The 144,179-nt window shown below is 44.5% G+C and overlaps 2 protein-coding genes across 2 annotated transcripts; both read left to right on the forward strand.

The window, feature by feature from the left end:
- The first annotated feature begins 17,998 nt into the window (after positions 1-17,998).
- On the forward strand, positions 17,999-35,140 carry LOC123033701 (potassium channel subfamily K member 16-like). The gene is made up of 5 exons (XM_044450433.1): positions 17,999-18,211; positions 28,934-29,048; positions 29,786-29,952; positions 33,296-33,461; positions 34,917-35,140. The coding sequence occupies exons 1-5, from the start codon at positions 17,999-18,001 to the stop codon at positions 35,138-35,140; spliced, it is 885 nt and encodes a 294-aa protein (XP_044306368.1).
- A 4,377-nt stretch (positions 35,141-39,517) lies between these two features.
- LOC123033713 (potassium channel subfamily K member 17-like) lies at positions 39,518-72,329 on the forward strand. Its single transcript, XM_044450459.1, has 6 exons — positions 39,518-39,641; positions 40,181-40,731; positions 51,685-51,796; positions 64,169-64,335; positions 69,847-70,015; positions 72,070-72,329. Exons 1-6 carry the CDS (start codon positions 39,518-39,520, stop codon positions 72,327-72,329), a joined length of 1,383 nt encoding a protein of 460 aa, XP_044306394.1.
- Positions 72,330-144,179: the final 71,850 nt, after the last annotated feature.

Raw genomic sequence — 144,179 nt, forward strand, 5'->3', positions numbered from 1 at the left:
CTGCATGAAAACAGTGTGAGAGTGAGTGAAGGGAAAGTGACTCAACAACCACTGGCTTGGATCTTAAGATATTAACCTAAAGAAGCTCTCAAAAGAAAAGTTCATCAAATCTCCTTCTCTACACACACGTGTGCCTCTTGTATTTACTTGTACCCCCCAAAAAAGCCTCTCTAAAGAATCGAGGGGCTCTTAAACTATGTGTAATGGAGCATGGGACGTTTATTTAGAAAAGGGGGGGTAGTGTTTGGCTGCTATTTTGTCCTGGTAATGTGCCGGAGCCCAGAGGGTACCAGGGATGCTTGAGGGTGATCAGAATGAACTTGCAGGATTTTGGTAGCTTCAAATGGCCAATTTGCTCACCATTTACATGGGCTTGGTTGTCAGGCTGCTCAAACCCTCATGGCTACTGGGATAATTATAGAGCTGTATTGGTGAATCACCAGACAGCACAGGTGGCCGGTCCGTTCTTGTGGTACACTCTGATTTGAGAATGAGGAATTTGTATTGTACTCCCTTATCATGGTCAGATCCATTGCCTGGTAAGATTTAGACTCAGTGTGGCTACTTCCTTCTTGTGAGGTTGGTGGGCCTGTTAGGTTGATGTACCCTCAAAGGCTGATGGATTGAGGTAGATTTCTGAGAGTCCTTGGAGAATTTCCACTTGACATGGCTGGCAATTTTGTCAACATTCTTATCACTTGGTGGGCTAAAGGGATGACCTGGGCAAATAATAAAATTGCTCACACATATCCTCCCCTACTGCACAGCTCATAAATTACTTAAATGCAATTCTGAATAATATTGACATTCCCATAAGAACTACTAGCGACATTCTCAGAAAGTAGGGGTTTTTTCCACAATAAACTTTGGAAGAAAAATAGTTCTGTCCAAACATTATCTCTTCCATAATTTCAAACTATGAGATTGTGACTTTCCAAGTCTTACTCTACTTTTAAAATTACTGTGTGACATCAATAACCCAGATACATTACAATGTACTAGCTAAAAAGTATGGGTATCAGGGGTGGGGGGGCAGTGTAATGTATGGAGTCCAGTACAAAAGAACATCACTTCCATAAATTGAAAAGACAGCAGTGTAGGAACACATAATGAAATAAAAGTAATGTATGAAAAATGCCCACAGCAAGGGGTTCAAGCTGGAGATTATCCAGGACTATGTTCCCACTCATTTGTATTTGAAACTTTGAGCTACAAACAATGCTTAATTAAAATAGGCAGTGTTATATCATTCTCTGGACAGCATGTGCTAATCAACACTCCCTTCGAGTAACTTGCTGCAATTGTTAACACTTTTAACTAATTTAATAAGTTGGTATGCTTTACTTTAGAGGATTTACTGACAAATTGCAGGTCTTTTGAGTGTGTTTCATATGTTCTTGTTACAGTGTAATTCAAACAGCACTGTGAAACTTTAACAAAGCTCTCCTTGTGATTTTTTGTAAAGTGCAGTGTCTTTCAACAGGCAAGCATAGATGTAGGTGACACTGCAGTACCAAAAAGACGAATCAGCAGGGAATAGACTGGAATAATTCAGGGGGAATCCAAACAGAGAAAACAAAATAGAGGCAGTCCCTGGGTTACGAATGAGTTCTGTTCCTGAGAAAATGGAAATTTGTCTTTAAGTTGAATTTGTATGTAAGTTGGATCACATATAGTTGGCGCTCCACATTCTCAAGGGTTAGGGGTGCAGCACACCCATGAAAGTGGAAAATTGAATATCTCTCCTCGCCCCCCCCCCCCAAAAAAAAAGACCTTACTAGGGCTGCCTCTTTGCAAAAAGGAAATGCTGGAGAGATTTTCCCTCTCCGGATGGATGGGCCAGGAAGGCATGCTTTGGAGGGCTCCATCTCTATCCTTTCACTTCTTTTGTCTCTATGGTGGTGGTGGTTTCCTGCAGTAATTTTTTTTAAAAATAATAGGCTTTATGGTAGTTCACTTCTAGTACAGGTTGTTTCTTCTCCACTTTTCCATAGATATTTTTATCTCCCTTTTACCAAGATATACCTCTCTCTCCCCATTCTTTCCCTTTCTCTCAATTCACTTCCAAATCCCTTCCCTATTAACCACCCCCACCCCCCCCGCTGCTATCTCATTTGATCCTCACCTCAACCCTCCTAATCTTTAACTCTCTGCTCCTTTTCCCCTACTTCTTCCCACCCTACAGCGGTGCTTAAAGTCCCATTCAGAAAATGTCTCTGCTGTGACAGCAAGCTGCCCCCAGTGGATGGCCATTTGCCCAGCCTCTTCTGCCTGGGAGAAAGTCACCCAGTGGATTGTCACTGAGCAGGCCAGGAAGCACAGGGCTGCTTCAAGGGCTTTCTGTATGGTGAACAACTCCAGGATGATTTATGTGCCTGCTGGAATTGGATCTGCTCCACTTTTCACAGATTGTTGAAGGGCCACAGTGGGCTCTCCAAGTGGAGAGGGAGGCTCAGATCTGGGGAGAAAGTTATATTTGTGCAAGGATGGTTATGCAAGTGTTGTGCAATTGTTTGTTCATACACTTGGGCAAACAGTTGTGTAAGCAATTATACACTAGCACAATGTTAAACTCAACTTTAACATTATTTGAGTTAACATTAATAATATTAATTTTCTTTGCAAAATGAGAACATAGAATATTGCCCTGAGATTAAATTGTTTTCTCCTTAATCCACATTTCTGCCTGTGAGTTTAAAACTGATTATTATATTTATGCCTGATAATGTTATCTTTCTCTCTTTCAGAGAAAGGAAACAACTGAACTTTGTCTTACATAGCAAGATGCCGTTTCAAAATTAAAACTAGCAGTACAGAGCAACCATAATGCCAGACCAAATGGATCTTTATGTTGCAGCTGAATTTACAGGAAATACAAGTGCACTCACACACTGGTTTTCTACAAGGAAAGGCATTCAGCCTGTGTCTTCGCGGAAATTGCAAAGAACAAGCAAAACCAAAAGACGAGAGGAAATCCTTATTTGTATTAATGGAAATGTGGTGGCCACTTTATGTAGCTTGTAAAAGTCATTATTATTTAGCGCTGCTAAAAACACTTTCCATGCCTAGCACAAGTAGAAGAATTCTTTGCCAAGGTTATATTTTTTTTCATCCCTTGGCATCTTATGAAAGAACTGTCTAATTCTCAGTAGGTTCAACTTGCAAATTTTGTTAGACTTTTTCTTGGCTTTGATTTGTGGCAATACTGTGCAAAAATAGGAAATATTTTGTCCCATATAATTTCATTTAGTGCTGTTAAAGCCAGTTTTCTCATATTTGGGGAACATTGCAAAAATTGATTTTTAGCAGAAAATGAACTTTTCATAACAGTTTTTACAATGAATAAGATTGTCAGATAAATAGTAAATCAGGAGAGTGCTAGCTGGCCAGCTAGACTCTTCTGTGTTTTTAACTTCTACACTGTTTTCCAAATCTGTTGCTTTTTCTAAATATAATATTTCTGTGGTTGTCTGGATGCTGGGTTCTTTTATCAGAATGGACCCATTTCTCTTCTGTTCGCAGACAGAACATGTCACCATTGAGTGTTGTGTGCTTAAAAATCAGTTTCTATTCTGGGCCTTATTTGAATACTTTTCTATATTTTGGAACATGATCTTTTTTACTGAATGGAGTAGGATCAAAAATGGATTATTGGACAGGATCAAAAATTACTATCACCTGAAGATTAGTCTGCATGAAATGCTTGGTTCTGAATTTTGTTGTGTGTACTGCTAAAATGTGCAGTGTATAACTATCAGGAAAGGAGTCTTGCCTTGAAGGTTCTTAAATTTTGTAATGGTGGTCCTTCCAAATGTGACTGCATGTATTTAATGTGTTTATTTGTAGGAGTAAAACTAAAACAAAGACATACTTTGAAAGAGATTAAAATATAAAGGACAGTCATGAGCAGCTAGTTTAAATATTTTGCTTGAGATACTAAGAACAGATGAAACTGCTCTGGGCTGTTATAATTTGGTGCTCAGAAAGAGTGTGCTTTTCTAGGTGAGATGTTTATTGTTCAATTTTCTTGCCCCACTGACAGAACTTTAAGAGGATCTAGACATCATCATCTCCCACTTGTAACCTTTCCATGTTTTACCACCATTTCTTTCATCTTGTTTCTCTTTAAAAAATCTTTCTAGTGAGAAAAGATGGCCTAGGGTGCACAATATATTTGATAAGTAGTGCTAGAGAGCCTGTGTCTGGAAAAAGCCAGTATACCTGTGGCTTAATTTTTTGTCTGCCTGCAGCTTTTCTGCTCCAAACTTCATTTGTCGTGCTACATTTTCAACCCAGTGTGGGAGGAGTAACTTGTGGGGAGGAAGATGTAGACCAGAAAAGTTTTGATCAGGGGAACAGTTTCAGTAGTCCATTATGCTATTGTGTATTTGTATGCAATTTGTGAAGAACCCCAAAGTACCTGCAGGAAAGATTCTTCTAAATTCCCTTTAAACAGATGCTTCAGCTAGAGGAGGCCTTCTAGGCAGGTAAGGCCACCTCCTGCTGAATGCAAGAAGTCCATGGCTAGAGCAACACTAGAGGGTGGCTGTTCCACTTCACCCTGAAAACTGCAGTGAGGGAGAGCCATCCAGCTCAAGGAAATCGGCTGCATGGTCACCCTCTCCATATACCATCAAGAAACTTCTAATGTACAAACAAAACCTCTTCTTCCTTAACCTAAGCCCATTACATTAGTTAATTTCATTCAGTGCTATAGCACCCAGAAACCAAAGTTCTCTGGACAGCTCACAACAATTACAAGCTAACAATTCAACATAAAATTGAATTGTTAATAAATTCATAAAACATGAAATAAAAATATGAAATTGTAAACTATTAGAAATGGCTAAAAATTACAATTTAGATAGTGTGACCTTTAACTGATATTAACAGCCCCTTCATGCTCTGACAAATGCCTGGGAGGAGGGAAAAGATGGCAATATTGGCACCAGGCAGATCTCAAAGGGGGCAGCGTTCCATAATGGGGGGACCACAGTTGAAAATACCCTCTCCCTCATTGTCGTCCTCTGACTCCCTTACCAGAGGCACTTGGAGAAGAGCTTCAGAGATGGATAGTACTGTCTGGGCAGGATCATATCAAGAGGCATGTTCCATCAGGCCATGCAAGGCTCTTTAGACTAAAACTGGCTCCTGAACTGGGCATGTAAGTGTACAGGCAACCAGTGCAGGCAGGCTAGAATTGCTCAGACCTCCTGGTCACTACTTTCAATCTGGTGGTTGCAGTTTGTCCATCTGCAGTTGCCAAACCCCAGGTATCAAAATCAAGGGCCATGCGAGCCACTGAGGACAATATGGCTCCAGGGGACCCCCTGGGTGTCAATCCACTCATTCAGAGGAAGTGTAACTTCATGCAGATCTGGATGAACACTCTCTGGTTAGATGAACTACCAGCTAACAGCATCTCAATCTCATTTGGGTTGAGCTTCAGTGTATTAGTCCTCATCCAGTCCATTGTTGCAGCCAGCACTGGTCTAGTACATCTGCAGCCTGCCTGATAGAGATGAGGAGGAGAGATACAGCTGTATGCCACCAGCATACCAATGGCAACAGGCTAAAACATTCTGAATGCTCCTGCCATCAACACTTTCATACAACTGTTAAATAACAGAGGGTTCAAAAACAACTCCCACAGAACACAATGTTGGCAAATCCATGGGGCCAAGCAGTATCCCCCCCCCCCCCGCCGCCACTCCCGGCAGCACCATCATCTGAAGCCAGCCAATCAAATAGAAATGGAAACACTTCAGTGCAATGCCCCATAAAGTCCCAGTTCAGACAGCTGCCTCACAAGAATGCCATGGTCAATTGTATAGAAAGACACCAAGTGATTAAGGAATATTATCTGGGTGACACTGCCCCATCTTTTTTCTGACATGGGTCATCACACATGGCAGCATGCAAAAGCATCTGTAGATGACCTTAACCACCCATTCAATGACTTTGCCCAGCAAGGGAATATGTGCCACTATCCTAAGGATCAGAACTTTGGGTTCCAGGAGGAGCTCTTCAGGTGCGGACTCACCACTTTTGGGCAATCTGGGACCATTTCCTACTACAAGGAGGCATTAAGCAGGTCTGCTGCCCAGCCGTCTGTTCCTTCCCTGCCAGATTATTTAATAAGACACGAGGGGTAAGGATCCAATATGTAAACAGTCGCATGAACCTCTTCAAGCACCTTGTTAATGTGTTTAAGCAGTGTCAGGTCAAATGCATCCAAAAAAATCGGGACAAGGCTGCACTCTGCATCATCTGACTCACCTGCTATAGTGAAAGAGTCCAAGTCCCAATGGATGAAAGAGATGTTATCCTGCAAACCTGTCACAGTGAGCATCTGATGCTTCCATGATTTTCTTAGGGCTGGTATAGACTAAGCCCAGGACAGCCCTAAAAAGCTCCACTAGACATCATACAAAAGACGCAATAGACATGGAGACTGCTTCCTAGTCTTGCCCTCTTGGGGCAGCAGATAACAAATCTTTACCCCTTTCTTTGTGACAGCCCTTCAGGTACGTGCAGAGTGCGATCTTGTCTCCCTCCTCTTCTGTCTTCTCCATCTTAAATATACACAGTTCCTTCAACCTTTATTCATAAAACTTGTCCTCCATACTACTGATCACCTTTCTTGTGCGCCTCTGAGACCATTCCAATTTGTCTACATTTTTCCAGACACAATACACCAGATGAAGGCTGGTGATGGGTGCAGCATAAAGTGGAACTATTACTTTCCATTACTTAGAAATGGTAATTCTACTAATATGGTTTTAACTTACATTGGCCCTTTTTGCAAGTGCATCACACTACCGACTCGTGTTCAGCTAATCGCCTAGGTATCCTAGCAAAATTGTTTTAGGCAAATAAATGGTTCATCTCCCATTCAGGTCCAAACTCTGAGCCCCATGCATCAAAGTCACAGAGTATGTTCATCCTGCCCATCAGCCCAGCCTCTCCTTCAACCGTTCATGGTGATGGTAGCCATAGTTTCTAGCCTCATCTTGTGTTGAGGGTTCAGTGAGACTGCATGGCTCTGGCCAGGACAGCACCTGTGGGCCTAGTACCACTGGTGATATATTGCCCCCTAGGGGCAATATATGAATGCATATTTGTGTGGTAGGCAAACCAACACCTCCATCCCAGGCAAAACAGGCACAAAGATGCTTTGAACGGATGCCAGTGGGGTGCAGTTGACTGCAGCTAGGCTGCTTCTCGCCAGGTTCATACTAACTTTTCCCAAATTATATAAGTGACTATTAATGGAATATGTTCAATAGCTGAAGTGTTGCTGCTGCTGCTGCTGCTGCTGTTTGGAGGGGGAGGGCCATGTTCACTATAGTCCTTAATATTGGCCATGTTCCCTGCTTGCCCTTGAAGAAATATTGGTTCTAAATGATAGAGGCCTCTGACCAGTTTGTGCCAGGAGTTTCACTGGGGCCATAAATATGAACAGAGTGTGGAATATTCCCTCATCACCAGACCCATTTAGGGTCCACAAGGCATCATATTTGCTTTCGCTTCCTCTCCTTCCCACCAACCTCAACCTGCATCACTGGCATTAACAGCATGGAAGCTGTTAATATTGGGTGCTTCTGGACTTGCAGTGGGAAGGGGAAGTCGGAGAGGCTTTCCCCTTCCCAGCAACCTCAACTAACGCTGCAGTTTTTGCACTGCCATTAGCAGTGCAGGCAGTGCCAAGTCTGGTCTAGGAGGGAAGGAGAAATTATGCTAGATCAAAATGCCTTGTTCCCCATTTCTCAGTGAATGCCCACGCCATTGTTTCAGGCATTCCTGTAAGAAATGGACAGTCCTGGCTTGTATGCATTTACACAGTTGTAAGTCTCAATGATTTCACAATGGCTTACTCTGCAAGCTAACTTAGAAATGCCCCACTTGGTTTAATAGTCTCAGGTAAATGTGCATAGGATGTTCTAATGTGCTACGCAGAAACATGAGTGATTTCCACACTCACTGGAAAAAATGTTTTTTGTACTTACAAAGCAGATGCTGCAGTTCTGAATAAAGGTTTATGTTGCATTTCAGCCTGCTTACTTGCTAGTGGAAAAGTTTTTCTAGGTAAATCATCTCTCATGCATGCTGAATAGCAACCAGTGAGTATGATATCAAACCAGTGGCTGTGTAAACTTGTCAATATAGTAAATACTATTTATCGTTCCTACCCAGGGCAAATTACTCTGACCCCAACTGCTTTGTTTGCAGAGAAGACCTGGATAAGAAGACATGGAGTACTGAAATGAGCAGTGATGATCAGGAGTCACCTAGACAGACACGCACGCGCGCGCGCGCGCACACACACACACACACACACACACACACACACACATGCTGCAAGCTTAGTTTATTCACATAATTTAGAAAGATTTAGACTAATATAGCTGTTGAGTTTTGAAGAGATTTCTTCCACTAGCCAAATGAAGAGAACAACTCAGGAGGTATTGGGGTCTTTCAGGGTCTGTTCAAACAAAGAAAATAATGGACTTCCCCCACCCATTTTGTCTCTTGAAATACTTACTATAGCAAATCAAATGCATTATCCATATTTCCATATGAATAGATTTTAACTTCGCAGTAGTAAAATAGACATCTTAGTTTTCTTTTTAAAACTATGCAAGAGTTTCTTCCTGGGTTCAAATATACTAATTCAGGTGGGAGAAAAATTGAATTAAGCATGCATTTTGTTTTACCTTTGTTCTGTATCATGGGCACTTTCAGAAAAAAATCTCCATTGTATAGCTTATACAACTGATTTTGCAGTAATATTTGAAGCCATCTATGATTTGCATTTCTGTTGTCATGCTAATATGTATATAGCAATTGGACACATCCACCATTTCTGAAAAATTTTGAACTGGGATTGATTTGGGAAAAACCTTTAGATATAGTGATTTTCAGTTTGCATTGCACTGGATTTTTTTAAAATATAATTTTATTATGGCATTTTGAGCAGATACAAAAGTTCAGTCTAGTCTACACTCATTTGAGATGCAGATAATAAAATTCTGATCCATGTCATAATTAGCATCCCAGAATTTATGCTGAATGTTTCTGATATTCAAGAAAGTGATCTAATTTAGCATGCTTATTCTTCTTGTATTTAGTAAATAACAAGCTTAAAAAGGATTCCATATTATTTTTTCCTCCAAATATAGCACAGGCATTTGATCTGAAAAGTTTTAGGACAAGAATTGATGGGTGTTTATGGTACAATCCAATCTGAACTCGGAGAATTACAGGCATCTTATCCAGGGTGGGAAGAGCATAGAAGTACCCTGCAAAGTGCTGAGATGGCTGATTTTGCCCCAGAATGTGGGGAAGGAGGTGGATCATAATACATCAGGGACTGATAGCACTAGTCCCTTCCCTTCTCTGTGCCCCTCGAATGTCCCCCAAAGCCCCTCTCCAAGCTTGGATATGCAGTCAGTGTGATTCCTTCCTGCTGGGTGCAGTCCTGGAAATACAGATTCCTAACTATGTGACTGGAGCAAATTTGTAACCTTGTAGCTGGGAATCCAAGCAATCCTGTGGCCATCTAGGTGTTGCCTAGTGGCCATAGGATTGCTCTGTTCTGTGGAACCTGTTTACGTGTGCATGTCCAGTTGACATCTTCAATTCACGGCTGGGGTGAAAGGAACAAGAGAAACATGATTTGGCCTGTTGAGGCTGGTCCTCAGCTCCAGCAGTTGCACTTGGGACAATACTCCACCTAAGGTAATATGGTGTCCATCTCCATGTCTTCATTGGCCTCTGCACAATGAATCAGAAATTATCAGCAGGAAGGTGCATTAATTAAGAAATCTATATTGTGACACTCTCAGAATACTGTTTCCTGTAATACAGCTTTGTTGATGGTAACAATTCACAGGGCAGTATCAGCAAATGGGAAAGAAACAAATGGTGGGTTAACAGAGTAAAAATAGGGGGGAATTTTTTTTTCAGAGTGTATGTCACTTCCCCCCATAATTGGAAAAGGCCCCAGAAGACCTAGCAAAATCCCCCGGAATTAGCAAAAATGAGAACAATTGCCATGGCGGCATTCTTTTCACCATCTCCACCTCTTCTAGCAATGTGTGAAGAATTTGGTCAGGGGTGGGAATCCGTGAGATTTCCTCAGCTTGGCTTCCTGGACTCCAGGTCACTTTCTTCCTGACCTTTTGCACTGAGCATTCAGATGGGCATCTGGCAGGAAACAACGGCACAGGAGGCCAGCTTGTGGACATGCTGCCCGTGCCCCCAGTGTGCAAGTGATGTTCTGCCTCCACACACATGCCTTGTGGGTGTTGCATCATTTCTGCTAATAATTGTGTACTTTGTGAAAAGGATGTGTCCACTAGTGTTCCTGATTATGCATGAATTGATCTCCGCTTGTCTCACTTCCTGACCAGGGTCAAGGAAAGGAAAGAAGTCCAGGAAGGGAACGCTCCATTTTGACCGGATCTTCACATCCATGCTCTGTTGTGATGCAAATCAATTCCCATCTCTGTTGTAATCTCTGTACTCATTGGAGAGGTGCAGAATATCATGTCATGGAAGAGCATAGCTGCAATCCTATGCCTACATAGCTGAGAGTACATCCACTGAACTCAACTGGATTTACTTCCTAGCAGACATGTATAGAAACAGAAACAGAGCAAGTCAAAAGGGGCCTCCTGGGCTCCAGCCCACCCCCACCCCCCCAGCTCCAGCCAGCCCTGCTCATGACATGCCTACCATGTGCATGTCTAGACTATCCTTGAACACCCTCACCATTGGGGCTTCAACCACCTCCCGTGGAAGCCTATTCCATCACCTTGGAGTCCTGTCAGGAAGTATTTCCTGGCATCCAGACTGAACCTTGGTTCCCTGAGCTTTGCTCCATTGGAGCGCGTCCTGCCTTCCTCTGCAGGGGAGAACAGGTCTCTACCCACCTAAGTGTGGCACCCGCTCATGTGCCTATATGTCACCAACAGATCCCCGCAGAGACTCCTCCAGGCTGAAAAGACCCAGCACCCTCAGTCTTGCCTCATACAGCTTTCCAGTCTGGCCACCATCCTTGTTACCCTACGCTGCACTGACTCTAGCCTGGCTATATCCTTCCTGTAATGTGCAGCGCAGGAAGTGTGCTTGAAAAGAGAAAGACAATTGCCTTAGATTTTGGACAATATTAGTAAAACTGAACCAATCTTTTACATGTAAATTTGGGTTGACCAATTCAAATTTTATCTCTAATGGTTGTTAACTGCTTTTCTTCCAGGGGATGGTCTCCCAGACTCCCAGATAAACTTTTTCATTACTACGAGTCACACACAAATGCCCAGTGTTAAAAATTACTGTTAAGTCACACCATTCCAAACCCAAAAACATTTAGAGGTGTCCAGAAATACTTTGCTGTTTTCTCAAATGAATGGGAATCGCTTTTCTTTCTGTAGATCCCACTGAACATTGGGCACTACATGAACAAAAACAGGTTTCCATGCATACCCCCAGCTGAATGCATGACCACATTCGCAACTAGGAACTGTGCACACCTTTTCCTCTCCAATCACCAGCTGAAGCTGCATGCATTGAGCACTTTAGAAAACAACAACAACAAATTTGCTGTTACAGACCAAATTGTGTTTTATCACAGTTTATACATTTATAAATACATTTATTACAATTTAGTACAGAACAAATTTACTATAAGTCAGGTTTAAGAAAAAAAACAGCACCGCACAGAAAACGAGACTGTGACAATCCGGATCCTCTGTAACAAATAAGTGAACAAAGAGTGTAACACAAATGGACACTACGGATCCCTTAAATTATGCTGCAATAGTATAAGGGGTACCTAGAACAATGCCAATAGTGTTAGCTGGCAGGACGATTCCCCTGAAAATAAATAAAATGCTCCTGGTATTGGGCTAGCTCTCCTTTACACCAGTGCAAAATAATTTACTATGGTGCTGGCATCTGACTGGCTATTGCCCAAAGGATGGAAATCCCAGAGAAAGGGGCAGTAAGGAAGCAACATCGGCTTACCACCAGCGACTCTAGCCTCATTGTGGAATTGCAGAGGATGTTATTCCCTGGCAAATGTATCTGAATGATACAGGTATTTGTAAATAAATTTGCCACATTCACACTATACATTTTTAGGGGTATGCATAAAAATGGGGTGCATTGTAATTCACAGTAACCAGACTGGGAGATGTTGCCTTCAAAGGAGGCCAGTGACAGGCCCAGACATCAGAGCCCCACAGGACTCTGTTAAGCCCTCCTTGCACGTTGTTACTTTAGTTCTCCATTCTGCCTCTGCCGTTGCCCTGCTTTTCATTGCTATTTTTTGTTAGCAGTAGAACCTCCAAGTCAAGAAATTGCAATGATGGGCAATGTTATTTGTGCTGCACTAAATATCCTTAAATTAAATAAACAAATATAAGCTTCCTGAGCACCATTTGTAGGGCTGTGTTTTAGTTTTTGCACCTCTGTGTGGCCCTGGCATTTTAAAAACAAGCTGAGGAACAGAATCAGCAGAATTGCAGGTGGTGGCTCTTTCTGCCTGCACTATGCTGCGTGTTGAAGCACAGCAATGAAAAGTCCTGCCAACAGAGGACTGCAAACCTGCCCAGGCCCAGAGCTAGCAAATCAGCACTTGCTCATGCGATGATGTATGTAGAGCTAACAACATGAATCTTGGAGGCCATAATCTATCTGCTGAGATTTACCATTACGAATCATGGCATACCAATCTGATGCAAATTGCCACAGATAAAGCAAGCTTAAAAGTGAGGCATGGGTCAGCTCACAGGAGGATTCCTCTGGTGGCACAGTAAGGTTGAGATACTTCATAAAGCAATCCAAGAACGGGACAGTGGGGGCTAGTTTTGCTGGTCCCGTCTAGATTTAGGCCTGAGCTGAAGGAATGATGTGGGTCCATTTAACACAGGTTACAAGCAAGCACAATTTCTGACATCATCATGGGGCATGTCTGTTAAGAAAGCAGGCGTCGTTTCCAATTTTCTGGCTTTGTGGAGCTTGAGCCAACATGAGATCACTATAGCTCTGACCTTAAACTGGCAAGGGGTTTTTTAAATTATTTTAATCCATGCGTTTTTTGTAAAAAAAAAAAAAAAAAAAAAGGTGCTGGAACTCACATTGCCGCCGGCAGTAAGCACTCAGCGCGTGACCACACACACCAATCCCAAGCCGACCAGCGTCCCAAGCCGGGCAGCGCAAACACAAAAGCAGCCCGCAGGCACTATGTTAATGATATTTGCTGCTGACCTGCTACGCCGACAAGTGATTCAAAATCACTTCGTAAAATCCATTGGAAAAAAAGGTGCCGGAACGCCATTCCAGTGCCTTCTGTAACACAAAAAGCCCTGATTTTAATCATTATATTCGGATACTGCCACCAGAGGGCCACTCAGTAATTCAAGATTCTTTACTATTCTAGCTTTTCTAGTGATGAACTGTGACTAAGTGACTCTTTGTGAGCCAGCTGGTAAGAAGATTTAAAGGATCTAAAGCACACATACCTCATCCTTTCGCCTCAATCGAGAGGGCTATAAATACCAACAAATACTGGGGAACTGAGAACCACCCACTGAGTCCTGATCCCCAGTCCGAAGTGCTGTGATACTTCACCCCATGCCCCCTTGCCTTCCGTGGTGTCAGGTGCTCAACCCCAGACTGCTCCTCAGCACCAGCATATTATGTGATAAAAACTTCCCTGGTCAGGGCCAGGGACTCATCCTGCTCCGCCCCCAGGACAAGTCCCTCCCTTGTTGGAGCAGGTGCAATGTGGGGAGCAACTTTGGCATTGGGGGCTGAGTGACCCCTCCCCCCCCAAAAAAAAGCCTTCACAGGCTGGATGATACCAGGGATGTGGCTGCAGCCTCCACCCCCCAGGGGCCCTGCCCTCAGCCAGCCCCTGAGCAAAGCTCCTGCTGGCCGTGCAGGCAGGCAGCAGCTGAGCTACAGGTGGGCCTTCCTTGCTGGGAAACGTCTCTGAATCGGAACTGGGGCTCAGGGTGCAAGTGGTCTCCTCTTTCAAAGGGAAAAGAACACATCCTGGTACGTAGTGCCCTGTGGCATTTGCTTTTATGGGAGACACTGATGGTGGCTGGCTCGTAACAGCCTTCTCAGTTATGGACGGCCTTTTGGTTGTGGCACCCTGGTTGTGGCATAGGTGTGCCTGGCACCTACTTTGCATGCATTCTAGTTCCAGGTGAAGACTTTTTTATTCTCTCAGCATTTCAACAGCTCAACATTTTCATTTCATTTTATTCTATACCTCTTCTATCCTTCTAATGCTGATTCAGTGCAATTGCTATTGTGGTTTTGTTGTTTTCAGTTATTTTTTTCCTTGTGTGTGTGTGTGTGTCTCTCTCTCTCTTTTACATTTTTCTTAACTTTCATTAAGAGCCTCTGCTATTGGGTAGCATAAAAATGAACAAACAAACAATGACAGGCTATAAAGAGATCAGCTGCAGACAGTGGGGCAAACCAGCCTGCCTGGGACACAGGAATCTTGGACGTTGCCTTCTGCAGGGCAAAACAGTGGCCATCAAGCTCAGTGCTTTATCACAGGCTGGCCACAGCTCACCAGGGCTTCAGGCAAAGGCTTACCTGCTGATTACAGGCTGTACTAAGGAACCCGCCTGGCTTGGTCTTGTTTTCATGCTTTGCGAGCCAATGGGACACAAAAGAAGATTCCTTCTTAGACCCAGATATTTCTAGGAATGTGGGAGATGAGCAGCTCCCCAAGAGTGGGAGACTGTCAGTAGCCAAGAAATCACCTGCATCTCCAGGGGATTTCTCTAGTACCTGCTTATCATATGGTAAATCACTCTGGAATGTATGTAAAAATACAGATTTAGGAGGTCTGTCACAGTCATAATTTTGGTTTGTCACTTCAACTTCGGTTGAATGCCCTCTTATGTAAAAGCAAGCCCCTCTGAAATCAATGGAACCGCTGAGTAGATATGTATAGGATTGCATGGTTAATTTACCTCTTGGGCCATTCAGCTGGAATGCAGGTTTTGTTTCCTGCATGGACAATTAACTCTTTCAAAATAAATATTTCTCTTGTCTTCTTTCTACTAAAACATGATTATTAAACCATCTCCCTGCCTATCTTATCTGAAAGTCTTTGTAGTTCTTTAAAACAAAAACCAATCTGTATGCTATATGTTATTTCCATTAATTGATTTGTGGTGCCTGCTATTTTAATATGCTTTTAACATGATCGTTTATTCCTGCCATTAGAGATAATAATCCTGCCAAAAGTCATTAGAAATCATTGCAAACCTAACCAAATGGGCTTGTTTCTGCCTCAGTAAGCAGTCGTTGGTTTCACCTATGAAAACTTCTACTAGCATGATGGCCAAACTTGAATGCTACTAAGTACAGGGAAAACTGGTGATTGCTTTTAACAGCAGATGAAAGCTCAACAACCAGGTTTTCACCTCACAAAGAGATCTCTGGTGCCACTCATTCTCCTGAGCTTGAGAATCGCCTTCCTCCCTCCTTTCTTTCCATCCTTGATTCGAATTTCAATTTTGCCTTTCCATCCAGAGACACCCAAGGCAGCTAGCAAAATACAATAACATCCAGTATGTGAAGCAGCTGGTTTTGAAAATACATATTGGGCATGCACATGGTGGGCATGTCATGAGCGGAGATGGCTGGAGCCAGAGGTCAGACTGGATGGCCCCCGAGACCCCTTCTGACTCATTCTATGTATCTATATATGTAATCCTTAAAGCAAATGTCCTGCACCTTCAGTGCCCTTTCTGCTTGGTGCTTCCATTTTACCCTCCAGTGTTACTGTGTCACTGCTAAGCTGTGAGCAGCTGGAACCAGGGCAATGGGATGAAGCCAGGATTCAGGGCCAGAACAAAAGCTGGCGGCAGGATCCAGCTGCAAGAAATGTGTGGTTGAGTTTTGAGTCACCTCTCTGCTGATAGTGCTCAACGCTACTTTAATCTCCTGAAGTTCCAGTCCATGTGCCAGAAAGTGCTTCTGTGCCATCTTTTCAATTGCCATAATGCAGCTATCAAGGAGAGCCCTGGTTTGAATTTCAAGTATTACTGGTGGTGGGGTTGTGCCCCAGCCCTGTGCTTCTTCACACCCTCTGTGAGCACTGTGACGTTTAGCAGTCTTGCAGACTGCCTCTTTAAGAGGCAAGCCATGAAGGCCTCTTTTTTAGTAGCTGGATCCAGACTTAGCCATGTTTAGAGTAGGCTCCTTGAAATGAACAGGCTATAAATGAGTCATGCATGGCTCACTTTATTTTATTCATTATCATTTATTTAATTAATATGCTGCTTTTCTGTCATAAGAATGGCTAAAAAATATAGATTAAAATCTTAATTTAAACATAGGATATAAACAAAGAACTTCAAAGCACAAATAAAAGTGCAACGATATAAACAGTGCCAGTCATTTCTGCAAGTTCCCCTTAATTCATTTTTCATTTCTTTCAGTGTGACTAAATTTAACCAAGTCTGGATAACCAAGCCATCGTGTCCCCCCCCCCCCCCCGCCCTGCCACACACACGCACCAAGAATCCACCATGTACCGTTGGCACATAAAAGAATATCTAACATTAACATAAGATAATATACCAATAATAATACACCAATTTGCCTTGGGAAAACAATGTTTATTGACAGAAAGGAACAGATAAAACATTACTTTTTCAAGGCAAATTGATGTATTATCCAAGGTCACAGTGGAGCTTTAATCTGCTTCCTAACCTTAGATTGAAAGGACAACCTAGAGATGGGAATAGCAAAGAGAAGAGGCTCCTACCAAAACTATACAGGTTATGTACAAGAAGGCATAATGGAACATGAAAGCTGGACTGTGATGTGGCTGAGGTTGAGAGACTGTGGGGTACACGCCCCACAATCCTCAGTCATGGGCCATTATGTTTAGGACTTATGGAAGTTGTAGTTCAAACCACCTGGAGGACACCAGATTGCTTACCCATAAACAGAGGCAAAATACCCACCTCCGGTGCACTTTAACATGTTGTGCAGAGTGGGTCTCCGTCTTTCCAGGGCTGGCATCAAGGTAGACATGGTTGGGCACCCACCAAGGGCCCACCACCAAGCAGGGCCTTCTGACCAGAGCCCCCCTCCTCTTCCCCACTGTAGCATGTGGGCTCCCGGCCTCTTGCTCTCTTCTGTCAATGGCGGTGGTGACCGGTGAGAAGGAGGTGCGGTAGAGGCTGCTGCCACCGTGCTCACTGGCTCTCTGCCTGCCAAGCGAGCTAATGGTAGCAACGGTGAGAAAGAGGATGTGGAGGAGTGGCAGCAGCTGGTGACAGTGGCAGTGAGAAGAGCCAAGCTGAAGGAGGTGCCCACTGCGTGTTCCTTGCCCAAAGGCTCTTAAGAACCTGGAGCCAGTGCCAGATACTGCAGGCTACAGCTACCAGCGGGGAAGCATCCAACACTCTCCTTTTTTGGCTCTGAGAAACCTTCTGTAAGAAGAAAGATTACAGAGAATTCTTGTAGTGTTGTCTAGCAGTTACAGCAAAATGTTGAGCATCAATGCTTCTCGTACTGGCTTGTCACTGGCTATGCCACCACCATGTACACCTTTCAGTAAGTCAATCAGTAACTTCTGACTAGAATGCACCCATCCAGAAACTGAAAAATAACAGCTTTGGGAGTTACTTTAGGCAGAGTTCTCACCCAGCCTAAAGCTATGCAATTGTCTTCAGATGACAAACTATTACATCAAGAGTTGCACTAGATAACTAGCTGTGTTTTGCTCCCAGCTGAAGGAAAGATAAGGTTGTGATGTGGGGTTGAAAGCTGTTTGCATTAGCCTCATGCTGTCCAGACCTGATGCTCATAAAGCTGTTTAAACAGAATCTTAGCAGCATGAGCTGAAAATCTGACCGTGTAATTCTTCCGTGCCTCTTGGAACAGGAGCATTAACTCAGGGAGCTCTCCACTCCACTAGGTCAGCTCTGCCTTCCCACCAAGAGCCATGCCCCACCTAACAGTGTGCAACCGGCGGCTCAGCTGGACTCTGACCTTAGTGCTGGGGTACCTCTTTTATCTCCTCCTGGGGGCCATGGTGTTTCAGCTGCTAGAAAAGCAGGCAGAAGCCAAGACTCGGGACCAGTTCCAATTGGAGAAGCTCAAGTTTCTGCAAAACTACACCTGCTTGGATCAACAAGCCCTGGAGCAGTTTGTGCAGGTAAAAAGAGCAATCCGGATCTCATTTCTTGCTGAAGGAGCCCCTCTTGTCCATGCTGGTGTTATGTAACTTAATCTGTGGGATGGCCACCTGGTGTCTTGGCTTTGGACAGGGGGTTGGACTTGGTCTTCCACTCCTTCCAGTCCACAGATGCGATCATTCTAGAGACTTTGTGGACTTGAGGGCAGAAAACAGTAAACTAGAGCTAGCAGGGAACGCCAAGAAGATTTTAAAAGGCAATACGCTAACAGGACCCTGGTGCTGCAGAAATCATTCTGACAGTAGCCATTTTGACTCACTCCTGACTGGCAATGCTTATTTAGTCTGCTCTCTGTGTGTCTAACTCTTACTTAAAAGTTCCCACTGTGAGCAATGTCATCCTTGAAATAATGCTGTCATCCCAGCTCCCCATTTTACTCAGAAAAATGTTTACTATTTTAAAAAATGTGTTTAATTACAATAAAGGTCCATCATGTATTGTTGAACAGTAGCTTCTGCAGGGTGAATAATGTAACTTCCCAGAATTCAATTTTCAATATTTTCTAGATGGAAAAAGTTCCTCTTTCTTCCTACCCTTCCCTAACACCACAGAAGTGCATTCATTACTTGCAAGACGGTGAAGCAGAATATAGTTGTGTCTATGTTATGGTCACATGCAGCCTCACTTAGTGAACTCTTACAATGTTTTATGTTATTAATCTGTATTGTCACTTCTATATAGTAAGCATTAAATTCTAATTATTTGCTCTTGTACAACTTCCCATACAATGCAGGAGTGTCCAGGCAGCTTTTTTTTTCTTTCTAAGTAGGAATAACTGTGAAGCTGTCTCTGCCCACTGAACAGGGCTTTGCTGTCTTGTGAATTTGCCGTGTTATCACGTTGGCTGCATATTCTTTTCTGGCACTAGAACGTGCTAGCAGATATATACGGTTAACAGAAGCATGGCAACTTTGCGTGAAGGCAGTTTCCCCTTAGTTCTGTGTTGACAAGATACTGTGCTGCTTTTATTGAAAAGGAGGTTGCAGAAACATTACACACAGACACAAATGTAACCAGGGTACAAATCAGACACTCCCCCATTTGTCCGAAGACAACTGCAGCTCATGCCACAGTAAACGCACTCACAAGACACTGTTTTTTGTTGTAATGTTTAAGAGATGTGTGCATAATTTTCTAATGTTAGCTGTGGCTTGTTACCTGATAGGAATAATCACGGTTAGACATCTTTAATCAATGAAAGCGTAGCCATGCCTGAGACGTGGCACATGCCCTGAAGGCATCGAGGGAAGAGCATTGCAGCCGCAGCCACTGACTTGTGGGCAAACCTTGTGAATGAACTCTGTGTACGTCTGGACGGTACACATGTATGATCCATGTGCATGGCTATAATCTATTAACACATGTGTTATAAATCATGTAGTCTTCAGGCATGTGTACAATCTTGCACACAATCGGAGGTAAGTGTGCAAAAAAGAACTTGTAACCTTGGCAGTAGTGTTTGGCCACAGATTTTATTCTAGACAGGCATGCAGCCTATTCTCAGGGATCAATTGGTCACTCAGGATTTTTTTCCCAAAAATACACAATTATTACACTGCAAATTAACTTGTTGGTAATAGGCACTGTGTAAGGAATTCAACAGTTCCCATACAGAATTCAGTATACGACTAACTACGTACACTAAACTTACAAGACAGAAGATCAAATATACACCATCTAGCTCCACACATGCAAGATTCAAATTTCTTTCCGTGTCTACCTGAGGGCTGCTGCCTGTATTGTGCTTCTGGAGTGCTGCCAGGTTTGGCGCTAAGCAGCCTGGGGTTCTAAGGCTTCTGGGTGACGACAAGAGAAGATGGGCTGGGTGACAGTGAGGGCCATGAAGAGCACTCGAGGGTACTTTGAACACAAACGGTTCTGCACTTCCATCCAACAATTGGCTTTCCAGGTCATGCTGAAACTGAATAAATGCTCAGGACTATGCAGAAAAGACTGTGATGCTGGGAACGACTGATGGCAAAAGGAGAAGGGGACAGCAGAGGATCAGGTGGCTGGAGAGAGTCAGTGGGGCAGTGGGTGTGGGCTTGGGTGGACTCCGAGGGGTGGTGGAGGGCAGCAGAGCCTGGAGGAATGTTGTCCGTGGGGTCGTGATGGGTCGGGCATGACTTTGCGGCCAAACAACAACATGCAGAATATTTGCTGCAATGTAAAACCAGTGTGGAAAAGAATTACACATGAAATAGTATCAATCTGTGCTGTGACACAAGGACTAATAGGCAATGAAATCCTGCATGCTGTTTTGACATCACCATTTTGCTGTGAATTTTTAACATCCTGGTGCCTGCAGAGACGCCATGGCCTGTTAGGAACTGGGTCACACAGCAGAAGATGAGCCGCAGGTGAGATCCAGAGTTCGAACATTAGTGTCAAGATAAAATCTCTTTGAAGTTCGGACTATACTTCTAAGTTCGAACTGCAGGCACAGTAAAAAATATGTGGTTGCTGCGTAAATGTCATCAGCTGTGCATCCAAATCGCCTCTCGTTGTGTCTATGCTTTTTCACTACATGTCTTTCCTATCCTTTTGAGTTCCTTTTCTATTGTTCTCAGTGCCTTTTAACTTCCTGGCTTCTTGGTTCTTCTCACTTCCTCCTCAATCCTTTTCAGTGCCTTTTAACTGCTTTCTTGAGCCTTTTCTGCCTCACTACTCCTCACTAAAAAATTTAGACAGCAAATGCAATTTTCATTGTATTATACAGTACCGTACATATTTGCATATTTTATTAACTGTTTTCAAGTATTAATTAACAAATTTGGCATTTAATTGTGTTATTTTTACCTTAAATTATGCATATTTATTGTTTAAGTTTATTGAGATGGGTAGTGTTCAGGGTCTGGGAACAGATTAATTAACTTTCCATTATTTCTAATGGGGAACATTGCTTCAGACTACAAATGATACAGAGTGCAAACGCCCTCCTAAAACGAATTAAATTTGAAGTATGTGGCACCACTGCAATGCACTTGAATAATCCTGAAACTATTCAACCCCGCCACCCCACCAGTCTGTGGAAAAATTGTCTTCTGTGAAACTGGTCCCTGGTGCCAAAAAGGTTGGGGACTGCTGGCAGAGACAAGTGCTTTGTCCTTGAAATGCATTTACAGTGGTACCTTGGCTCACGAACTTAATCCATTCCAGGACTCTGGTTGTGACCCAAAATGGTTGTGACCCAAGTCAAATTTCCCCATAAGGTTCAGTGTAAATAAGGTTAATCCGTTCTGTAACTATCCTTTTAATCAGAAAAATGTGAAGCAAAGTGACAAAGAACAGAGATTGTGGCCAACTCCCCCCCCCAGCACAACTGCAATCGCACCCATCATCCCGGCGCGCTGGGGGCGGAGGGAGAGAGATGGGTGCAAATGCAGGGACGCTGGGGGGGAGAAACAGGTACGAATGTGGGCGCACTGGGGGGGGGAGATGGCCGCGATCGTGCTGGGGTGGGGGAGATGGCCGAGATCGCGGTTGCGCTCGTGCAGGAAAGACGGGCACGATCTCGGCCATCTCCCCCCCACAGTACAATCACGGCCATCTCCCCACTCGGGGGTGGAGTGGGGAGACGGCTGCGATCGTGGGCACCATCCAATGCAGAGTCCATGACCTGAGTCCAATTTTTTATGGAATTTTAGTTCACGACCCGATTTGGTCATGAACTGAGGCGTTTGTGAGCTGAGGTACCACTGTATTTAAAATTCTTATGACCCTTTTCGCTGCAAGGAATGCTGGGAGGCTTACATCATCTTCCTCCTGATCTCCAATGAACTTCATGGCCAACTGGGAACTGGGACTCCGAGCTCCCGCGTGCCTGCCCAGCGTTCTAACCTCTGGGCCACCCTGGCTCTCCTTTAAAGGACTTTGGTTCATTTACTTGGCTTCTCATTTGAAACCAGCAGTTTCAAACACATTAATCACATTCTATATTGTTCTAGTTCATTATCCCCCAACAATGTATTTTTAAGGGAGACTCCAGTGCACTCTTGTCCACAGGCAAATGATATATACAGTTCAGCCTCTGAAAAACTGGAGCATGTTTCCCTCTGCTTCTTAAAGAAAAAAAGCATAAAGCCAGGACACAAATAACGGTGCTGTTATTGTAAGGAAATTCACCTCTGTGGCATAACCATCCCTCATGGCTTTGCATTTTTTCAAGTACTGGCTGACTGAAGAAAAACACTAGAGGGCGCCAACATCTCAGCTATGACAGAGCCTTTCGCACTTGCCCACTGAAAACATCTAGAACCCTGATATATAATGTCAGGTGATGGGAATCCTTATCACCATCCTTGACTTTGTGCTCTTGCACTTTGACCAATGCACTTGGTGGATGCAGTCTTGGCTTTTGCAAAGCCCTCAGCTCAGCATCTTTGGAAATGCAGAGTGAGACCACTGGAGCATCTAGCTGGTCTGGGGGCAGGGGGTGTCACCCTCCTTGCACCTCTCCCATTTCAGTGGTGTGCAATTCAGTGGTTCCAAGAGCAAAAGCCTTTTCTTGGGCCACAGTCAATGCCAACCTTGGCTTGGTCTGATCACAACATGGGCTGCTTAATCACAGACTCCATAGATATAACAAAATTCCAGGAAGCCATATCAGTCCACTAGACAAAATGCAATGGCAACAATAGCATAATGCCTTAATTACTACCAATTAATAATTCACAAAGAAATAAGTTTCTCAGTTCATCAAAGCTCTTCATCAGGCTAGATATTGACATGAGGTTATCTAAGAACTCTGCAAGAATATGAAGTTCACATGCAGTTCTGCAATGTAAGACAGAATGTCCTTATAAATAATTTCTGTTTGCAAAGCTGAATCTCTGCACAGCAGCAGCGGCAGTGGTGACAAATGTGCTATCAAATACCTTAGTCCTGAGTGACGCATACAGCAGTCCTATCAAGGCCAGCATCTGGAGGCTCTGGCAGGATTGTCTGTTTCTGTTGAGATCCATCTATCATGGCTGCTCCAAGAGTCCAAGGACACAGGTTGGCTGGCACCACACTCCCCAAGGTACCACAGAGCGAAATGCCACCTTAGCTGAGAAATTAGCTGGCTCCTCTGGACTTTATGCATTTATTTAGCCCTCATTAAGATTCCATTCTTTTTACCAGATAAAACTGTTTGGGTTGAATCCAGCAGCTGTCCTTCTGTGCATGCAAAGGCTGTCAATCAGGGGCAGTTGCCATGAGCAAAAGCCAGGAGGCAATTTCACCAAGCCTTCCTGTAGCCTCCTGCACCTCCCCTTATGCTATTCAGGAGAGTCCATCCACTCTGTAGAGGAGAGTGAAAAACAAAGAGGGGAAGGGAACTGTTTCATGTACAGAAAGGACGACGCTGCAAGCTGTTAGTCCCAGGAGTCATGAAGGACTGTGTTACTGTATCCGGGTCAAAGGTAAAGGACAGGAACAGGAAGTATAAGAGCAATGTGATAGTGCCATTGGTAGTTATAGTGACTCCATAACATCTCCCCTCTTTTACATATGATTCAACAGTGTGTAAACAAGTAGACTCAAAACAGATCCCAAACAATCTTAAACATAACATACTGTACTATTAGTAAATAGGCTACAGATTAAGTCTATCTGGAGGTCTTGAAACTCGGTCGCTTCGCAAGGCCACAGGGATTTTGCCTGGTGAAGGCTGTTTAGTTCCAGGTGTTGATAAGAGACTGTCCTGTTTCCTGACTGGTGTGTTTGGTACAGAAGAACTTATGGGTATGTGCGGTTGCATTATTTTGTCCTCATTGTTTCCTTCAGATATGACAGTAGCCTTGTCTCTATATTGCTTACTTGGTCCAGCGGGACTAGGGGCACTGAACACCTCCGGAGGATCATGTGCAGGACTCTCATAAGTTTGTGAGGTGGGTTGTTCTGCCACTCGCAGATCCACTCGATTGTGATGGTAGAGACTGCCATCCACATCCACAACATAAAAGCGAGGGGCAACCTGCTGAACACAGGTACCCAGTCTCCAGCAACCAGTCCTGTCGCCAGGAAGTGGCTTCATACGGATTGGCTCTCCAATGCTTAGTTCTGGTAAATCTTTGGCAGACATGTCGTATGTCAGTTTGGAGATTTGTTTCCTCTGTCGCAATTTCTCCAGAACACCTGTAACCACACAAGGTTCGAGCAGTTTGTTGGCCACAGGCAATGGCGTCTTCAGTCTCCTTGACATCAAACGCTGTGCAGGACTACTGTCCATGCCTTCAGTTGGGGTGTTCCTCCAATGTAGAACGGCCTTCCATGGGTCACTACCATCATACTTGGAATTCTTGAAAAGGTTCTTCACTATCTTTATAGCTGATTCTGCTTTGCCATTAGCTTGTGGGTGCCACGAGGATGAGGTAACATGCACAAATCCCCAATCTGTAGAAAACCTTCTGAATTGCTCACATGCAAATTGGGGTCCATTATCGGAGATTACCCTATCTGGTAGGCCATGACGTGCAAATTGTACTTTACAGCGCCTGATTGTATTTTCAGCAGACAGGTCAGGAAGGAGCTCAATTTCCCAAAAGTCAGAATAGTGATCAACAATTAATAAAAAAATCTTGCCCCGCATAACGCAGTAAATCCATACTTACAATTTGCCAAGGCCAGGTGGGCAGCACATGTGACATCATGGGTTCTTTCTGTTGTGCTTGTGCACTCATTGCATGCTGAGCAACGACTAACAAAGTCTCTAATCTCATTCTGCATGTTGGGCCAGTAAAGGGTATCTCGTGCCTGCCTATAGCATGCTTCTCCACCAATGTGACTGGCATGAATGCGTTTCAACATCTCCGACCTCAAAGATTTAGGAATGATGACTCTTGGCCCCTTATATAGTATGCCATCCTGAATGCCAATTTCGTCTCTGAAAGTCCAGTATTCTCTCACAATTAATGGCACCTCTTCCTTTGAATCTGGTCAGCCATTCAGAACAACAGATTTAAGTACCTGCAAACTTTCGTCAATTTCTGTGTGCTGTTTTATCTGATGCAGTCGCTGAACTGTGACGTTTAAATAGTCCGAATGATTAATCTGTGACATGGCATCCAGGTCCTGTTGGACAATGCAAACTGTGTGTTGTGTACATTCAAATGTACCACCTGCTGCAGTAGGTCTGCTAACAGCGTCACTGATGTACATTTCAGGTCCAGGTTTATAAACCACATTGAGACAATAGTTTTGTAACCTGAGCAACATGCTATGTAAGCGCTTAGGTGCACATAAAAGCAGTTTCTTGAAAATAGATATCAGAGGCTTATGGTCAGTTTCTGCCGTGATCTTGTCACGACCATAAAGATAGTGGTGAAAGCGCTGGCAGGCAAACACAATACTCAGACATTCCTTCTCTATTTGTGCATAGTTTTGCTCTGTAGGGGTCAGTGCCCTTGAAGCAAAAGCGATAGGCTGTCCATCTTGCAGCAGGCAACACCCAAGTCCATTTTTGCTTGCATCACTTTGAATAGTTACCGGTTTTGTAACATCATAGTATTTAAGGACAGGTGTATCCGTGACCAAACGTTTGCTTTCCTGCACTACCTTATCATGCTTAGGAAGCCAATGCCAAACTGCATCCTTGTCCAGAAGTCTTCTCAAAGGCTCACAAACCTCTGAGAGACACGGTAGGAATTTTGCCAAATAGGTAACAAATCCTATGAAGCGGTGCAGAGATTTCACATTTTCCGGCTGCAGCATATCCAGTATGGCCCTGATTTTTTCTGGGTCAGCCTTCAAACCCTCCACTGAAAGGATATGACCATGAAAGCGGACCTCTTTGACCTTGAACTGCAGTTTTTTCATGCCAAGTCTCAGTTTCACTTGCCTACAATGATCCATCAAGTCCAGCAGTTTGCAATCATGATCTTGCTCTGCTTCTCCATCTGTATCACCACAGCCAACTACAAGTATATCATCAGCTATTGGTTCAATACCTTTAAGCCCGCCCAATAGTTCATGTTGTTTACGTTGATACACCTCTGGTGCAATTGAAACTCCAAAAGGCAGTTTGAGCCACATTTTCCTGCCCCAGGGAGTCCAGAAGGTTATCATGTAGCTACTTGCAATATCCAACTTACACTGTAAAAATGCGTCCCGGGCATCAACAACTGTGAACAGATGTGCTTTAGGCAGCTTGTACAAAACATCCTCAAGAGTTGGCATTATGTAATTATGTAATGAGATCGTTTCAGGGCCTGGTTCAAAAATTTGGGATCTATACATATCCTTAGCTTATCAGGCTTCTTTACAATCACCATGTTGCTAATCCAATCAGTTGGTTTGGTAACTGGTGCGATATGACCATCAGCCTCATACCGGTCAAGCTGTGCCTTAACTGCCTCTTCAAGGCCACTGGTACATTGCGTGGTGCACACTGGACTGGAAGGACACTCACATCAAGGTCAAAATGAACTTCCCCCGGAACAGATTCAACAGGCCCTGTAAAAACTTCACCAAATTCCTGTAATAACAGTTGTTTTGTCAAGGGCCGTTTAAATTGATTGTCCATCGCATTGAGCTCTGCAGGGATGGAGAAATGCATCAGCCCCAGATGCTCACAGGTTGAGCCAGATAACAGTGGCTTTTGGGAAGCTTCCACAATTTCAAATTCTAGCTTGTGTGTCAGTCCACGTACAACACATTCTGTCCGGAACAGTCCAAGAGATTTCATAATTTCGCCTGAGTATAACTTTAGTTTGGTGTCACTTGGCAGTAGAGATACTTCTGGTGCTAACGTCATTTTGTCTCTTAAGCACATCACATCACATGTTGCTCCCGAATCGAGCTGGCAGGATTGAGGCTTATTATTTAATATTAAAGTGACAAAGCATTTCTTTCCTCTGGATTGCAGAGCACCGATTAATTCACTGCTGTATATCATTTCAGGGGTGCGTGGCTCCTCCTCATATGCAAGCGCATCCTCCATAGTGTGTAATTTCCCAGATGACACTTGTTTTTTACTTGGCAAGCAAACTTTAGTGAAATGATTTGCTCTTCCACAAGACCTACAAGACTTCCCATATGCTGGACACTGCTCTTTAATTCTTTGATGCACAGTCCCACAAAATTTGCATGCTGTAGAGTTGGCAGTATTTGCTCTAAGCGTGTCTTGCTGTCTTTGCGGTTTGCTTATGTGCCATCGCTGCATTGCAAAGTTTATGCTGTCTCTCTGTCTGTCCTGTTCCATCACTTTCAGATGTCTGTCAGTAAGCTCTGCTGTACGACACGTTTCAATAGCTGTGTTTAGCGTTAAGTCGCGCTCTCTTAGAAGATGTCTGCATGTGCTCTCACTAGATATACCAAGAACAATTTTGTCCCTTATTAGTTCATCTTTCAGGGTTCCATATTCACAAGTAGCTGCTTTTTCTCGTAAGCGGGTAACAAAGTTGTCAAGAGATTCTCCCTCCTCTTGTTTGCAGCATCCAAACACATATCTTTCATAAATGACAGTTTTAGCAGGTTTGAAATAAGCTTCTAGTGCATCCAGAATGGCTGTAACGTTCTCCTGCTGCTCTGCTGAGAGGTTCAGATTGTGCTTATACACATGCCTGCATTCACTGCCCATGACTCTTCTCAGAGTGGCTGCCTGCATTGCTGCAGGTTTCGCATTCAGCCCTGTAGCCAGGGAATAATCCTCAAATTCAGCTCTGAAAGTTTCCCAGTTGCTGCTACCATCCCCACCGATTTTCATCCTTCTGGGGGAGGTATGCAATTCATGGCAGCCACGGGGTCGGTAGGCCTCACAGCCCTCCAGGAGCAGAAAACGCACAATGAACGGTCTCAAACTGTAACTCACAAATCAGTGCTGTGTCCCGGGGCTGTTGCACTCCAAACAAGAGGCTCTATCCAGATTCAAGTCACTTCTGACACCATGTTTCATGTACAGAAAGGACGACGCTGCAAGTGGTTAGTCCGAGGAGTCATGAAGGACAGTGTTATTGCATCCGGGTCAAAGGTAAAGGACAGGAACAGGAAGTATAAGAGCAATGCGATATTGCCATTGGTAGTTATAGTAACTCCATAACAGGAACTTGGCAAAAGTTGCTTCTCCTCTTCTGTTTACGGGAATGTCTTCTACATTGTTAACCTTCAGTAAAAAAGAAGGCCTTCACTGAATTCAACCTTCTGTTGAATTCAAACATGAGAAATACAGTCAATCAGCAATCAGGTACTTGCCATGCGACTTCACAATACTAGGAACTAGATACAATCAACATTCAACTGGTATATTTCCCATCCCATTCAAACATTTGACAGGTATCTTTTCCTATCTCCTCACTAATCTGTCCTGATCCTTAGCCAGTGGCCTTTCTACTCCCTTCCACACTATTTAGACCATGATGACAAGCAGAGAAGAGAGGTGTGCCTGAAGTTGTCCAAACAGCTCAGATCTCAAGCAAGAAAGCTTAAGTCAGGCAGAGGAATCTTCCCAGGACCATAATATAGCTGGCTTATGATCTTGCACAAGCTCTTCCACACCTTAGAGAGCTGCACCAGAACTAAGGTGCTTCTAGCAGTGCTGCTTAGATCAGCTGATTTGCACGTGTCTCTTCCCAGCCTATGAATAGGACGGAACTTGTGAACCTGTGATATTATACTTGTGCTTTATTACTTAGCCACAACACTCTCCTGTTTGCTGATAAGTCCATTCTTCTTTCCTTTCACCCAAAACGTTTCTGCTTCAGGTTATTATGGAAGCCTGGGAAAAAGGCATCAACCCAGAAGGGAATTCAACCAATCCCAGTAACTGGGACTTCAGCAACAGCTTCTTCTTTGCTGGGACTGTTGTGACCACCATAGGTAAGATGAACTGTGGGGTTTGGCTTGTCCTGTGACTCTTTCCTCTTTAGGCTTTTACAAATTTTGCAGGGAACCTCTGAATTACATGTGACTGATGGTACCAATCACTCCTGGAACAATCTGCTTCAGAAGTGTGTCAGACATTGAAAGGTATATTTAAAAAGTCATATATTCAACCAACACCCATTTTATGTGTACTTTTTCCATGACTAATTTTCTAGAATAATTGCCCTCCCATAGAATGAGGAAAATGTCAATTTTGCATGTGTAAAATCTACTTTTTGCATGAACATGGAAGTAAAAAGTTACCTGCTGTGCCAGTATAGAGCATGAACCAACCAAAACTGTGTTACTGGCACAATCCTATGCATGGTTAGACAGAATAAAAGGCCTATAACTTCTGGCGTGGCCCACTTAGCAAGCATGCTGGAAGTTGAAGGACTTTTCCCTGTTTAAACATCCATAGGATTGTGCCTAAATCCCCTTGATTTCAATGACGAATATGCTAGAAATTTATGGGAGCACTCAGTTCAGTTGGATCATGGCCTTCCTCAATAGTATTTGTAACAAATTAGGAGTAGGAATTAATTTCCTTTATATAGAAGGAATACACTCATGCACACACATAGTTGTGTGTGTGTATTCATATGTCATCTAATATGGTTACTTGCAGAAGTCAACCAAGTGCTGAGCCCCCACTAGAGAGCACAATTATTTTCTTTCCACCTTTCTTACAGGATATGGAAACTTGGCCCCCAGCACAGTACCTGGGCAGGTGTTCTGTGTATTTTACGCTTTGTTTGGAGTGCCCCTTAACCTGGCATTTCTCAACCAGCTGGGGAAAGGGCTCAGTGCTCACCTGATCAACCTGGAGCGATGGGTCCACAAGCCAGGCCGAGCTCGGGTAATGTTGCCTATTCATCATTGTTGTTTTCATTACTTTTTACGGATGATGTTCATGTCTCATCTTAGAGCAGGTGGGGTTGCCTTAGACTAATCACACCTCATAGGGCAGTTGCTTCCTCTCTTAAATCCAGGGAGGTCAGGAGGATTGACTGGTTTTGGGCAGGGCAGTTTCACAAGGTAGGCTGAGTTGTCTATCCTTTTCTGGAAGCTGCAGGAGTCAAACTGCGCTTGCCATGGGATGAAGTTGTGAAAGGCTCTCATGCGGCTGTTTCACCCTCAAAAGGGTTGGGTTGTAGGCATCTGGGCAGCAAGCATGAATAGGAAGGAGCGGAGAGGCCCTCTCGAAAGCTCAGAAGGCCTCAGCCTGGGTACCGAGACAGCTGGGGCAACATAGCCACCTCCACTCCCCATGCCTTCCTCCATCCCTTTTGCATGATCTGTTAGTTCTGGGAAGTGGTGGGTTGTCCTGAATAAAGGATGGGTACCTTTACAGAGTTCATACACAGTAAGTAACTTTTGGGATCCAACACAGTGTTTTTCAGACACCATCGGCCCAGTCTGTTCCCACTCACCTGGCTGCTACATACCCTCTCTGCTGACACTTCATCACCCCAAGTGCAACAGGGCGTGGAAAAGAGGTGTGAGGGACCTTCAAGCAGTGGCCCACAAAAGTTCCACAAGGCTACCAGTGGCTACTGTGTCCTTTTTCCTAGTGAATGCTTGCCCAACATGAAATGAGAACTGAACTCACCGCATGCTAGGCTTATCTTGATGCCCAACAGCCCTGTGCCCCTCCCCATGCCTTTTATCTAAGGGTTTTAAAAAATTAAAATACTTTTAACTAGGTGGATGGTATGTTGCAAAGTAAAGTGCTGCTTTTCAGTGCCATCTTCATTGGGGTCAAAAGAGTGACTTTGCGTTTTGGAGCTCTGCACCCAACTCTGCCTAGGACTTCAGTTCTGTGATAAGTTACTTTTCTTTTAGTCTCACTAGTTTGCCTTTTGGGAAATGAATGTTTTGTGACCAGCCATGCCTACCATGGTAGCTTCTTCTGAATGAGCAAGCCCTGCATGGCAGCCATTTTGTAAAGGCATCCATGACACTCTCAAAATCCCATATTTCTCCTCTGACTCAAAAAAGGTTAGGGACTCTAATATCTCATCAATAAGACCCCACTTTTCTTCCAAGCCTGGAACCTGGGATAATGGCAGCCTTACCCCAGCCTTCCATTAGGCATCAAACATATTGAGAAACTGCCAGACATCTTGTGACCTCTTAGCACTTCTAAAGACAAATGCAACATTAGAGAATAAAGGAATCAAACCAGGATATGTGGACACCTTCCCTTAGCTGCAATGGCTTGCATGAATATTGCCAATATGAGATTTCCTTTATTTCTATCTAGACTGGTAGCCCTCACTCAGCAGAGCAGCTTGTCCCCACTGAGAATTTTGAGTAAAACTAGTTCCACCACTTCAAAAGCAATAACAGATGCCGTCATTGAAATAAGTAGAAAGGTAAAGGTTTCCCCATGACATTAAGCCCAGTTGTGTCTGCCTCTAGGGGGCAGTGCTCATCCCTGTTTCTTAGCTGAGGGAGCCAGCGCTTGTCCACAGACACTTTCCGTGGTCATGTGGCCGGCATGACTGAGCGCTGAGGCACACAGAACACTATTAGCTTCCCACCAAAGTGGCACCTATTCATCTACTCATACTTGCATGCTTTTGAACTGCTAGTTTGGCAGAAACTGGGACAAAGCAACGGGTGATCACTCCGTCATGTGGATTTGAACTGCCAGCCTTTCGATCAACAAGCTCAGCAGCTCAGTGGTTTAACCCACTGCACCATCCACATCCCATCGAAAGATTGGTGGTTGAGGGAAAGAGTGTGAGGCCAGGAGAAGGGGTATGGCCATCTGGGGACTGAGACACCATCTGGCTTCTAAGCAAACACTCCTGCTCCCAGCAACAGAGGCCATGCACGCATGCCTCCGATATCCACCCACTCTGCAAGAAGACTGTGGGCCATGCATGCCTGGTCCTCTGCCGCCAGGATCACACCCCCACCTCTGCTACCAGGAATGCTCCTGCTGTGTGTGTCTATGGAAGGTATGGGAGGCAGGGGCTACAGCAAGGGGGCAGCAGGGCTGGCCTGAGCCCTCTCCTCAAGAGGCCGGTGGACACAAACAGAGTTGCGTTCAGCCCAGTGGATGCTACCGAGCTGAAATGCAAATCAGGATGAAGGAAAAAATCACACAATGTGCTTTGGGTTCTCCGCATTAGGCATTTGCGGCTGCATTTCCAACTGGAAAGTAAGCCTCCCTTGAATTCAGGGGAGTTTATTTTTCAGCAAACATGTAGAAGCTTGCATTATTCATTTCCCAGTATGCATCAGGTTTTGAAATTCTGGAAACGGGGTGCACATTTCTGAGTTTAAGGTCATAAATCAGAGGTAAGGAAGCTTTTTGGTATAACCCACAAACTGGTATTTCTTCTTTATTTTGATTTAGTAGGAACAAAGATTCCGTGTCCCAGGATTCATGGGAGCTGCATTCCTGAACATGTTCTAGCTTCGTTCCATTCCATTCCAGAGGCAAAAGAGGGCAGGTTCTTGTGATGAAGAAGAGGGAACTGCAACAAATGTGCTTTGCATGACAGTTCCCTTCTACACAGCCCTGTCCAATTTTGCTTCTGGCTGCCCTATACCCAAATCACAATTTTGTCCAGACTGCCAACCCTGTACTTCTCATACCAATGTTACCAACATGGTTCTATCAGCAATCTGACCACTGCCTTCCTAATTAAGCTTTGCAAACACAATGTCCATAAAATGGATGTTTCTAAATGCCGACCTTGCCACCCTCGCCAGGATATGTATGAAAGTGGATGTATCACTTCCACTTATAAGGAAAACAAATACACAGGAAATAGGACAGTGAGCAATCAAGAGAAATTCTAAACCTCAAGATTACTATTATTAATTTTAATTAAATCTATTTTTTAAAAATATCAGACTTCACTGGGCTTGAGGATTCTCCCAGCGAGACGAAATGCAAGCATCTGACTATCCATTTCTGCATTCTGTTTCATTCCCTCTTTTTGTTTTGTCAAGTTCACTTCCCTGGGGTTGAGGCAAGGGACTTTTCACAACCATGGGCGATTGACATGGAGCTCTGCTACATGGAGGAAGTCTTTGGCAGCCTGCACTTGGGACCCCTAACCTATGGCGGCAGCCTTTAACTAGTGTTTGGCTGAGAGTGCTCTTTACTCTGTCAACCAGATAAAGTCATCTTGGATAGAAGCTGGTGCAAATGAATTGCCATTTCCCCTTATGCTTTCCAGATCATACAGGCTCTGACAATGGTGTTCTTTCTGACTGTCGGCACTCTGCTTTTCCTGGTTTTCCCACCTATGATCTTCAGTTACGTGGAAGGCTGGACTTATGGAGAAGGCTTCTACTTCACCTTCATCACCCTCAGCACCATAGGCTTTGGAGACTATGTAGTAGGTAATGAAAAGAAGGGTGGTAACATATTCGGACACCAACAGTGTTGGCTAGAATGGTTATTCCCCAGGGAGGAAGATTAAAAAGTGCCAATAGGGTGCTGCTTGTCCTGTTTATCTAGACTCCTGCAAGTCCCTTGGACTGCAAGGTGATCAAACCTGTCAGTCCTAGAGGAGATCAACCCTGACTGCTCTTTAGAACTAGATTCAGATACATTGCTCTCTCACTCTCAGTCCATTAGGGGAAAGATCATAGTGCACTGACAGCGTGCAGGTTCAATTCTTGGCATCTCTGGTTGGAAAGAGGCAGTAGCAAGGAATGGGAAACACCCACCAGAGCCTGCCACCCTGGAGTTCTGCAGCCAGACTGAACAGGCAATGCTTGGCTAGCTGGACAAAGACCTGGATATGCTATGAGGCCGCTTCCCATATTCCAGTCAGTGGTTTTCAACCTTTTCACAACAAGGGACCAGCAAAGACAGGAAAACATAGAAACAGAGCGAGTCAGAAGGGGCCTCCTGGGCCATCTAGTCTGACCTCCGGCACCAGCCGGCTCCGCTCACGACATGCCCACCATGTGGACGTCCAGCCTATCCTTGAACACCCGCACCGATGGGGCCTCAACAACCTCTCGTGGGACCACTGAAGAAGAAGCAAAAAGCACCATACACATAATACAGTATTCTGTGTATTCGTTTCCAAACACAATACCAAAAAAAAATTGAAACCAAGCAACAAAAAAATGCCAATAAAAGAACAGTGTGGCTGCCAGCTGGCTCCCACCAAGCTGTCTCTCCCCTCCCCAGCTCCCCCTGGTGGCACCAGCACACACCAACCCCCCGGCAAACACGATGCCAACCCGGGGAGAGGTGGTGGAGCACAGACAGCCCCCCTCCATGGTGCTGGTCCATGGACTGGTGGCTGAAAACTGCTGATCTAAGTAGCAAGTCTCCGGGGCACTGGCGTCCATGAATACAGGCTAAGTGCAGTGGAGGGCCCATCTGGATCTCACTCAGGTCGGAAGTGGCAAGGCTAGGCTAGGGATGGAAAGTAGCATGCTGGGATGGTTGTCAGTGATTGTAGACCAAGAGAAATGCAGGGTGGAGATAATCAGGCTGGCCACGCACGTTTTGCAAAGGGCAGTGCTCCATCCCCTAAGCCTATGGTATATTTATTTTATTTATTTTATTTATTTATTAAAACATTTCTATGGCACCCCTTGCCGAAGCCTCAGGGCGGCTCACAGCATAGAATAAAATACATATTTTATACAGCATAGAATAAAAGATTGAGTAACCTAGAAAAAGTCACACCATATTTAATGTGTGGACAAGTGTACTGACTTACATGGGAGGAATTCCCACTCTTTACCTGTGCAGCGTTCATCTTATTGGCATATTTCTTGAGATCACGGGGGAACTAAATCTAATGTATGGGTCTTCTTGGATTTTTCCCCTAGGCACAGATCCTAACAAGCACTATATCTCCATCTATAGAAGCCTGGCTGCAATTTGGATTGTTTTTGGCTTAGCCTGGCTCGCTCTGATCCTCAACCTAGGGGCTGACCTGATGGAGAAATTCCTGCAGCTGAACTGGCAAAAGCCCAATCCAGCCACTGTGGAGGCAGGTGCCACCAAATCAGAGGAAAATCCAGAACAGCCTAGGATCTGCATCCCCAGCTGACTGTAGCTCATGGATAGGCAACTTCAAAGAGAACTTCTGTATCTCTTCCCTTATGTCCACAAAGCCAGGTTTGTAAGACATTTTGCATCAAACCCACTGTGTGTGAGTAATTTCATAAGGGAAAGGAGATTTTTTACCCCAGAAAAGAAGAATCCCTGTGAGTGAATGTAGAAAGCAGCTAAATTAAGCCAGTCGAGAAAAATGAACTGAAACTTGCCATACATTTTCCATGAAACCAATTCCTTGAGCAAACATAACTGCAGCCTACTATCAGATCAGACCATAATGTATGGTTGAAATAGTTGACATCATCAAGGTTGCTGCATAGCATTATTTTTTCCTCTAGAGCTAATACAATGAAAACAAGAAGCAGCTACGCCCACCATTTTATTTAAGCAAACTGTGAAATGATGACTGAAGTCTCTTAAACAGCTTTGACCTTTGTGGTCAATTTTTATATGCATTATGCACCTGGATTCACCTGTGAAGAAATAATCAGGCACATCCTGGTACCAAGTTCATAAATCTTGATTGGGTATGTGGCAATCTGCTAATTAAGCCCCCTCCCATCATGTTTAGGTTTACTTAAACACTACACACTTAGAGTTACTTGAATCTAAAATGGCCCATGGGGCATTCCCACTGGTTTCTCTTCCACTATACTCTGGGTCAGAGATCAACATTCTGGGAATCCAGCTGGCCTAGGCCAACCAGTATTCAAGGGACTTCCTTTCCCTGTCCCTGTCCTTCTGCCAATATGGATTCGGCTTCTGCTACTCAGAATGGTGCTCATTCTGGGTAGCAGAATGAGTGCACAACTGCCGTATGAAATGTTTAAAAGATTCAGTCAACAGCTAAAACGAATGACAAACCAATTTTTATTTACAGCATGTTGAATAGAGAGCAAACAATTTAAAAGGTAGAATGCATGCAAGCTTCAATTCCTGCTTCTACATGCAAAAGCAGAAGCCAGCTCTGCCTATTACAGAGCATCTCCTGCATGTTTTTAAACACTGCCCCTTTCAGTTCCTCAGGATCTTGTCAAGAGGTGGCATGTTCACATCACTTAGACAGAGAATAAGATGAGAACCTGCAGAATCTTACAGGAAAGGCCACTGGATTAATATGAATCACTGCACTTTACTGTCTCGTGGCATCTCCTGGATAGGTTGGGCCAACGTTGCAAATGCCACCAAACCACCAACTTCTTATGAACAACAATACCAAATGCTGCCTGGGTTCTACGGTGTGCAGTTTTCACCTGGATGTTCCTGACAGGTGACTGAGTAGCTTCTATGTTAACTAGCATGGTTTTTACCTTCCTTGCTCTGTCCTGCCGTTGGCGTGTATCCCATTGGCCACCACTCCTGACATTCAATTCGATACAACCAACCCCCTATCCTTACCCTTGAAACTCTGTTTCTGTCTCTTATTTCAAGAGAACAAGCACTGGGACACAACCTTCAACTTCTGGACTAGACATCTCATTCACAGAAAGATAGGAATATCAGAAAGAGTTCATGCATCCATGAGCCTTCTCTGACCATTCCAATAATTATGGCTAAGTAGTATCACAAGTGATTTTTCAGATCATATTGGATGAACAGCCTGCTTAATCAAAATGTCGTAAGGATTGTATATGCTGCTTAAAGCGTTCTAAAGGTTTCATGAGGCTTTATAGTTATGTTACACAGATCAAGACAGTACCCCATGCCTTGACGTCAGCCATTCAACACCATACCAAATTAACTTGTCTGTCACCAAATGTGGACAATCTGACACCCCTTTACTCTACTCCTAGACCATAATACTTTAATGATACAAATTACTATATGATACGGAGTTCCGTACAGAGCAGAATATTAATCTCCAGCAGGTTATTTGATGTATCACCTAGTGCCTTCCTTGAAAAACACATTATGAATCTTCTTCAGGCTCACACATAGATTTTCTTTTATTACCATGTCTGAACTTATTGAGCTGTTCCATCACTGGTAGAAGTGACTTGGATGTAAATGTGAAGATAACTTTGTATTGATTCATGTAATGTGTCATCTCCATTTTTGATACTGCCAATATGGCTGTCCCCCAAAGTGTTTTGAGAACGTGAACCCCTCCTGCATTCTCTAGCTGACCTGAATTTGCATTGTAAAAGGTTATGTGCAGACAGAAGTTGAAAGTTTGTCTAGCTAATTCTCTAATATTTCATAAATTGTATGGCTGTTGAAGTTGTGGATTTTTTAAACTGTCAATAAAGAATTGGTGCTAAATAACATGAATAGTAAATGGGGTCAAAGCTTTGGCAGCAAATTTGCGGATCAACTTATGAAGAGCTGTTTCACCAAAGGGAATTTTTGATACACGGATTCAGGGAGCTCAGTCATGTGTTTCAGAGAATGCTTATTTTCTGCCTACCTAATCCAAAGCTCCTTTCCTAAATTGGTTGAACTGGCATGATTATGATTAAAGGGAAAAGTCACCATAAAGTGACTCTGTTCCACACTGTTCAGCTGCTAAGATAAAATGAAACAAAGTTCTCAAAACCATTGGGAAGCAAGCAGTTTTCAAGCTGGGATAAGTTATTCTTTACCTCCACTGGGCTGTTTTGTTGTTGTTTGGCTTTTTGACAAGCATATTGAAAGGACAGAACTGTTCACAGCTTTCAGATTCCTCCTCAGGTTTCTCTTTCATAGATGCAGCCTTGCTCATCCCTGCCACCTTCCATGCTGTAGCATCCCTACATGGTTTAGAGCTGCAATGACTCAGAGGATGGGTGACGGGAACATGGCAGAGGACTGGTATCAATGAGTGCAGTCCTGCTCTCCCACTCATGTGATTAGTGAGAATGCTCAGACAGGGCTAAGGAATCAGAGCAAATGAGCACACCAGGAAGACCCTGATGCCCAGCGAAGGTCCCACACCAAAGAGGAAAACTTGTACTGTTTTTCCTGTCCAGGAAAATGGCTGGTTTGAGTCCAATCAATACCCTGAGAGCACTCTACTGATGGAAAATATTCTAAGCTGGTGTTCTGCAAACATTCAGATGTAGGTCACTACAAGAGAAAATTGTGTAGACTGCCCAAAGTGCTCTTGTGGATGGTGACATTTTACCCCTATATTCCTGTACTTATATGCATATGTTGGTAGTTAGGAACTGCCACATCCTCCCCAACTTCTTGTATTATGGCATCAGTTTCCAGCCCCTTCAGCTTTCATCCAGGACATTGTTCAAAGGAAAAGGGTGAAAGGCCATGGACACATTTCTCCATTGCTTCTGGGCTATTCTGAGGCAGCAAGAGGGTGCTCTGCTTCCCAGCACTCATGATAAGTCCTCTTTCCCCCAGTCAATCCAGTTGCAGGCGACTAAAGCATGTTGCCTTGATCTGTGACTAAAAATAATGAGTTCCCTCTGCATTCAACCACACGGTTTCAGTTCCTGCTGGACTGCGACTGCTGAGACTGCTACTGCTTTGTGCTTCAGTGATACAGGATGTGCTATGGAAGTCTCTCTAAGTTGCATTAATTCATCACAAGTTTCAAGAGCAGTGAGATGGGTCAGTGAATGTGGGTGCTTCCAGATGGATAGCTTCTAATGCCACCAATCAAAAGGTGTTTTGCTCCTATTCCATCTTTTCCTCCTTCACAGATATTCGTTCTGCAAGTAAAAAGATGGAAGAAGTGGTTGGGTAAACACAGGGATACTTCAATGGAAGATGATGCCTGGACCTCTTATAAAATTCCATGCCTGTGGCAGAACAATTGCAGTATAAGAGCTTCATCAGGAAGCTGAAGAAACTGCCCAATAATGCAAAGCTTGTAGAGTCAATGAATATTTTGCAGTCCTGTACAATCTCAGGAGTGATCCCCATTGCTTCGTGTGTGTGTGTGTGAGGGGATCTTCACTGCTTGGTTGGGGCTGCTACTAACAGAATCATTCCTGGCCTGAAACAACACTTTCTGCACAGCTGGGGCTGAAATATGGAAGGACTGTAGCCCACAACCAAGGCATGCATGCATTTATTAACATTACTTTCAGGCCACCTTTAAGACTAGTGTGGCTTCATTTTTCAGACTGAAGTCCTATGGATGCTTACTTGAAAGATAGCCCCTGTCCCTCTGTATTCATTCAGGGTGGCTTATTCCAATTTTAAGTATGCATAAAATTGCATACTTTCAAAGTTGCAACCATCTCTTTGCTACAAGTAGCTGAGCTATCCTGCAAATGAGCTTATTTAGCATGTATGCTTCCCATCATGAAGAATATTGGCACCTGCTTTGACTATATGTGTAAGTACAATGAAAGGAAAGAAATTTAAAACATCCACCCATCGCCTTTGTAGTCTGAGACAGCCAGGGACTGAAGCAGAGGTCTTACGCATGCCCACTGTATACTTGGCCATTGAGTCAAAGCTTCTCCAGATCTTGGGAGTTTCTGGCTCTCTCCACAGTGGTCCCCAGTCCACTTTCAAACGCTCAGTGAAACTCACAGAGACCAGAGGCAGTAAGTGAGCAACTGTGGCAGCAGAAGGCACATCTTGCCACCCAGTCGTTTCTGTCTACCCTTCCTAGTGGAAAGGGACATGGCACCAGTGCTTAGTTTTGAACATGAGTAGCTAGTTTCCAATAGGTCTGGGCAGCAAGAATTACTGGGTGAAGAAAACACACTATGCGCATGCTCAAATCATTCCTCCTCCTCCATCACTTTTATTTGCAACTGCATTTCACATGTTCTTGTCCCTCCAGATGTTTTCACCTAAAATTTTCACCAGCTCCAAGCAACAGAGGCTCACATATCCCCCCCCCCCCCTTTTCAGGTTAGAATATTAAGCTCCTTCTTTCCATGACATAGCGGAGCGGACAACTTGTGACCCTCCAGACTGTCCTGGCTCACAACTCCCATCCTCCACTGGCTGGGGCTGAGGGGAGATGTAGGTCAGAGAGCTTGGAAGGCCAAAGGTCGTCGAGCCCCTTTCTCCCTGCGTTGAGCGAAAGCCCAAGCTGCGTGCTCAAACTCCGGTGGGAGGGTATGGGGCTCCGCAGGCTGCCCGGAGGCGCTCTCGGAGGCTCGGCCTGAGCACACGCGGGCTCAAGCATCAGACCCGGAGCGGCGCCCAGCACCCGGGGAAGCGCCGGCACCTGAAGTGCTCGCCAGCGCGGCTCAGAAAGGCGACCGGCGCTCCTTCCCCTTAACTCCGCCCAAGCAGCGGGAGGCGAGCCAGGGCGCCGCCGGCGTTCCCTCGAGGGAGGGCACACCTCGCCCTCCGGCGGCGGCCTCGCTTTCCCGCCCCGCCCCGCCAGCCTCTCAGCGGCGCCCCCCGGTGAACCCGCCGGGCAGACGCGCCGCGAAGGAGAAGATGTGCGGCGGCAGGGCGGCCGCGGAGGATGCCTCCACAACCGGGCGCTGGCGGGTGCCCGCCACTCCGCTGCTGCTGCTGGCCTACGTGAGCTACCTGCTGCTGGGCAGCGCCGCCTTCTGGGCCCTGGAGTCGCCGGTGGAGCGCGAGCAGGCGCAGTGGTTGCTGCAGGAGAAGTGGAACCTGCTGGAGAACTACACGTGCCTCGAGCCGGACGACCTGGAGCGCCTCGCGGTGGTACGAGCCGGGCGCAGCCCTCCCGGGGGAGGCGGCAGCGGAGCCGTCCGGGGGTAGGGGGCGCCTGGGGGCCGGCGGGGCGCAGGGAGCGCTGGGCTGGCGCATCCCGTGAGGGAAGAAGGCATGCCCCAGGGGTTCGCTGTGGGAACTCAAGAAAGCCTAGCTCTGCATCCTGGCCCCAACTGAGTGCCTTCCAGGTGCGGACTGCAACTCCCATTATTCCTGCACAGTACTATTGGTTGGAATTCAAGGCTTCTGGAGGGCCACTGGTTGGGGAAAGCTAACTTAGGCTGTAGTAGATACGTGGCATGGCTGATAAGGCGTGCTCAGAAGTACCGTTTTCTTCCCATGTTCAGTAGCTGATCCCTCCTGGCCCTCCAATGGGCTTGTGGGACAGGGGTGTGCAGGGAGCCACGACTGGGAGGAAGGAATTCAGGCCCTCAGAGAAGTGCCTGGCTTGGGTGTAATCTCATGATTGATGTCAAGGTAACTGGGAGCAAATCTGTTTGGAAGACTTTCTCAAGATAGCCGTGGTAAGCGTGTACCTTGCAACACGTCCAAGTCCTGGACTGAACACTTGGCTAGAGTCCAACACATCACTGAGTAACTACTTTGAGCTGCAGGGGCTGTGAGGGTCCCCACTGAAAGGATCCTGCCATGAAGTGTTTCTGAGGAAACCAGAGAAACAGTCAGTTTCCCAGCCGAGGCTGGGAGAATCCTGCATTACCCCCGAAACTTAACCAATAGTAGCTGCCGGATGAGACTGGTGCAGGGTGAAAGGTGCACTGCTCAGTCTCAGAGGTCCTCTTTCACTTGCTGGTGGATGGGGCTCCGGAAGTGAACAGGAGGTGAGCGAGGCATCCTCAGGGACAGGAATAAGTCGACACTGATTGTTTGGGTCTTTGCTGCCCAAAGAGGTTCTGAGGTGTACTTCTCAGTTCATGCTGCATGGACTGCAGGGAGTGATGGCGACGCCAAGGAGCTGAGTCCTGGACAGCCCTTAAGCGAGCCACCAGGAAAAATTCTTGCTGTCAGAGAAAATTGGCGAATGGGACCGTCCATTAAAATATTGACTTCATCGGACTGTCACTGAGATACCGAATCTGTGTTAGCCTGGATGGCTTTAAAAGGGGATTAGGCAAATTCACAGAGGATAAAGCTATTGATGGCTACTGGTCATGCTGCTAATAAGCACCTCTTGCATCAGAGGCAGCCTGCCTTTGTGTACCAGTTGCTGGGGGACATGAGCAAGGGCAGGAGGGTGGCGTGACACCCATGCCCTGCTTGAGGGCTTCTTGGGGGCACCTGGTTGGTCACTCTGATAATAGAATTTGGGAACAGGTAAACCTCTGGTCTGACCCAGCAGAGGTCTTTTTTGCTCTTATGAACTGAAGCAGTGTAGTGGCTAAAAGTTTCAGCAGGCAGTCTTTAGTTGCCTCAGCCATGATAGGGGGCAAAAAGACAGACAAGTCATTATAGGCAATATTTGGTACCTGGTGAGCATCATCCAAGGTAGTAGAAATGCAGTTATGAATAAAATAGTTGATCATTTAGTTCCCTTCAATGTTATCCTGTGAGTTTTTTTGTTTTGGTTTTTTTGTTTTTGGCCTGGACTTCTGTGTGGGCTGGGCTTCAACTCCCCTTCTGCATTATGGGGATATCATGATTAGGATTAATGACCAAGGCATATAAAAACATTCTCGGTGCTGGACTGTGTGGATATTATTCCCTTATTTAGAAGGGAACTTTTCTCAAATCTTCCTCGGAAACCTTAAAATACTTACTGAGAAAGAAGACTTTTTCTGGCTTCTGGCAGCTGCTGGCAGATTAAATTAATAGCTCATATCTCTTCGGGAAATTGACTTGGTTTCAGGGGCCTTTGAGCTCAGTGGCCAAAATGAAGGAGGATATAGTGGTATTAAGGCATGTTTTCTATTTCACATCAGTCCTCCTGGACTTGATTTTTTAAACCATTGATGCACCTCCTAATGTGTTCTACTGACTTTACAGGATAAACACAAAGTGCAACCTTTGCAATATAAGTGGGGTTTAGATACGATTCAGGACGTGAAAATATCAGCCAGCACAGCGAATCGATGAGGAAGGGTAAGGGTTATAGAAAATGGATCAATTAAAAAAACAGCTCAGGGAATTGCAAGTTCATTTTCCATGGCAGTGTTGCGGCTGATTCTTTTGATCATAGAAATGACAAGCTGGGCTCACTTTTTTGAGTTATCTGGGGCTGTCTGATACACTTCCACTCTGCCTCTGACACAGTGTGATAAGTTCTGTGGCTTAGTCATTGGGACAATCTTATTGGGAGGGGGAAAAGACATTTCGTGTTGGAGTTGGTGGCTTTTTCCCATCCTTTACGTACAGTTCTTTAGTCCCTTCTCTACCAGGGAGATTCTGAGAACTAAACTGAGTAGCTTCTATTGATAATGCAAAATAATGGACGCCCCAACTTTAATCTAAATAGACAAAATACAGCTAAAAAAAGCTTTACTGGGATGTTTTGTTTTGTTTTTTTAAAGCAGAAGTTTCCTATAAGCTAGCTCTTTCCAGTTTGCTTTTTTATTTGCCCCTTCAGTCAATGCTGATGTGGACAATCTGAAAATTTATATCCAAATCATCAGTAGCATGATTCCCAGTTCACCTGTAGTCAGGTGAAGAGAGAGAGCAAACAATCTTGTTAGAAAGGGATGAGTGTACCATTAAAAAGTTTTGGTGGATGCTCTTGGTCTAGAGAGAATACTTAAGAAAGCCTTCTTATGCATCCTCCCAAGGTTTAAGGCTATAATTAAAATTATGAATTCATAAAGTAGAGGATTGTTCCTCTGGAAAGAAGGCCACTCATGTTCAATACTTTTCCAAAAAAAGCCAACTTTAATAGTGTGCAAACAGTTCAGTTGGGGAACACTTGCTTGCTACAGCAGTAGATTATTGACTACTCATCAGCTTTCACATTGCTAGTCAGCTGCTAGCAGGTGTCAATACTTGCACACCCATGTCTCATGTGACTATGGCATGGCTACAGTCTCTGAGAAAGGGAAGATTTAATTTGCCAGAGCAAGCACAACTTTAAGGGAAAATAATGATCTGAGCACAAGTAAGTTGACAGCTGTGCATTTATAGCATCACAGATGCGATGTTTAAAAGCCCTTAGAGATTCCTGTACCCTAAGCAGAGAATAGCTCTCTTCATGGAGGGTAGTAGGCTGGCATGTTAATTTTTGTTTATCAGGCTACCCTGCAAAAGAGTATTATTATTATATTGCCTTTATATTCCATATTTTTTCCTTCTATGAGGAACCCAAGGCAGCTTACATAGCTCCATCGTCTTCTCACAGCAGCAGTTCTGTGAGGTAGGTTGAGCTGGGAGTGAGTCACTAGCCCAAAGTCACACAGTAAACTTCATGGCCAAGTGGGTTTTAGAACCCAGATCTTCCACGTTCCCAGTCCAGCACTTGAACTGCTGCACCACACCGACTCTCAGTAAAGTACAAGCAGGCAACCGTTCATCCTGAATATATATTTTGGAATCACGTCACATGCAGTCGTGAAAGTTGGAGAGTAGAAGATCCTGGCAGACTGCTCAACTGTTGCCAACTTGTACCCAGAGCCACCAACAAAATTCTTCATTTCTTCTACCAAAACATTTTTGCTGGAAACTCTCAAGAATTCACTCTAGAGTCTTCATACAGGCAAAGCTTGGGTCATGCAAAGGTGAAGTTTTATTTTAAATGTAAGTTTTGGGTGTCACACAATTGCTTGCCAATAATTTTGATGGGAGTACATTCCCTCTGATTTTCCTGCCATGGAATGGTAGAAGGGAACTTCCACATATTCTGGTCACCTGTATTGTTTTTTAAATAAAAATTAAACCAGTGATTATCTATGCCTCTATTGGCTACCCTCTTTGGTGGTAGTTATTATTATTGCATTGATCTGTATCCCACCTTTCTTCATCTTGCAAGGAACCCAAAGCAGCTTACAAGATTGCTTTTCTTCTCCATTTTATCCTCTTCGCAACCCTGTGAGGGAATTCATGCTGAAAGTCCACGACAGGCCCAAAGTCTCCCAGTGAGCTTCATGGTTGAGTGAGCACTAGAACCCAGATCTTCCAAGTTCCAGTCCAACACTCTAACCATTTTGCCAGACTTGCATTAGTTTAATTTGATCTTAATAGGAAAATCTATCATTTGTGCCCTGCTGCTACTTGAAATGTTTTAAACCAGGATCCTGAGGCCTGTTCAGCCTGAGAGTGACTTCAGTTTCATGGAGATTCTTGGGGGGGCCCAGAGACAAATGGGGCAGAGCAAGATACCCCCAAATATCTGCATATTTTAACTTAAAACTCTTACTGTCAGTAAGTCTTGAGAGGGGCATTTATCCTTTTTCAGGGCAGGGACATGCAAAGCCAGGGAACCAGGAACTGATCTGTGATCAGAAGGGAAAGGGCAGAATTTCAGCAATCAAGATTGGGGTTGAAGTCTGGGATTCCTTGTTCAACAGCAGGGATTAAACTGATAACCTCTCGTGTGCAAGACTTATATGGTAGCAGGGGAAATGAATAGTTCTAAACATATTTCATGTACTTCCTGACAGTTAGGACCCTGAGGGTATGGAATGGAGTTCCACAGGAGGTGGTTGAGGCCCCATCGGTGAGGTGTGGGTGTTCAAAGATAGGCTAGGCATGCACATGGTGGGCATGTCATGAGCGGAGCCTACTGGAGCTGGAGGTCAGACTAGATGGCCCAGGAGGCCCCTTCACACTGTTTCTATATTGCTTCTTCCAAGCCCTGTGTCCATTTCAAGAACGTAGGGGGACATTGTTAAGGTTTGACAATAATGCTTCCAGAATGTACATGAAAAGAATGTGGCATCAACTCAGAAGTTACTAAAATAGTGAATAACCCATATACGAGTATATCCATTCAACTCCTAATACATTTGGAAGCTGCTTTCCTTACAGGGCTAGTTGCCCCTTAATCTGCTGACTTCCTCTCCTCTCCTGTATCATGGCATCAATTCACTTTGCTCATGTTCTTCTTGTGACATGTTCCACTGGGTGTACACTCTCACTGTGCTTAGCTTCTGTCTGCCAGAAGTTCTAAAGCATATCACCAGCAAGTTTACCAGCAGAATATAAACAACACAGAGAACATGTCACAGCAACTCTCCATTTTATTCAGTTTTATTTAACTATCAAAAATTGTGTCTCCACTTTATGCTTGGGTAGTCAGGTGGGAAGCCAAATAATGGTCTCTCCTAGGATTTGAATACCAACTTTGGCTTCACAGAAGACAGAAGCAGGCACTACTTTAAAGATGTAACTAGCAGCTGTACTTTTTAAAATTATTTTTACTCTAGTGTAAGTGCAGGGCCCCAATCTGAAAGCTCATTAGTTTGCAATATAAATTGCAGGTGTGGTGGAGCCCTTAATCCAGATAAGGCCTATAGCTGGGGAAAGGGTTAATGACCCTAAACCCCTGTGCTCGAACTTTGATCTGGGTTTATACTAGAGTAAAATTGGAAATATGTGTAGCTCTAGGTTAGGACGTTAATGCTTGTGTTGGGCCAAAGTATAATGTGGGAGGGGAAGGTTGCCACATGGGTTGCTGTGATGCAGAACAAGGCATTTGCAGAGTATGTTCTGTCCTTAAACTCCTTAAAAGCAAAAGCCGCCTTTGCTTCAAGAGCTGGTGACCCTTGCCTTCTGCTATGCCACTCTTTTCCCTGGAGGTCTGGCCTGGCTTCATCAGTGGGAGAATCAAAAGGGAAGGAAGGGAGAATAAGATCACTCAAATGCTTTTCCAAGACACTGCAAAAATAAAAAACCAGAAAGTATATTGATGTTTATTTTGAGCATATATATGCTACGTTCAAGATATACATGCTCCTATGGAAGTTTACAAATGGTCAAATTGATACAGTATCAATAAAGGTGAATATAGTACAGCTAAAGTATGTTCATACTACAAATCCTAGCTTGTTTGGGAGCAGGAAGTCGGTGTCCTGTTTCAGATAGTATACCAAACAAACAATGCTGCGGGTTTTTAAAAGCTTCTTGTACTGGGGAGAAGAGCCACGTGAGAGTAAAGGGGCTGTCTACATAATCACAACACAGTTGATGTGTACCATTCTGTATAAATGCAGCTGATGCAATTTACAGCATGATCCGACTGAAAAACCTGCGGATTGCAGAAGTGTGCATAGGATTGCATTTATAATCTTCATGTTTCTTTCAGTATGTTTACCACATTCTCCAAGTTTGCTTCCTTTTCATATTATCAGTGGTTGAACCTTGTCCTTTCCAAGTGAAAGTTTTTCTTGCTTTAACTTATTGACTCCGGTAAGTGTGAATGTTACTCTTAAAATGACTCTTCAGGTACATAGGTGAAAGATCAGAAATCTTGTTTATACCTTAACAGAGAGTTTGCGCTCAGAAACTCTTATTTATTGCCTTCACCACCCTCAAACCTGGCCCTCTGTTGCAAGGATTCTTACAAAGAACATTGATATCAGATGTAAACTTCCAATATAATCACTGTTTGCTTTCTCAGAAGTAAGCCCCACTGAATTCAATGGGAATTTTCCCCAGCTAAGTATGTGCAGGGTTGCAGCATTGGAAAGTTAAAGTAATAGTACAGTTAAGAAGATCACATGCTGATGGGGAATGAAGCTTCTCATGTTAGAGATGATTACGTGTTCATTTATTAAGCAAGACTGGCAAGTGTTTCCAAATCCCCCCCTCCCCTGCCGCCACCCCAAGCCATGGATGGCATGATTTCAGAGGGGAAAAGGGTGTTATCAGAAAAGAGAAAAAAATCATAGGTTAAAACTGAATTGTGAGTGTTCCTTTTTACTGATGAAGATAGTCACATGTCTATCACATTAATATTTCTTCCTTTTATATTTTAATATGGTATATAATAGAAGCAAAAGGAGAAGGGGATGTCAGAGGATGAGGTGGCTAGTTGGAGTCACTGGGGCAGTGGGTATGGGCTTGGGTGGATTCTGAGAGATGGTCGAGGACAGGAGGGCCTGGAGGAATGTTGTCCATGGGGTTGTGATGGGTCGGCATGACTTTGCGACTAAACAAAAAAAAAGTACATGATATCAGAGTGTAAATAATTCCCAAAGCAAAAAAAGGTATAAAAGGTAATGGATCAAACATTTTCAGTTCTGCATCACATCTTCATAGGATTGGGGAGGGAGTCAACAGTGTGTTAAGTTCAGGGAACAAGGGGTAGGTTTTTGTTTTTGTTTTACATGAAAACTTTGGAAGAAATTCTAAGTAAGTATGAAACTATGTGTGCCAAAGACAGTATACATTTTATTGAATGGATACAGAAATGAACTATGGATGCAGATTATTCATAAAACAAGCAAAAGAAGAGTTTACATTGTCTCTCTAGTCATATTGCTTCCTGATGTGACAGGTATTGCTCCTGGGAGCAATATACCAGCTACTCAGCCTTTCTGGGAGACAAGGGAAGGGAGAGTGAAAGAAGGCTCAGCAAGAGGATATGTAAACATCCTTATCTCAAGGATAAAGGAAGGAATTCATGACACCTGGTAGCTGGTGATCTCATGCTTTCATCTAGGCCTTTGAGGTTCCTCACAGCATTTCACCCTAACAAATACTTGTGGCTACATTTAATGGCTCTGCTGGACACAGGGAACAGTTTTACTTCTAAATCTGCCTTTTAAAACCCTGTGAGCGAAATGAGAGGATGTCTCGGTCCAAGGAACAATGAAGTTGTTGCTAGTGGTGTTGGAAGAAAGCCACAGCACCTTCAAGTGAGTTCAGACTTTGATGACTCTGACCTCAAATTTTGCAACAGACCAGCTTGTTTTTTGAGTTGTATGGATCCTACAGACCTAGGGACTGTTTTATAACTGGAGGGATCTCTGCAAATTTGCACTGTGTCCGATTTGTCTTTTTCTTGTGTTTGGATGTTTAGCTTTGATCCTGGACCCTCCTATGCATATCCCAAGTGCAGAAATGTCACCTAAGGATTCCACGGTTACAGTATTTATGGTATTAGCATGCAGTGTTCCTGGAAGAGAGGATGCAAGAGTGTCTTTTCATCATTTCTTCACCATCACAAGCAGTTTCTACATAGTTTTGTTATAAGAGCATAGAATGCACGAAGTCCTGTGCCCTCAGACTTTGGGATGCATTGGATCCTGTGCTGGGAACAAAGTGTGGGGGCTGTGATTTCTGCCCCCCACTATGCCCTCTGTAGTGTATTCTGTGATGATGAAGCTGGTCATTGTTGTAACCCCCTCATAATCGAACATGCAGCCAGGGCATGGCTCGTCACGGGTAAAAGAAAGCATGATCAGGGTGTCCTGTTCACGTGAACAAGAACAGGAACCCCAACGAATGTGCACGCTACGCAAGGATGAAAACAAAGTAGGCTACGCTCAAGCATAACCGCCAACGTCACGCCCTTGTACCCTCGCTTGCTTGCTTTAGCATGGGAAAAGTGCAAAATGTGCAAATGTAACTCAGTGGGGTTCCCCATTGCTCGCTGTTATTCAAGCACCGGCATAGCTGTAAAAGAGTATTAAAAAAGCTGCATTTGTCTGCTCGGGACCACACTCCTATGAGTGCTTGGTCCCTGCAGGTAAATAAATCTCTCTCAATAATTCCAACCAGTCTCCGGTCTCATCCGTAAAACCGCGCTATACAACAGTCATCTCTGCTAGAGGTGATTCCTTACCTGGTTTCCTCTGTCTCTGGCAACCAGGCCTCTCCCAGTAATTCACTTCAAACCTGAAACCACTTTTGGTTAGGCCAGCCTGTGTGGAGGGCACTAGGCTGGGCTGCTTTAAGCAGTTCCTCTCCTCTCCTCTCCTCTCCGTCCCCATTGTTCGTGTGCTGAGACTGGCTCTCTCCTATGGATTTTTTCCATTTAAAATGATGGAAGAGACAGTGGTCTGTGTTTCCTATATGGTGTCTGGCTTTGCCCCGTGTTTGCTTAGGTCATTTCTGTCCTTGTCCTTGTCAGCAGGGAGCTTGTTTCGAATGTCAAGATTGCAGAGGAGCTCTGGGTGCACCACAGGTGATCCAGTTTATATTTTTTCATTTATTCTACTAATATCCTAGTTTTCTTTCAAGGAATTTAAAGTGCATGCTGGGAGACCAGTTAAGAGAAATGCATTAGGAAGTATAAACAAAAAGGTGCTTTTGGTGGTGGCGATCTGACTCCTGAATCCTGGGGATATTTGCCTGGGCCAGTGTTGTATGCTTTCAGATGCCAGGTTCACATTTTTTTTCTTATTTGCCTGAGTGTGTGATAGGTTTTCGTGATAATGGGTATAGCTGAATGATGACTTGTCATTTTCTTTCTGTTCACTGCTTGGGAGCCCACTTCAGTGGCTGGAAGTGATCTATCTATCTTCTATCTAATATTGTATTATTGCCTAGATAATAGCAAAGGAAGACATCTGCGTGGCAGTCAGTGCCTCCAGCTCCAAGAGCAATGAACTTGTACTAAGGTTATCCTGGGGACATGCATCTCAGAGTGATTTGGTTGTGAGAATGCATCTTGCACGCATCCTTTGACACCTGCAGTACCATCTGCAGTCACTTGGGGAGGGTCCAGAGCCCAGCGGTGGATCACACACTTTGTCTGCAAGAGCTTCCAAGCTCAATTGCTGGCATCTCTAGGTAGGGTTGGTAAACTCCCACCTGTCAGTGGCAGCAAAATAGTGGACAAGACGGATCCATGTCTGGCTCAGTTTAAGGCAACTTGTTGTGTTCCACTAGGTGGCAGGCTTCCCTAACCAGCACACTGTTTTGCACTTGCCATATAGAGTCATAGGATGGTACAGTTGGAAGAGGCCAGAAGTCCATCATGTTCAACCGCTGCTCAGTGCAGGACAGCTAGTTAAGCCATCCTTCTCAGATGGCTGTCCAGTGGCATCTTGAATGCCTGCAGTGTGGGACAGCCCACAACCTCCCAAGGTAATTCGTTCCATTGTTGCACTGCTCAAACGGCCAGGAGATTTCGCTTCCTCTAACTTGAGCCCTTTATTCCATGTCCTACACTCTGGGATGATCAAGAAGAGACCCTGTCCTCCTCTTTTGTGACAATCTTTCAAGTACTTGTAGAGTACTACCATACTTCCCCTCAGTCTTCTCTTTTCGAGGCTAAGCGTGCCCAGTTCTTTCCTTATAGGGCTTTGTTTCCAGTCCCTGGACCACCCTTGCTGTTCTCCTTTGACCCCTTTCCAGCTTGTCTGCGTCTTTCTTAAACTGTGGTGCCCATACAGTTGAAAGCCAGTAAGGATTATTTGGAGGGGCAGAGTTCATAGAATCATAGAATAGAAGGGGCCATGAAGGCCACTGAGTCCAACCCCCTGCTGTTGCAGGACACCGTGTCACACCATCCCACTCAGAAGGCTATCCAGTTTCTTTTTGAATGTCTCTAGTGTGGGAGTTATATGCCTGTCCCCTTTTTCCTGCCATGGGGGAGCACTCCCTTCCAGAGAATGAATGGGTCACCCCCTCCCTCAGGGAGCAGCGTGGCAGGGACTATGCCCAGGCGCCTTGGCTTCACTCAGATAGGGCAGGCACAATGTGTCCAAATGAGACAGCTGCCTAACTTTGCCTGAAGTCTTTACAGTATGAAACTAAGGACTACAATAACTCATGTGAAGGCAGATATGTTCACTACTATGCATATCTATATTATTTTCACAGCTACCAGACCAATGACAGAACTTGTACTAGTTCTTCAAAGCGTGTTAAAGTTTAAATTCCCATCATGCCACCAGATAGGCAATGTCAACTGGGTTGTAGCCATGTTTACTCAGAAGTAAATCTCTGTGTGTTGAATAGCACTTGTTCCCAGGAAAGAGTACATGGAACTATAGTTCTGGCTGCCTTATGAATAGAAATTCTCACTTATATTCCTCTCTTCTTGTCTTTTTGCAGCGTATCATCGGGGCCTACAAGAGTGGACTTTACCTTAAGGGAAACACAAGTCTGGGCAGATGGGACTATGTTGGCTCCTTTTTCTTCTCTGTTTCTGCAGTAACAACAATTGGTAGGACTCATTCTACAAAACAAACGTTTTAAAAAGCCTCCTTTTTACCTCCTTCCCGAGTGGCCAAAGATCACCTTGAAGAGGCAATATTTGGGAGAATTCTTGTAGGTAGTGTTTTGCCCTCTTCTTCAGAAAGTTTGCTCACCTGCATGGTGTCCAACAAATGAAGCCATCTCTATTCAGGGCTAAACTCATCCAGCCAAAATAGCATCAGCTGGGATTAGAGGACAATTATCATGGAGACTGCAACAGCCCAGGAAGGGGAATTCAGTTGTTTTGTTCCCTGCTGTGGCCCTGAGAAATGCCCTCTCTGAAGCCAGTATTTGTACTGGGGGGAATTCCTTGCAGACTGCAGTGGGGGATTTCCCCCAAAGCCACCGCAAGCTTCAGAGGAGGGATTTTCCTTTGGACCACAGCAAGAGAGGAAAGAGGGATCCCAATAATTAAGAGCACATGAAGACACCAGCTAGGCTTATGTAGCCCAGCTGCCACAACATGAAGCCCACAAATATGGCATGAGGGCAGGTAGCACCTTCCTGCTGCTCTCCCTGCAAATGCACCCTGTGATCCTGGAGGGGGCACCCTAACCCTAACCCTGACAGCTAGCTACCCAAAGCCTTCTCCTTCCCTGCATTTGTCTGATCTCCTTGGCGAATGATCTGCCAAGCTGCTTGCGTTTTTTGAGAACTTGCACCTTCAACGCAAAGTTGACCTTCATGGGGGGGGGGGGTCCCCACTGTGTCTAGCTAATGACTGAGCACAGTGGAGGCCCCCAGGCACCCCCTCCCTGCTCCCCGCCTGGGTCCTTCCACAGAAGGGAGGATCCTCTTGCACTGGGCTTCCAAACTGAGCAGTGGGAAAGCCCCTCCACTTAGCAAGCTGCCCACTGAGTGGAGGGGCACATGCCTCTCCTGTCACCTCTGTACATGACCCGACAGGGAGAATTGCCCCCCGCACTGGCCTCTCACCCACCCATGCTTGTTCTAGCACCAAGGAAGTGTGACAGGGTGGCTGGTTCGGCAAGTGGAGGGCCTTGGTGGCTTCCCTGCCTGCCCCTGTTGAAGCCAGGGAGAGAGTGGGATTGGTTGCAAGCAGTCTTGCTCTCCTGCAGGCTGCTTGGGCACCTTGGTGGTTGTCATTGGCTAGAGCCCCTTAGCCAGAGCTGCTTCCCACTTTTACCACTCTGGCCAAGATGCTCCAGCCAAGGAGTCAAGGGCCTCTCTACCCTTTTGGCCTGACTAGTTTCACATATCATTCAGGTTCAGACAACCTACTAAGCCAGGTGGAGTTTCCTAAACTCCACTGTGAGCTCTGCCTAGTTGGGGTGGTTTCTAAGCCGCCCCTCAGGAAGCAGAGGGGGTTCAGATGACAGGCTAATCCATCCCCCTGGTGGCTGAGTAGGTTACATGAACTCCACCAATGGATGCTCACCACTGTTGCCTGGTGACCAGCCAACCAACCCGGTAGCACAAGGGGCAGGACTTTTTTGGCTTCGAGCCCTGGGATGGGTGGCTCTCTTGCTGAAGGGGTGTAACAGCCCCCCACTGTTGGCTCTTTAAAGAAGCATGAGCATAGTTCAAGGATTTTAATTAGTTTTTCTATATTACACACGTGATTTCTTGAGACTACTTTGTCCTACTGGTTTTATAGTCGTGATTTTTATGGCTTTATTGATGGTATTTTATTGGCTACTTTATGGCTGGTCTTTATATGTTGTCAGGTGCCTTGAGGGCTCCTTTAACAGCTGTGGGTTGGAATGTAAATTGCATAAAGAAACCGACTGTCTCCATTTAGAACTTAAAGTGCTTGTTGCCCGTCATTCTCACTGACATCTTTCCTTTCCCCCACTTTTTGAGAAAGCGCATTGGCTGCCTTTATGTGGGCAGCAAAGGCTCACTCATTCACTGGCGGGATTGCCTGGGGAGGGAATCTTGTCTCCTCTGCATCGCATTCCTTAGATCTCTGCAGTCATCTCGTTCCTTGTGCAGATACAACACAAACCGAACATTGTTGGTGCCCTCATTTCTGACATCAGAAATGCTCAGGCAGCCTATGAAGAGCTTTCTCTGCCCTGGAGGACCCCTCCCCCATAGAGTCTCCCACGACTCTGGTTCGGAGCATGTGGGGAACTAATGCTGTGTGTCTCTGTGTGCTTGTCTGTCAAACTATGCACTGGGGCTGCAGTCTCATTCGGCATCCAGATGGACCTGCAGGAGATACCTTTAGGGCAAAAGGGATAGATGGAGGAGGAGAGCCCAGCCTCCCCACACCTAGTGCCTCTGGCCTCCGCCCCGCAGGCATTGCTTCCTCTTCCAGCCAGACCCATTTGGAATAGCGGAGCCAGGCTGTAGGGAGGTAACATTGGAAGAATCCACAGTGCAGCAGTTCAGATGCAATGCAAGAAGCAAGCTGCAGCGAGGGAGGGCTCACACCCTATCCAGGTACCCCTTTTGCTGAGCAGTGTCAGGAGACTCCACTCCTCTCTCTCAAAAAGGATGGTGATACCTTGCTGCCAACCAACCTCGTTTGAACTCAGTTTGCTTCTCTTGCATTCTGCTATGTAAAAATAGTTGCTCACTCAGGCCAAATATGTGTGTCGGGTCACTAATTTCCACTTTCACAATGTGTCTGCTGGGCCCAAAAGGGGAAGTGTGCAGTGTGTCTGGCACTGACAAATGCACACATCTATATGTGGGCATGTGTGAAGCATGCATTTGTCTCTGGGCTGCCACCAATCTTCAGTTGAGTCACAAGATGGCACTGCTTCCTCATTCTGCCTCTGGCACGCCTCCCGTGGCCAAGGTTGCCTTGGCCTTGTTGCATCACGCCAGCAGCGGTTCCCAGACAGGCAGCAAGGTGCTGAAACTTCTGGTCAGGATCTGAAAACGCAGCCAGTGAAGCTCAGCAGCATATTTGGAGTGTTGCCACCATGGAGTCAAGATGAGCAGCCTCCATCCTTATACTGATCAGTCCCATTCTGTACTCGAGCAAATCTCTAGAAGGTTTATTCTTTTCTTCAGTGCAGACAGGTATACTTGTAAGGAGCTTCTTCCACCCTTCCTAACACATCCCCTGAAAACTTTCTGCATGTACAATTTTCCTGTTACTTATACTGAAGCATGTTCTGCAGTACTTCAGAAATCGCTTTTATGTGACCTGAGGTGGACACATCCATAACCTCTCATGGGAGAGAAGAGCAGAACCTAACTGCTGCCATTTTGTAAGCACCAGGTGGGATTCTGAAGAGAGCTTTTTGGAAAATGAGCACACATAACCACATATAAGCAGAGGACTTCCTGTGGTGGTGCCTGGCTGGGTCCTGGTGCCGTATTCTACATAGTTAGCCTAGCCTCACAAGAGTTGACCCTGAATACACTTGTGTTGGTTGGCAGTCAGCTCCATCATTAGCTGGGGGGTCTCAGCCCTTCCCAGTTTGGAGTGAAGGATGTCAGATGGCATCAGATATCTTCAGTCCTACTCCAAAAGGGGTTCCTGTGCCATAACTTTGTTTCCCCCACAAATCTTTTTCATCCATTTTATGTGCTTGGTTACACTTTAAAGAGCTGAAAGTAAATGTTTTATTAGAAAACACTTACACAGCCTTTTGTACTAGTAAGCTGCATTTTGAAGGACAGTTTGCCAGGTGTATGCACAGGTGACCTAGGTGGGCCTGCCTTCCCCTCTAGCATGGAAGTATACCCCAGCCCCTTGAACACATTGCCTAAGCAGGAATGTCACAATGCTGGAGAACCGTAACATGAGACTCTGTGTGGAGATGTGCTGGGTGGAGAATGCAAGGAGGAAGAAGCCAGGAGTGGTTTCTTATATAATGGAGAGACAACCTTAGTGCCTACAGAAAAATGACTTACTAAAAAATGCTCCCTGTGCAACTTGGCAAGAGTGTTCATCTCCCCTCATGCTGTCTCCAAACTTTAGCAGGCAGTTCCCTTTACCCTAACTTCCTGCAGACACAAACATTTCCCTATCTGGTGCAGGAAGTTAGGGTAAAGGGAATTGGGTGCACTACTGGAGCCCATTGCTTGAGCCAGACATTTCCCAGCTCAAGCAGAATGGTGGCAGCAGTAGTGGATGACCTCTGGAAGACCCACGGCAGGCCTCCTCATAGAGTGGACACTTCCTGACTCTAGCAGAACTGCCCCCAGAAATGTGTCTATGGAGCCAAGCTCTTCAATGCAGCCAAAGAGTATAGCTTGCTGCTTTGGGAATTGTGGTGGAAATCCAAGTTTAGGCATACCCTCTGCAGTATATTGCTTTGTATGGAATGTAGGCCTCCCCAGACATAGTGATGACCGTGCACATTCCATGGGAGGCAATATGTGAAAGGAACAACATCTGCATTTGGAAGTGCCTCTGATTTGCGCCAGTGGTTCCCATGAGATTGCACCAACATGCCAGGAGATCACATCTGTGTGTCTGGTCAGCTCCATTGCTCATTCAAGTTCTCAGCTCCTTCCACTGGGGCAGACTGAAGGCTTCCCTTTGTATGGCATGTACATGAAGATCTGCTTCTCCAACCACATCAAGAGGTACATCTCCATCCTGAGTTGGATGAATGAAAAATTTCAGTGGGATGTAGAGAAGGGAGAACAAAAGGAAGAAAAATACCCACTTTTTGTTCTGCTCCTCTGCAAACAATGCCTAATTTTATAGGACAAGGATGAGCAATGTAGGCCAGATGGACTACAGCTCCTATTATCCACCATCCTTGACTGTACTAACTAGGCCTAATGGAAACTATAGTCCACAAACCTTTGGAAAGCCACAAGTTCCCCAGTACTCCAGTAGGACATCATCCTATATTTAGACATGTATGTATTTAATGTACATGTTCTATTGGAGAATAATACACAAATGAATGTTTTTCCCATGAATTGGCCAGTTTATTCATATTGGCCATATCTTTATTACTAGCCAGTAGATGGCAGCACATGGACAGTGGAAAGGCTTTGCCAGAATTCTGTGTATTTCTCATTTGCTCTCATCACTGCAAGTATAGATAAGCAATTGGCATCATGCTGCTGTTGTCATGATAGTTTGGACTACAGTTCCCAGCCAACATGGACACTGGTCCGGTATTATGGAAATTGTCACTGAAGGGCACCAGGTTGCTTTCTGTGGGTGTACATTTGAAAACAGTACAAAAGGTACAATAGATGTAGAAAGCATTCCTCCAAGTCCTGTAAACAGTGCCTCTAAAGTAAGTCTCACATGAACTCAGGGACTTTCTGATTCACATCTCAGATTGTGGAAGGGAATCCATTTTAATGTTTCTGTGGAGTTGGCACGTGTGTTATGCTCATGTGCGTTTTTAATACAAGCGCACTCCTTGTTTAGAAAATTGAGATGCTGTGTAGAAGTGATTTTTCTGGCACTTCATGTAGGCAGACTCATCATCATATGATTACCCCAACAAGTTACAAATAACTGAATTGGTTACAGTAACACATTACCCATGGCAAAGCAAGTATGGAGCTGCCAGATACACGGACACTCAGGGGGTGTGCAAGGGTGCATGTGAAACAGGCTCATTTAGGTTCAGAATGGGTTTGGTCTTGAGTTGTACTCAGCCTTTTTGGAGAATCCTCAGAAACGTTCTGCAGAATTTGGAAGCATGGAGCCCGAGCGCTTAATACTGCCAGCCGCCTTATCACCAGCTTCCATTTCTCTTTATGCACCTATAGCAGGTTGTGGGGCAGGAGGAGCAGGCAAAGCAGAAAAACAGCAGGTAAGGGGACCATTCAAACCAAGGGATGTTTCAAAGCTTTTCCTAATTCTGCAGAAGATGGTTTCTGTGGCCAGATGACAGGAACACTGGGAAGTAATTGTGCTTTCTAAATCCTTCCAACAAATTAATTGGAGGAAGAACCAGTATGGAAGCTACTGCTATAAACACCCTTCTCTGAAGTTCACAAACACACGGACACTTCTCTTTGATGTTTTATGGGCCCATAACTAGTATGATGAATAAGAGTGTGCTTTCTCTTTGTGACTCAAAACTGTTCACATACTTGGCCAGTGTTAAGAGGCCCACCATTTTGTATATGTGAAGCTGAGACTGAAGACGCAGAGCCCCCTCCACTGCCAGTCAGGAGCTTACTGTGAATGCAGACGGGAAGCAGCAGACAATCAGACCCAAGCCCCTTAAGGTGCTTGCAAGTACCTGGCTATGGGGAGGACCAACCACTCTGCTGAAGAGGCAAAGTGCATTTCATGCTAAGCATGTAAGTAGCTGAAGCACTCTTCTTACTCTAGTGTAAGCGTGTGTGGCCCTGATTGTGACCAGGCTCCCCATACTCTCGAGGGGGAGGTATAAACTTTCCTTTTGCAAGTCTGCTCTACCTCCCACTAAGGGTCAAAACTACAGAAGCCGCTGTTGAAATGTCTCTTCTTTTTAACACCTTTTAGCAGGAACTCTTATACTAGGGCTGGTTGGTTTGTTTTTAAGCATGCCTCGGCTATGCATTCAGTACAATAGGTGGTTTGACTCTGTGTTAGCTCAGTTTTTCAAAAGAATTACATTTTGCCTATTAATTTTTCCTGTGCTCAGTCCTGCTTGCATATGCTCAGATGTTTCAAGACCTTGTTGGCAGCAGCTTCTGATAATCTCATGCTACCCTTTCCTCTCGTTTTTACGGACTGTGGAGTTTTGCTGGCTTAAAATAATATACATGCATTTAGCAAAGTGCCTGGCCAAGCTAACCCTAGGTATTGGTTAATTTTCAGTGGAGAGTACCATGTGATATATTTACCGAGCAGATCAACATGACCTGTTGTAGATTTTGGTTCTACTGTGTAAACACCTTGTTCTTTTCTCCTCGAACCAGGTAACACCCTGAGTTAACTTCATGGGAGAACAGACTGTGAAAACAAGGAATCTGAACTCCCCCATGAAGAGAACACTTCCCAGTTAGCATGGGAACAATCTTCAGTTTCTCTTGAGCAATATGTCTCTCACAACAGTTACCAGATACGTTCCCATTTTTTTGCATCTCTCTGCCCTGGTGCCTTGCTTATTATCTTGCACCTGTGCCTTTCAATTCTCTCATTTAGAAGCTGTTCAGTTTAATAGGTTCAGAACTGAACAAATACCCTGCGCCTTGACTTCCGGGTCCCTCTCCCTCTCCCATGAGTTCCGTTCCCTGCCATCTGCAACACATCCCCTTCTTTTCTTGGTACAGGGCCACCTCTACCAGTAAGCAAATGGGCAGCCTACTCACATGGCAAATGCCGAGGAGCTATTAACTCAAATTCACAAGGGGGCCTCAGCTCTGCTTTTCCAAATCTTCCAAAGATGGAACTGGAGGGCAACAACCTCAGATTTTTGTTGTCAGCTTCCTGTAGATAAATATTGTTTCTGTGCATTGAACTTGCAACACTGACCATATATACATTTATATTTCAGCCTCGGTGTGTTCAGCTTATTCTACCCTCCATGGCATGTGCCATTCAACTTCTTCGTGTTTCCTATGTACACTATATATGTACACACTAGTTACCTGTTCATTCTCCAAAGTTGCATATTGTGGTTACTGGTCCAGAAGTATCTCATGCTTGATCTATAAAACATGGTTGTTGGCTATCTGCTAACCTAATACTAACACATTTCTTGTAGCCCATAATCTCCCATGGACAGGAGTTCATTTTTGCAGAGACAAGAAGCATTTTGCCTAAAGCGACAGGTATATTTGTGCATAACAATACTCATGGTTGCAAAGGAGGAAAAACAATCTAAGCATTGAAGTCAGGGAAAAAATTAAATGTAAAACTGACAGATCTTGATAATGACAGTAAGGCTGAGCAGAGCAATCCCATCAGCAGAGGTAGCAGGTGGGGAGAGATCCTAAGTCAGGGGACCTGCCTTAATGAAATCCATGCCAAGTTCACACCAGCAGGGTAGAAGAAAAGGAGGCTCTGCACCCCCTTGTCCAGGTTTTCGGGTCTTCCCTTAAACAATTTGTCTAATTGGCTTTCGTGGGAGGGAAATGAATTCTGCCAGCTCCAAGTTTCAGCTTCTCTTCCATTTCCCATCTCAGGGTTATGTCAGGGGCCTCCTGTTTGTGCTCCCCAATGCTGGAATTCTAATTTGGAGTAGCCTTGGCTGCAGTCCTTTCTGGAACCTCCTGGAGGACGTGCCTGAGATCGGTTCTCCATCTCTGTGGGTGGATCTCTCTGTCTCTCTCTGTCCTCAGAGGGGGAATCCAGAAAAAAACCTTTGCCTCTTAGAATGCTCTTGGAGGGCCCATAGAATTGCATACAGATGCATGCAAAATTATTATAGTGACCATTTAGGAAGCAGTGGTGTACTTGTGAACATAGAGTTCCTGGAACTGTGCACCGCAGGTGATAAGACTCGTACTTCTTCATTGAGTTTTCATTCCATCGTTTCATGATCACCACCAGGATCTCCTTAAATATCTTCAAGAAAACCAAAACTGCCACTTCAGCACATTGTCCTGCACCAAGTTCAGAGCAAAAATTACAGTCTTGACATATGTCAACCTCCTTAACTGCTCAGGGTCACTCAGATAAAATTATTTTATTCCAGGTTCAAACCTTGATTTGGTCTAAATACACCCTGTGGCTCTGTGCTCACAATGGCCTTTTCTGGTCCCCGCCTTGTCCTTTCAAGATAAAGAGAAAGCATCTTGTCTTCAGTGGCACCGTAACCTCCTTCCGGTCTGGCTGAGCAAACAAAGAGGTGGTTAAAGTGCTATCCAGTTAAACCAGTCTGGGCTGTGGGATTTTGCGGACATCCCCTATGCATCATCTTTTTGCACCCTGAGGTTGCTCGTAAAGCTTTTTTTTAATGGCAGGGCCCTCTTTCCACATAATCCTGTTTTAGAACTGCTTCTATTTGTATATTGTGGCTTGATGTCATAATGTGTGTTTTTAGTGCAGGGCTTGCTATCTTCACCCCTTGTGCTAACAAAGGGTCATGCCAATGTAAACCAGCCTGATCAAAGAAAACCATACTTGCGGTGTAGGAGGACAGACAGTTCTGCATTTTGCTCTTCTGGAGAGCCCATGCACCCACTTAACATTTTTTTTCAGAATGTTAAATGAAACTGGAGTTGATGTAAGCTGATGCTACATGTTAAGGCAGGGTGGAGGGAACCTGGTGGCTCAGAATGACTGGAGGTTGGCTTGTTTTGGTGCTCTTGCGCGTTACTTGAACACCTCTCTTCACAGGTAAATACAGCAAATATAGCATTTTGGCTAGGTTCAAACCCTGCGCTTGTTTTCCATGGACAGCTGAGTGTTTGGTACAGAGATGCACTCAACCATGCAAACTGTCCCACCCCAAACCTTTTAAATTGCTGCAAACCCAGGGAAAGGAGCTGTTTTATTTTTCTGTTGTGACGTGGCCCAGAATAAACATTCAGTGTTCTTAGGAAAGCCTGAACTAGGGACTTGCTTAATAATCTAGTATTTTGCATGTGACCCACTGAAACTCCCAAAAATTGCTCCACTGGTGCAAAAGACTGTGCAACATCCTTCTGAATTCTTGCACCCCTGGAATCCTATTTAAGGACTTACAAGTTAATGTTGCAATTTGCTTGCATTTCAAACGGGCTCTAACTGTAAATGTGTCTGCCATAAGAGACTTCGGAACTCAGAAAAGTAAATAGTGTGCTATTAAGTCAATTGGCTTTTATTGACAGTAATCACTATGGTTGTATTGAATGGTGTGGTTTACAGTCATTTCAATTGCCTTGAAATCTTACATTTAAATGGTTTAGTACTTCCCACCCTCTGTTTAAAGTACACATGGGGTCATGCTGAAGAAAGAGCAAGCTATTATAGTAGGAAGTGCATTGTATACCTATTTTTACCTGTGGGCAGAGTTAACTTCCCTGTAATAGCTTACAGCAAACTTCACATTGATTTCAGTGCTGTGCTATGGTAGAATTTGATGTGGGTTGACCATGGAGCATAGAGTAACATACAGATCTGAACATGTTCTAATCTTAGGCAATTCTGTAATCTAGAATGCTATTGGCACCTACTCCTGTGCCGCCAAACACATCATAGCCATGATGACATTTGTAATTTTTTTGTGTGCACAGTCAAGTAGGCCTCATTAGATGCTTAGTTGGTGAAATAGGCTGCTAGAGGAAATCTAGTATCAAATAAGGTGAGGGGAAGCAGATATATTTCCCAAGAAAGTTAACAGAACAATGAAAGTGTTGATATAGAAAGAGTGAATCAATTTCCTTTAGCAGACTGTTCTTGTTTGGGTGGGGAGCGCATGGAAAAATTAGCTTGGTGAGAAATACAACTGGAGGAGGATAGGGCTTCCAGAGGCTGAATTCACACATAAAACTGAACCATGATTTAGTGTAAGGGGGTATTTAGCATGTGGCTCAACATATAAGACTGTAGTGGGCTCTGGGCTTATGTGGGACCCTCTCCTCCTCCAGTGTGTCTCCAAAGAGGAGAGGAAACAATAACTTTTTGTGAACTCTAAACCAGGAAAGTCTTAACCAAGGCAACTGGGAATAAGCCACGTTCAAACTACACTTGACATAGCTGGCATGTCTTACTAACCATGGTTAAGATTAACTACAGTTTGGGTTTTGAACTTAATGCCAAACTGTGGTAATTCTTTAAAAGGAAGCAGAAGCTTCCAAACTTCTGGATAAGAAGACGTTCAAGGAATGCATCGAGTCTAAGACCAAGTTCAGACAATCCACTGTGGCTTGTGATGGGTTATTTAACCCTAAAACAGACCAGGGGTTCTGTGCGAATTGTTTAGCTCTTGGATAATCCATGTTCAGTGAGTTTGCATGATATGGCAAATCTTAAGCAGGGGTTGCTTATTCAAACTGGCAACCACATGCACTGCAGTCCTTCCTGGGGGTGAAATAGCTTATGGTGGGATGTCATGTCATGCAAATGGCCACTCAGACTTGTGGCTCATCATTGTAATGCTCATGGGACAGCATTATGTCCAGCATCACTGAGTGACATAAAGTGGTCTAATATCATAGAAGAATATAGTCTGAAGGCACATAAGGTATCCACCATTCCATGGGACTGGCCTGAGTTTGGAGGGGAAACCACCTGGGAACCTCATGTAGCCACTTTGAGTTCCACAGTGGGAGAATGATGGGATATATAGGAATGAAGTCTGTCCCAGTCTGAAGCATCCACTGCCTGGCACCTGTGAGATGTCTTATGAACACAACAATATCATCTTTATTATGGTCAGAGACCAGACCAAAATAAAACATTAAAAGACAATACAGAAATATTAGGAGAATATTGGCAAATATTAGCCATTGGTTAGAAGGTTACATAACAGTGCCAATAACCCATAACTCCCCTGAGTCAGTACTAAGTTGTATGCTGTATACAATGTCCCCATTCCAAAATGTACTATTTTAATGCTAATATTCGACCAGTATACTGATTCCTGCAGGCTGATTTGTTTTGTGGACAACAGCCACCAGGCAGCTCACGGGTTGTTCTAGAGGTAATTGTATCCGGGATGGGTCGTCATGTCACCCAGTTGTTAATGGCTGACAAAAGCTATCAAGCCAGCTTTCATGATTTCCAGGGGAGGAGGGGAGTTAAAGGGACTAAAAAGCAGCAATGGGCCAAAAATGGCTCACAGTTGTAGCAGGGAAAGAGAGACAAGTCAGTCCTGTAGCAGTATTCCTTCGGCAAATGCGCCCTGCATGTTAGTATAATTGGCTTCTGGCTCAGGTTTAGTTAATATCAGTAATTTTATTTACCTGAATAAAGGTTACATGCCCAAAGCTAGTGGATATGCAATACTTGCACTCAAATGAAAAACTGCTAATCCTAAACGTGAAACCATTTTTCTCCACCACATTCTTGCAATCCTAGATTCCCTTTTTTCTGGTATCAGATAATTTTTGTAGTTACTGTTTTTATTATATTTCTGTGCTTCCCATTAGCCCAAACTTTCTGAGTGGTTTACAAGAAAAACCTTCAAACCATAAAATACAGTAACATAATAAAACATAATATAAAACATGAGTTTAAAAAAGAATCAAATCATCTTCTCCTATGCAGGCTTTTGACGTTGAGTTCTCATTGTCTAGCTTCCCTCAGACATGATGCATGAGAATATTTTTTCAACCCAATGAAAGCTAGGATTCTGTGACAGGAGCAAGGAAGTCACACAACACATTAGAAAAGCCCTGCTGGATCTGGCCAGTCATTCATCTTGGTCAGTGTGCCGTTCACATAGTGAAGCACGGTGCCCAAGCGCTTCCAGGGCTCCCTGTAGGGACCTTTCACCTTGGCCCTCCTTTGCCAGAAAATACCAGACTGTGATTGTTCCTGTCCAGCAACTGATCAACCTTTCCCTTTCCCTTCCAGGCTACGGTAACTTGAGTCCCTCCACAGTGGCCTCACAGGTCTTATGCATCTTCTTTGCCCTCTTTGGGATCCCTTTAAACCTTGTCGTCCTGAACAGGATCGGACAGCTGATGCTCTCTGGTGTTCACGCGTGTGCCTTCCACCTGAGTGAGAAATTCCATTGGCAGGTAAGCATTGTGGGCGCTTTATGTGTCCCTGTGGCCAGTGTGGGTGAGTTGTCTGGTAAATGCCCTGATACTGCAATGAAGCTGTGTCTGGCGTGGTAGATGAGCTTATGACTATGTTGCATAACTCCTCTTGGTGCAGTGCAGCCATCAGGATCAAGGCATCAGTGCTTGCACCTCTCCATGTTGAAAGGTGAAATTCTATGCATGTTCGGACAGAAAAGAAGTTCTGCAGCTCCCAGCATGCCCCAACCACCCACGCAGACTGGAGCATTCTGGGAGTTGTAGGTCATTTTTCTATCTAAAATCACATAAGATTGCATTCTCAGTAGCCTGCTGAAGCAGTACTCCAGAATTCTGAGCATGTTTAAGAGTAAGTAACAAGTCTGCTTGAATTTCGTGAGGTTGATTTCCTAGTAATTTAAATCATAGCCTAGGAACAGTTCTGAATTGTGGCTCAAAGCAGCACCAAAGAAAGTACTCATAAAAACAAAGTGCAGACTTGTTACAGGGTTCTCAGATAAGTACCACTGACATCTCCCTGGCTTTCTTTGCTAGCATTCTGGTACTATAGTTTATGGGGGGGGGATTCAATTCTAGTTCCTGCCTTTCCTCTCAGTAGCTTAAGAAACCCCCAGCCCCACATTATCTCTTTCCCCTCTTCATTGTAGGTGTCATAATAGGTCCATCCCATCCCATTCCATGTCCTGTGGACAAATAACCCTTTTAATCTACATCAGATTTTTATGTTACTTATCACACAACTGACATTACAGGAACATTAAAATATTACTAATGCTAGTTCAACTTAATAATAGTTCTACAGTACTAATAATGTCATATATTACTACTAGTACTTACTAGTACAGTATAAATAACATGCTCTTGCTCCTTTTATTTTCAGTGTTCAGTGATAAATGCTGTTGTTTATAGCTGAAGCAGCATTATCTGCACAAAAGAGGGATGTGGCAGCAGGCTCAAAGAAACCCTAAAATTAAGTAAGAGAAGTAAACAAAAAGGAGGGAGAAAAAAAATTGAAGGGGAAGTGCTACAAGAACCCAGTGATGCCTGAACGTGCTTAACAGTCACAGAAGGCTGGCTGTTTCTGGAAGAGAAATAGTAGAGAGCCAGGAAGGAAGTGGAGAAGAATGCAGAAACTCGAACAGGAGTGCTCCATGATGCAACTTGTCACTCCTAATCTGCTTTTGTTTTAATTCTCTGTTGTTGTGATAGTATGAGATTGCTTGCATGTAACAACACCAATTTGTGCGTAAATTAATTAACCTTTAGTCACATGCTGGTTCACATGTCTTGTGCTGTTGCTGCTTTGCATAATCAACCTCCAGTCAACCCCACTGGAAGCTGGCTTGTGACATGTGAGCCTTGACTGCTGGCCTTGTTTGCATGCAGTGGCAGCAAATTGTGGGTTAATTTATTGATCTGCATGCTGTGCATATTCTGCTGTCTCTTTAAATATCTTACCTCCAATTGATCTGATCATAGATCGGCTCATAATGGATGAACCCAGAGGCTATGGATTATTTGCGGGTTGAACTTTCAGTTAAACAACCCAAAGTTAACTTAGGAACTAATTGTGGGTTAACTTTCTGTTAACCCATGTATAACTCAGGGTACCTGGGTTCTCATAACACTGAACAACCTACGAAAAGGCTAGTAGGAGGACGCATTTTTAAAGAGACTGTAGCATGTGTGTAGCATGTAACCTGACAAAATTGAACCTTAATTAACCAAAGATGTGCTGCCATTATGTGCAGTCTATAGATTATTTTATGGGTTAAACAACTCATAATTAGCATTTGATTAGTTCTAAAGATAACTGTAGGCTGCTTGACCCACAAATAACCTATAGTGTCTGAGTTTTCATGTTACAAGCAACTTCCAAATCTCTATGCCCCAGACATACAGTCTAGCAGAGTGTAGGTTAATTGAACCATGATTTGCTGCTGTTACATACAAACAGGACCCCACACATAAGCACTGAAAAATATTCAGTATTTTCTGCTAGGTCAGCTGTAAGCTTGGTTTATCAAAATCCATTCATCCTATTAAAATAAACATTTAAAAGAAATGATAGAGTTGTGGTGCACAGTTTTGAACTGTTGAAAGTTTTGAGGTTTAGATTATTTTGTCCCTGGATGTCTTTTTGTGCAAATGTGGATTCTGATATGACAAGGAATGTTCTGTATGATGATCACGACTTTCAAAAAATGTTCAAGGTTTCTGTGACACAGAAGCAGAACTAAAACCCTAAATTTTCCCTCCTGGAACTTTCCCTATGTGGCATCTTTCATTGTCCCCCTGCTAGAGGGACCTCCTGCTAACAAAACAAGAAGCTTTGAAGTCTCTGAAATAATCAGAAACACATAGAAATGTTCATCTGTGCTGTGAGGCAGGTCAGCAGAACTTGCCTGCCCTGTTCTGGAAACAAGCATTCCTGTTAGTTTCTGGGATTGCTCATGGAAGCACTGGTTCCTGTTGCACCAGCTATGGCACAGCAGACTGGGCAGAGGTGCAGTATCTGTATTGGGCAATGCCCTAGAATATCTCAGAGCAGCCCTCCTAGTGTCTCTTCCACTTGGTACCACATGGTCCTCATAAGGATGTATCTCAGTCTCTTTCCACTGGGGGAAAATACAACTTTTCTTTCCAGTTAGTTATAAAACACTTCTGCTGCAATCTATTTCTCCCCTACTGTTGTTTGCCAGTTCCTGTAAAAGATATGGATGCCTTCTCAGGTATCTGTCATCAAGTTACTATATTGCTGGTGCAGAATTCAGAAGTACACAGTTTCTTTACTTACTCATACCAAGCAAAATGCAATTATCTGGGTGATTTGGAGAATTCCCCTTTTCAAGAATTCCCCTTTTCAAGACAAGCACGCCTGGGACATTTTGTTCAGCAAAGAAAAAAATGGAGTAAGGTGATTCTAAGCAGGTATAAGTCACAGCTTTCATTCAAAAAGCAAACCTTGGGCAAAAATATTTTAGGAAGTCCAAAAGAGAGGCCACTCCAAAACTGGAGTACAAATCAGTGGCTAGAATGCCACTTACTAAACAGTTGTTTGCTCGTTGAAAGTTTGATTTATTACCTGTTGCCTTTTCTCCTCCATGTTCTGTTCATATTATATCTGAATGAGGGCTCACATTCCTCAAGCTATCTACTGGCATCTCCAGCTTGAAGTATCCAGAAAACATGACGCATGTACACAGTCCTGCCCTGCTATCTGAAGGAGGCTAGGATGGAGTAATGTGCGTAGTATTTCTGAAAAATTATGCAACTTTTTCCTTTTCTCCGCTAGGCCTTAACACTGCAACACGTCAGCTTTTACAGACAGGCCCCCAATACAGAACAGGTCGAGGCTCTGATTCTATTCCACTTCCAGTGCCTCCCTTTGGCAGGAACCTGTCAAAGTCCAAAACTTTGTATGCACAAATGCTAAAATCTGCGTTCAAAAAAGACAATGTGTATGTACCTCTTGGTCAAAGATATTTTCTTAGTAGCGTGAAAAACAGGGATTCCTAAGGCTGAAAATCATATTAAAAATAGATTCCAGAAAGGTCCACTTACCTAGAAGAGGGGCAGAACAACAGAAGCCACAGTTGTGTACCATGCCCACTTCTCTATATTAAAAGGGGGAGGGGGAATACAGTATAGCAATTGTAAATGAAAACTAGGGAACATCAAAACCATCTGTGCTAAAATTGATAGTGCTGTCTCCTTTAATTTGTGAGAACCTTATTTCAATCCCCCTTTTGTGGCCATTTCTTCTCATTAGTCATGTATCTTTTAAATTAGACTTGAGTAGCACTGAATTTTCCTGGAAGATCCAGGATCACGTTTAAGCCAAGCCATGTACTACTGGGAGGAATACGATCCTGTTTCTCATCTGTAAACTGAGGTCCCTGAATCAGAAGGTGGCCAGTCTAGTCCAGCCCTACAGAATTGCAAGGGATCAAAAGCAGGCAACAGATCCATTGGCCCTCCTCCAGAAACCAGCCCATGGAGCCCAAGTGACAGGGATGCCTTATGAGCCAGGATCAGACCCATTAGGGCAAGGTGCTTACAGAACCAAAAAACCTGGGATGACTTGTGTGAATGGGAGGTGTGCTGAAGTCCCTATTTCCTGGGCACTGAAAGGGCCATCAAAGCTGGCCCGTTCCATCCTACCCCAGTTGTCTTTGGTTTTAACACAGGAGGCTATCATTTTTAATGGTTTTTTCTAACATGCAAGAGCGCTAGCAATGTATGTGTTAAAAATGTGAGCTGAGAGCCTCCGGGAAGCTAAGAGGAAATCAGATGTTGTACAAATACTTCAGACAGAAAACTATCTGTGCTGCACTCCACAGCCACTTCCAATTATTGTTGGTGATTTCTTCATGGTTAGGGGTTAATGCTGAACTGATGCCTTAAGTATCCAGGATTCTCTGATTCCATGATTCTATGATTCTGGATTTTCCATTGCAATCCTTCTCTCTTTAAACTAGGAGTGGGAAACTGTGGGAGGTAGGGGTCATTTTTGTTCTTCACAAATACTGAAACAAATAAAATAAATTTCTAATGGCACCCATTCTTAAATGGTACCCTTTCTTTTAAATTTAAAATGGATTTAGAACAAACTAATGTTTATACTTATGGTGTTTTATAGGCCTTACAGACAGTTGATTTTCAGGGAAAATATTTTGTAGATTTCAGTGCTTAATTTGGGACCACATGCTGTCCACCCTTGCTTTAAACTGTAATTTCTCTTTAGCCTGGTTGCTTTAAAGCAAGGTGGATGGAGTGTGAATCATGGGTTCCCACTGAATCTTGAGCTGTCATTACATGCAAGCCCTGTACTATGATTTATCTATGGGTTTTTAACCATGAACAACCCAGAAAGATAACCCATGGATTGCTGTTGAGTTGTGAACTTTGCATTGTTCATAGTTAACAATCCGTAATTCAATCAGTTTGTATGCAGTGGCACCCCACAATTAAACGACAATCTGGAGATTCTGTAAGAAATAGAGAATTGTCATTTAGTGTCAGTTTACTATCTAGGATCAAACCAATGATTTAAGACCCTGGCTCATAAACCAGCATCAATCCACAATTCCCCATATCAAACATAAACCTCTGTATTCTGTGGCTTTAAGAGACCAAGACTGTAGCACCAAAGCTGGCCTGCAGAGGAAAAGCACATGGGCTTAGCATTCATTTCTGACCCTCATTCCTGCCTTTCAAAATTTTCTACATTTAGAAAATTGGGAGTGTTACATCCAAAAAGACCCACGAACTACAGATGGTACACAGTGAACTTGAGTATAAACCTTTGGACCATGACCATTATGTGATTGCCATTCGTTTAACCAGCAGGAAGAGATCCTTGTTCTACAGAATCGTTCCACACCTGGGACAAACCAGCTGATTGCTGTTTTGTCCCAGATACAAGAGCTGGTGTCCCTCTGGCCTTTTCTGTCAAGCACTGTCTTGTATTTCTCTGTGTTTCACTAGCGAGGGGCAGCTGTCTTGACACGGACCTGTGCGCTGGTCGCTGGCCTTTTGCTGTTTCTTCTGTTACCACCTTTGTTGTTCGTGGCCATAGAAGGCTGGACCTACGAAGAAGGATTCTACTACTCTTTCATCACACTTAGCACAATCGGCTTTGGAGATTATGTCATCGGTAGGTAGTCCAAGCCTATTATACATGGAATGTTTTGGGGCTTGGATAGTCCAAGGCTCTGTGGAATTTGCTGTGTTCACTATACTGTGTATATGTTCTCATTATGGGCAAAAAAGAGGGCTTTCGAGGGTAAGTCTGGTAATGGCAATGGGTTTGAACATTTGTTTCAAGCGTGAGCATTGGCTTTGTCTGCCGTATTCACTGAAGGAGGCAGCCCCACTTGAATGTGAAGGGCCCTTTGCCAAGAGCTTTTGTGCCTGTTTACACAGACCCAGTTTGTGAGAGGAAGGTCTTTGCTTCACTTTCACAAGCAGCTTTATTGCACTTTGCTATGGGCTCTTCCTTGTCAGGGAGGGAAGGTCTTAACTCTTCAGGAGATTTTCCAAAGCAAACACCTCCTTAAGTGTTTTGCAGCAGAAAATGTTTAAAAACCATACCTGCATGATTGGTGTTTCTTGCAAAAGCCCATGTGAGTATATGCACGCATCCACTCAGAGATAATGAACCATAAGCGGTTACAAATTGAGAGAGGTATGCATGCAGGTGCATCACATGGGGCAGCATATTCTTTACACCATTAGCAAGAGGCTCACTGCCACTGAATCCGTTCTTTTCTGGGTGGAAAACAAGGATAACTGCATGGAGTTAAATTGAAGCAAATACTCTAACGAAATATGCAACACTAAGTTTAGGACTGGAATTGGGGTTACATTTGCAATAAGAACCAGGGCAGTTGTGGGTGGATTGGAAGACATGGATTAAATTCTAGCTTGCCAACTGATGTAGTAGCCACTCCTTTGGTCTCATATTATTTGATATAGAAAGAGTACTAAATATGAACAGCTGAACATTGGGAGCTAATGAACAAAACATCATAAATAGCATATATTCTAAAAGATTCGTGGTAATCTGTTATATTCTGTCTAAAGGCAGTTTTCAACATTTGCTCTCACTTTCGCAAGCCTCTTTGTGTACTGTACTCTTCGTGATCTGTACTGTTTTCAGGCAGGAGCCGACTGGGTCCTAGACACTGCCACTGAGGCCGCACAGGGGCCTGCCTGGGACCCCATGGCAGCTGGCTGACCCCATTTCTCTTGGCTCCTTGGGCTGCTCCCTCATCTCAGCCAACTGGCTAATTGCCCCGCATTCCCTTCTCCCTCCCCACCCTTAGCCACTGTCCTGCTAGTCAGCCAGGACTGCTGATTTCCCAGGCCCAAAGCTTCCTGCAGAGCCCAGAGCACTGCAAATGCCCTTGACTACAACAAACAAGACAACACTAGAGAGCCGTGCTGAGCAGCTGCTGCAAAGAGGGAGAAACCGGCCAGTACAGAGAGCTGCACTGACTCTGATTAGGAGCTGCCAGTGGCCCTCAGGCCTTGCAGTGAAGGACCAAGAGCGAGAACCCAGTTCAGGATGGTGCAGATGGGAGCAGGATTGTGCCTTCATGGCCATGACTGTGAAGGGTTGCTTGAAGCCCTTACCTGAACAGTGCCCCTAATCACATCCCATGTCTGTGGGTGGCTGTGGTTTGTTCCAGCAGAAGGAAGACAGTGGTAAATCCATCCTGTTGCAATGATGGAAGCATTTGCACCGCCCCCGCCCCCCCCCCCCCCAGCAGCGTGTGTTGCCCTCCATGCATAGACAGGGATATTTCAAGGGGAAGACGGAGCACTCAGAAAGGCCCCCCCCCCCCGGCTCTCCCCACAAAGTGCATCCTGCTCCTTTTTCATGCTGGATTGTATGGGCATGTGTCTTCACTACAGTTCCCTCATTCATGGTTTATTTGTACTACACATCCTTGGGTGATGAAATCATCATTCAGTGTGTTCTTCCAGTTGGTGTCTGACTTGGGCAGTGCCCTGTCCACTCTCAGATTTTTCCAGACATTGTAAGATTTACACTTTAGTTCTCTCAATCACCAAGGTATCTGTGCAACTACTGAAATCCTGCTTGCTCTGGTTCAGCACTAAATGCTCAATATCAGGCTGCTAATTTATGAATTAAGGGACTGATGCTCTGTACCAATGACTGGCTTGAATCTTGTTTTTCCATAGGCATGAACCCGGAGCGCACTTACCCGGGCTGGTATAAGAATGTGGTGTCTCTGTGGATTCTCTTTGGAATGGCCTGGCTAGCACTGATGATCAATCTTTGCATCAGCTTGCTTGAGAATTCCAGTGGCCTCTGCCAGTGCTGCAAGAAGAGCAAAGAGGTGGAACAGGAATTAATGCACGACAAACAAAATATTAGTTTGAGTATTGAAGATGGCCAGAACTGCAACATAAAAGACACAAAGCCTGCAGGGCCAGACTGACTTGCATATGCATTTTGATCCACTGGCATGGATGTTTTGATTTCACAGGAGAGAACTATCTGACTGGGCAGGCCATCGGCAGAGCTCACGCGTGCGCGCTCGCGCTCTCTCTCTCTCTCTCTCTCTCTCTCTCTCTCTCTCTCTCTCTCTCTCTCTCTCTCGTACTGGCAGAAGTTTGCTAGAGTCAGCACTTAGGTCAGGTGGAGATCCAAGTAGGCTCCTTGGGTTGGCAAGTGTGACACCTTTTCTACCAGAAAATTACTTCCTGGATAGGAGGAATCTGAGAGTATATCCTGTAGAATCAGCAAACCAGTTTATATTGCTGTGAGCACCTGCATCGGAAAACCACATACATCACCATTCTGTTGTCTGGATTTGAAGCTGGCATTGTAGGCAGTTTCCCACCCCGTGCCCTCTATTAAGGGTATTTCTGTATAGGAAAAGTATGAGGGGTGAAGTGGTTCCTGTTTATAAATCAGTGCTAAAAAGGCCACTTGTGTAGTATTGTAACATACTTCACATGGATATTTACTGAACAGAACACAGCGTAGGTCCTGCCCTTGTACATAAAACAGAACACTTGTACTTCTCCAAAGAACACTCGGCCGATGCTGTGATGTATAGATAACACAAAGCATTCCTTGTCCAAGAGCCTGATGAAAGTGTTAGCTGTTGATGAGGATGTTGTTTTAAAACACCCCACATGCACACCTCGGATCCCTATGTGTTGTTGTACTACACCTCTCATCATCCTTCACCAATAACCATACTGCCTGGGGCTTATGGAAATGTTAGTCTAAAAATCCTCTCTAGGTCTAAGGTTGGGAAAGACTAAAAAAAAGATGCATTTAGCACAGGGCACAGCAATTCATTGGATTTGGAGCGAGAAGCAATAGCAGTGCAGCTCAGCCCTGTCAGTGGGCAAGCACTGCATATACTAACAGCGTAATTATGTGTGTGCATGTTTGGATTTGAGCCTTATTGTGTGCAGCGAGCAGTTGCTACAACGTGTATATTACTGATTGCTTTTGTTTCAAGTATTGGTTAGCAGCAGCATCTGGAAAGGGTCACCTACCTGAAGGACAGGTTAGGGATTCCCAATTTGCCCGGGTCGGTGGGCATATTTGGAATGTTGGCACGGTGTGCTAAAGAGAAGTGACTTGCCCAACAACCCAAGCACAAGGCGGGGGGGGGGGGCGGTCTGCACTAACATTCAGGCAGGATGCCCACCCAATACCACACAGACACAGTGACAACAGCAACAAAAACACACCCCGTACAATATATATATAAGTTAATGCACACAGAGACGTGCAAAACCTAAATACAACACATACAACAAACCAAGACAAGGTGTACGCTATGAGAAAACAGAGAAGCTGGCATGTGCCACACAGGCAAAACTATTACTGTATCACTCCCACCAGGGCCAGTATTTCAGGTGAATTGGAAGCAGATAATACAGTCAATCCTGTACAACTTTACTTGGAGGCGAAGTCCTACAGTGTGAAATGAGGCTTATTCCCTAATATATGTGTTTAAAATTGTAGCCTTCTGAATGTTTTAGGGCCTACAAATCCCATCCAGCACAACCACCAGTGAAGGATGATGCAGTCCAACAGCACCTGGAGGTTTGACTGTTTCCATCCATGCAGTAAAGATTCCATCATGGAGAATGCTGTATCCAGAAAATAACATGGGCAGATGTTGGGTGGAAGGTTGGCTTAAGACAGTCTCCGTACTATGGGAAGAAATGTGAGTTGGGCTTGAGCTAGGAGAGACTTCTCCAACTTGGTGCTCCTCAGCTGTGATGGAAGTTTTCCAGCTGATCTGGAGGACACCAGGTTGGCAAAGGCTGGCCTAGTGTATATGTGACTTTGTGATGCTACAGTGAAGGAAGTTATACTGGTGATTCTTGCTCTGCCCAACTGGAACAAGGTGCAGGCCTGGCCTAAGTCAATTCTGCTAATGCATTCTTTAGCTAAATAACTTCCCACCAAAGCAGACCCGTGCCTGTGCATCCTTTTAAGAAAAGTAACATTTGAGTATCTGCTTGAAGAGATTTCCTCTGTTCTGCAGTTTAAGAATATTTGTCATAACTTTACCTTGCCTTCTACAGGCAGTTTGCAGATTTTGGTGTCTGCAATGGGGAGTTAACTGTTTGCAGATGGAGATGTGTGGGAGAGAATCTCCCTTGGTTAACACCTTGTTGACCCATATTGTTATTGAGCAGCAGCTATAACAACACCATGTGAAATCACAGCAGGGAGTTGGGGAACTAACAAGGCAATTTACATGTACTGGAACAAACTGCCTTTCAATTTTGTTTATGGGGCTTTGTTGCTCCAGGCAGGCGCTATCTCTGTTTTACAGGCAATGTAAAATGCTCATTTTCAAAACTCTGGCTTTTGTATTTCACACATTGCTTTTTAGGGTAAGAGATGTGTCCTGTTCTGCCAGGATAAAAAAGTGAGGAAGTATCTTGCAGCCTTAGATAAAGAGAAAAGACAACTCTAAATGAACTTTCAGGGACAAATTAAGAACAACACATTAAATTTATCTCTGCGTATAAACACAGATTTTTTAAAAAATCCAAATAGTGTGGGTTGCCATGGAGCTGATAATTATCAAGATTGTACCAGCCATGGGAAGAGAAATTGACTCTTTATTCCCCTGATGCTGGCTCCTACAGTGGTCAGGCCCAGGCCCTGTGACCCCAGCAGGAACTTTCAGGGAGTACTCATCTGCTAATTAGTACATGCATGCCGATGAGTAGTGGACTGCAAAGGGGGCAAAGCAAGGAGGAGGAAATGGCTGTGGCCAGGAAGCCACATGTTGCAGGAGAGAGGAAGGAAGCAGAGGGATTAAAATAATACCTGGAAGAGACCAAGAGCCCCACCCCCTTCCTCACATCATTGATAATAGATGGAATAAACAGAGTCACAGAATACCTTTCTGATCCATCCGAAAGGTGCTGCCGTCTATCTCAACATTATGTTGAGATATGTTGCATTCTGGTATTTCTTTGCATGCAGCACTGGCACCCTTGTCCTCTCTACGCAGCAGTTCATGCTGGGGAAGATTTTGAATGGACTTAACAACCTCCCCAAAATTCTAGCTTCTCTATACTGTTAGATTTGGCCTCCTTACAGCTTGATCCTTTTCCTGCTATTCAGTTTCCAGTGATGCCTCCAGCATCTTGGTCTCTTTGACATTTTCTCTGAAAGTTTCTGCTGGGCCCAGACTTTGTGGCAGGATGAGGAAGCCATAGGAGAAAGAGATCTGTAACACAGAAACCACCCATCACCCACGGAATGTTTGTGTGCCAAAACATGGAAGGTTATTCGTTCAAGGGTGACTAAAGAAAAACATGCCTGTTCTGCTCTTGTTCTTGTCGCAGATGGCTTGGATTCTTCCACAGTCTGCATTGGAAAATTACAGGAGATATTTTAAGGTCTTTCAAAGGTTTCTTCCGAGGTGATATATGTGATTTTGCTTAAAGAATCATGCAATTACTTTTTTTTTTAATACCATGTTTATTCAAAGTTTAAGGCCAACCCAATAGTTCACACGCTGTCAAAATCTACATTATATTTGAATCAAGTAACCCACTTGTTTCCCACTATTAGCTTGTTAACTTGTTTTCTCACTATTTTAAATTGGCCAGGCATTTTAAACAGAACAAAGTGGATTTTAAGTTAACATTTCCAATAGTTTGAGGCAAGATAGGCTCTCTTCTTTGGTCTGGCTGGGACCTGTTGTTATTTGGCTCATACCTTTCCAGATTTGGCTCCATCAGTGTCACTCCACATGACTGCATCTTAGAGAGAGTCAAGTACAACCTGTAACAAAATCTTGCAGTACAAGAGTGTTCCTGCTGAGGGTGCCAGCCAGCCCTCTTCCAGGATGCTCCATTCCATTTCCCTTCCCCTTCCCTTCCTTTTTTTCATTCCCCTACAATGCTTTGCCAGCTTTCTGTGCATACAGAGATGCTCAATCCTTGTTAGTTAGTTTTAGGTTTCCCCTGATATAGTTTTTGTTCCTCTCTAGTTTTTCTTTGATAGTTTTGAAAAACCAGTCCCTGCAAAACTTGGATGTAGATGGTTCTGCTTTGGACACACAGTTGTTCATACTTGGTAAATGAGTTTGCAGTTAGATTTTAGGAAGATGCAGGGAGGTCTTCTCTGTGAATTCCATCTGTCCATTTGGTTTGCTCCACCCAGAAGGATCTCCATTGGCATCAGCCCATCTGATACTACATTTTGGGAGCTGATGGCCCAGCAAGGCACCCGCCATATGCTCAGCTGCAATCTTCTGCCATTTGCCTCTTTCATTCCATCAACAGCCATTCTGCCTAGTTATCACTTAGTGACTGGAAAGTGTTGGTACCTGAGTTTGCTTATGTTCCTCTTCTTTTCCATTTTAACCCTTTTATATCATGTCTGTTAAGCTTACATTCCTATGAAATGTTAAGTTGCTAAGTTCATTACAATAAATAACACATATGTAAAAAGTAAAGATATTGCAGTTTGTTCACACTTAAGAATTCACTGCCAAGAATCAGGCAATGCTAGTAAATCTTTGCCCCGTGCAGATACTTGGTCTGTTCACATGGGGTCTAAAAGGATGGTGGGGCAAAGCAATGCGTACAAACCTGGTCCCCAGTGTTGCCTTGCCCACCCACTCAGTACTTGCCTGCCTCATGTCTGCCCTTGTACCCTTGAATTTGAGTCTCTGCAAGTTCAGGAGCCCCGGGTTCAAAGAGCGCATGGAACAGCCCCCTCAGACTTTCCATCTGAACATGGGGCAAGCCAGGAATTGCCAAGGGGGCTATTATATTGCTCAGAATGGGGCTTGTGTATATGTCTGTGCCCTCCTGCTTCCACTTAGCTCCCTCATGAGTAGGCTGCATGTCCACACAGGGCTAATACCCCTCACATTTTTTCAAGCATGACCTTTTCTTAGGGTTTGTGGAAAGGGAAAGCCTGATGAGCAAAGATTCTTCTCCAACTCTCCCTTTTTCTGTTATGTTCATAGGCATCTGTCCTCTTTATTTGCTTATATTGCAGCCTTCCCTCCTCCAAAGTGTGGCTTAAAGGCATTTCCCAGACAAACTGTCCTTTGGTCAGCGCTGCTTAGCTCCTGCAGCACACCTCCAGAGCTGTTTTGAGACCATTCTTTTGAGTTCCAGGAATAAGAAAATGGCATCCTTCAAGATGATGAGTTAAATCCAATGGTCAGCCTCCTTACAGCAGGCCTATTGCAATTAACAAGAGTGGCATTAACAAGCCCCATTGATTTCATTTCGTCTATCCCAATTAGGACTCATGTTTATTTTGAAAAAACATATTTGTATTCTAAAGGTATAAACTCTGTGCCTTAGGGATGCTCCTATGTTTTTAACAGCTGCTCAGGATAAAGACGCTTGGTGATTATAGCAGTATGCATACCAGGTCACTATTACAGACCCCTTCTAGAAGGATCAGGAATCAGCAAAATGTTCCCCAAAACATTAACATATCAAATGATTAACAGATCAGTTAATGTGTATGCTCTACCATGTGGTTGGATTTGAGATTCTGTTACAACCCTGGACCCCCAACTGTTGCAATGAAACTAAAAACCAGTTCCAGACATCTCTCTGTGTGGTTTTTTAAACTTTAATTTATGGTTCCACTAGTACTCCTTCCTAACCTTTCCAGTTAGAATATTTTCTCAACTTCCAAAGAATCCCTGCACCAGAATGAATAAACAGAGTGCTATCCAAACATGAGTTTGAATCAATAAGCCTTTGGTTAAGGCATTAAAACACTGAGCAATCTTCCAAGGTTTAGTAACCCAGCAAGAAAAATATATATAGCAGAGAAGAGCATGGAGCTCAGGACCTGCAATAGGTAGTGGATGATAGATCATTCAGCTGTATCCTAGACAAAGGGGATGGCAGTCCAGGACTTTTTCCAGAAGAAAATGTTGATGTCATCTGCCCCAGCATGACGGACAGGCTCTCTTACTTCCAGCAAAGCTTTCAAACCCTCCTATGGTTTGTGGTGGCTTCTCATAGAGGAAGCGAGTGCCTGAGGAAAGCAGTATAGCAGAGGCTGGATCTTTCCTTTCTCCTCGGGGGGCTGGGGTGTGTATGGATATTTCAAGGTAGCCAGCGAAATGGCAAATGGTAGGTATCTCTCATTGAAAGCTACAGGCTGCATTTCAGCAGTCTAATGACTTTTGTTAATGCTATTGTGTTTGAATCCATGCAATCAGAATCTGTGCATATTGTATGTGGATACGATATGGTGTATGGCACTCCTTGTGCCTGGTATAGCACCCCCCGCAGTGGTTCTTAGGAGCTTTGTCTGCTGTGATGCACTTCAAAATCTGTCACTGAGGTTGTTTCCAATACACAACCATGAGATTGTTGTAAAATTGATAGTTATTTAGAGTTCAAATGAAAGAGACCTTCTCCAAGGAAAACAGTTAATGTCGGCCAGGATTTCAAAGGAATACATCTAATGCTTTGCATACCAAAGTGCATTTCCAAAACAGACTCAGACAAGTCCTGTTTGTGTACTACAGTTTCACGGGTGCAGAACTTAGTATCAAAAACAAAATCCTGCATTCATGAGACTTGACTCTTTCCCAGCATTCTAGCCCTCACGAGTGGGGAAATGTTGGTCCTTCAAGGCCTTCTGTCATTCTCTACTTACTAAATCTTGTATATGCTGTTTTTCTGGAATTAGCACTTGGGCCAGCTTAATGAACTTAACACACACACACACACACACACACCCCATCATAAAATACAGTGTAGAAAGTGGGGAGGGGAAGGGAGGAGAACACAGAGATATCTAATGAGAACACAGGAGGGAAAGTCATGTTCCATACTTTTATTACTGTTCTCTACTGACGGATAGATTTTTTTTATACCAACACACATTTCCCTTCTCTGTGTAAACCCTGGGAACATATTTGGGTGAAAGCATACAGAAAGACTCGGTTGATGTATGTAATATTCTGAAGGCAATATGTAAGCTCTTTTGATAAAAAGGAAAATTCAGAGAGATGGAGCAGGGTGTGATTAGCACTTCAGATATCTTGCGTTAACTTGAACCCTTTTGACTTCTCAAGAGAAAAATCTCTCATGCATGTCTAATAGCCTGGTTGTTTGATGCAGGAATTGCCATGGCTGAGCAAGAGCAATTGTGTCCACTTTCAACTGATTCCTGGATTGTTAATGTGACATCCAAAGCCAGGATTCTGGGTTATTTAGAATTTAAACAACCCAGACTTAACACAACCATCATCCACAGTTTGTTCTTTGGGATGGCTCAGTTTAACCACTAAACTATGTAGAGTTCCTAACATCTATGAATGGGGGAATGCACCTGGGTTGTTGATCAGGGATGGGTTGTTGCAGAAGCAACAAGCATGTTGCATGCTTTTGAGGGGAGGAATGTGGGAAGCCCCCAGTGAGCCCAAATCTGCTCTGGAGGGTTTGTGAATTCTGAATTGGTCTCCACGTTCCAGAGAAGACAGCATCTTCATAAAAGGTTGAAGAGTGTAATCAATATCTTGTATTTTTATTCATCAACAACAATTTCTGCTGGGAGGAAAACCATTAAACATTGGTAACTGTGAAAAATCACCATGAATAAACTTAAGACAACTGGGTATTGGGCTGAACTGAGAAGCAGATTACACAGAGGGAACTTTTTAGTCCAGCCAATCCCAATCAGGCTTAGCAAAGTTATAACCTACCTGCATCTCATAAATAAAATGAATTCCAGAAGGAGTGGAATGTTGCTTGGAATAGGCTGACCTGGGAGCAATTAACACTAGGCCTTTTTGCTAGCACTGCATTGCCAAACTCACTGGCATGTCACATGATGCCCAATCAACATGTCTTCATGCTGTTTCTGCAAAAATATTCTGAATTTCTTCAGACCAGTTACATCATGATTGTTTAATATGTTGAATTTTCCCCTTAGAATATATTGCAGTGTGTGCTAGCATTGCTTTATTTGTTTGTTTAAGTATATTGCACCCTTTTCCTTTCAAGGAACTCAAGGCAGTTTTCTCTTCCTCCTTGCAAACTCAACCTCACAAGAACCCTGTGAGGTAGGTTGGGTCGAAAGTCTGTGATTGGCCCAAAGTCGCCCAGTGAACTCCGTGGCCGAGTGGGGACCAGAACCCAGATCTCCTGAGTCCCAGTCTCATGCTCTTAACCCCTACACCACACATGAAACTTTCATTAACACAGCCTTTGGGCTGCATTTGGATCTCCAGGCCTCACTGGCCTCCAGACTCTTCCTCAATCTATGTCCCCCTCTTGAGCCTTGCTCCAGATTCATGGAATTATTTACTTCATCTTGTCCTTCTGATGGAGGCAACTGCACAGGTGGTCCCCTCCTAGACTTTAAGGTCATCATCTGAGGCCCTCTTCCAGTGCCCCTGCCAGGTGGCTACAAGAAAGATGCTTTTTCCCAAAATTGATTAATTGATTTGATTTATTGATTTATATCCTGCCTTTTTCCTACAAAGGGCTCAAGGCAGCTTACATCATTCTCCTCCTCCATCTTCTCCCCACAACAACAACGCTGTGAGGTATGTTGGGCTGAGAGTCTGTGACTGGCCCAAAGTCACCCAGTTGGCTCCATGGCCGAGCGGGGACTAGAACCCGGATCCTCTGAGTCCCAGCCCCATGCTCTTCACCACTACACCACACTGGCACCCTGGAAGTGGAATGTCCTCCCTAAAGAGATTTCCTGGTGCCTTGCAATCGTCTTTTCCATACTAAGTGAAGACCTTTTCATTCTGCTAGACATTTCCAAAATGCTTTTTCCTTTTAGAGATTTTAGTTCACTATACTTTTTTTGCTGCTGGTTTTTTCTTCATTGTAATACATGCCATTGTTTCATGGTTTGCATTTTATGCTCTTAATATATTCTACACCAACCAGAGAATTTGGGCAGTTAAAAAGTATAATATGAGAAAATATGAAAGTAAGCTGGGGAAGGAAAATGCTTGATCATCGATATTTCTCTTCCATCCCACCCCCACCACTGTACTCTTAGTGGTAAGAGTTGCATTTGTGACTTCATTCAATAGGGCCTCTGATCACACCCATTGCTGGAATGTGAACCAGCAGGTTTTGACCAACATTATGTGAATTTCAACTGGAAAAAATTCCCCTAGTCTGGCTATAACCAGTCCTCAAACAAACATGTGCTGAACTGCTTTTGGGCCCATCCTGTCCCTGTCCCTTCTTTTATTGTTTCCTCCACAGCAGAAATGTAGATCGTTGTCTTCTATTCCAATGGCAGCCTGAGGCTCACTAGTGACCCGCCAGCTTGCTTGAGGTGGTCCTCAGAAAGCTCGCAGAACAGTTGGGCATGTGAGTAGTTGGCCTTGTACTTTATTCGCTCCCCATACACATTCCCATGATTATCAGAAAGCCTAGCCTGGGGCCTGTGATTTCCCAGAAAACTGAGCAGCCTGCTAATTTTCTCCTAAGAATTTGCCACCTTTCAGAGAAGTTTGCTCTCAAAACAGGCACATCTATCACATCAGAATAGCAAGACTTACAGATAACACCTAAAAGTTCTCCACAGTTTTTTTGTAGAACAAAAAAACAATCTCACTGGTCCACTGAGACCTCTACCAATTTTCAAGAAGTCCACAAAAATTAGAAGAGAAGAAGGGAGGGGCGGCGAGGTGAAGAGAGCGAGAACTGCTGTTCGAAGGGAAGGACTTCCTTCTTTTGGGGATATCAGTGACTAGAGTTGCTTGACAGGACAAGCAGACAGTGATAAACCAAGGCAGATTGTGTGCTGTCCTCACCCAGTCATAGTGACTAACCATTCTGAATTACGTAGTTGTCAAGCACAAAAGGGCAGTGGTCTGTGATAGGGTTTATCCCTGCCATGATTGGTTGTTGTGTCATCTACATGTGGTCAACACAACCCACCATGGTAGAAGCCCTGGGGAAGATAAGCCTCTTTGCAAAAGCAACTGTTGCCACTTTGCCAAATGACTAGCCAGAGGGCGCAGTTGACAGCTGCCCCAGATAGATGCAGTTGCCAGAGGCATCCCAGCTGCTCCTACCTCCTGTCCCAGACATCGTCTCTGGGGCAGAAGTGGGGCTGATTGGCTGTGCAGGGCTTCCTCAAATGGGGCAGCCTCCCCCGCAGCAGACTGCCTCCTCATCACTACCTAATAAGCCTCTCTGGCATGAAAATGCGGGGCGGGGGGGGAGACTTGGGGCAGCCCTGCCAAGCACATCTCTGGCTCGCGGCTCTCCCTCGCTCCCGTATTCCCAGGCAGGAGCTGGAAGCCATGGATGGGCTTGATGAGGCTGCCCCAGGAGCAGGGCAACCCGCCACAGCACTAGCTCCCCCGGAGCCCCAGCTGGAGCAAGCCAGGGAGGCGGGAGCTGAGTGGCCTTCTCCCAGGCCCGGCGGGGGCACTGGCCCAGTTCTGCTGCTACTGCCCAGCTGACTTCCCTGCTCCTAAGAGCAAACCCTCGGTTATGTGCGGAGTGAGGGCCTCAGCTCCAGTGCCTCCCAGTTGCTTCCATCCTCCCTGCTTTTGCCCGAGAGTAAGCTGCTCAGTCAGGAGTGGGGAGGCTTTTCTCCAAGGCAGCAGTGCAGAGTGGATCAGCAGCCCCCTCTAGAGGTGCCCTCTGGAACAGGAGGCAGGGTCCAGTTGGCTCCCCCACCGTCCCCATTGCACTGCAGGGTGTGAGCAGTGATCAGGGCTGTCAAAGACAGGAGCCTTGTCCCTCCCTGCAGTATCCCCTGGGATGAGAGGGAAGGAGTGGGGAAAGGGAGCAAAAGCGCCAGGAGGAGCCTGGCCATCTCTTGGGCTCCGCACGGCTGCTCGGCTCTTCATGGTGCTGGTGATGGACCAGCACCGCTTGCTGTTGCAGGCAGACCTGCCCAACAGGCAGAGTGCCTCGCACAGCGATGCCGCTTCATCTGAGGCTCAGAACCCCTTTCAGAGACGGCGCTGGGAGTGCAGGGTAGGGGGACTGAAGGAAAAAGGGCTGGGCCAAATCCAACGCCCCTCCCCAAGAGAAGCCTTTTAGGATGGGGGGAAAGTTGCACAAAGGTCAAAACACGCTAAGTGGCAGGTGGTTGGGGAGAGGCAGTGGGGTCATTTGGGGACCTCCAGAGTGCTGGATTGGGGCCCTGGCCTAAGGTTGACCCCTGTTCTAAATGAATAACAACTATTAGGACTGTCACATAGATAGATTAATCAGCCTAAAGCTCAGCTGAAGAATACCACCCGCTAAATCAAGCATCCTTTCAGCATGCCCTCACGGCTGTCCACTTGGTGACTTGACCACTCCTGGCTTGGCAGGCTTCCTCGGTGCTGCAGGAAACGTGAGGCCCCTTCAGCTTTGCTGAATAAGGCGCATTTGTGACCCTTGCACTCACTGGGCACAAGTTTGGCAAGAAACACAGCTCTATGGGCATAAGCTGCCTCATGGCTGAGACCCTCAACCATCCAAGGAAGGAACTGGCCCTGGTGGCTCTTCTCTTAGCCCTTCTCTTACAGGCTCTCCTCTTCAAACATTCTCCTAGTGTGTGGATGATGGAAAGAGGGAGGGATATTTATTTATTTATTTATTTATTTATTTATTTATTTATTTATACATGAATTTATAGGCCACCTATAACTGCCGAGGTCTTCCTAGGCGGCTTACAATACATAAAACATATTAACAGAGTAAAACACATTAAAACAAATTAAAACACAATGATTTAAAACACCTATAAAAGCAATATAAAAGGGCCATAGCGTTCAGGCTACGTATTAAAAAAAATCTTTCAAAGGTATGTCTTTGCCTGGTGCCAAAGGAAAAAAAAGATGACGCCAGGTGAATTTCCCTAGGGAGGGAGTTCCAAAGATGGGGAGCATCAGCAGACAAGGCCCTGTGCCTACTTGCCACCCCCTCATCTCCCTGAGGGGTGGTTCTCGTAGAAGGGCCTCCTGAACTGATCTCAGGGGGTGGGTAGGTATATATGGGTGCAGACAGTCCTTTAGATAGCCAGGCCTCAAGCTGTTACCATTAGTCAGCTTGGTCTAACTCCCCTCTGCCACCCAAATATGTTTGCTAGGGGGTCTACATCTTAAGAGGGTTACTGGAGGACCTGACTTTGGCACTGAACTGAGTGGACACTGTTGGATCATTGTGTTCATTATGCCTGGGACCTTGAATGGCCACCGGCAGGATATTTTCATTTTGTGGGTGAGACTCTGATGCCACAGAGGCCCCTGCCGTCCAGAAAGAGATGAGAGGCCATGTTTGCCTGTTACCTCTTTCCTTGCACCCATTGGACATGGGGAGGCGATTGTCACTGATTCCCTTTTCCCCTACAGTGCCACCTCCCAATCCTCTGGAGGAGATTCTTGGAGGATACCAGGCACTGCAGGGGGAAAGGGACCACTTCCTCACATTCCACCAGTGGGAGCAGGATTCAAGCTGATATTATTTCATTATATTATTACGTAACATTCCCCCAATCTTGGTTTTATGCATATGCAGATTAATGCATGATCAGTGAACTAGAATGATGTCATTCCCAAATGGTACCCTCAGATTTGCAGGCAGAGGTGCGCCTTCCTTTCAGAATTAATGTGTAATTCAGTCATTCTGAATGGCAGCACTGAGGAAGGAGGCTGGAATGCCATTAAGCATCCGTGTTAGTCCACAGCCCAAGCCTTGTCCTCTCCCTGGCCTGACCCCGTTGTCCTCCTCTAAAGCCCTTCTTGCAGTCTGCACAGTTCCTTCCACTCCAGCTGGGAGAGTGGTGGGATGGGGCTTTGGCCTTCAAAGTGGCCATCTTGAGGTTGCAGAACCAAGAGCTGGGCTCCTGAATAATGCGATGGATTGTGCCCTCAGTGACTGTTTCCCAGTAGTTTCCTCATTATTTAATTACAATGCCCTGGAACAATGTAAGATCTGTGGCACTGGAGGTTAATAAATAGCCTGCACTAGGAGACTGCCAGCAGCATAAAACAGGCTGAAGAAAGGCATCTGCGTCCTCCAAAAGAGTACATCCCTGTTGGTTCTTCTGGACCTCTCGGCGGCTTTCGATACCATCGACCATGGTATCCTTCTGGATAGACTTGCGGGATTGGGGGTTGGAGGCACTGCTTTGCAGTGGTTCTGCTCCTATCTCGACGGTCGATTCCAGAAGGTAGTGCTGGGGGACCATGTCTCTACGTCATGGCAGCTATGCCATGGGGTACCACAGGGCTCCATTCTATCCCCTCTGCTATTTAACATCTATATGAAACCGCTGGGAGAGGTCATCAGGAGGTGTGGGCTGCGGAATCATCAATACGCTGATGATACCCAGCTTTACCTCTCATTCTCCACTAATCCAGGTGAGGCAGTGGCTGTGCTGAACCGGTGCTTGGCCGAGGTAAGGGAATGGATGAGGGCCAATAAACTGAAACTCAACCCAGACAAGACGGAGGTCCTGTTGGTTGGCGGATCAGGTTTCGGAGAGGGTGGATTTGACCTGGTCCTGAATGTTGCAACACTCCCTCTTAGGGATAAGGTCCGCAGCTTAGGAGTACTCCTCGACCCGGAGCTTTCTTTGGAAGCTCAGGTGACAGCGGTAGCGAGGAACGCCTTCCTTCAGCTTCGGCTGATTAATCAGCTGCGCCCCTACCTGGAGTATGACTGCCTGGCGACGGTGACACACGCGCTGGTGACTTCCCGCCTAGACTTCTGTAACGCGCTTTACGTGGGGCTTCCCCTGAAGACGGTCCGAACACTTCAATTGGTGCAAAATAGAGCTGCCAGGTTGCTAACGGGGACGGGGCGTTATGCTCACATGACTCCAGTCCTCCGTCAGCTTCACTGGCTGCCCATTGAAGCCCGGGCCCAATTCAAGGTGTTGGTGATGACCTACAAAGCCCTAAACGGCTTGGGTCCTGGCTACCTGAACGAGCGCTTACGTCCGTATATGCCCGACCGCCCTTTGAGATCTGCGGGAGAGTCCCTTCTCCGGGAACCCTCCATGAAAGAAATTAGGAGAGTAAGTACCCGGAGGAGGGCTTTCTCTGCGGTGGCTCCCAACCTATGGAATTCACTCCCCAAAGAGGTCCGCCTGGCACCGTCGTTACTGGTTTTTCGGCGCCAGGTCAAGACCTTTTTATTTAAACATCATTTCAATTGTTAAAACATATGATCTGGCCTGGGCAACTTCTTCTTCCTTCTCTTTCTCCTCCTATATTTTTATTTTATACTGATAATTTTAATTTTGTATTTGTAAATCAATGTATTTTTTGTATTTTTATATTTAATAGTAATTTATTATGTACTATTGTATTTCAATGTATTTTATCATGTTGTAAGCCGCCCCAAGGTTTCGGCAAGGGGCGACATAGAAATGTTAATAATAATAATAATAATAATAATAATAATAAAAAAGTGTGAGTCATGCAAATACATGTGGCTACAATAAATGGAGAATGAAAATCATCTATTTTGCATAAATAAATAACAGAGGGAAATGTGGCCCATAAAAAAAGACAACAAATGGAGTCACAACACTAAAACAAGAGGTTGCTTGTGCATCTCTGCTACAGTGTACCTTACCCTGTAATCTTTTTATATTTATTGCTATTTTACTGCAAATCAATATTTGCAAAGCAGAACATGCCAAAAAAACCCTCACTCAGGTGCTCATTTCCCACACAGACAACCCACATTATTTCACCAGCAGATTCAATGCAAAGCTAACGCTTATGCCTTGAACTCTGAGGAGATCCAATTTTGCAGAACATTTTCTCTTTCTCTGCCCCAAAATAGAACAGCAGGCCTTGGTTGCATAGTTTTAACACATTAAACTGGAAAAAAGATGTTCCCTTAACTTTGCTTAATCTGTCTGGTCTGGATTGCCTTCTGTTTGTTCTCTGGGATTGATGTGGAAATTTTCCAGCTCTTACAGACAAATTCAGCACTTGCAGAATCTGGAGACAACATCTTCTGATGTTATCTTGGTTGCTTTGCAACATGGAGCACTGCCCTTTGCTGAACACTTAAAGGTAAAGTGCTTCTTGCATTCCTGAGATGGTATCACCAGGGAGGAGTTAGAATCCCATGTTGACTATAAATAGAGGTTAAATTATGTAGCATCAGCTTGGAGTTGTTGTCAAACACCACTGTAACCATTTTTCCATTGAAAAGGAGTTAACTGCATCTATTTCTGTCCAGTTCATTGCTCTGCTTAGGCTTACGAACAAAGCCAGCTCTCTTGCTGCTCTGCAGATGTGTTGAACAACAATTCCAAGCAGCCCTGACCATTGATCAAGCTGGTTGGGGTTGATAGAACTGAAGTCCTAACACCAGGAGGGCACCAGGTTGTGTGAGGTTGGGCTAAGTGCTTTGATGTTGCCCAGATGTGGATGTCATTTGCTCTTTGTAAGGGCTCCAGCTCCCTTGTGGACCAATTTTGCTGTTTGTAGATAATCCTTTAAGGAGAAACTCACAGGAAACATAGCAAATCAAGAACACTGACCAATGGCTGAGTTATCGTTCTCCTATCAGTGTACAATATGTGATGTATTGCAAAGTAACACCAACAGAGGCAGGTCCTACACTTTCTACATAGGGCTTGTTGACCCTTTTTCAGCCCGAGAGCCAAATTTCATTTTGGGAAAGTGGTGTGGGGGGCATTGCCTTTAGCAGGGGAGAGAAGAGAACACCAGCACTTTTCAGCTTAAAGCGCCTCCCACTGGGAACTAAGCTCTCTGTCTTTCACAGCGACAAGGAAATGAAAACTGGAAGCTGCACAACGGACAGTGCTCAAGAGAAGGGGTGTGAGGTGAAGGCAAGGGACTCCGAACTGGTGACACTGAGCAGTATTCCTGCAAAAGAGGCATGGGCTTTCATCTCACCCCATGACATTTTTTTCAGGAAAGAGGGCATGTGGGAATGCCTCCTCTTTCCTTGGAGCATCAGACACACTCAGGGAGCACGGGCATGACTCCATAGAGTCCCCTTTCCTGGAAAATGGCTCTGATGGGGTTGGGGCTAAAGCGATGCTGCTGAACATCGCTACAATGGGGAGAAGGCTGTGACATGGCCACTTCTGCAGAGATTCTTGAAGGAAAGGGGGTGTACTAGGAGTTATCCCCACACACAGTTTTCCTCTGCTGCATCAGGATCTCACCAACTGACTGAGCAGCTGTTTGATCAGCTGGATCAGCTGGCAAGAACTCAGTTCTCCGGGAAAAAGAGGGCACATGGGGACAACTTTTTGTGGAGTTTTCCCCTCTGTCAGGAGGCTTCTGCTAGTTTGCCAAAGAGCTCTGGAGGGCTTACAGGAGCCAGGCAGCAGTGGCTAAGCACTCACTCATGAATGTCTCTGGAGTGCCTCATGTGGCCTGTGGAATTCGTGTGGCCACCCCTGCTCAGCACTAACTTTACTCAGATGATAATTCCTCTATCAATGGATGTGTGGGAGGCTGATCTGTGTATTGCCACTGCCCTGTCCCCAAACAGTCCCACATTCCAGTGTGCCATTTGCACAGAATCTGTGCATGCATATTCAGATGCCTGTCTATGAGAAGCAATGATAAGAAGGGAGGAATAGCAGGAGTCTTGAGGCTGACCATTACCAATGGCCAAAAGGACAGTTAGTGGCACAGAGGAAGCACAAAGGCCACATGGTCATATTCTTCTCCATTATGGCCCAATATATTGCATTTCCTTAAATCATAATTTGCATCTTTACATATGAATTACTATATGTAAATGTTATGCAGAGCCTCATCCCCTTTTGTTCTTTGTATTGGTGATGCCCTAGTGCATGGGTCCTCAAACTATGGCCTGTGGGCCGGATCCAGCCTGCCATGCCCATTTATCTGGCCCGCCATAGAGGTTTTGGACTTGCTGTGCACGCTTGCTCACAAGGAGATCATTTTGGAGTAGCTCAGAGAAAACAATCTCTGAGCACCCCCCCCCGCCCCGGCCCGCACCCCCCATCTGCACCACCTTGATGGCCCGCGCCCATCGCCAGCACCTTTCAACTGGCCCCGTTCAAAATGTTTGAGGACCCCTGCCCTAGTGGGTACCTGGGCTGAAGTCTTTCCTTTTTCTGCAGGGCCAGTCCTACTGTAATTGGCCTTGAGCACCCAACTGGCCTTGACAACCAGTTTCTTCACTTCTTCACCAAGTCTTTTAGATTGTGTTTGGGAAGGCTGAAACAAATATAATTATTCCATAGAGCTGGCTATGGACATTGGATTGCATGAGGGACCATGAATGATAGAAGTATGTAAGATATGAGTTTTCAGTGAGTTTCCAGTATAAAAGTCCAGAGTGCGGAGCAGGATTGTGTCAGGATGATTGTGGAGCAGAAGTCACTAAAGATCTGGTTGAATTTCTAAAGAACTTCTTTGGAGGTGCAAATGATGAAAATTTCACATTCACAACTTTAAAAACAAAGAAATTGTCCCCTAAATTTCACCCAAAAGCAGAATAGGAACCAAAATGCATAATGCTTTTACATGGATAGGTACTGAGAAAATAGGGATTGCCCTTGGTAAGTAGAGGCGAGTGATATGTATTTATCATCATCTGACCCAGGCTTGTCTTTGTTTTTAGTGGCTTCAGAGATATGAAACTTCAAAAAATGAGTGGGCTGAAAACAGCATTCTTCAGAAAGGGGATGTTTTCATAATATTTAACCGTACTTTCCCCACCTTTCCTTTTAAAGGGGTTTTTTAGGAACTTTAAAAAAGATAAATATTTTCTTGCTTAATATTGTGTCCCTTTTCTGGTGTTCTTCTTTATTTTTGAGGGATTTTCTGTGTGCTTTCAAGCTGAAAGCATAATAGTGCAGAGTTGCAGCTAATTAAGGTCTTTAAGAAGGCTGAATTTAATTTCACAAAGGAAGTCATCCAAGCTGAAACAAATCATCCAAGCTATTTATCACCCATCCCACTCACCCTATTTATCCATCTCATATCCAAATGTTAACCTTTGTACCTGAAAACTAAATCACCCTTACCAATAAATCAATAAATCATCTTGGCTTTGTTCTCCAGTGGAACATCCTTATACTTAACCATCTTAATTAATGATTCTCCATTGCTGCCCATTCAAGTTTCATTCCTGTAATTTCATGCTGCAATTAATGATTGAGCCAAGGTATGCACATTTTTATAGTCAATTTCTTCTTTGTTGATTGTAAACTTGCATAATTCTTACAATTTCGTCTTTTATTTTCATCAGGTATCATTTCAGTTCATTGCTGCTTTCTGCCAGTAATATGGTATCATATGCATATCTTAGATTATTGATGGGTCTTCCATCAATTTTCACTTCTTGAAGAAGTGAAATAGTAGTAATAGTACTACTATCAATAGTAATCTGATCCTAATTCAGCTTTCCTAATGATATTTTCTGCATACAAATTGAACCAATACGGAGATAAAATACACTTTTGTCAGACAACTTTGCCTATGAGAAGCCATTTCCCCCTCAACATATTCCGTCCTAACAGTAGCTTTATGTCCTGTATGATACAGGTTATGCATCCAGACAACCAAGTGCTGAGGCACCAGCATTTCTTTCATGATCCATACATTCAAAGGCTATTCTGAAGTCTGAAAAGGAAGAATTTCAGAAGCATACTCTGATCTTCTGAAACTCTTAATGTGCTCAAGTAGCTAATGCATGTTTGTGGTGGAGGTGGGTGGGGGGGTCAGACTAGATGGCCCAGGAGACCCCTTCTAATTCACTCTGTTTCTGTGTTCCTATGAATAGTTCTAAATGTACAATAACTACTCTGGGTACTTTATTCTTTCCACTTCAGTTTTCTAATATTACAGGCTCTTCTACATAGGGTCATCTTTGAAGGAATCTATAACCCTATTATCTCTTTTACATAGTTCTTCTGTATATTGTTTCCATCTTCTCTTTATCTTATCTTGGTCAGGTAGCATCTTCCCCTCTTGGTCTTTCAGCATTCCTAATCTAGGTTTGAATTTCCCTTTTATTTCTCCAATCTTTTGGAAGGAGTTCTCTTGTTTTTCTTATTTTGGAATTCTTTTCTATTTCTTTGCACTGACCATTGTAATACTTATTTTTGTCTCTATGTTACAGCCACAGAAAACTTGCAGTCAGAATTCTGCCCGGAATTCTGACCGTATTCCTGTCTCCTTTTGCTTTTGCTTCTTGCAAATGTGCCTGTTTCTTCAGTAATCCATCAAGACTTTTTTCTTTCTTTTTGCTAAGGAACTGTCTTTTGCCATTCTTCCCTATTTCTGTCCCTGCTTTCAGTCCACAGTTCATCTGGTTCACAGTCAAATGACTTACCCTAACCCAACCCTGTTCTTTATGTGAACATTAAATACATCAGGAATGTAATTGACGTAGCATTTTGGCACTATGTTTCCATTAGTGATTTTTTTACGTAGTTAGAGGACGGAATTCACTTCCCAGAGATGTAGTGATGACCCCAATTCTGGATGGCTTTAAAGAGGGATTGGAAAATTCATGGAGAATAAGGCTATTAATGGCTACTTGTCCTCATGGCTATATACTGCCACCAGGAGCATAGGCAATCTCTCTGTGTGGACCAGTTGCTGGGGAACTTGGGTAGGAGAGTGCTGCTACACTCATGTCCCGTTTATGGGATCCCATGGGAAGCTGGTTGGCTATTGTGTGAACAGTATGTTTAACACTTGGTTTGATCTAGCACAACTCTCCTTATATTCTTATGTAATTGTGGAGTGTGGCATGTCTTTTTCCTAAGGCAGATGTGTGAACTGCAAACCAGACTTAAGCTGTTACATTTACACAGATCTTTCAATGTGCAGCATTTTGGATCACAGCAGCCCAGGAAGTGGTCCTGGGTTTGGCTCATGTTGTGGATTTTGCTGGTGGCATGAATGGTAACACACAGGCAGCCATATATGATCCCACACGGTTGCTGTCCTTGTAGGTTTGTTGAGCGATTTTTTCTATCATTCTGCTTTGGTAGCACCAGATCAGATGATACTTGTTCTTTTCCTCTGAAGTAACCCATCTCTGGGTACATGCTCAACCCATATCCATAACATGAACCAGGAACTTGAACGAGACCCAACTGATTGAGGGCAAATAACTGAGGTTTCCTCATTCCTCTCAAGTCAGAGCACTAAATCTTCCTTTGATGGTATGACTTTACTGGTCAACCAGTGTTTAATCATCTTGAGTTATCACAATGATAAATATGCCTATTGACATAAAAATTAATATCTTAAGAGGGAGGTGGCTGAAAGGGCTAATCTCCCAAACCAGTCCTTGCAAACCATTTCACAACAACCATTTTCTTCTTTGGCTTTTGTAGCCAAGAGGAAGAATCTTGCTGATTTCAGGACAATATTGCAACTGAAAGCTGGATGAACACATGAGAGGGTGTCAGAGCCAATGAAAAGTTCATCTAAGCTCACATAGCTCCATAGTTTCATTTACCTTCATGTAAGCGTGTGCAGTCCCTATTTGGTTTGGGAGCATGAAACTTCAGGAAGGAGTGGTTACCATTTTTGCCACCATTTTTCCTCCCTCCCCAACACACAGGGGTTTTAAAAAGAGTTTAAATTGCTAGTTTAAATTACTTCCTCCATTGACAGGGTGTGTGTGTGTAATTTTGGGAAAACATGGTGGGATGGAGGACGTTTAATCCCACCTCCCTCCTGTCACACTGTAATACTCTCAAGGAGCTTTGGAGGTGCCAGATTCACAGCTGACTCTCTCCTTGCACAGGGAAGTACACAGAAGGGCCTTGGCAAGCCTGGCTGATTCCCTGCTCAGCAGTGCAGAAGCACCACCTTACCTGGTTAAGGTAGTGCTTGGATTAAGAGACCAGTGTGTTACATTATGGCAGCCTTCTCCTCTTGGTGCCCTTCAGCCACTGGCCATGCTGGCCTGAGCTGGTGGAAGAGAAGGTCCCAGACAACTGCAGGGCACCACACATCTTGAAATAGGCTGCATTATGGCAATCCTATCCACTTGCAACTTTTGCACCATCCCCATGGTGTGAATTCTTCTGTAGCTCAGCACTAGTGAAGTTGTTCAACATAATAATAGTGACCCCAAGACAAGTTCAGGTGTACCTCTTTGGCTTATGAGCAGCTGCACTAAACAGTGCTTTTGCACCACTCACCGGCAACATACGCATGTATGAAGATTTTTAATGCTGGACTGACTGTGATGGCCACCATCCTGCATGGGTTACAAGGGGATTGGAAAGCCAATTTTTCAGGTGAGGATGCTTCCAGGCTGGACCATCTCAGTCTATGTTGCTGCTCTCAGCAAGGTGAGACTTCAGCACCCCATAGACAGAAATGTTGCCACCCTTCCTGCTCTCTTGCCTACTCCATTCTCACCTTCTCCCCACAAGCCACCATCATCACCCTCACCACATACCTGTTCCTCGCAGAGTGGCCTCGTCCTCATCCTCGTCCTCATCCTCTTCCCTTCCCCATGCTTCTTCCACCCCACTTGGACATCACTGCCACTGCTCCCTGCTCCTCTTCGCTTTCCCTCCCCTTTCCCTCCACCCCGGCCACAGCCACCCTCCACTCCACCGACTTCCTGACTATCCCACACTTGCTGCGAAGGGTCCTTCCTAGCAAAGCATTCTGGGTGGGGTGTCCTGGAGGGTGCCATGCCACAACAGCATGAGGAAGTTTCCAAGGACACCTTCCACACCATGCTTTGCTGCGAGGAAGGACCCATCTCAGGGAGGCATTTGCCACCATGAGACAGCTCTCTTGTCTGCTCCATGAAAGGCACTGCAGGGCTCATCCAAGCCAGAGGGATGCTCCGAGTTGGGCACTGGGCAGGGAATGCTCCAGCTGGTGGGCCCTCCTGCGTGGCTCTCCGGACCCCTCACTGCTTCACGCCAGCCTTGCCATTCACCAACTAGTCCATGTCTTGGAGTGTGTGCCCAAAGTACACAAGAGGGGAAGAATTTATTTTAAAAGAATTAGTCTGGAGAATAACCGGTTGCCAATGAATTGATCCAGATGGGACTCCTGAGAAGTCCTCAGTTGGCCCTTTTATGCATTGATCATTAAAGGATTATATTTACCACAGTTAACACTTTCCAGAAGTAAAAAGTTGCAATGGCATAATCTTTCCCACCAAAGAAGATGCTCTGAAGGAGGGGGAGGGGGAGGGCTGGTGTGAACTGCCCTTTGTCTGAGCTGCTGCTGTCTGTCAAGTGCCAACTCACTTTCTCTGGAATGGTGCCTGGTTAGCACCAGCTACATTTCAAGGGTGCGCATATGCTGATGTCTAGAAAAGAGGGTTTTCTCTGGCCTGGTTATGTGTCAATGATTGCATGATCATACCTGTGTAAGTTATACCTAACATCACTGCCAGTCACAGAGGGTGGTGCAGCTGCAGCTTCCTGCACTGGCCAGGAGGACCCCATGCACCATGGCTGGCCAGTGCCACATTACATGGTTACCACCATCACACCACAGTTTTGCCCCTAAAATTTGGTACCCAGGGCAGTCAGCCTGTTGCCGCTCTCCCTCACCTCTCTCATCTTTTTTCTTGACACACACCACAAACCTGCACAGCACCTGGAACTGGAAGCATAAGGGGCCCTCCTTCTGGAAGTACCCTGAAAGGCACTTTTACAATTGCATATTGGGCCAACTAAAGCAGAAGACAGTTCGAGTTTTGTGTGAAAAAGTCCAAGAACAATTTCAGACAGGGTTGTATGGTGCTGCTGTTTATCTCTACAACTCCCAGTTATATAATTTGCAATCAGAAGTTCTGGAGCCTGCCATGATTACTGCTTCCCGCTAAGAACTAAATAGCTTGATTATTATTTTGTGGACTGCCCAGCAGCTTGCCCTGGAAATGCTGACAGGCCATAAAGAACCCAAGTTTATCTGAGAGCAAAGCAAAAGTGTGCTTGGGACAGACTGGGTATCTAGGGCTCAGTCAGGTCAAAGTTAGACTGGGATCTACCAGTAGATCTAGGAGTGATTCCTCCAAAGTTGCTGACTTCACATGGTTTAAAAATTATGAGTCAAACTGCAAGTTAGTAACCACAAAAAAATTCTCTGCCATGGCTGACCTTGCACTTATCACTTCTCTCTTAGTGTCAGTGCCTTCTTCCTCAGCCTCCAAGTTGGTTGCCTTTGACCAGGTATTCCTGAAGCGCTGCAGCCCAGTTTTAAATTGCTGTCCTGTGCATTCCAGAGAAGTTCAATGGGACCTACTCCAAGACAAGTTCGAACACCAGGGCTGCACATCCTGTTGCCTGGGGTGCACTTTTAACCTCCTAGGCTTTCCTGCAGTGCCCCACCAGCACCAGCACCAAATTCTCTCCTGCTGTACTTCCTCTGTTCCCTCTGCTAGAAACCTCATCTAGAACACTCTTTTCCTTGCACAGCAAGCCGTGAGAAAGAAGCCGATTGACTCAGGATCACTGGAGAAAACACTCTGTGCTCCCTTCCATGGAGATTCTCATGCAGGCCACTGGGACGTGTATTCACAAGCACACGTATGCATCTATGCATGTGTTTGCATGCATATATGGCTCCAGCCTGAGTCAACATCACACACCACCATTGAGGCTGAAAATGCTGTGCACCCTTAGCGTTCAGGATTGCAGCCGTATTGATTAAGGCTAGCATCCCTGATCGTTCCTAACTCAGATATGGCATTGTACTCGCATATGCAGATTTGGGAGTGGGATCCAGTATGTATTAGGCTCCATTGCTCCAAGCCACAATTTTGCATTTCTGTCTGGTTGGTGGCCCTTGAAATTTTAGTTTTTTTAAAAGTAGATCCCACAATACAAATACTTCACAATGAGGGTACGATCCTGGAATTGTAGGCCTGTTTCTGTGCAAACATCCATAGACTTGAGTTGTTAATGTGCTAATGTGCCAAAAAACCTCTTGGTTTTCCTGCAACAGGCTAATGGAGCTTCCCATCTGGAAATGGTTAGAAGGGAAGGCACACTTGGATTGGCCTGGTCACCATCATACCAACCCATATTATACAAGAGCATGAAAATACAGAGCCAGAACCCAGAAGGTAAGGCAGAAGAGGGTATGGGGAGCAGAACCAGGCCCAGAGGTGTTGAGCTAGAACTCTATAATTGCTGACTATTGGCCTTTCTATCTGGGGTTGACAACTTCACGTTCCCTGTCTTGCTTTGCCTGGGATTGCATCTGTTTTACTGATGGACCTCGTTCAAAAGTTAAGTCTCTTCCACATGCTGGGGACTGGGGCAGACTCAGGTGTGCACATACTTGGCACTGCACGAGAGATGTCATGGGCAAGCAGTGTAACCATGTGCAATTTACAGTGCAATCTTTTTGAACCCTGGGATTTGGTTATTCCCAGTCCAAGCTCAACGCAATGCTTGCTGGGCTAGCATGAACAATGCTCAGATCGAAACCTGCAGAAATTCTGTGCAACCCCTCCCCCCACATGACATACATGGAGAGAGTGCCCCATTTTATGCTTCCCCACTATTTCCTACTGAAGTAGGGTAGGTGGCCAACCGGAGTGCTAAGAGTTTTAATAGGCTCATGGTCAAAGCCTATGGAAACCAATTACCAGGAAATGTTGGATGTGTTAATTATTGCAACTAACACCCACCCATTTCAATGCTTTATTCTGAGCTGAAGATTATCTCCTTTTCTAAAACATTTAAATTTAGCTTCAGGAAGGATGCACTCACATGGAACTCAAAGGGCCAGGAGGAAGAAATTATGTTTACTTCTTTGTCATTATTTAAATATTGTTTCATCATTCTTTTTCCAAATAATATACAAACTTCACATGTGAAGCAAGCAATTACACAACACCGATTGTACATAGGAAGCATCAAATAATATATAACAATTAAAAGATACAAAAAACCTCTCGTGGATAAACTAATAACAAATGAAAATCACAAAACTGGAACATCCAACAAATTTGCGGCTTCTTTATTAAATACTAAAGGTACAGACACAAATCAAGCACAAGTATAGGATTAAATTCAATAGGACTTACTTTTGAGTTGAACTGTATAGAACTGTACTCTAAATCACTGCTATTATGCCTGGCATCAATGTACAGAGATACATTTAAATCTTTGGGAAGTGTTTGCCATTTCCTATTTCAGGAAAAGAACGTATTTATTCATATATGATGCAATCCTATGTATGTTTAGAGAGACATACTGGAAACTGTAGAACTTTTTCTTCCTAAACATTCCATAGGCTTGCAGCCTTAAACATTCTGTATTTCCAATCAAATATTTCCATGCAAGTTACAAAATTATGACAATACAAGGAATTATACACAATCCTATAAGTTTAGAAGGAACACTAAAACTGAGACTTAAAACAAATCACATGGGGGGAGGCCAGACATTAAAGCATATTTTTGGAACCGCTTTCCTCCCCTCCCCTCCCCTCCCCAGTTTAATTTTGTCAGTACTTCTTGAAGTGGCAGCAATAAATCCAGGGAATCATCGTATTTGCTGCCTTTGACGTGAATGACACACCAGCAGATCAGTGTGTCTGTCACTTGACATAAGCGTGGTAATTGCTGTGGTAGAAGGCAATGATGCCTCACAGTGAATTGGGACAGACCACAGAAAAGGATTCTAGTCTGCTTCTAGAAATCCTGGCCTTGCTCTTTATAGCCCATGTTTTGGCCTGCAACCTCCATCATCCCTCACCATTAGCCATGATGGGCATTATTATATTGGCCAAAACAGCTGGAAGGCCAAAAGTTGCCCCATCCATCAAACGGGCTTGGGGGAAGAGAAGGACTTCCCCCAAGGTGGTTGTGCCCCACCCACTCAGGTTTCTAGGTATGCTCTTTTAGTTCAGGCTACTGTTAAATAGCTTTTCAAAATTAAATTGTATATCTATATTATTGTAAATTCAAAACAGAATAAAACCAATATGAAGAGTGAGTGTGTGTGTGTGTGTGTGTGAGAGAGAGAGAGAGAGAGAGAGATGCAACTTATACATAAACCTGAACAGAGAGACAGGCCAAAGATCCCAATCTGTATTTCACTTGTTTAAATGTTGAAAGTATTGTTAGGTCCTCAACCCATAGCATTATAGGAGGTCACTGCTTATTTATTTATTTATTTATTTGGGAAACTTGTATGCTGCCCTATTCGCATAAGCCTTGGGGCGGCTTCCAGCAAATAAATAACAATACAAAAATATAAAAATTGGATATATCCAGGCAATAAATAAAACCAATAAATAAATTAACAATTAATTAAAATAACGTTTAAATAAAAAGGTCTTGACCTGGTGCCGAAAAACAGATGATGACGGCTTATCCTACAAGTATTGTAACATCAGGTTTTGTGTAGGGGTCACTATGAAATAAAGTATTTGCATTGGTTGCGCATTAACTGCCAGGAAGCAGGTTGATAACTTCAGAGGACATTTATATAAGTAAATGCTTAAAAAGAGTTCCAATACAAGTCTTATTCATATAATAACCTCCTTTCAAAAAGAGGCAAATATTGTACACTGGCCATTTAGGCCACTGAGCCCAAACCCTTGCATAGCGTATCAATCCATTTTATAGCATCTCTGGCAAATGGCTGTCCAGTCTTTGCTTAAATACCTCCAGCAAGTGGAGAGCTCACTACCTCCCTAGGCAGTTGGTTCATTGTCAGACTGTTCTGACTCTTAGGAGGATTTTCCTGATGTTCAACCGAAATCTGCCTTCCTGCAACTTAAGCCTGTTATTTTGTGTCCTACAGCTCTTCTGTATGACAGCCCTTAAGACATGCTATCATATCCCCTCTCTGTCTTCTTTTTTTCAAGGTGAAAAACACCCAGTTCCTTCATTCTTTCCTCAGGGGAGTTAGTTTCTAGTCTCCTGATGATCCTTCTTACCTTCTCTGAACTTGCTCCATTTTATCTTTCTTAAAGTGTGGTGCCCTGTACTGCACTCACTGTTAAAGGTGAGGTCTGAGCAGAATAATGTGAAATGATTACTCCTGTGATGGATGCGTCCTAAAATTTCATTAGCCTTTGTTTGTTCCCACATCACACCACTGGCTCATAATCAGCTTGTGATTGACTACAGTTCCAAGATCATTTTCATACACACTACTGTCAGGCTGGGTAAACCGCCTCTTATACCTGGGCATTGGATTCTTCTTTAACTAAATAGGGCACTCTGCGCTTGCCTCTATTAAATCTATTTCTGTAATTTTTCTGCCCAACTTTTAAACCTTTCAAGATCATTTTGGGTTTGTTTCTGTTTTCCAAGATACTACACTGCCCAATTTTAGAAAGCAAAGAGATAAACTTCCAACAGGTCTGCTAACAGAGGATCTGTCCCTTCTCCCCCCAAAAGGAAGTTATTTTAGAGTCAGGATAGAAGCCAGGAACCTCACCTTTTTGAAAAACTTTATTTTCTACGCATAGTTCCTATGCTGGTACTGTGCTTGGTATCCACTCAGCTATAAACTTACTGATTAGTTATTATAAGGTGGCGTAGCTTCATTTCAGCTCTTTACTCTGAATCTAAGTGCCTCTCTTCTGCAAATGTAATTACCAGTGATTTAGCTAATTCTAGAGAAGCTTGGAAAGGCCCTAACTTCTCCTTAAGCATCCTGCCTCCATACTTTGTGGTTAGCAACATATCTAAAAGGGTACATTAACTGTCCTCTTAAACCTTTCTCTTTTCCTAAGTAGAAATGACTCAATCACTTTGTACAAAGACTTTCTGAAATTTTACTCTGATACAAACTATGCATACTAAACCAATATTTTGCCCAGCCTAATAATCTTTGGTTCTCTTAACTATCCTGTATCTATTTTATACTATCTATGTTGTTTTTATATGTAAGCAAAGACATTGTGGCAGGTTTCTATAGATGCTTGCCTTAAAATAACTTACAATGCCTTCAAGGAGTCCAACTGGAGCAATGGCAAGAGAAGGGATGAGAAGCCATGGCAGCTGGCACCGATGGAGGTGAGAAAGGAGAGCACCTGAGGGCTCAGCACAGGTATCGCCACTTCCTCTTCTTTGCAGAATCAAACTAGCCATTCTTTGTGGTATGCAGCAATCATGGCCGCTGTGCTCTGGCCAAACAAAGCAGTTCTTACCTTTCTTGCAATGACACTGAAATGAAATGATTTGACCACCCCAACAGATGGTTAGTGCTGCATGAAATGAACTCTGTGCCAGGTAGCAAGAGGAAGGGTCATTCCATTACCATATGTCACATGCTGACATATTTGGAGCTTAGGGAGGTGGATGAGGCTTAGGTAGCAATACACTACAGGGAAAGTCAACAAGCAGTAGTGGAAAGGATGCAAATTAAGTTAGGTGATGATTTATGTTCTTGAATTTCCAAGTGAGGATTCATTCCTTTTAAAATAGGGTGGGTGGCCACACACACTTTGATGAAAAGATAAATGCAAGAGAATGAAGAGTGAGCTTGGAAAGGAGGTGACCCTTAAATCCTAAAGTCATACAGCAAATCTTCTAAAACTTCAGTAAAGATAGCAAAACACAAACAAAATGGGCCCTCTGGTATTCCAAGATGCTGTGTGATTTTGTAGATACTGCAGTGAGGGAGGGAGGAAAAACCAATGATAAACAGAGGGGGTGGATAGTGGATAGTTTATCAGAGCTGGCTGAAGAGACAACTTTATGTTCTCTCCGAACAGCATTTCTACAGCTGAGCTCAGCACATTCTCAACAACTGCATTCCTTGCACTCCCTCCACAGTTACATTTGGGGCCAATACTGATACCGAGAATATACACGTCATACTATCCACAGTGAAGATGCTGCTGGATGTAGACGTACCAATGAAATGGATGATCCATGATAAGATCCCCCTACCTTTCAGACATTGCCTAAAAGCAGCCAAGAGGGCTCTAGCCACACGTATGCTCTCTTTAGTCCTTCCTTTCCGAAACTGAATACTAATCTTGTCCTACATGACAACCCCCTATTATTTTTTTAAAGCGCAACAGAATCTGCAGCACATGATCCACTGATGCTCACCCTTGACATCAGGCCTCTTTTGTCAGTATTTGATCAGAAGACAATGTCTCAAATAGAATTTCCTTGTTGTCTTTCCTAATGCGTTCAAAGAGCCACAAAAATATGTGCCTATAGCCAGACAGCAGAATGAAGGACATACGTGGAGTTGTCACAACCCACCTCAAAAATAGGCTACACCAATCAGTAGTGACTTGGCAAACGGAAGAGATGAAGGACCATTCAGGCCTGCTGCTGCTGGCCGAGACCCTGTGTGGGTCCGTATTAAGGCTTAAAATGCTCCCATGGACGGATGTTGTTGCCTCTAGTTGTAAAGAAGCAGAGCATAAGAAAGCCGATGTGGTGCAGACACAGCCTGAGAAGTGAACCATCACAAGAATGTTGCAAGTCTGTGATTCTACTTGAACTTAATGGGGAGTTGAGTACAGGCGGACTACAAGAGGTCCAGTGTGAAAACCAGTATCTGCTGAAATCCTTATGTAGTGTAGCTGAAGGCCAAAGCTGAAATTACTCAGAGGCTGCATTCAAGAAGAAATGGGTGGATGACACAAACAGCAGCAGTGAACCCTGGGATTGATTTCCAGGCATGGGAGCTGATGGGGATACGAGCTGCCATTTGGAAGAAAAATGGAGGGTAGAAACCACTCGTGTGTGGAAACCACTTGCCTGTCTAAACCGAGGACCCAAGGGAAGACACCACATCGCACAGTAACGGGAACCCCCACCCAACTTCGGAAGGAGGCAGAGATCTGATCCCCCACTGGTACTCCCACCCCTTTCAGCTGGTGTGAAAAGAACCGCTGCAGCTGCCCTCCACGGTTACAAATCAACTTTGGAGAGGAGGAAAGGAAGCTCTTTTGGTTGGCTGGTGGGGAGGGGAGAAGATTAAAGAGGCCAGGATATGAGCTCTCCGGCTGTCTCTCCAGCTGCCTGCCATCCCCGTCTGAAAAGCTGTTGCTAGACATGGTAAAAAATGCTGCCAGCGGCTAAGCCCGCCTGGGGCAAATTGCAGGGTGGAGGGATGGATGAGCAAAGACTGCCATAGGACAATGCAAGAACACCTTTAGGCTAAAAGTGGGATTCCTGAACTGATCAAGAATCCATGCTGCAAGTGCACCTTAAATAGGCTAATGTGGCTGGCCTGATTTTTTTTTTCTTTTGTGTTGTCTTAATCCACTCAACCTTATTGTTTTACTCTCCTGTGCTTCTAGCAAATTTCCTACAAGATTTTGCCCCCACCTCAAGCTGTGTATGATAGGCCATAAAGGCATCTTTGTAGACTCCATCTTGGTAGTCCCTTGCCAAACCACCCCAGCTCTTCACCCTGTCAGGTCAGCTGTTACAACAATCCCCACCTGAGGAGGGCAAGTATGCCAACTGGATGGATTGCCGCTTGTACATGTGATCATGCAGTCCTGGTTGAAATGTGTTTTTAGATGATTGCACAGCTGTCCTGCCTCATTCATGGAAATTCACAGCAGGGTCCTGTTAATCATTTGAAAACTTCCCAAGCATTTCCCTGTTTCTGCTGTCTTCTTTCTTATTACTCGAAATCTGTTAACAAGGACCGAGGTGGAAGAGCTGCACAATCTATTTTGACTGATAGAGACCATCCTTTGGGTAGTGCTTGATCACAGTGGGCCACTTCTTTTCAAAGGAGGTGCAGGTGCTCATCATGATGCCTCTTAGAGTCACACCCTCAAGGAGACCCTCAAAATTCAACCTGCTCTGTAGACCCATATCAACAAATAGTACTATAGCAGTGTTTATCTCCTCTAGGAGCAGCGGTTTCCTTGTCACCTTTATAGGCCTTAATAGCCCATTTAAGACCAGGCCACCCTCAAATACTTTGCATTGTGACAAGCATAGCCATAAAAATCTATCCTCACTGAGGAAATTCATTTCCCACCCCCAGCTACTGAGAAGATTGCAGCTCAGCTCAGAGGCCACATAAAAGTCAGAAAGTCAAAAGTTCTGCATCTTTGTGAGCTACACTGCACTGCTGGATGTGGTCCTGTCGCAGTGGAGTTTAAAATGAATTTTATGAAGATAGTTAAATGTTCATAAGACCACAAATTGTTATTGTATGAGGGTACAAACACTTACCAAAAAAATTAAAAATGGAGCATGAACTCTTACCAAAGATTGTCAATATTCCCCCCACCACACACACACACACACACACCACCCGTCTAGACCAGCATCTTTAAGAGCCCATAGTCTTCTGAAAAGACAGAGGTAGACAGATGCAGTCTTTATATGGGCCTCCCTGCTTGTGGTAACTATTACAAGTTCCCTGCAGCCTATAAAGTCTATAAAGTGAGCAAAAGAGGTCATGGAGTGAGCCAGTAAGTTTGCCCAATCCGTCTTGAATGTCACCAGCAGCCACTGATGGGAGAATTATTCAATGTTTTGAAATTTAACTTATTATGCGCCAAGTTTATTGTGAAATTGTGTTTTCCATGAGGCACACAGTGGCTTTCTAACGTCAAGCTAAATTTATCCCTGTGGCTGCTCCAGTGACTTGAATTTTCTCTTAGTATGTCTGAATGTTTCCAAATGTACAGAAATCTGGATTGTTGCTGGACTGCCAAGGAGGTAGTGATTTTTTTATATGTGAAATATGATATCCCCTGACATACCTCCATGCATTGGATCTGTGCCCAGCTTCTCTTATCTGGCAGCATTGGCTTTTCATTGCATCATTAAACAAGGCTTTTAACTCTGAAATGAAGCAAGCGCTTAAAGTCACCAACTCCACTTAAAATGCAACTAACCTCAAAAATTCTGTGATGTCCTTCTTTGATGGTATAGCTCACTAACCCTAACATCTTTCCATTGTGAAATCCACCATGTGGTTCTAAAACAAAGATGGGAATGGAAACGGCTGAGGAATGGCAAGTGTTTGTAAAACTCTTTCAGCTGTTTGGGCTGATCCTACTCTACTGCTGTTATTGATGGAGGGTAGAATCCTTTGCAAAATAGTCTCCTCCTTTCATTAGGGATGTAGAACATGTAGCTTAGCCCCATGGGTACCCTCCAGATGGGCTGGCTTTCAGCTCCGATGGTCCTCTGACAATAGAACAACAGCCATGCTGACTGGTGCTGCAGTCTAGCTGCATAACAGCCAAACTGGATGCATTGTTGGCCAAACTGAGATTATCTGTGCATTAGAGAAAACTGATTTCCCCCTTCCTAATGTGGCAGGCAGAACAAAAACAGAACCAAAAAAAAGCAATTTCTGATGGAGGAAGGCAATATTGGTCAAAGAGCTGCGGGGGAAGCATTCAGGACTGAAATTCCAGTTTCACTGGTCTGCAAGGAGAAAGCCTTGGAAATGAAACTAGCTAAATTTTACCAGAATTGGGTCACTAATACAGGAAAATTAAGTCCTGAGTATTAATTGGCTCCAGTTTCCAGGATACAGTTTCAGGTCAAAATTGCATCAAAATAATTCAAAATTACGAGGGGGATGTGATTATGCATCATAACTTTGGATCTGGTTGATCTGGAATTGGCAAGTCCTCACCATGGGGTACAGGATGCAGTGCGGATGGAATGTCTGGATAGTCCACAGTCCACTTCTTCTTTCCTGAGATCCCTTTTTGCAACTGGGGGAACCATGCAAAACTAGCAGTCACTACTATGATTGATGGCTTCCTTCCACACCATTGGGACTGTGAACGGCATGCTTTTTCTTCTTGTTTAGCCAACGATGCAGGTAAGTTGCACATGTAATGCAACAATAATGAGGGGCCCAACTCTTGTCCTGATCCCATATTTTGCATCCAAAATATAGGTGGTCTGCCTTTCTTACCAGTACCGCCATACTGCACTTTTGAGATGTGAATCTGCATTGTTTACACAGTTTCGAGGCATCTTGGCTTCTGAGGGAAAATATCATGCAACTGTTCCTTGGAAATGTTAGGCAATTACACTTTCACAATCCACCAGATGTAACTTTATGATGCATAGATCTGACCAAGACAAATGTACCTTGCAATAAAAGAATGATAAATTAGGCAATCATCTTTAGTCTCAAAGTGAAGAAAAATCTATACACTTCCATGTGGTACCATTTTCATTGTTCTACCATACTTTGTCAAGAAGTTACGAGGCATCATGATCATCAGACACCTCCCTCCCCTGTAGACAAATGTTTATATATCTTTATTGTGAAATATCTTGAAAACTTTAGCCAACCAGCACTTTTATCACCTGTTTTCTAATTCATCTAATCAAAATATGTATGCATTAGCACATTTTATCTCAGAGATCGGTAGTTTTCCAAAATTTGTAGACCAGTATTATTCACAATATTTCTATACCAGCCAATAACAAACATTCTCTGTGCAGAAGAAAGAAGTCTTTGGCTACAGGAATGATGCTGTCTTCTTCCAAGCCAAAGCATTCATCTTGCTGGGCCAGTTTCAGGCAGGCTTTTTATATCACCTGCTGTCTGAGATTCCATTTTTCCCCTGGAGATGCAAAGGATTAAGCCACAGACCTTCTGCATGTAGATCATGTGCTCTACTGCTGAGAGATGTCCCTCCACAAGAGAGATTTTACTGTCTCAGAGGTAGATGGCTGATGCTTTCAGTCATGATGGAAGATAATCAGATAGGTCTTATGTGGAATCCTTTCTCATCTCCTGTATCACACAAGAGTTATGCTTATTTAGAGGATGGATGTTACCTAGATCCTGAAAACCACAGTATTAGCACAAGGGAAATAATCTTACTGCAAGAAAATTCACATCTGGAGAAGATCACAAAGCTTGCCAAACTGTCTTTCTATCTTATTTGTACTGCTCATTCTAGGCAAAAAAGCCTCCTCACATTCAAAGCCAGGCACCCCGGGCTCAGCGGTGCATCCAGGCCTGACAGAACATGTTGGTGGCTTTCACAGGCATCACCACAGCAACTAGGACAAGTCCACCCTGTTAGGCCATCAAACTTGCGCTGTTGCAAGTTTTGCCGATCCAGGCTGGCAATATGAGCAGTGCAGCTAAGCTCAGGGGGAACAAAGGAGTCTGAGGGTGGGTGGCAGATGGCATCCATGTCTCTGTCAGTTAGAAAGTCCTGGCGCTTTGAACAGGTGAGCCCTGGCTTCACTACAACAAATTACTTACGCATATTCATGGTGCCACAGATATTAGTTTCATCACTGCCTGTTTGTGGGAGAGAGAACAGAGAAGATAACAGATAATACACGTGAAAATAAATAGATCCCGCCAATCCCAAATGGCCGATCAGCACTAATCAGGAAAATCCATGCACATGGAACAGCTGGATTAAGGGAGGAACCACATGTGCAACCCTTTCCGCTTCAGGTTCTTTTTCCAAGCAGAGTCATAGTTGAAAAGAGCCCCAAGGGTCCTATAGTCCAGGGGTGCAAAAGCTCAGGTCAAATATGACCCTCTAGGATATTGATGGTGGTTTGGCCCTGGTGAAAGCTTCTGCCATAATAAATGGGTACGTTTTTAAGGTACTATACAACATTTTGTTGTAGGACTTCTTGAAGGAATTGTGTATTCTTTCACCAAGTATGATACAAGATAAACAGGGTTAAACTTGCCAAGTGCATCTCCGAAATTCTACTGCGCATACTCTCAATTGTCAGAGCCTGCAAACACACAAAACTTGACTCCCAAATGATACGTGTTAAGCACATGGCATGCTTTGAAATCCTACTGTTCTTAACAAAGTCCTGGAAAGTGGTTTGAGATCCAGATCAGATGAAAAAGAACATAAAAGAATACAGTGTACATTCCCCCTCTTACTTGTGAAGCCCACCTCCCCCAACCCCAGGATTAGAATAGGTGTAGTAAATGGGTTATTGATAATGTTGCACAGTGCTGGGAGGCTGTGTAAAAAAAGAACGAGGCTAAAATTAAAAGCAGGGAAGATGAATTACATCTTTGGACTATAATTATGCCTTCTGTGTGCCTGGAAGGCAGTTGCATATATTGCAAAAACTAGGCCCAAACTAGATGCAATTTAATCATATGATTGGTCCTCATACGCTCCGGTTTTTCCCAGGCGCCAGGACATGGGGAAGCCGTCTGGATTGGAACAGTGGCAAATGAGCACGTGTTCTTTTTGTCAGCTGCCCCTATAGTACTGATGTGAATTACCCTCGCAGGTTCTATTTGCCTGGGGAAGCTGCCATTGATGTCAGTGTAACCACACTATCTGCCCATTTATGTGTTACCGGCATATGAGCTTTTGATATGAAGGAAGCTAAAGGCTACATCACTACAGCATAGTGTAGTGAAAACAATATTTATTTATTTGGATATTTTATACCCTTCTTTCAAATAAAACATAATAATGATGATGATGATGATGATGATGATGATGATAAAGCTCCCAGCTGTTTCTTGCAAAGATCCAAACAATACAAATACAAATCACCATAATAATAAATAAAGCAGGCAGTAACCTGGCCAGATAAAACCTAAATAAAGCATAGAAATGGAGAAGGTCTAAGAAAAAAAAATTAAAAGGACTTTGTCAGGCTCTGAAAGGACACCGAACAAACACCAGCTCCCTCCTGGCATTGTGAATTGAAGAGGCAAACCCAAAAGGCCTCAGGAGTGAGCTCAAAGAAACAGACTCATTTTTGGAGCAGAAGCCTTGTGACTGGCTGGGCCTTAATACTCTCCTGAAGATGCAGCAGGTCAGTCCTGGGTCTCACTGGATCAATAACCAGGCTCACTTATCAATTAAGACACACTTTTTGCTTCTCATCCAATCCATGATTTTCTGCACTAAGGCATCCCAGTGAATTATAATAATGAATAGTGGAATTTTGCAAGCCATCTGTTGCATGCTGCTGTTCTCATACATAAAGCTTTGGGTCCACAAATGTACAATCATCTGCTGCAGATGCCATGAACTTGTGGGAACAACCAGGGACCAGACCTGCTCCTCCCACCTCCTCTTTTCTGTACTGTTGCTGTGATTAAAATGGCTGTTTGGACCATGCTGAAAGATGCTAGTTACTCTGTCTTCATTCTGCCCAAGTTGGTCCCTTGTGCTCCTCCAAGAGTGCTGCAAAGGAGACGGGACTGGTTGGCATCACCCACTCTGCATGGTGGCTGGTAGGTAAATGATGATGACATGATCAGCTGCACACTATGTAGTTATTGCATTATGCAGTTGTATCAAATGTGTTGAACTCTTCTAGAAGCACTTTTCAGCCCAAGAAACCTTCCTTACAGGGGTTTCATTTTTAAAAAATGCATTTGGCAAGCCAATGAAAGTATAAGAGCTTGAGAGCGGCCTTTCCCTCTGCAAGGGTGCGGACTCGATTGTGTTGGTCCGCCCCCCCCCCCCCCAGCTGGATGGATCCAGATGGATTCCTGAAGGCCCTGGGGGAATTCCCGGTTGATAAGGCTGGTGCTCTTGTCATGCCTTGGTCGAACTGTGGAATGGGGAAATGACCAGGGCTATTGACACGATCGCTCCTAAGAGTCCTCTCCTGCCTGGCAGAGCCTGTTCATCCCCCTGGTATACACCCAAGCTACGGGTGGGTGATGAAGCGGGTTGGGAGACATCTAGAGCGTAGGTGGAGGAAATCATGGGATGAATCTGATGGAACACACTTAAGAGCCCATTATTGGGCCTATGCTGTGGCAGTGAGGGTGGTGAAGAAGAAATTCTTCTCCGCTTCCATTGCCTCCTCACAATGCTATCTGGCGGAGCTCTTTCAGGTGGTACAGGGGCTGGTTCATCCAGGCCCAAAAAAAGATCCTGTACCACCCTCGATGGCCCGCTGTGACGACTTTGCCAAGCATTTTAGGGAGAAAATCGCTCAGATTCGTCATGAGCTGGACTCCACTAGTGACTCAGAACCTTCGGGGGAGGTGACAATGTTGCCGTCTGGTCCACAATTGATGGATGAATTTCAGTTATTGCGGCCTGATGATGTGGACAAGGTGCTTGGACAAGTACGTCCCACCACTTGCCTATTGGACCCTTGCCTGTCTTGGCTACTCAAGAAATCCAAGGACGGGATAGGGACCTGGATCCTGGAGGCTGTCAACGCCTCTCTAAGGGACGGCCAGGTACCTGCCCCTTTAAAGGAGGTGGTAGTCCGGCCAGTCCTAAAGAAGGCATCCCTGGATTCAGAGGTGGCCGCCAATTATAGACCGGTGGCCAACATCCCGTTCTTGGGCAAGGTGTTAGAGCGGGTGGTGGCAGGACAACTCCAAGCACTCTTAGATGAAACTGATTATCTGGACCCATTTCAGTCCGGCTTCAGACCCGGGTATGGTACTGAATCTGCCTTGGTCGCCCTGTACGATGACCTGTGCAGGGAGAGAGACAGGGGGAGTGCGTCCCTGTTGGTTCTCCTGGACCTCTTAGCGGCTTTCAATACCATCAACCATGGTATCCTTCTGGATAGGCTAGTGGGATTGGGAGTTGGGGGCACTGTTCTGCAGTGGTTCCGCTCCTATCTCAATGGCCGATTCTAGAAGTTGGTGCTGGGGGACTATGGTTCTGCGCCATGGCAGTTATGCCATGGAGTTCCGCAGGGGTCCATTTTGTCCCCTTTGCTATTCAACATCTACATGAAACTGCTGGGAGAGGTCGTCAGGAGGTGTGGGCTGCAGAATCATCAGCATGCTGATGATACTCAGCTCTACCTCTCGTTTTCAACCAATCCAGGTGAGGCAGTGGCTGTACTGAACTGGTGCCTGGCCGAGGTAATGGGCTGGATGAGGGCCAATAAACTGAAGCTCAATCCAGACAAGACGGAGGTCCTGTTGGTAGGTGGGTCGGGCTTCAGGGTAGGGGACCTGGACCTTGTCCTGAATGGGGTTGCACTCCCTCTTAGGGACAAGGTTCGCAGCTTGGGAGTGCTCCTCGACCCTGAGCTGTCTCTGGAAGCCCAGGTGATGGCAGTGGCGAGGAGCACCTTCCTTCAGCTTCGGCTGATCCATCAGCTGCGTCCCTACCTGGAGAACGACTGCCTGGCGACAGTGACACACGCGTTGGTAACTTCCTGATTAGACTTCTGTAATGCGCTCTACGTTGGGCACCCTTGAAGACGGTCCGGATACTTCAATTGGTGCAGAATAGAGCTGCCAGGTTGCTGACGGGGACAGGGCATTGTTCTCATATAACCCCAGTTCTCCGCCAGCTTCACTGGCTCCCCATTGAAGTCCGGGCCCAATTCAAGGTGTTGGTTATCACCTATAAAGCCCTCAACGGCTTGGGACCTGGATATCTAAAGGAACGCTTGCGCTCATATATGCCCTCCCGCCCCTTGAGATCGACAGCAGAGGCCCTTCTCTGGGGACCCTCCGTGAAAGATATTAGGAGGGTGAGTACCCGGAGGAGGGCCTTCTTTGCGGTGGCGCCCCACCTATGGAATGCGCTCCCCAGAGAGGTCTGCCTGGTGCCATCGTTATTTGTTTTTCGGCGCCAGGTCAAGACTTTTTTATTTAAAAGTTATTTCAATTGTTAATTTATGAATTGTATTTATTGGGTTTTTATGTACATGCTGAGATGTTTCCAGTTTTTTAACTCTAATTGTATAACTGTTTATTTATGTTTATTTATTAAGGTTGTAAGCCGCCCTGAGGCTTTTTGCGAATGGGGCGGCATAAAAATGGTTTAAATAAATAACAGAATGTGTGGCCAAACTCCCTCTTGATGAATTTTGCGAATTTGGGGATCTCCTGGATGGTTTATTCCCTGATTGCTTCAACCGCAGAATTCAAGCAATTCAAGATGAAGCAATCCAGCACTGCCTGAAACAGAACCCCTGTAATATACGAGAAATTCACCATGCCTGGCCAACTAATGAGCATGCACTCCAAGCAAATCAGGAATCAGATCACTGGCAAACGCAGAGGCTCACACGTTCAACAAAAGCCTCCTCCAGGCCAATAGAAGCCGGGCAGGGGCCACTTTGCACCATAAAACTGGCATAGGTCTTCCTTTCCAACTGGGAACCCATTTTGACTCAGGGATCAACAGCTTCCTTTTCTGCAAAATAAAAGCAGCCTGATTAAGCATGCTGGTTCAAACACAGGACTAATACCCATGTATGTTACAAACCCATGTAATTTGTCACTAAGTTTTAGATTCTAATTCCAGGGGGGACTTTACATTTCTTTCATTTTGTTCTACGCTTGTCGATTTCTTTGCCCTGCAGATTTGGAATCCCCTCCCGAGTCATATTGCTGGCTTCATCTGGTACTGTTTTTAAAACAGACTTGTTTTCTTTGGCTTTTAGTTTAACGCTTTTGATTATATACGCTGCTTTTGTTACTGCTTATTTTAAATGTGTTTTCAAATTTATCATTTTTGAACTTTTTATACTCATATACAATGCTTATTTTTATACTGTAAACTACGTGGGGAGGACTGCAGTCTTGAACAGTGCTGAAATGTTCCTCCTCCTCCTCCTCTTAATAACATAATTATGCAATGCTTAATATATTCCCACTTTTTGAATAAATTCATTCAGTCTGCCCCACTCCTATTACATGGTTACATCTTTCTATTTTCTTAGGGTTATAAGACGCCTGTGTAGAGGTGTAGTGGTTAGAGTGTTAGAATGGAGATCTGGGTTCCAGTCCCTGTTAACCATGAAATTCACAGGTGACATTGGGCCAGTCACTGATTCTCAGCCTAGCCTACCTCACAGGACTGTTGTAAGGAAAATGAGGAGGAGGAAGAGGCTAATATAAGCCACTTTGCATTCTGTGGAGGAAAAACCTGGGATGCAGGTGCAACGACAGCAACGATGACTCTCGGATGACCCATTTGGGGGATCAGGGAAGCGCTGGCTATCTTTAGTGGCTCCTCCAGACAACTCTAGCGCCTAAACACCTTCCAGGCAGTGATTCCGTGTGCATGATCATGTGGGCTGAAAAAAGCCACAGTGCAAGTTGGGTGTGCGCCAGGCCCATGCTGGCCAGCTCCCCCTAAGGGCCCGCAGTGGCACGGCTTGTCACATCACCCAGATGCAGGCAGCATGGCTTGTTTGGAGCTGGGAGCAGCCCTGTGTAGGGTTATTTGAGGTTTGCTGCCCCCCCGCAAATAAGTCATGCTGCCTGGGTTTGGACAACACAACAAGCAGTGCATCTGGCCAGCGTGTGCCCAGTGAGCACAAGAGCTGAAAGAAGCCACGGTCACTTGTTTCAGCAGCCGTATTCATGCAAACTGGGCATTTGGATCTGCACATGTATTGAAATGCTTCTGTCAGGATCAGCAGCATGGTCCATCCTACAGGTGCCTGCAGGACCAGGAGCAACCCTGCCAGGAGTTGCGAGGATCAGAAGATCCTCTTCAAGTGTGAGAAGCAAGTCTTTCAGTACAGTTAGAAACATAGAGCGAGTCAGAAGGGGTCTCCCGGGCCATCTAGTCTGACCTCTGGCACCAGCCGGCTCCGCTCACGATATGCCCACTATGTGCATGTCCAGCCTATCTTTGAACAGTTTCACCTACAAAGGGCTGTGTGAAGTCATTTCTCCTTCAAAAGATATTTTGTCACTGCTAATGAAATGGTCAGGCCTGATTCAAAGGCAGCTGCATACAATCTCCCTTAAGCCCAATTGATAGACACACTGCTGGGAGTCCCTGACATACTGAGCAGAATACCTCTTTGCTTTCTGCAAACTTGGATGCCCTAACCTTTCAGACAGAAACCCCCAGCTTGCCTCCTGATTTGATGCCACCCTCAGCAAAGTGCCCTCTGGTGGGCTTTCCTGCAAGTGGCAGTGGTGGGTTGCCATTTAAATTTCCCACAGTGCCCCACAGAACCTGGCATATCGTCACAGAACACTGAGGGAAATTAAAATGGCAACCCACCACTGCTGTTTGTGATCTCTGCGAGGGGGGAAAAAGAGTAAAGGGGGGGGGAGCCATGGCATGCCCCCCCAGAGGGCTCACAATTATGGAAGAGAGAAGAAACAAAGTGGTTTCAGCCACCAAGTCCCTGGGATGCTGGCTAGAGGACCAAGAAGAAGGAGAGGGAGACGAGTGCACATGAGCTCAAGTGTCTGTCAGGCACACTGTGGGTTGCTTGCAAAATGACCAGCCCACCTTGACTTATTGCCAGAGTGGCTTACCCTAACCTGTGAACCTACCCAAAATCTCAATTGATGAAGAAAAAGTCATTTTATTTAGTCCTACCTGTTCTGGCTTGGAAAAATATAAGTGAGCATTCTTCAAGGGTCAGGATTTATTAATACACCTTCAGACATCTCTGAAAAAGAAAGTTCCAAGCTGAATTATTTGCTTCCTGGACTTGTACAAACATCCAAGACATACACTTGTTAAGAGTCCTTTAAACTTTAGCAGTAGCATTTCTGAAACAAAGTACACATTGACACACATTTTGGGGAACAAAATGGTTGGCCTTTTAAAACATTCCTAAAGCCAGTTTCCCCAGGGTTTTCCTTGACACAGCTACTGTCTAGGAATCATAGAATCACATAATAGAAGAGCTGGGCCATGAAGGCCATCAAGTCCAACCCCCTGCTGTTGCAGGACATCACATTACACCATCCCACTCAGATGGCTGTCCAGGTTCTTTTTGAATGTCTCCAGTGTAGGAAAGCCCACCACCTCTCCAGGCAGCTGGTTCAACTGTTGTATTGCTCTGACAGTGAGGAAGCTCTTCCTGATGTCCAGCCTGAAGCTGGGTTGTCACAACTTGAATTGATTATTTTGTGTCCTACACTCAGGCATCAGCAAGAAGAGATCTTGACCTTCCTCTTTGTGACAGCCTTTGCGGTACTTCTGGAGGGATGTCCCCCCTCAGTCTTCTCTTCTCAAGGCTGAACATGTCCAGTTCCCTAAGAGTGTCATTCTAGTACTTGTGTGTTTAATAACATTCATTTTTACCTAATGAACCCATGTTCTGAAACTGCTTGATAGTGTACGAGAAGAGAGGGAGGGGATAAAGATACACATTATTTTTCTGAACAGCAGAAATAATTGTTTTATGGCTCTTCTACCACACATACTTTCACTCTCTGCTTTCTGCAGTGGCATTTCTCCTGCTGAGTCGAAGCAATTGCTGGCACATCCCAAACGGATGATACAACTGGGGTTGATGGTGAACAGCTCCACAGAGCAAAGCCACATCACAGGCGAGCTCTGTCTTTGAAAGGCAGCCAGGAGGATTTGAGCTCCCAGTTACTGAATTCCATTATCAACAAACTTAACACCAAAAGGCACAACAATTCCCCACTGGATGCTTGGCCCAGTGGTGGTAATTCTCCCCAGTCAAAGCAAGCTTCCCATCTTTGACATCATCGTGGTTTCTGAGCTGCTCTGGCAGCCAGCTGGGGAGACAGTGTCAAAACAACACATTTTACATTGCTCTACAGGAGCTGTCCTAAAGCTGCTGCTCCCATGTGTTAGACTACAATTCCCACCATCTCCCAGCTAGCATGTAGTCCAACATGGACAGAGGTCCCTGGGCTTGGGATAGCTCTTTAAAACCTGAACTTCTGTTTCTAAAACCTAATACTGTTTCTTATCCTGAGAGTGTTTTGCCCTTAAATGGCCTAAAATAGTCTTAAATACAACAAATAACAAATTTAACTTGGCCATACTAGGCATGGACCTCCATTTTGTTACCTCCTCTTTTCTCTCTCTCTGCTCTTCAGGTCTTGGTCCACTCCCATTTATTTATTTATTTAGACCATTTCTATGCCGCCCCATTCGCAAAAAGCCTTGGGGCAGCTTACATTTGTAGGTTTTCCTTCCTTCCAAGACTTTCGTTTTCTGCTTCTGCCCTAGTCCAGGTCCCCGCTCCGTCTCAATGGAAACAGCAGCAGTAGAACACCAGGCCTTCACTCTTGCAGTCAGTTACACTCTGAGAGAGTCTCAGTCCTTTGATGTTCTACTGAACCTGCCTCAGGCTAAATTGCAATCGTTTCTGACACCAAAGCATGGCCCGGCAAGGAGCTACTTCTCCAATGGTTAATCTGCCTGGAAAGAACTGGCTTTCTTCTGGGAATCAGAAGCCATTTGTTCCATATACAAATCCATTCACGAGGTTGTTCAAGCCATGGCCAAGTTTTGTTCAGTCTGGGATCTCCAGTGTGGTACCCAGGGGGACCCATATGTCTGCAGACACCTCTCTTGGTGCCTGCCAGGTGCCCTGTCCCTGATGTTTATTTGGTTTCTTATGGTTGTTTGTAACAGTATACTAAAAATATACCGGGAGGCTTGCATACTGTGTGGAATGGCTACCTGGATGGCTAGCTCATGCCAGAAAAACTAGTGCCAGCTCCATCCCCGTGCCCCTAAATGGAAGAAGTAGAGAAATGATTCAGATGTAAGTGCTATACAGATGAGCCCCACCCTCACGAGTGCCAGTGGGAGAGTGGAACCACGGCTGGGGCACCACCCCAGTGCTAAGCCCCCTGCTGGGAAAAACCTGGCAGCCAAGCATACTATGTTAGCAAGGAAGTGCTGCACAGTTGTGCGTGCCGATTGATCCAGGATCCCTGACCAAGCTGAGCAGCCCTGCACAGGTTCGGCTACATGTGCCTCTGGCCCTTCCTCACCAACAGATGCAGCTATTGGAGAGACGTAGAACTGGTGTCAGTAGCTGGTCGTACAGGCAGGATCTTTCTTCCTTTTGGTGAATGCACACATGTGTGCATGGGATTTGGCTACACACATCTATGTGCAGCAAGCATGAACCCATCACCAATTCCCTCCTGCCCAAGATACAAGTATATGGACATGCAAGTGAATATTTGCTATTTCTTTCAATAGATCCAATAAAAAGGAAAGTGAAGAGATGCCCACAGAGAGATGAGTAAGTTTCATAAAGGATGGACATGTTGCATTTACCCTTGGAGACAAAAGTAGTCATGGATGAGCCCCACTTGCTTGCAAAGCACAGAGCATTATATTTATTTACTCCCCTTAATATTCCTCTCAATGTATGTGGGGCCCACAACAGAGAAATTCAGAATGACAGAAAATAAAATGAAGTGGAATGTCAGAATGGTTTTGTTGGCTCCTCATAATGAGGCACCACCTGAGTTAATTAACAGTGCTTAGCACATGATTGTTTGCCTGGCCTCCCATTCAATTAACACATCTCTCCTTCCTTCCCTTTCCCACTGAATTACACTGAGGGCAAACTGACCTGCTAATACTTAAAATCTTGAGAAGAGAGTTGACTTGCCAGCCTGGAAAAACTGGCCCAAGTACTTGCCTTAGCAGAGAAAATGTAACTCTGCAAGTGACATTATGAGTGAAAAGTATCTGTATCCCCTACAGGTATGTCTGAAGTAAGTTTTATATCACCTGTGATATTATCATTTTAGAAGTTCCTTTGAATATGCCTCAGGCTCCCTGTAAACTGGAATCACCCATGCCACCAAAAGAGTAAATCACCACATCTCCAATGGATCACCTGACTGGAAAGAACTGGCTTTGGGACACTGTCTCTATGCTCATTATTTTGGGAATCCAAAACATTCAGTCATGTGTTCAATACACAAAATTATTCAACTCATGACCAAGCTATGTTAATTCAAGGATCTCCCACGCACGCCCCGTGGTGCCCAAGGAGACGAATGTGTTTGCAGACCCCTCGCTTGGTGCCCATCAGGATCACTGCCCCTCTTGATTTTTATATTCTTTCCTAACATGGGTTTTTTTTTGGGGGGGGGGGTGGATCAAAACATACCAGGAAAGCTAGCATGCTGCAAAGTGAAGCGCCATTCTTCAGCAGCAGTTTTTACACAGTTTAAAAAAAAAATGCTTTTGTGTTTTGGAGCTCAGATTGTACAAATGCCTTGATTCTTCAGCAAATGAATTTTCTTTTAGACTCACAGGTTTGCCTGAATGTTTTGTGACTGGTTGTGCTCACAGAGGCAGTGATTTTATGAATGGGCAAATCCCTAAGAGTGCCCATTACAGCCCCTCAAAATCCTAAATGTGCCCACGAGTCCAACAGGGTGAGGGACCCCCGATAATGGAGTTTTTGTGTTCATTCACAACTGCAATAAATGCTGCCGTGTGTTGTTAGTTGCTTGGGTCCTTCACAAGTGACAGATCACTAGTGACAGAACAGCTTAAAATGTCAGCAAAGATCTGCAGGTGCTATGAACTGAAGTTCTATGAAAACTCTTTGAGGACTGAAGCTGATGAAATGGGGCAGACTTGTGAATGGTGCGCCTGTTTATTGGATGGTTGCTTTAAAGTGGCTACAGGAAACTCTGGTTTTGATTAGAGCAATGGCACCTGGGGAACTGGATATAACTGCCTCCCCAGCACTGCTTTCCCTGTCTAAATCACCTAGCCTGAGCTGATGTTAAGTACCCATACTTTTCCCCACTGCAGGCTTCATAGTGTTATTTCAATTGAGGAGGGAATACCTGGGAAATAGTTCCCCTATGCCATACAGAATCAAAGCTCTTAAAATAAAGCCAGACACAGAGATCCAACTCCAGAACTGGTGTGTCAAATCTGTTTTACCCTGAAAATTCAGTGTCACGGTCCCCAGCCTTCCAACACTACTGATGATGATCATTGCTTTTATTTAAAGATGCTTACAGGCCTCATGCAGCATGACAGGACCCTCCCAAAGTGGTCATCAAAATTCACGAAGTTAAAATCCAAGGGTGCAATAATGAGTAAAAGCCGAGAAATAGGACTAAAACCAGGTACAGACATTAAAATTGATCACTCACTAAAATCAGAAGGGATTGTGAGGTATTCAAAGGGGTCCCTCCAAATTGGGAAACTGGGAATCAAAATACCAAATGTGGTCTGATGTAAATAATTGTAAAGTAATGCATGTTGGGGCAAGATACAAAAAACCCTCCACTTTAAGAATAAGGTTATGGGATTTGAGCTAGCAGTACTGATCAAGATAAGGATCTTGGGGTTGTGGCAGGCAGCTCAATGAAAATGGTGGCCCAGTGCGAAGCAGCGATGAAAAGGCAAACCCCATGTTTGGCATAATTAAGATAGGAATTGAAAATAAAATTGCCAATAGCATACTACCCTTATTCAAAGCTATGGTGTGACTGCACTTAGAATATTGCATATAGTTCTGGTTGACACACCTAGAAAAGGAGATTGTAGAGTTGGGAAAAAAAAGAGAAAAGGGTGACTGAACTGATCGGCAGTTTAGAGCAACTTCCTTGTGAAATAGGATGCAGCAGCTGTGATTGTTTCACTTAGGGGAAAAAAGGGTAGATATTATAGAGGTACAGAATTTTGCATAGTGCAGAAAAGATTGAAGGGGAGATGCTTTTCTCCTCCCATAGTATCTCTGGTGTCACCCGGTTAACAATTCGTAGGGCAATTTATTCATTAATAGGCCTGTAATACTTTCCAAGTCCATACAATTGTGCTGTTAGAGACCTATTGGTGTGAGTAGTTGCCAGTGCCTTCCATTTTGGTGATGTCCTGTTATCTTACATGGACATTTTCCACTAAGTGAAAAAGTCCTTATTTAGAGATATTTCCTCATTCAGAGATGCAGTTATTCATGATCAGACATTTTATCCCAAAGCTTTCACTACTGAATTGGCTTCCAGTATTAAATGTACCTGTTCAGTTTTGCAATATAAAAGATATCAGTTAGGCTGTTAGTCCTGACAAATACTTGCCTATTTAGGTAGAAAATTATTAGCATACTTTCCTTGTTATCTAACATTGGGCTTGATTCCAGGAAGGGATAAAGTCAGGGAGATCATCTTCATTCTTTTCAGTTGTACCAAATAAACAGCATTCCTCACTCCCTGTTGTCACTGTTTGGAAGTGGGGTGATCTGGTTTTCTTCGTAGTGTGATGTCCTCCTAGGAAGAAAAGCAATAGCCTACCCAAGCAAAAGAATGGCGCCGGGATGGACTGTACCACTTCAGGCAGTAGAAGAAGGGATACCGTTTTGCATGCTTCCTCATATTAAAACGAATAGCTATAAGATAAAAGAAATTATCACAGGCAAAGTTTTAAGCCCAAGCTGCTCTCATTGTGCCTGTTTGCAGGATGTACACATTGAGAGAGAGAGAGAGAGACAGGGAGAGAAGGATGCAAAAATGAGACCCTCTCACCTACACCACAAAGTGGTACAGCTCATTCTTTCTATCTTAGGACTCTACCATCACATGTCAACCTCTTTTTATTAAAGGTATAGATCAAACCTACCTTCAAGGAGAACATAGGTCATCACTAGAAAGGATCACACAGTTATTCTGGTAATAGCAGTTGTATTCTTATTATTCCATCGGTTTTCTTGATGCCTGAGCCAAATGAGGGAGGCCCTAAGGTCCTACTGTATAAGGAAGAGTCTGAATGAATATCAGGGATAGTCCTCTACTTGAAGGCATCCCATATTTAAAGGGCAGTCCAGTCCAAAACCAGTTTAAAGATAAAAAACCACAAGAAGGAAGAACCTGAGGACCTGAAAGTTACCCCTACCCAGCAGACAGAGCAGATGAGCAAGTCACCTGGTTGCAGTCTTCCCCAGTATGATGAAAAAGTAATTATTACCAGATTTCTATCTATATTTTAAATTAGTTCTTCTTATCCTGTGTCCTCTTTTCAAGTGATGCATTTCCCTTTTATAGGAGAAGGACAAAGGGTCATCTCAAGCCAAGGTGAAGTTGGTGATGATGAGATTAGTCATGTTGTTGAAGCGCTCTTATGTAAATGTTCATAAGTACATTTTTTATTCAAATAAGAATGCTAAATATACATAATATTAACCTTTGCACAGAACTTCATTCATTAATTGTTTTCATAGCTGAATTTTATTTGTTTGTACGATTGCTAAATTTCTCCTCTTTGTACCTACATTTACAACATAAGTGTATTTTTCCATTCAGTTATTAATGATACATATCCAGAATACTAACTTTTGCACAGCGCTGGAGCTGTACTTTAGCAGTAGGTTTCCCTAGGTGCTGATTTAGCATTTTGGGAAATATGGGTACCTGCAGGTACCTGTTCCCTTCCACATCAAACAGTGGAAGCAGGTAACCAGGTGTGTGACTTGTGCAACCTCTTATGCTTGGACTACAGCAATCAAGTATGCTGAAAGCACTGCGTAAGCTAAAAGCCATTGCTGGGATCAGTCATTGCTCTCCAGTCAGGCCCTGAGCTATAGCCCAAATTGGCCCTCCATACAACCAGCATAATGTAACTTTCTTTGAAGCAGGATCTATGGGAAACTCACCCATAATCCCCACAGTGAATTGCAGTGGGATACGTGAACCTTCTGCTTAAATCTCGTTTGTGCTAGAGGTGATTCCAGGGAGGTATTTCCTGATGCATTGCATTTTTAAACTGCCCGATAGCCAAAACTCTCTGAGCAGTTCATAGGAAAACTCTTAGCTGTAAGGATAGGTGTGATTTATTTTTGCTGTTTCTGTGGCCTTTGTAATGTGATCAATTTTAACACACTTTACATTGACCACTGCAAAGAGATCAAACCAGTCAATCTTAAAGGAAATCAACCCTAACTGGTCTTTAGAAGGCCAGATACTGAAAATGAAACTCAAATACTTTGGTCACCTAATGAGAAAGAACAACCCATTGGAGAAGACTCCGATGCTGCGAACAATTGACGGCAAAAGGAGAAGGGGACGGCAGAGCATGAGGTGGCTGCATGGGGTCACTGGGACAGTGGGTGTGAGTTTGGGTGGGCTCTGAGGGATGGTGGAGGACAGGAGAGCCTGGAAGAATGTTGTCCATGGGGTCATGATGGGTTGGGCATGACTTTGTGACTGAACAACAACAACGACCACTGTCCACACTTTTAATTGTATCATAGCCATGTCACGAAGAGCTATGTTGAGGCCCTTCCGCATGATGGTCAGGACCAGCGCACACTTCAGTCTGCACATGGGCTCCCTAACATAGTTGAATCCTTAAGCACACGATCCTATGGCTTCCTGACAACTGGGAGGCTATAGGATCCCTCGGAGTCCTAGCTCCAAGGGGTAGAAAGCAGTTTGCCAAAGGGCAGGGAGGGGAGGAGCCTGGGGCAGAGGGGTTATCCCAGTTCCAATTTCTGAAATCAACCATCTAGGGAAAATGTGGGGAAGGAGGTGTGGCAGCCTTGGAGATGGTTGCCCCAGAGCTTGAACCTTTCATCTGCATGGCAGCAGTAGGGTTGTACCTCAAGCCAGGCTGGGCCATGGAGCCAGATATTCTTCTCCTAAGATATGATCCGTTTGGCTTTCAAACGAGGGAAGCGCTCTGATGTCGTTGGCCCATCTAACCCAATAGCGTTGACATTGACTTGTAGCAGCTCTGCAGGATTCATTCCCTCCTTGTCCTACCCTCGTAGTCCTACCAAGGATTGAACCTGGTACTGTCTGCAGGCAAAGCATGTGCTGTGCCATTGAACTTCCATTCCTGGCCTCCTTTCTAGTATATATGCCAGGCCTGGCTAACTCACGAATTCACTGACCATGGTGAACCAATTGCCTATTCTGAAAGTGCTGATCATGAAAAATCCCAGGTGACACACACAGGCCTCAGGCTGCAATTTTCTGGTTAAATCTTGGGGTCTCAGACAATGAGCACTGTCCTCTCTCAGGACACCAAACTCAGACTGCCTAATTTGCACCTTAAGTACAGTGTTTTCTAATTATGCAATTCAATTAAATGAAAGATACATATTCTGTTAATTGCTTTTTGCCTGCTTCTGGCAAGTAAATATTGGCCGAGGAACATTGGAAATATCTTCCTGCCTGCTCTGCTTTGTTTATGCCAGGAGCAAACTGAAACTGAAATATTATTGATAGGTTATTGATACAGCACTGAATTGAAATTTTATTAATGTATCATTGTTGCATTGTTTCTGTTAGATCTGTATGGCTGCTGTTTTTGGTATTTTAAGAACGTAGGACAGGGCAAATCGGTGACTGCTATGTTGGAGAAGCTGTCTGTCCACTGCAGCTTCTTTTGAGCTTCATCAGAGCTATCTATGGTGCTGAACTCCACATGCAAAATTGGTTCATCACAGAGCACCACAGATCGCTCCTGTAAGCTCAAAATAAAAGCAGCAATGGACAAGCAACCCTACTCACCTAGGAATCAGCTCTTCCCCTGATGGAGGAGCCGTGCAGGGCCAAACCAAGAACCTCTTTGTCTGCTCCCACAGAGGCCAACTTAGGCCATAAGCTGGAAGGAAAAACCCACCCTCCTGTTTTGCGTTTCCCAGACTACTAGTAATGAGAGATCTACAGCCTCTCTGACATGGCAGGTCCCACATCGCCATCCAAACTCCCATCTTTTATCCACCTTATCCTAGTCTCCTTTTCAACCTTACCTCATTCACAAAGGGTCCCCTCCTTCAACTGTCACCACCTACTTTAATGCAGTTTGGAAGTCAGTAAAGAGCCCCTTGGATCTAGGAAAAGCTCAGCTCTTTCGGCCATATGGCAGCTCCACTGACAATAACCCAACTCCATTTCATCAACTGAAGTCCATCCTCCTGTAGCAATAAAGCGCTGTCTGAGCTTGGTGCTGATGTGTTAAGGGCCTTCCTGTATGTGGAACTCCCACAACATCCCTCTCTGCTTGCGTTCTGCCAACTTTTGAAGACATGTCTTTGATAGTAAGCTTTTGCACATGGTTTATTATGCATTCCTGTTGGTGTTTTTAAATGCTGTTCCTAGTGTTGTGGTATTTTTATTTCCATGTATTTACCTTTTAAAATAATCCAATCATTATTTTGCTTTATATATTTTGTTAGCTGTGTTGAAATTTCCATTGAAGAGAAAAAGCAGGCTATACGTTTTGAGTAAAAAATACCCCACCCCCATAGATGGCCGAAAGAGAACTGCTATTCCCCCTTCCCACTCTGGTCCCCCTGCCCAATTAAAAAGTCCAAACCATTTAAGCAACTATTTGTAAGGAAAATGCCCTACCCAACCAAGGATTCACTGGTGAAAAGGGCAGCTAAGAAGATCAGGAACTGGGCTGGAGTGAGTGATAGTCCTGCTATTCACCTTCAGCTACCCCTCCTATTATCCTTTAAGGGTGCAAGCCTATGCAGATTTAGAAAGAAAACAATCTACAATTCCCAGCATTCCCCATTGTTAGCTGGCAAATGCTGGGACTTGCTGGATGTACTTTTTCTGTTGAAACACTCATATCCTGAGGTTACAACCAAAACTAACTTAGAAACAAGTTCCACAGCACCTAATGTTTGCTTTCCATGTATCAGGCTGCAAATTTATCAACAACACTTGAGTCAAATGGACTTTTAGAACACAACTTACAGCTTGTATTGAAACTATTGTGAATAATAATCTGGATGTTCAATTTTAATTTAGTTGCAACGCAGCAATATTTCTGCTGGCCTTCATTTAGAGTTGCTCAACATGTGAGTGATTGCCGTGCATTAAAACGGATGAATGACACTTTGAACTTATGGAAAAATGTTTTGGCTTTGAAAAGGGAACAACATGATTTTGGGTTTGGGTGGAAAATACTTTAGGTAAAGAGGAGCAGTACAAAACTCAAGGCTGAAGTGTTGTTGCCAGACACTACTTTATTGGCACTGCATCTTCAGCCTCTGAAGTGGTTTTGGCAGCCTTGGCACCTCCTCTGTTAGAGCCACAATGCTGTGGTATAGGAATATATTACTGTATTACTTCACTCATTCCCATAACAAAAGAATGCAGCTCAAAGAGGTTCCAGTATTTTTATAAAATGAGCAGGAGATCAATGCATGAGCCATTAGATATGGATACAGTGCTTTTAGGCTGTAAACTGGGATGCATTGATACAATTCAGGCTGGACAATAGATACGGGTTCTAGGACTGTTTTGCTGAGGAAAGGGGGTAAGAGGAGACACAATAGGGAGGTACGAAATTATGCACGGCATGGAGGAAGTGGCTAGAGATTCCCTCCCTCTTTTTCATAATACTAGGAACCAAAGTCGACCTATGAAGATGATTGGTGGGAGACTCAGGACAGAGAAAGGGAAGAGCTTCTTCTGAGTTAAACTGTGGAATTCACTTCAATAAGATGGATTGGTGGCCACCAATTTGGATGGCTTTCATGGTGGATGATGAAAATTCACGGAGGATGAGACTATCAGTGACTTCATGTTCTGATGCCTGCACACTTCCTCCAGTTCCAGAGGCAACAGGTCTATGTCTATGCTGGGAAACATGAGCAAAGGGGCTATTACACCCATGTTCTGCTTGTGACTTTCTCACAGGCAGCTAGTGTGAACAAAATGCTGAATGAGGCGACTCATGGTCCCAACACCATCTTAAGTTTGTGAAAACAACCCTTCCCCAATAGCTGTTATTGACCTTATGTGAAAATAACATCAGAGCAAGACTCAGCTTGTGTTAAGTGGGGCTTAGACTAAATTTGTTGAATTCCTCTATAAAGTCATCTAAATTAGTGGTCATACCACATTTTGTTCCATAATTTTGTTCCATCACTTCTAGCCAGAAAACCTAATGGAATAATTAATCTCCCTTATTAGAACAATAATTATTCTTCCCTCTCCTAGGAGCTGTAGTCCAAAACATATGGAGGGCAACAGATTTGGTAAGGCTGCTCTGAATTGCTGCCATGATTCAGCCAGTGATATGCACTCCGCTTGTTCCTATACTTATGTCACAACTTTCTAACAGGGGCTGAAAGTAAAAACAAGTGCAAAATGTTGCACTATGGAGTGCTGTTTTTTCAGCTGTCCAACCAGGCAACCATGTTGTCTTTTTAAATGACAGGCAGGCAGGCATACAGACAGTTTCTACCCTCCCCTTTCTGGCAAAATATTTCCACAGAGGCTTACAAAGGTACGTAAGTAGCATGGTAGGATAGCTCTTCCAGTTTCTGTCCTCCCACATGGGGTTGTTTGGTTCCACACACAGATACACACACCCTATGATTTTCTCATACTTCCCCCCACTTTACTTCTGCAAATGTTGCGTTGCTCCAGTGTCCCGTTCAGGTATTGGCGATCCCTTGGGCCAGACACCATCAGTGGGCCCCTCCCCTAGTGAATCAACATTTTCCTCATCATTGTCACGAGCTCCTTATGCTCCTCTTCCTCATCCTTTTACCACTTGTTTGTTTGACAGGCAGACAGCCATTGAGCAAGCTGGCTGGGTCATCTTTTCCCCCTCCTCTTCACCCTCACCATCATCTGGGCCAGAGTGAGAAACTGGTGAAAAGGCAGGTTGCAATACTGGAGAAGCATATTCTGGGGGCTCTGCTCAGTGGGCCCCCAAGGAAGCACAGGCCCTTGGCAGATGCCCAACTACATCCAGTCCTGACACTGACCCTGAGTTCTGTATCCAACACTGACCTCCCAAGTCCACCAGAAGTCGTCAAATCCCATTCCCATGGTCTCTGGGCTGCTTCTCACCAGCCATGGCTTGCATGGAGGAGGCACATGCATCCTTGTCCTGCCATGGGGTTTTTGCTGTTCTTGCTGTCAGAGATGGTGGTCAGCCAAGGTGGACAAGCAGCTACCTGTGGGAAGTAAGGCACAATCCCAGACAGGAACTGCACTTCAGTGATTCTAAGAGCAAGTGCTGCTGCTGATCTAGCAAGGAAATTATCACATGATGTTAAGTACAGCAAGGAAATGATCTACCCAAATCTTCAGAAATGGCTGAATATTTATCACTTATAAAGCAATCCACGGCCATACATTTGGATGCACAGATCTTTCCATTAAATGCCCCCTAAATCTCCTTATTATACTGTCCCTAAGATGGTCGCCCTATTCTGTTCATAACATGCTGCCTTAGCTTTGCAGCTGTGCTGCAGTGACCACGATGCTGAACGCAGCAGTGGTGGTCAGCCTGTTCCAGGACTGGCACCCTGTGAGCCATGCGGCTCTGCCCAGCAAGGCCAGGACAGCTTCCCATTCATTTCAGTGGGAGGAATCAGTCTGCAGTTGTCTTCATGGTGTCTGTAGCACAGCTTCCCCCATGGACATGCTTGAAGACTCCTGTACAGACAGATCCTTATACCTGTTGAACTACGATTGCTAATTTTTAAAATGAGGCACATTTTGTTAAATATCTTGATGTATAAGAGAAATTATTTTTGTTGTTGACAGTAATGACTGACGTTCAATAGGGATTGTGTAATTATGGTGCTCAAAAGGGAAGCTATGCACCTTGCAGTTCTGGCAGCATCATTAAAGGTTCCTGCAGTGCTCAGTCCCTTCGTAAGGCCCACTATTGCACCGCATCCTCTCTCCCCTTGTTGCTGCTACTGTGTGCTTTCTTGACAGGCAAGGAGTCAGCTACCAGGCAGCTAGCAGGGGCATCTGTTGCTCCAGCTTCACTCCATCACCATTGCCTGGGCCAGAGCGAAGGCAGGTGAGCAGGCAGATGGGCATGGTAGAGAGAAGCAGCTCCAGGTCGCTCTTGTCCGTGGAGCCCTGCTGGAGTGCAGCCTGCTGGCAGGTGCCCAGCCATGCCTCCCTTGATGCTGCCTTGGATTTGCCCTGTGCTTGCCGACATCTTCCTTTGGTGCCATTTTGGCTACATGAGGATACCTTCAGGCGGGTTTGCTATTACTATAGCAAATAACTTATAAAGACACAGATTCCAATTGCCTTCCGTTTGACCATCCTGCATGTACCTCCAGACCCTGCTGTCATTTCTGTTTAGTAACCCATGTTCTACCTTTCCATCATAGCACCAGTTTCTTTTCCATGCAAAACACCACCATGAGAATGCTGATGACATTGTTCTCATTTTATGAGTGGCCCTATGCCTTTATTTTACACATTTACATGCAATCTTTCTTCTATCATGAAATTTAAGGTGGCATACAAGTGGATCCCCAGGAAGCCTTCCATCTAGGCATTGATCAGACCCAAACCTGCTTAGCTTCAGGAACTTTCTGAGCATGCTTTGTGCATGCTCAGAGACTATTTGCTACACTTATATACCACTTTTTTGCAAATGCACTGAAATCCATTCAGTTTAAAGGACTGACTTACAATTTAATAGACAATACATGAGAGAGGTAGAGAAAAGGAAAATAAACAGATATAGGTACTGTGACAATACAGGGGAAAGGCCTTCTCTGTGGTTGCCCCCTGTCTGTGGAACAGCTCCCCATGGCAGCCTACCTGGCACCAACTCTCACATCCTTTTAGTGTCTGGTTGACAGTCCTCTATGGCAAGGCTTTTAAAGTCATTATTTAATGGCTTGATGGGGCACCTAGGTTTTTTTTAAACAGCTGTATTTTGTATCACATTAGAGTTTTAGCTGTAACATTTTTAAGTTCTAATGTTGTACTTTGGAATAATATTATGGTTTCATTATATTGTGGTCCTGACAGGAATAGTTGAAAACTATTGGCAGGATAGAAAAGAAATTGGTGACAAGAAATTTGCATGACCTTAAAGATTTCTCAACAAGAGCCAAGAAGGATTCTGAGACCTGACAATGACAGAAAGGGTAACTGCAACCACAGTTGGTTTATGCTCCCTGCTTACCTATGTAGACCTAATTTTCCCGACTTCTCTTGCTTTCTTCACCAGGTTCCTCATTTCTTCTTCCTTGTGTGCAAGCACCTGCAGCTTGGCCAGCATATTGCAAGTCCTTAATCATCTGTTATCATAGACAGCCCTGTGAACCGACACATTCCAGTGCAGGGAATCATGCCTGACATTTTCTCTTTACCTCAGTTGGGAGGTCATGTATGATTCACATCTAAGCCGAGCTGCTAACATTGTAGTGGAGGTATTCTAAGAAAATCAGCAGGACCTTGGGAGGAAAAATAACATCGATTGGTTTCTCCACAGGTGTCTTAAGGTCATTAGCTAATGGAGCTACTAGATGTATAATGACCTCCCTCCATATCCAACATGGGCTGATGCCTGGTAAATAACTCTTGCCAAACAGGTTGCTGCTGTTCTGATGACTTCAATTCAAGCAAGGGGCTGTTGGAAAGGCAAAGAAAAGGGTAGCAGGGGAAGGTATTTCTGTTAGAAGTGCAATAACAATTTATCCTGTAATTACCTCTAACCCACAAGCCTTGCAGAGCCCTGACCACTGTGCTAAACGGGAAAATAACAAATCAGGATTCATATGATTTAAGAACACACGCTCCTATAATTCAATGTATGCTGGGCTAGAAGCATTTGCCATTCTATTTCCGATCAAGTGAATCAAGGGAGCGATCACAGAAAACAAAGACGAAGAGTTCTCTCTTTCAGGGGAAACAATGTGTCTGCTGCAAAATATTGCCTGCTTCTTAGGGAAACAACAGTAAAGGACTAGAGTTCTTTCATGCCAGAGCGTGTGAAGTAAATTAAATCAGAGCTCCCTTTGACATCACATGAGCTACTTAGGATTCCATCCTTTTTTCACACTGTGAACTGGTGGTGGTTCCCAACAGAGGGCTCCTAGTACTATCTGCAAGAAGGCATTTTGCAGCAGTTCCCCATTCTCCCTCTTAATAGGTCATCTGTAATAAGAGAAAGCATGAAAGATGTGATGGGAAAACTCAGGAGCAACATAAGTTGAACCAGTTAAACCTCCCCATAAAATTCTGTACATTCCATCTGATTCCTAGAGTGTTTGCATTTTGCAGGACAGACTGGGGGTTTTGTTGGTGTACCGCCCAGCCCTGCAGTGTCCCTATCTGTGCTGACAGAGGTTGTCTTGGCTGCAATGCTGAATTCCTCCACCTGCAGTTACTTACAACAGCATTCAACAGGTAGTGGTCTCCACCACCAACTACAAACTTTTAGAACATATACAGAGAGTTTTATAGATTCTGAGTCACATGACATAGCAGCCAATCAGGTGATGACAAAATAAGGGGAACACAGTGAAAAGGAATGTGAGAGATCTGCAGTGGGGATTTAGTATAATAGCCTTGATTACAATTAACATAATGATCACTGAGGCACAGGGATTATTGTGGGTCTTGGCATGCAAATGAGGGTGATTGCAATGCTGTTAACCTGGCAGCCTTATCAGCTCTTACTGGTCAGCAAAAACAATAGCCCTGGCAGCTTCTGGAAAGCTTTCAGTTCCCACTTCTTAAAGTAACAGCAAATGCTAAAGAGTAAGCTGGTTTGGAATTTGGGTGGTTTCTGAGAAAGGGGTGCAGGTATTTTTAGAACAAAAAGGCACATACAAGGGATCCTTTCCTGCCAGTATTTATCTGACTTTTCCCAACACATGCCATCACAGTAATCTCTGACTTATGGTGACTTCATGAATGAATGCCTTCCAGAATGTTCTGTCCTTGACGCCCCTGCTCAGCTGCTGCAAACTCAAGGCTGGGGCTTCCTTTATAGAATTGACCCCGCTCATATTTGGTCTTCCTCTTCCACCTCTGACTTTTGCTAGCACGATTGCCTTCTCCAGTGGGCCTTGCCTTCTCTTGACCTGCCCATACAATGACAGCTTCAGTTTCCCTGGTGTCCAGGGAAAGTTCTGTCCGATTTGTTCTAGGACACACTTGTGTTGATTCAAGGTATTCACAAAGCTCCCCTCCAGCACCATGTTCTGAAAACAGCTTTCTTCACTTTCTAGCTTTTACACCTATGCATAGAGATCAGGAATACAATAGTGTGGATGATCTCAGCCGTGCTCTTCAGTAAAACAGCCTTACACCTAATGATCCTTTCTAATTCCGTCATTGCTGTCCCTTTTGTTCCTCACTGTCAACAATTGCATAGATGTTTGACAGTAACCAAACAATGAAATCCAGTTGGTTGGATGAGACCATTCATCATGCAGCTGTTTGCAGGGCCACACTGAGCAAGATTCAAATTCCAGTTTGTCCAGCGTATACTGGGCCAAAACTCCAACCTATCTTGAATGGATCTGGTCATGTAGTGATACATTTTGAAGTGCAGGAGCAAACTAGGCCCCATGGCCACACCCCCACAGGTTCCTCCAAAACTGCCGATTACTGTGTTCCATATCAAAGAAGCAGCTGTAGGGATTACCATCTGCTTGGATTCAGGTCTTTTATAAAGCTAATGTCCATTCAGAGACAAACTACCCTTAAATACTTTGCATTACAGCAATGAACACTGTACTGATGTGGCTGGACTTAAGGGAGTTCTGAATGGTGGTGGCAGCAGATGATGCCAGTGTTCCCATTAATAGCAAAGTGTCAGACTTGTGCCCCTGTGGAACTTGGTTCTGCTACACTGTTGGATGGATCACTTCTTATAAGATAGCTTCTCACAACTGTTAGACCCTAGTTGTCACAAAACTGCACGAGGGAGGGAGAACCTCGGACCCCATCCTTCATGCTTATATTTCACCCAACCATACAAGTTATGAAACACTTGCTTGTAGAGACTTGGATTGCAAAAGCCTAGTTTTTGGCAATATTCATTAGCTAGAATCAGTTAATTATCAACTGACACATTTGCAGCCTGTGACAATCACGAGAAGTTAAGATAGCCTCCCCCCCTCCCCAGGAAATGATGTGATTCAGTACAAAAGGAGAGGTCTCATTCTGACTAAGCTGTACCAGCCTCTCAAGGAGAACCATTCAGGTGAGAATGTCTTCTTAACTCTCTTCAGTGGCATTTGCCATACAAATCTCCTGGACTTTCAGTAGAGTGAACTGAAACATGCCAACCACATCACTGTAACCTTTGCATCACACTTACACAAGTCAATTTTTAATTGTACCCAATAAGCTGCCAACAAATAATACCTTGTGGGGTTGGTGGATGAAGATAGCCATGAGACAGCTGTCACATTTCATTTTTGTCTTCTAAAAATATATATTAAAAATGACTAAATGTTTGTTTCAGTGCAGGGAAAGCATACAGCTTCCAACAAACAACAATGGTAGCAAATTAAAAACCCACCCAAAATGTTTAAGCTGCTGCTGCAATCATGCAGTTTCTGACAAAAGTATGAACACCCAGCATCCAAAAGTGTTCACAAACAGAAAGCCCATGTGGTGTAGTAATTAAGATACTGGACTGGGACTTGGGAGATCTGGGTTCTAGTCTCCACTCAGTCAACAGCTCAGTGGGTAACTTTGAGTTGGTCACATACCTCACAGGGCTGTGAGGATAAAAGATAGAGGAGGATCATGTCAGCTGCAACTGGCAGGATATAAATGTAAATGATGAAGATGATATTACATTGTATAAACAAACAAATATCCTGCTGTTTTTCCTCTTGAGAGGAACCCAGTGTAGTTTAAATATCCCCACCAAACCCCCATTTATCCTCACAACAACCAACTCTTGATTGTTAATGTACAGGTGTTTGTTCTATGGGAGTTTGACTGCAGTTTTCAGGAGCACATACAACAAGGGCCCTTGCTTGGAAGCTGAGATTTGCCTGAACTGGGCAATTGTATCATCCAGTGGACAGAGCATTTGAAACCAAATCCCTGCTCACATGCAGCAGTTAAATGCATGGGACTGGGACTCAGGTGATCTGCATTCTAGTCCCTGCTTGGCCATGGATCTAACTTTAGGCCAGTCACAGACTCAGCCCAACCTACCCCACATGGTTGTTGTTGTGGGGAGAAGATTGAGAACAGAATTATGTGAGCTGCTTTATGAAAAAGCAGGATATAAATCTAATAAATAAATAAATAAAGTGGACAGCCCTTGGCCAGTGATTATTTCTACCTCCCATGTTATTGGAAGGATAATAAATGAGACAAGTTGTATAAAGGCTTTGTGATGTTACTAATGAAAAGAAAGCACTGATATTAATGGTGTACAATGTACCATCATTTGGATTAGTCCAGTAAGCCAAGGTAAGTATCTACGTATATGTACTATGGAATGAACTGTTCCTAATCACAGTTTTCAAAGTGAGCAACAGATTCCTTTAAGGTGGAGGAAGGAAAAAGGGCCAGGCAAGATAGAAACATAGAAACACAGAAACAGAGAGAGTCAGAAGGGACCTCCTGGACCCCTGGCTCCAGCCAGCTCTGCTCATAACATGCCTACCATGTGCATGTCCAGCCTATCCTTGAACATCCTCAAAGAAGTTCTCCCGTTTCTGACTAATGGCTATGTATATACAGGAGAGACACTGGAGAATTTTCTTTGGTTCTCACTTTACTGTAGATTTGCCTTCTGAATCAATATGCAAACTAAAATGTAGCTACCTTCAAAAATTGTACTTTTCTTGTGAAAAATAACATTTTCATATGATAACACTTTGCAAGTACTTGAAAGGCTGTCACAAAGAGGAAGGACAGGATCTCTTCTCAAACATCGCAGAGTGCAGGACACAGAACAGTGGGCTCAAGTTACAGGAAGGCAGATTCCAGCTAAAACTCAGGGGAAAAAATCCTGACTGTTGGAGCAGCCCAACAATGGAACCGATTACCCAGGGAGGTTGAGGGCTCTCCTACATTAGAAGCATTCAGGATGCAACTGGACAGTCATCTGAAAGGGATGATTTAACTTGGAGTCCTGCACAGAGCAGAGGATTGGCCCTGATGGCCTTTTGGCTGTTGCAAACAGCCAAAACTCTACTATGCTATGACTCTACAATTGTAGAAACCAAAGCAAGAATGAAAGACCTGTCTCGAAAGCAGAAAGGCCTTGGAGTCACTCTGTCTCCTTTCCTTGTATGCAACAGAGGTTCTTTTATGGAGTGTACTTGGTAGTCAGCCTGAGTCTGGGTCTGTGTACAATAATTACAGCCTCACTGCTAGCAGTTGCCTTCCTCTGGAGAAGGAATGTTGCAAGACTATAATTGTGCAGTATTCACTAGGGTAATGCCAGGACAGCTGAAGTTAATTGGGTACATTTGGAGTCAGGTAGAAAACAAACAAAAACTGAAGATAGACTTGCTGGTCCATGAGTGGGCGGGGGAAACACAACTACACAGCTGAACATTATCTTTATTAGACGCAACCAGAATTTCACAAAAATGTGCAAGCTTTGGAGTTCTCCAGAACTCTTCATCCGACTAAGTGTACAAAGAACAGCAGGTGGGGCAAGAAACAGAAAAGTACCCAAATTTGTCCAGGACATATCACCATGAGGTCTAATGTTTGTATAAACCCAGTCTCAAAATGGAGATGTCCAGTCCAAATGATTTGATCAGTGGTAAGTTTTGCAAGTACCAAACTACAACCAGCAATGCATTTTGGAATTGTTTTTGCTGTTGTTGTTAGTCATACAGTCGCGTCTGACCCATCGCGACCCCATGGACAACATTCCTCCAGGCCTTCCTGTCTGCCACCATCTCCCGGAGTCCACTCAAGCTCACACCAACTGCTTCAGTGACTCCATCAAGCCACCTCATTCTCTGCTGTCCCCTTCTTCTTTTGTTCCCAGCATTAGACTCTTCTCCAGGGAGTCCTTCCTTCTCATTAGGTGGCCAAAGTATTTGAGTTTCATCTTCAATATCTGGCCTTCTAAAGAGCAGTCAGGGTTGATATCCTCTAAGACTGACTAATTTGATCTCCTTGCAAGTCCAAGGGACTCGCAGGAGTCTCCTCCAGCACCACAATTCAAAGGCCTCGATTCTTCAGCACTCAGCCTTCCTTATGGTTCAGCTTTCACAGCCATATACAGAAGCAAAAACTGATATCCGGCACAAAGGCTGGCCATAACTTTTGCATTTGCAAGGACCCCTTCTAGCTGCACTCTTAAACGGCGCCATCCTTTCTCAAGATGGAGGGAACTTCACTGAGCATAATAATAGAGATGAAATGAGGTGTTATAACAGGATTAGGGTTAGGGTGTGTGACTCTTTGCCCTCTCTTTCCTCTTTGTATCATCAGGTGCAATATAAACATGTGATATGATGTCATCATGCGTTCTTCTCTGCCTCTTTGCCAAACAGTCGTGTGAGTGGGAAGAGAGAAGACAAGGGAGAGAGACATGGCAATGACATTGTGACAAGCACTGTGTTGAAACACAAAGGGGGAGGCAACCCAGTGATGAGCGTGTCATCAACCACACTTGGACCCACACCAATATCCATGCAGTATTCACAGGGCTTCACGGTGCCTTATGCTGTACTGACACTCTAATTCATGACTTTACAGTCAGATAAGACTCATTTCTCCAGCTAGCATTAACTTCTTCCTAGAAAAAGGAGGACTAAGAAGACATCACAAGGGTGATGTATCCTTGTGTCCTCTCTAGAGCAACCAACCAACCACTAGAACAGGGGTCCTCACATTTTTTCAACAGGGGGCCAGTTGAAAGGTGCCGGCGATGGGCGAGGGCCGGGCAGGAGCATGTGGGCGCCCGTGCATGTGTACTCAGGGATGCAGGGGCCGGCATGTGCGGAGACTGGAGAAAACGATCTCCTTGTGAGCAAGCTGGCACCTTGCCATACACATGCCCAAGGTCCAAAACCTCTGTGGCGGGTCGGATAAATGGGCAGGGTGGGCCATAGTTTGTGGACCCATGCACTAGAATCATCCAGTGTTCTCTAACACCAGGTATCACCCTGCAATTCATCAATCAGCAAGTAAACAGGTTTTGTGTATCAGGGTCAAAGGTCTCAGACCCAGTTTCTTTCCTTCTGTAGGATTCCCTCTCCTCAGATATTGGCCCCAATTATAGCCATTGCACTTGGGAAGCTTTCCAGCCTATCCTTAGTTTTGCTTTCTGCAAAAGAACAAGTTGATTCTAATGGTTTTTTCCCCTCCCTAAAGGCTGTTTTACATGGCCCTTTCAGGTGTTTAGGACTCCAACTCCCAGCATAATTGACTACCCACCATGCTGGTGGCGTTCATGGTAGTGGTAGTCCTATGCATCTGGAAGACATGTAGAGATGGCTACTTTTACATCATGCAACCAGGATCCATCAATTCTGGTATATTTAATGCAGTTTTAAATGTTGGCATTTATATTAATTGGTTAATTAATGCACTATATGGAACATTATCACAGAAATAGGTGGGTGGCAGGTTAGCAAGATTTTTCTAGCATACTACGTGGGCATTCAAAACAATATATTGAGACTATATTGAGAAAGACCATGCAGAATCCTTTTCTTCCATTCTAATGGTCTCCACATTTGGCCCTGGTCTTTCTAGGAGAGAGAACGGACAAGACATACATGGCTGAGATGTCATTTTTCTGGGCCATGCTGACTGGGACTGATGGGAGCTGAAGTCTCAAACTTCTGTATAGCACCAGGTTAGGGGAGCCTGCGCTGTGAGGTTTCACTTTGATCCTCAGGCACCAAAAGTACTTGTGTGGGCCCTCCTTGGCAACCCATGAAGGGTTTTTATGTACCTACCGATGTACATCGGTAAGGTCCCTCCCCATGTCCAAATCAGGATTTCCCCCTTTCTGGAAAAGTCATATGCATAACCTCACTGGGTCAATGGGTCTGCACAATTAATTAAATTTCTTGAGAATTTTAAGCATGCACTATGGTTGAAATTCCTCTGTGCCTGACAGGCACAGCCAGGGTCAAGTCCTGCCACCCTCCCCCCTCCCCCTCCACCCCCTTGCCCCCAATCCTCCTGTAGCAACCCAGGGATACTGGGTATTGCAGGAGCACAGTCTCCTGAGCTTCGGCAAACCATTGCAGCTTGACTTTTCAAAAAGTGCCTCGTTATTTGTTTTTTGGCGCCAGGCTAAGACCTTTTTATTTAAACAATATTTTAATAACGTTTAATATTAACTATAGGTTTTAATTTGCAGCCGAAATGAATCGGGTTTTTAATTTGTATAATCTGTATTTTTGTACTTTGTTTATTTATGTAAGCCGTCCCGAGGCGTTAAGCGATGGGACGGCATACAAAATCTCTAAATAAATAAATAAATAATTTATCCATGCCTGTGAAAGCGAGTGCAGCCCAGGAGCACAGAAACACCTGCCCTCAACCCAAGGATTCAGCTGCAAAGGGTGTTTTCCTAACCCATCTTTGAAAAAGGTAAAATCTGGAAAAAATAGTTTGCCATGGACTACAAAGTAGCAAACAGTTGCCTGTATGAACACAGTGCACAAGCCAAATTGCAACTGTGTAGCCTCCTGGGAAATATTGCCAATGTTAAAAAAGATTTGGTGTGTAGAAAGCATCCATTGTAGGAGAAGTCTTGAAGATTTGGGGTGGGGGTGCCCCTGGCAGTCCTCACTTTCACAAGTATGGATAACAGAGAGACACAGTGGCCCTTCTAAAAACCATAAGAACATGTAAAAAAGAGAGTTTGGGAGGACTCCTGAATTATCCCTCTTTCTCAATGGTATCCCTGGTGGGGGGTTTTTTTGGGGGGTGCAGGAAAACCCAAACTGTCTCTCTGCCATTGGTTTTGCAGATTAGCCAAAGGGGAGAGCACCTCAAGAAGAGGCAAAACCAGAGGGGAGACCCAGGGAGAGGCACAGCTTGCAATTTAAAGGGGCAAGCTGCCACCCCAAATGGGGGCTTCCCTGAGCTTCATCGTGCCCTGTGCTCCACTGCTAGCAAGGAGGAGGGAAGCCCTTCCCAGCTGTCTCCCAGTGTTTATTTATTTTATTTATTTTTCAATTTATATCCTGCCTTTTTCCTCAAAGGGCTCAAGGCAGCTTACATCATTCTCCTCCTCCATCTTATCCCCACAACAACCCTGTGAGGTAGGTTGGGCTGAGAGTCTGTGACTGGCCCAAAGTCACCCAGGTGGCTCCATGGCTGAGCAGGGACTAGAACCCAAATCGTCTGAGTCCCAGTCCCATGCTCTTAACCACTACACCACACTGGCAAAGTGTTGGCTTTGGCACTTTGGAGTGTCTGGGAAAGGTGGCCCCCAGGAGCCCCTTGGCAGAGGCAAACCCCTCTTGCCAAGGGGCTCTCTCTTTATCTTAACTCGACCTAGTTTTATTTTGCTGTCTGGGTTTGGATGTCACCATATGGCAGGATGAGTTTATTCAGCCTTACTACAGCACAAGACTTGTTGAGACCGTGGCTTATAAATCACCCTGCTGGGAGAATACTGGGTTCAAACAGCATGCTAAACCACAGTGCTTATTAAGCACCATGGCTTAATGTGTTGTGTGAACCCAGTCAGCATGTACGTAGAACTCCTTCACATGGCAACCCTCCCACCAGTCTCCCCTTTGTGGAGCAGGAGGGACTCAAGCTGAAGAGCTTTGAAAGAGAACCTAGAGGAACTGGAGCAAGCCCTCCCCTGGCCTGTTGTTTCACAGCAATTAAAGCATTTAATCAAGAGTAAAGGATGAATATTCAAGGACTGCATGTGTGCATACAGAGCCATCAGGTCTGAGCTCTTGACCTGCTGGAGTTGGATTGCCCATGCCCAGAATCATTTTAACATTCTGAGCCAAAAATAACTTTGATTTGTCATAAAGCTCATTATGAACTAAATAAACTGTTAATGTTGGTGTTGTCATTAAACTGGCATGTCATGAATACAACCTGTTAGGTCCAGAATGGGTGTTGGGGTCATGAAAGAAAGAAAAAGTTCTTCAAGTTGTGACTGTTTATTGATGTTTCAGCTGGTTACCTGCCAGGAGGCAGTTTTACCTGCTGAACCACTTCAGTAATGGATGATTAGAAACTCTGCCTGGGGGGAAAGACACACACTCTTCTGCCACTGCAAATAAGAAAGTTATCTGAGAATGGCTGGTGTTCTCTCTCTCTCTCTCTCTCTTCATATCCATCCCCTTAGAACAAAGCTGGATTCAAAAAGTTAATGTTACCAAACAATGTAATCAAGGCTGATTTACTGGAACACTGTAAATTGCATGGGAGCTATTCAAATTTAATGTAGCCTTTCATAAGGTCTGCCTGGGACACCGAAGAGAACAGAGAAAGAGCAAAACTCAATGAAGTATTTGTTACACACACACATTTTCCCTGTAAAATTAAAGATGTATGATCTGCAAAGATCTAGAAATTAATTTGAGACAGGCCACAGGCCAGCAGAGGGTTGCATGCACTATTCAACACCTAATTTTGTGCTAGAATGAGCATGACAAGCTGTCACTAGTGGTCACTTCAGGTTTGGGCATGGAGAGGGGAAAAAAATGAATTAAGTCTATGTGTTCCCGTTCTCATTCTTTCTCTTTCTGAATGTAAGGTATAAAAGTCTGATGCCATCCATGCCCATTTTGGCTCCACCCATAGTGTGGCTTTTAATTTTCTGCAAACGATATTCTGACTTAACAAAATCATGGTGTCTGCATGTTCAGAGTCCTAAGATGAAGACAGGGCAGAAGAATCTGCAGACATTCAGATTTGACTCTGAAGGCCTTTGTCAGTTACATTCTGATCCGCTGCTTCATAACCTGACCCAACCATCCCCGAAGAATATTCATGACTCATCCTTTGGCAAGAAGAAAACTAACACTAAGAAACATGATTGATCTCGCTGGAGTGTGGCTCAAAGTACTCAAGGACTGGTGTGAAGAAACGATGCACTGCTTTCATTAGTGGGTCTTTTGCTTTTGTCTGAGCAACTAAGAAGCGCCCTGCTGGATCACATCATTCTAGGCCAGGGCCCTTCATCCCATCATGACCAAGCAGAATACCCACAAGCCAAGCAGGAAGGCATTGGCTTCACTTGCTGTTACTTCCCAGCATTCCATGTCGGACAGGAATAGTCCTTCAACCTGTCATGGGAATAGCCACTGGTAGCATATATAAATTTGTTTGATTCTCCTTTAAAACCATCTAAGCTAATTGTCATGTTGTAGCAACCCATAAATAGTGCATCTTGCACAGAAAATCCTCTCTTTCCAGCCCTTCAACTGCAATCCAATGCACATTTGCTGAGGAGTAGACCGCAGTGAATACAGGCATGTCCAGGTCTGTGTTGCATATCTGGAAAAAAGAAAACAAAGACTTGACTTTTGCTCTACTCTACATGTGAATTCATGTGATGGCTATTTTTATCCATGTGATGAGACAGCTATTCCCTAAAGGCACTTCTAAGCAGGGACTGTCTGTATAATTATGCTACGGTTCCTTGACAATTCCTTGATTTCTCCACAAGATGAAGTTCATGCATCACTAGCATTACATGTGACCATGTGTGCTTTATCATGACTCGTTTGTTCAGAAAACCAAATCTACGCATATTCTTAGTATGACTGCTGGGAGAGACAATGGATTCTTCTGTTGGCTCAGCAAACTCTCCTCAGTTCACACTATTTTCCCATTAACTGTGATGTCATCCGCTAACAAGAAAAGAGCCTTTGAAGAAAGGAAAGGATGGGAGATGATACTTTGTAGGTGGCATTGCTAGATTACTTTTCTGGGTTTGTTTGCTGTTTTAAAAAAGCAGCTTGTCATAAAGAGATACTTGTGGAAGAGAATTTAATAGAACGACAATTAAGCTGCATCACCACATAAGACATCAAAACTGGAATGTTTTTCTTTAGTTTCTTTGTAGCCCAGAAAAAATTAGGATTAGTTAGTACAACTATAAAAAGATGTTGCAAAATCAGGAATGTCAGCTTATTTATGAATACACGGTTATGTTTGTGGTTCTCATAGCTGAAGACAAGTGTAAAGGCCAAAGGACATTTGACCTATAGATATAGATGGGAGCCAATTTGAGAATAAATAAGCCCATTTATTAAAAATGTTCTGACCATTAAATCTATCCCCCATATAATGCAATGAAAATCCAGTGAGCCCTTTCAACAAGAATATCAGAACTTTAGCTGCCCTAGAGAGTATTTGTTTTATGTCTGTAGGAATATAAGCTTAGTTTCCGTATAGCCTGAAGTGCCTCATCCTGCCTAATCTTGGAAGCTAAGCAGGGTCAGGCCTGGTTGAAATCTGGATGGGGGACTTAATGACATGAACCAACCATCCAGAGAGCTGGGGGGTGGGGGGGAGATAAAATGTAATGAATGATGAGATGATGATTATGTGGGGGGGGGGCAGTTTTCTAAAAGGTTTCTTTTCTCTTCATTCTCTTGGCTATCCTGGTGCTGTCCCATCATACAGGTGGATCCTGCAAGTACTTTGTCAAAAAATCCAATTACCGTATTTTTCACTCTATAAGATGCACTCCCCCCCCCTCAAAAGTAAGGGGAAATGTCTGTGCATCTTATAGAGCGAATGTGTGTGTGCCCGACACCCAGGACGCTGCCGGCCCGCCTGCACCACCTGGCCGGCCCGCGCTCAGCGCGCGCTGCTCTACCCCCCCCCCCCGGTGCAGGTGAGAGCTGTGCCGCTCAGGGGGAGCGGTGTGGAGGAGGAGGAGCCGCGGGCTTTAACCCGCTGGCCGCACAGAGAGATGGACTGCTCACCCCCACCGCCCGGGAAGACCTGCCGTGGAGGAGGAGGAGCCGCGGGCTTTAACCCGCTGGCCGCACAGAGAGACGGACTGCTCACCCCCACCGCCCGGGAAGACCTGCCGCGGAGGAGGAGGAGCCACGGGTTCTAACCTGCCGGCCCCACGGAGAGACGGACTGCTCACCCCCACCGCCCGGGAAGACCTGCCGCAGAGGAGGAGGAGCCGCGGGCTTTAACCCGCCGGCCGCACGGAGAGACGGACTGCTCACCCCCACCACCCGGGAAGACCTGCCACTGCTGCGCCGCCCAGAAGACCACCGCCGGCATGCTGCTGGCCCAGCTGCACACACCTGGCTGGCACACGCTCGGCGCGCCCTGCTCCGCCCCCCTCCTCCGGTGCAGGTGAGAGCTGTTAATCACAGGTCGGTGTGTGTTTTCAAATGGCAACCTGTCTTTTAATGAAGCCCATGGGGAACTGATGGGGAATGTGCCTGTGATTATCAGGAAGCTTTCTATGGATCCCTCCTCTAAAAACTAGATGCATCTTATGGTCAGGTGCGTCTTATAGAGCGAAAAATATGGTAAGCTTCTAGACTACCAAGAAAAGGCTTACTTGTTTTTCCAAATCGTCACCTTTCTTCTTCCCATGATTAGTTTTTTATCTGTGCAGATCTGTCATCTGCTCATCTCACTGGAAACAAATTGTGGCATGCACAACTAGCCTGATCTGCCTAAGCCTGCAGAGCCACCCACATGGCCATGGGAAATGGAGTGGAATATCATTCTCAGCTACTAGGAACGGATTGGGCAAGACATTCCACCTCAAACCCACTTTCTTTTGCTACAGCCCTGAAGTATCCCTACTTAGCACTTTGAGATGCTCATGCCTTATTACAGATAAGGCCTTCCTTAAGCATATGATGCAGCAATGCAGCATGGTGGGGATTTTCTCTTGTTGGAAGCCATTGCCCAAATAAATTTTGTTCTTGAAAAGATCTGCAATAACTGCAAATGTTTAGGTAGTTTTAGATTACATTCCTGTTATGGGGGGATTAACAGCAAAACTGAAACCTGCAACACTTCTATAACTGGATCGTAAAGAAATCTTTTAGTTGAGGCTAGAAATTAGAAACTTGTCCCCATAAGTCAAAAGACTTTTCCATGTTATGGGGCAAGGCATGGCCTGGGATGAAGATGAATTCAGCAGAGACAGAGTGGTCAGACTACAAGTTTGCTCCATCTTTATTGTACTACACTATAGACAGCTAGACAATTGCACTACACTGTAGACAATTCTACCTGTTACATTAGTTAATGGAGGACATGGGACTGGTCCTTGAATTACAGATCCTCACAAGCTACCAGACCTGAGATTTAGTCCAGGCCAGATAAAATAAATTTATGTCCAAAGATATGAAATTGATGATTAGAGTTTGGCCCATACCAGAGGATTGGTATAATTGTTGTCACTCACAGTAACTTCCTCTGGCAAAAATATCATAGCAGTTTAACGGCTCATTATACTTATCCTGGCAAAGATTGAACTGTGTTATTAATGGGTTTGGATCCCAGATTTGCCTCCCATGGGCTCAAGGATTCTGCTGAATTTTCAGGGACTCCCACCCCCCATGACTTAGCTTGTTCAACAAGCTTCTACAGCACTGTCTGCAACATTTCCAGGGTGCAGGAATGAGTGCATATCGTGCATACCATGGGGGTAGTCTAATTCCACTAGCCCAGTTGTATGCATCTAAATCTATACCTCAACATTTAGCACAGAATCCAATGCGAAGCTTATGCCCCTGCTGATTTTCTTGTGCCCCGCCAGTTCTGTTCTGCAAGCATCCCTCATCACTTGTGCAATAGAAGTTTCCAAAAGCAGTTTGGCAGGAAGCCAAGCAGAGAAACAGAGTGAGTCAGAAGGGGCCTCCTGGACCATCTAGTCTGGCTCCAGCTGGCTCCACTCATGACATGCCTACTATGTGCATGTTGAGCAGTGCAAACTGAGCAAAAATCCCTATTTCTAGAAGGAGGCAGGTCATCATACAGCACCTGAGGGACCTCTGCTGCTCTGTCTCCTTCCAAAAACAAGTGTTTCCACTTGTTTTGACCCTTCCCCTAGGAGGTGCTAAATCTCCCTTGTCTAAGTGATACAGGCAGGACCCACCAGTTGCAGAATGGAATTAAAGCAACAAAAGGAATCAGTCTGGGCATAAGAATCCAATTGGATTCTGCCTTTAGGTGAAAAGGCCTGATGGAAGAATTTGTGTTATGAGGCCTTCACTCGGGCTTTAAAAGAAGTGTGATAAGCAGAGGAGACTACAGACTGCTAGAGAAGGGATTGGACAATGAAAGAGAGGACACTCATGTGATCTCATTAATAAGTACTAGAGCCTTTATTTAGAACTTGAGCAGTGACAATTTCTCCAATATATTCTTCTCTTTGAATTTCAACGGCTTGTTGGAAGCAGTTTCTTTTCTATTAAATTGAATGTGAATGGTTAAAAATGTGAAAGAATGTGATCTATTCAAATTTCATGTAAGAAAACTAACATTTTATTTGTATGTTTTTCTTTTGGTTTTGTTTTGATCTAATGAAATTCACAAACAAAAATCAATTAACCCCCCATTGAATATGTTCTCCAGACAGACATTGGAATCCCATACTGAAACCCAAATAGCACCTCTGTCCCAGTGAAGCTGAAATGTCTTCAGCTAGCATTCCAGTTGCTACTTAACCAGCAAGACTTCAATATGTTTCTCAGCATCCACTGCCTACCATTTAAATATAGGTATCTAATCCAGGTCCAAATCCAAGACATTTTGACATCTGAGGTGGATAGAAATTAAGTTCCACATCTAGGTTTATAATCTGCACGGCTGAGCAAATTGTTTTGGTACCTAAGGCAGAAAATAGCTAGAGCAGCTTGCCTACTAGGCATTAATAAAATGAAATACAATAATGAATGGAACAACTAAAAACAGCTAAAAACAAGATAATACATTGTTCTCACTGAACTGGTTCAGAATGGCCTATCATATAAATTCCTGACCAAATTTTACTAGTCCCCACACTCCTTAGGCTAGCTTCTCTTTGCTTGGTCTCAAGTTGTTTCCTTGAAGATGGCCTAATTGAAACATTTTCTATGAAAATCAGTGGTGCTCCTTGCCTTGGAAACCTGTCTGGCACTGAAGGAGATGATCTCATCTGAGCCCTTCTCAGGACATTCCTGTAAACACACAGGAGGGCCTTTCTCTTCCTATGGCAACTCTTGTTGCTCTCATGATTTGCTTTTCTTAAGAACTCTTTAGGAAGAGAGAATTTCTGCTATTCAAAAACAGACTCTGGATTACCCTCCTGGCAAGCAGCCACCCGACACAGGATAGATAGAAACTGTTTTAATAGGCATCGTGAATGCCATAAGAAGAATGTCAACAGACAAATTGCCATAACCTGCCTCAACCAGCTCTAACCTTCCAGGTGGTCAAAGACAGAACAATCAGTGAGTATTTGTTTTGTTTTTTTAAGTAGGGAAATCAACGGATCTTCACTCCAATCAGAAAAGATTTGCATGGACACTCTCCCCTCAGCCATTACAGTTAGGACAGACTAATTGGAGTTCTGTTTGCTATGGGTGTTAATTACACCTGGGTAGGTTCCAGGCATTGCATGAGTCACAGACTT

This window comes from Varanus komodoensis, unplaced genomic scaffold, assembly GCF_004798865.1.
Source record: "Varanus komodoensis strain SLA01 unplaced genomic scaffold, ASM479886v1 scaffold1, whole genome shotgun sequence".
In the NCBI taxonomy this organism is placed as follows: Eukaryota; Metazoa; Chordata; class Lepidosauria; order Squamata; family Varanidae; genus Varanus; species Varanus komodoensis.

What these genes read in the sequence shown, in the direction of transcription:
- LOC123033701 (XM_044450433.1), top strand. Translation starts at nt 17,999, where the DNA reads ATGCCCCACCTAACAGTGTGCAACCGGCGGCTCAGCTGGACTCTGACC. An exon ending in CCCTGGAGCAGTTTGTGCAG is followed by an intron (nt 18,212 to 28,933) that starts GTAAAAAGAGCA and finishes TTTCTGCTTCAG; the next exon opens with GTTATTATGGAAGCCTGGGA. An exon ending in CTTTGGAGACTATGTAGTAG is followed by an intron (nt 33,462 to 34,916) that starts GTAATGAAAAGA and finishes TTTTTCCCCTAG; the next exon opens with GCACAGATCCTAACAAGCAC.
- LOC123033713 (XM_044450459.1), top strand. Translation starts at nt 39,518, where the DNA reads ATGCCCACTGTATACTTGGCCATTGAGTCAAAGCTTCTCCAGATCTTG. An exon ending in ACCTGGAGCGCCTCGCGGTG is followed by an intron (nt 40,732 to 51,684) that starts GTACGAGCCGGG and finishes GTCTTTTTGCAG; the next exon opens with CGTATCATCGGGGCCTACAA. An exon ending in GTGAGAAATTCCATTGGCAG is followed by an intron (nt 64,336 to 69,846) that starts GTAAGCATTGTG and finishes GTGTTTCACTAG; the next exon opens with CGAGGGGCAGCTGTCTTGAC.